Source organism: Mesoplodon bidens (assembly GCF_964165515.1).
Source record: "Mesoplodon bidens genome assembly, chromosome: 3".
NCBI lineage: Eukaryota > Metazoa > Chordata > Mammalia > Artiodactyla > Ziphiidae > Mesoplodon > Mesoplodon bidens.
In genome coordinates this window covers 130,834,370-130,978,548 of record NC_138178.1, presented here as the reverse complement: position 1 = coordinate 130,978,548, position 144,179 = coordinate 130,834,370, and the positions used below count along the sequence as shown (strand labels likewise).

General features: G+C 38.4%; 3 protein-coding genes across 8 annotated transcripts in view; all 3 read left to right on the top strand.

Moving 5' to 3' along the window:
- Positions 1 to 27,799, top strand: part of LOC308614087 (nuclear cap-binding protein subunit 2-like) — a gene marked incomplete at both ends in the record, with an annotated part of 28,231 nt that extends 432 nt beyond the window's left edge. Inside the window, 3 exons of the mRNA XM_081228288.1 lie at positions 1,382 to 1,876; positions 25,745 to 25,880; positions 27,745 to 27,799. Of these exons, the coding sequence (XP_081084414.1) occupies positions 1,382 to 1,876; positions 25,745 to 25,880; positions 27,745 to 27,799 (686 nt within the window). The remainder of the gene's footprint in view (positions 1 to 1,381; positions 1,877 to 25,744; positions 25,881 to 27,744) is intronic.
- Positions 27,800 to 30,388: 2,589 nt separating this feature from the next.
- LOC308614450 (spliceosome-associated protein CWC15 homolog) lies at positions 30,389 to 31,238 on the top strand. Its single transcript, XM_081228903.1, has one exon. The coding sequence runs from the start codon at positions 30,507 to 30,509 to the stop codon at positions 31,200 to 31,202; it is 696 nt and encodes a 231-aa protein (XP_081085029.1). The 5' UTR covers positions 30,389 to 30,506; the 3' UTR covers positions 31,203 to 31,238.
- Positions 31,239 to 45,920: 14,682 nt separating this feature from the next.
- On the top strand, positions 45,921 to 139,244 carry DDHD1 (DDHD domain containing 1). 6 transcript variants are annotated; one of them, XM_081228836.1, is made up of 14 exons: positions 45,921 to 46,866; positions 85,775 to 85,948; positions 93,518 to 93,619; positions 95,490 to 95,618; positions 96,700 to 96,847; positions 105,976 to 106,082; positions 111,792 to 111,898; positions 119,512 to 119,774; positions 121,267 to 121,342; positions 124,571 to 124,720; positions 127,112 to 127,364; positions 128,378 to 128,569; positions 131,384 to 131,467; positions 136,398 to 139,244. In XM_081228836.1, exons 1-14 carry the CDS (start codon positions 46,017 to 46,019, stop codon positions 136,577 to 136,579), a joined length of 2,817 nt encoding a protein of 938 aa, XP_081084962.1. In that variant the 5' UTR covers positions 45,921 to 46,016; the 3' UTR covers positions 136,580 to 139,244. The 6 variants fall into 6 exon arrangements, with proteins under 6 accessions (XP_081084962.1, XP_081084964.1, XP_081084963.1 ...); XM_081228838.1 differs by lacking the exon at positions 93,518 to 93,619; XM_081228837.1 differs by lacking the exon at positions 131,384 to 131,467.
- Positions 139,245 to 144,179: the final 4,935 nt, after the last annotated feature.

Here is a 144,179-nt window from a genome sequence, read left to right as displayed (position 1 = left end):
CTTAGCCTCAATGGTACCTCTGAAGTTCCCATAAAAGGTGGGAGCTCCTGGTTCAATCCCATGACTCTGGGATCTGTAGAATACTTAACTTCATGCAAAATAGTCATGGTATTTACACTGGTGTATCTTGAAACTAATGGAAATTGAACAGTAGATAAATGAGAAGGGAGTTATTAGCCCTACTTTGCAAACTAGTGATGCTAGGATTGGGAAATTCATGTTCAACAGATACCTTTCAAGTGTGGGATGATAGAAAAAGCTTGGATCAAAATTTTAAATGTTTTATCTGTAGTATTAGTTTGTGACCATTATGAACTCTCTAAGCCACCTTAGGGGGGAAAATAGGGTTGGTTTTATTTAAAAGTAACATTGCTAAGTCTAATCAGTGTTATCTTGGGTCAAGCCACTTTATCCATTCCCATAAGGCTACTGAGAAAAGTCATGTAGTTGGTGTCAATACAAGTTCAATTGGTTTCAAAAAAAAAAAAAAATCCGCTGAATCCAAGGCAGAGTTTGACTGCCAAAGGAGATTGAGCAGGATCATTGAGAAAGCTCTACCCCAAAAGACCTAGGTACACTGCCTAAGATTGAGACTGGACAAGAAAATAGAGAATCCCCTCTGTCCTCTACCACCAGGCTATTATGCACCAAGTAATAAGCTACAGCAGCCTAGCCCTTGGGGAGAGGTAAGAGCATGGAGAGAGATCACCTCTGTGGCAGTGGCACACAGGGAAAACTGAGGTAGAAAAGCTGAGGGTAGAATTGAAATATTAAGAGAAATCCATTAATACCAAGTCCTTCCTCTAAGCACAAGGTAATGATAAAGGAAGTTGAAGTTCATAGTGTGCATTGAAGGTAACCACAAAGCAATAACAAAACCCAAACTCAACTCAAATCCTGACTATGTTGACTCAGTCCCCTGTGCAAACAGCCTAGAACAAGAAGTGTGCCTATTTCCTGGCCTAAATACTATTTACCCTAATCTCTACTATATTACATAAGAAGTACATCTTTCAACAACAAAAAAATATGTAACACAAAGACTCAAATGAAAGGAACCCACTGTCTAGAGACAAAGCAATCAACAGAACAGATACAGAGATGACACAGATGTTAGAATTACCACAGGGGGCATTTAAAATAACTATGATTTATATCTTAAAGGCTCTAGTGGAACATTTGTGAGGTTTCAGGAAAGTGATAGAAACTATAAGAAATAAAAACTATTAGAAATAAATTTTAAAGTCTATTTAGAATATAGATAACAGAAACACAGACGAAGGATGGGCTCATAAATAGACTCGACATAGTTGAGGAAAGAATCAATAAACTTGAAAATAGACCAATAGAAATTAGCTAAATGGTTTCATTATTCTTGGAGTGGCGGCACCCTCGACCACTTCTCTGCACTATTTGGGTGGCCTCCTGAAGGCACTGTGCAGCAACTCCTACGTCAAGCTGAGCCAGTACTGGGACCAGCACTTCTGGCGTGACAGTGAAGAACAGGAAAAATTATTGAAGAAAAGCTGTACATTGTATGTTGGAAATCTTTCCTTCTATACAACTGAAGAACAAATCTATGAACTCTTCAGCAAAAGTGGTGACATAAAGAAAATCATCACGGGCCTGGATAAAATGAAGAAAACAGCATATGGGTTCTTCTTTGTGGAATACTGTTCAAGATTAGATGCAGAAAATGCTGTGCAGTACATAAATGGAACGTGTCTGGATGACCAGATCATTTGCACAGATTGGGACGCAGGCTTAAAGGAGGGCATCCAGTATGACCGTGGCCATTCTGGGGGCCAGATGCGAGATGAGTATCATCAGGATTATGATGCTGGGAGAGGAGGCTATGGAAAACTGGCCCAATCCTGTGAGTGGTGAGAGTCCCATCATGAAAAACTCACTCCTTTGGCCTGTTGAATTTGATGTGCGTTACCCAAGGTCTGCGAACCTTCCCATTTTTACCAAGCTTTAATCAATGTCTCTACTGAGCTGGAAGCCTCTTCATGGTTTTCCTCTTAAAAATTATTAAAGGACAGAATCCAAAAGAATGCCTTTAATTCTATAGTCTTCGCATCTTGGTCGTGTGTCAGGTTACCAGAATAACTTACCAGGTCAAAAAGTGTGTTCCTTAGCAACAGACTTGACGTATAATATTGATCTATCAGCCAAAAACACACTTCTTTTAGGAAGATTGGAAAAAAAATTTTAAGTGTTTACCATGTTTACTTCTAAGTAGGTCTACCTCGGGGCCTGGAATTACTATTTTTAAAATTTTAAGTTTGCATGAGATAAAGTTTAATAAGTGGAGTTTTGCTATGTAATGTAGCTTTGCTCTAAATTAGGAATAGATGTTGGATAACTGAATTTTTTTCTATGTTGAATTTTAATCTCAAAAGGAAAACTTAAGAGTCAAGGGAACTTCCTAAATAGTTGGTGCAAAAGTAAGACTTAGACAGTCGCAGGGGACACCACCTCTTATATGCTTTATATATCAGCTAATTAGGTCAGGACTTGAAGGGTATTTACTAAACACATTTTTCAAAATATGTGTTTTAGCTAACACTAAAAAAACCAAGGGTCTGTATTACAGGGAACCTCAACTACTCTAAGGGCAAGGGGGAAGCTGTCAGTAGGAAATGGGGAGGAAATATCAGGAGATGTGAGTTAAAACATTGCCTTGACATGATGAAGGCTGCTGTGAGAGCCATCAGATCTATTTTTTTTTCATTTTCAAACTGATCTTGGGAATTGAGTGGGTTTTTTTGTTTTGTTTTTAAAAAATAACTTAAAGATCAAGACAATGCTTAACAAAAACAAAATCAGAAATGTTTCCCTGGGGAAAGGTTTTGGCTAATTGTCATACTGAAGACTGTCTTGTTTTTTCCCTAATTGTGCTAAGTTTCAGAGCCTGGATAGTGAGCTGGTGGTCTCTACAGAAAAGGGAGTCTAGAGGATTTATTTTGCATTTGTAAGGCAAGAGAGAATTTCTCTAATATTATGTGAACTATTACTCATTTTAAACTGGTAGTCTAGTATAATTTTCCCTGACAAAAGTGAAATTTTTTCATCTAGCAACAAAGTATCTTTATGCGGGCCTCTCACTGTTGTGGCCTCATCCCACTGCAGAGCACAGGCTCCGGACGCACAGGCTCAGCCTGCCTAGCTGCTCCACGGCATGTGGAATCTTCCCGGACCGGGGCACGAACCTGTGTTCCCTGCATTGGCAGGCAGACTCTCAGCCACTGCGCCACCAGGGAAGCCCAACAAAGTACCTCTTAATTTCCAGTAGCTTGTGAAGTTGGGGCTGAAGTATCTCAATATGAACATCTTTCAAGCTACAGTAAGTGTATGTTTTCTCAAATTTAAACTGGCTATTTGAACTTTAAAAGATATCTAAATTAGTTGTAAGTATTTAGGAAAATATTTGTAAATATCTAAGTTAATGAGGACATATAATTCATTATCAAAATCTTTTTACACTGTAGTTTGAATTAATATATTATATATTTTGCAGTAAAACATAATTCAGATTTCTATAGGCCTTAAAAACCACAACAGTGGTTCCTATTTGAATTGTCTTCTGTAAAAGACTTCAATAAAATTGGACCAACTTAAAAAAAAAGAAAAAAATTAGCTAAATGGAACATGATGATAAAAAAGAATTTAAATAAAAGAGAATTCAAGATCTGTGAGACAATAATGAATGTTTAATCTACAAATACTGGAAGCCTAGAAAGTGAAGAGGGAGAGAACAGGACAGAAGAAATACTGGAAGAGTTCATGGATGATAAATTTCTAAAAATAAAAAAAGACATCAAACTACAGATCAAGATGATCAGAGAATCCCAAGTAGGACAAACGCTGAGGAAAAAATAAACAAAAAACTTCTGAAACCAAAGACAGAGAGAAAATCTTAAAGGCAACCAGAATAAAAAGATCTATTATATATAAAGAGACAAAGACTAACATTAGCAGGCTTTTAGTCAGAAACTGTGCAAGCCAGAAAACAAGGGAAGCACTTCTTTACTGAAAGAAACTGTTGGCCAGAATTCTAAACTCAACAAAAAGTATTTTTTTCAAAAATGAAGGTGAAATACTTTTTAGTTAAGCAAAAGCAGGCCAAATTCATTACCAGCACATCTGTGCTACAAGATATGCTAAAGGAAATTCTTCAGGTAGAAGGAACATAATATCAGAGATTTAGACCTACATAACAAAATGAAAAGTGCCAGCAATAGTTAAAATGAAGGTAAATGTAAGTTTTTGTGTTATTTTTAATCATCTAAGGATAATTAACTGTCTAAAGCAAAAATATAGAAATGTAATGTGGTTTACAACACAAGTAAAAAGTATGGCATTAGCACAAAAGATAGGAGAAGGAAACTCTCTCCTGCATAAAACCTGCCCAGGATATATGTCAAAGTTTGACTGTCACAGGAAAGAAAGACAGGATCACTAAGAAATTCCTGACTCTGAGAAAGAAAGACTATTCATTGGAGGAAAGGCAAAAAAATGTTCTTTTCAACAAATGATTCTGGAACAAGCGGACATCCATATGATAAAAGAGAATTTACCCATACTTCACACCATTTACAGAAATAAATCCATTGGAGAATGGATGACAAAACTAAATGCAAAACCTGAAACAATAAAGTGTCTAATGGAAAACATAAAACTTGTTATCTTGGATTCTTAAATATGACACAAGCCACTGCCTAGGGGAAAGTATTTGTAAAACACATATCTGATAAAGGACTTATATCTAGAATATAATATTAACAATTCTCAATGTTCAATAATAAAAGGACAAAGACAAGTTTTGAATGAGTAAAAGATTTGTGTAGACACTTCACTGAACAAAAATCTTAACTGTCAAGTAAGCCCATGAAAAAATGCTCAACATTATTTGTCATGAGAAAAATGCAAATTAAAATACAAAGAGATACCACTACATAACCTATTAGAATAACTAGAAAAAAATTTTTTAACTGACAATACCAAGTGTTGACCAGGATGTGGAGCAACTGGAACTCTCATACCTTGCTGTATGAGAAGGTAAAGTCACTTTAGAAAGAAGTTTGAAAGTTTCTTACAAAGTTAGACATGCACTTACCATTACAGCCCAGCAATACCACTCCTAGGTATTTACTCAAGAGAAATAAAACCCTATGTTCACATAAAAGCATGTATGTAAATGTTTGTAGCAGCATTATTTGTAACCACCAAAAACTGTAAATAACTCTTCTTCAACTCATGGATAAGCAAATTATGGTACAAGCATTCAATAAAAAGAAACTATAGATATATACAATGACATGAATGAACCTCAGAATAATTATGCTGAGTGAAAGAAGTCAGGCTTGAAAGGCTACATACTTTAGCTTCTGTTCATAAGACATTCTGGAAAATGCAAAATAATAATAGAAAACAGATCAGTGGTTCTAGGGGCAGAGGCTAGAATGAGAGTTGCTGACAAAGGGTAATGAGGCAATCATTTCAGGTGATAGAAATGTTCTATATCTTGATTCTGGTAGTGATTACATGACTGTATGTGTTTGTCAAATCTCAAGAATTGTGTGCTGAAAGAGAAACTTATTCTGAATGCAAATTATAGCTCAATAAATTTGACTTTTAAAAATACCTTTGCCAGTAGTTATGAGAAATCTGTTTGGAGGTGTCTATATACTACCTTCACAATTTTACCAAGATTATGCTGGTGACAAATGAGACATGAACAAGAAACACCCTCAGTAGTTTGACACCGATATAGATTAAGTATAGTACCCAATTTATCCTTACTCTGGTGGATAATTTCCTGAAAAATTTTTGCAAGGTCCCATTTGAGCACCTCTGTTACTAACAAGAAGCCAGAGTGCCAGAGACTATTCTCGTGTGATCTGCATCCAGATTTCTCCTAGTATCTTTTTCTGACTCTGAAGCTAACTAGTGCCATTCTAGAATAGATTTTTTGAAACTCTGCAAAAACTTGGTCTCAGGGTTCCATAGGGGCTAGGATATTAGCAAGGGCTGCCTATGAGGCATAATGATCAGCCTGAGCATTTCTTTTAGCTTCCATGTTATCTTCCTTTGTATGAGCTTCTAGCTTTAGAGTAGCCATCTCCTTAGAGAGCATTAGATCACTCAAAAGTTCTTTAAGCTGCTGACCACTTTTTTTTTTCTTGCGGTACGCGGGCCTCTCACTGTTGTGGCCTCTCCCATTGCGGAGCACAGGCTCCGGACGCACAGGCTCAGCGGCCATGGCTCACGGGCCTAGCTGCTCTGCAGCATGTGGGATCTTCCTGGACTGGGGCACGAACCCATCTCCCCTGCATCGGCAAGCAGACTCTCAAGCACTGCGCCACCAGGGAAGCCCCACTGCTGACCATTTTTAAAGGGTTCCTACCAAAGTTAAAAACTTTTGTGGTATCCAAAGCATTTCAAAACCATGAACTTATCCAAAATCATATCTACTCTCATTGTATGTGTTAAGTCTCCTAGCCCTAGCTAATTGACAAGCTCTGATGGGTACAATGAGTCCTGCCACCTGCACAAATTTTGCCTCTGGCAAGAGGTCATATTTTGAAGTGTGAAGTCACACCTGTCATAGTGCATCCCACCTGTTTTAGTTTTAAGGTATGACTTGTCAACAAACAAGATTCAGTCTGAATTTCCTAAAGTGATTTTAGTAAATCAGTTTGGGGCACAGTTCACAAGCAGAGGTTGAACATTTATGAGTTTCTCCTTCTTCAGATTATGGAAGAATAACAGAATTTTAAAGACCACAATGATGACTGGAAGAACATAGTAGGATTTCATAAGAAGTAACCCTACTTGCTGAGAGTGTTGCATGTTATCAGTGTGCAATGAAGATTATACAGCATGAGGGACCATTAGGTTAAAGGACACCCTAGAACCAAGTCAACCGAAACCTCCACTAGTTTAGCTGCTGCAGCTATTGCCCTTAGGCAAGGCCAGCCGGTTTTGCCACTGAGTCAAGCGACTTAGTAGCTATTGGTGTTTGATGAATTCCAAGAAGGTGAAAGAGAACTCCAAGGTCTTGTTCAAGGGTTTACAGAGAAGTGGTTTGGTTACCCATTACTTAGTAAAATCATATGATGGCAAGGCAATTTCAGGAGCCAGTGAGATCCAGGAATCTTTTTAAATGTCTCTTTGTACTAGTCCAGGAAATGTTTTAACAGGTTGTAGTCTGTCAAATGTAAGGAATTTACTGCTGGATAAGTCATGTTTTAGCTAATAACAAAATTGTAACTTTGGTGGGGGGGAGAAATCTTACATCTTTCCAAGCTAAAACAGTAAATCGATAGCAAGATTAGTCTTAGAACACACCTCATCTTTGGAACACAACCCAAAGGTCATCCACAAATTACATGAGAATAGAACCACAAGTTGTGGTTGAGGACTTGTGAAATGAAGAAGGATACCTCAATAAACTCCTGGGGCCTAATGGTTCAGGTATATTATTGACTTTCCCAGGAGAAGGCAAATAATCACTGATGATTTTGATCTAAAGGGATGCTAAAGAAAGCAGAACACGGATCTATAGCTATAAAACATACAGCCTCTAAGACACCAAAGATAAAATAGTCTTTGGGTTTGCTACTATGGTGTGTATAATAAGAAATCTGACTGGCCTTTGAATGCAGCTGTATTGCCCAGTGGTAGAAATAACCCACTAGTTCTGTACCTATGTAACTGTCAACCTAAATAAAGAGGTAAACTGGGGCAAGCTTGAGTTACCAGAAATTGAGTTTATTCAGAAATAGCAGAGGAATTGCAGTTTGGGGAATGCATGCTGCAGCAAGCTACAGGTAAGTCTGTTGAGGGTTTGGGGAGGACTGTATTTATTCACAGGGGTACAAAATTGGGGAGTCCAGCCAGAGTCCAAGTAGAAAGTACGTTGGCTTGAGGATGGGGAGAAGAAGTCTCAGTCTTCTGTAGATCAGGCTTTTAGGAAAATCAGTCTCTCAGTTGGAAAGTTCCTTTCTTCTGATGGTGCATGCATGAGATTCTCCATTTCATATCAGGGTTCCATCTTAGATTAAAATCCTTTTACATAACCATACCCTGTATGAGTAGATGTGGCTGAAGGGTAAGGCAAGGAGGGGGGAAGTTGCTAGGCTGATACTGCTGACTATGTTCTAGACCAGCATAGTGGCCTAACCTAACATCCCTTCCAAATTTGGAAAAGTTTGTGTATAAATAAAGAGAAGGAGGAATCTTCTTAGCTGAGGTAAAGGAATAAACAAATGGGTTATGCAATGAGGGAAATACAATGCTACATTAACACTTCAGAAGAGACTCAGAGCAAGAAATGATATTGTCTCTTAGCTCAATCATACCGGATGCCTGAAAAGGTGAAACTATGTATTGTTGAGATCATTTCTGCTTTTGGAACCCGACAGGATCGAATGGAAGCCTGTAAACCTGAGTGACCTCACCCTGGAAGACATTTTTGTCATGTGATAAGATGATGGACTGGACTAATTATTAATGACTAAATAGGACTGTAGTAATGTGCCAGTGTCTTTTGACTTTATTTTTCAGGCTACATCTACCATATTGTACACTGGCATTGTTAGTAAGATTATAACACTGAATATAATACTGATATTGATAGTCAAATGTATTAGGAGAGAGAGTTAAAATCCCGCTGTCCCTACCCCTCACTGGCTGCTCCAAATGTTAGGCGTATAAAAAGAATGATGGCCAAAGGCCAAGGGGTGGCCTGTTGTGTAATAAAGAATTGCACTGGCCTTTACCACTGGCTCCTGGGAGAGAGACTCTAAATCCTTGCAATTTCCTGAGTGATAGGAATTTCTTTGTTATTTATAAGCCCCTTGGATCACACCTGAGTTTATGCTAAGAGATAAGATGATTCAGGATGGGGCCTGGTCACCAGAAAGACCAGCCATGTGATTAGATAGTCGGGAATTTGAACCAGCCTGACCACAGGGGAGGAGAGGAGGACTGGAGATAGAATTCAGTCATGTGGCCAATAATTCAATCAATCATGCCTCTGTAATGAAACCCCAATAAAAACTCTAGCTTCCTGGTTGGTGAACACATCAATGTGCTGGGAGGGTAAGGCACCCTGACCCCATAGGGAGAGGGTGGGAAACTCTGTATTTGGGACCCTCCCAGACCTCACCCTATAAGTCTCTTTACTTGGCTGGTCCTGATGTGTATCTTTTCTAATAAAATTGTAATTGTAAGTATAACACTTTCCTGAGTTCTGTGAGTCAACCCAGTGAAATATCAAACCTGAAGGGGGTGATGGGAACCCCCTGGATTTGTAGCCAGTTGATCAAAAGTGCAGCGGCCTGGGGCCCTCACTTGCAACTGGAGTCTGAAGTGGAGCAGTTGTTACGGACTCTTCCCTTTAACCTGAGAGTCTGACACTAATTCTGAGTAGTTAGCATCAGAATTGAATAGTTTTGCAGCACACCACTTGGTATCAGAATAACAGTGTAGTGTGGAAAGACTGTCTTATTTATGGCCCCCAGGACCTGAATGAATTTACATCCCTGCCCACTGGGTTTTCTGATGGAGAAGATAGGGAGTGGAACAAAGACAAGAACAAAGTATAATAATCCTCCCATTCATTAGCCTATGAAATTACCCAGCCCATAAAAACTAACCATGGCATATTTCAAGGCCTCTCGCCTTCTGAGGTGGCCCACATTCTTTCTGTGGAGTGTGTTTCTCTCTAAATAAATCCACTTCTTCCCTATCACTTTGTCTCTCACTGAATTCTTTCTGTGAGGAGACATCAAGAACCTGAGCTTCATTAAGTCCTGAGACCAGGTGTGTAATATCAATTCAAAGACCGTGGGTTCAAGTCTCAATCTGAGTTGCAGTTTCTAACAGGAACACCATCTATAGAGTCTGTAAATTCCTCTAATTTCCTTCACACTCAGCATCTTTTTTTTTTTTTTTTTTTGCGGTATGCGGGCCTCTCACTGTTGTGGCCTCTCCCGTTGCGGAGCACAGGCTCCGGATGCGCAGGCCCAGCGGCCATGGCTCACGGGCCCAGCCGCTCCGCGGCATATGGGATCCTCCCAGACCGGGGCACGAACCCGTATCCCCTGCATCGGCAGGCGGACTCTCAACCACTGCGCCACCAGGGAGGCCCACTCAGCATCTTTTAAGTCATCCCAGTGTCATCTTATTCTGTCTTTTCCATCCACTTATTTTGCATCTGAGGTTTCCTCTAATATATGACCTATTTATAAACTTACAATAATACAAATTTCTTTGCAAATTTCTCTTTATTTTACTTAGGCTTTCAAAAGTCTTTAAAATGTCTCTCAGTTCAGAGTGAGACTAGGGAATAAAATCAACCACAAGTGATTTTTCCTGCTCTCAGTTAAGGGTTAACTGGTGTTTGGGGGGGTTTCTGGCTGGCCAAAAGAGAAGGGGAGCCTATCAGGAGATACAGGGGCAGAGGGAAATGGAGGAGCAGAAATAGTAGGATAAAGCCCATTAGATTATATCCTGATTTCTTTAGATTACTTTCTGTTTTTCAGAGTTTTGTTTTATGCCATGGTCAAGCAATCCCTTCAGGAAGCAATTTTGGAATCTGAATTTCTTCTGGTGCTTCTTCATAACAACCAAAAAATGTAGAACATTGGATGTTTTAGATTTTGTTCTCTTTTCATTCTAAGGCACCTCTAAAATGAACAATTTTGTCCATATCAAAGGGTCCCCAAAATACCCACTGTAATCCTAAATTATCATTGATGAAATTGTGCATTTAGAAAGATAAGTATACAAGACTGTGTTATAGCTTAAACATACGTAAGAAATAGGAATCTGGTTCAAAGAATGTATTAACTCAAGTTTAGACCAGAGTGGGCAGCTCATTGGCTATTTATATAAATAAAGTTTTATTGAAACACAACCTTGTCCATTTATCTACACATTGTCTATGGCTGTTTTAACAGGACAATGGCATGGTTGAGTAATTAGAACGAGACTGCATGGCCTACAAGTCTGTAATATTTGCTAGTTGACCTTTTACAGAAAAAGTTAGCACACCGTCAGTTAAACTAATTTAAACCCACAAGAGCCTGGAAATGGTCAGCTGTCGTTGCAATTAGATCAGCTGACTCTGACCACACCATTGTGACACTTGGAACTAACTATGTAATGTTTTCGGCTTTTTGGACCATGGTGTACCTTTTATTACCGAAGCCACTTAGCATAAGTGTTTGATGGACCTTCCACGCTTTGTACTATGCACAAGAATCTGGTTTTGTTGAGCTTGGAAGAACTTCTGTAAAAATCAGCTCAGGGAGACTCTATCTTCCTCACCTCCTCCTGGTCACTGAATTCAGCTGTCTCCAGAAAGGGATCATCATTTCTCAGCTGCTTCCAGAGTAATGACCAGGATGAAAGGGGTATGGGTTTATATAAACCCATTTCGAAAATCCAGGATTCAATCCTGACCGCTGGGCATACTTCTTTCTTTCCCTAATGGCAACCCTGCATTGGCCTGATTTGTACATCTTCCAGGTAGGAATGCCCAGCCAAAAGAGGACCTGGGGCATTCAAATTAATTCTGGTTCAGCCACCTGGATTCTCTTGTTGGATCAATATCGTTGTACATCATTAGGATAATAACCATTTTGTTGAATACACTGCTCACCAAGTCCTTCTATAGCAGTCCACATGGGCCAAAGTAAGGGATATAACAAGTATCTATGATTTTTATAAAAATCCTTTGTCCATCTTGTAACTGAGCCTTTCAGACAAAATGTCTGGGTGCAGTGGGGGAATGACTGGGGGAAAGGGGAAGTGAAGTTATAGATACCAGAATGGGTCACACTGGTTTTGTGCTGGTGGAGGGAGAACAGCACTTGGCTCTCAGAAGAGACCACCTCAGACTCCAAAGATATGGAAGAGGAGGGACATTACTGATCTCTGTCTTTTAGAGTCACTCTAGGGGCCTTCCTCACAAAGAAAAATGTCCCGATTATAAGCAGGAAAAAGTCCCACGTTAGAAATGGTTATAAGCCCCTTAAATTTGACTTACTGATGGCTTTCTTATTCCCCTAACAGATGGCTCTAACCATATTTAATTGCCATTTCCCTTAACCTTATCAAAAAGTCTATCAGAAAAAGCAGAGGATGACCCCAGATCCTGCACCTCTCATGCAAATCACTAATTACTACCTCTGATATCTTCCCCACTTCCATTCTCAGTCATTTTGTGGGGTAGACAGATGTCACCTGGTTAATGGCTGGACAAACAGGGCAGGTTGGACTGACTGCCTTCAGACAGTTCCTCCAAAAACAAGGATTAGACTCAATTAAACTGGAACTAAACTGGGAAACTTAAGGCCTGCCAGGTGACAAGGACTGTACATGGAAGTGCTGTCAACCTGTGCACTGGACTGATGTAAGTCACACTTGGAGGAACCTAACAACCATAAACAACATTTTCCTTCCAGGCACACCACGTGAGCCTCCAGAACTATATTTCTTGTGCAGAAGCCAGACATTAACTTGCCTCTCTCTCAAAATCAGGGTGACTTTGCCCCTGAGGGGTTGTCTCAAGAGACCTTTGGGTTTTTAAGGAAACATCACCAGTAGACCATGTAGCCCTCAGATGACTGTGAAGATCTGTCCAAAAAGAGGCTGCCCTTGCTTACTGGGAGGAGTCTCCCAGAGGGATGACTGACTCATTTCTTATGCGCATCCTTTTAGGCGTTATCCCTACAAGGGGTATCATTGAATTAGAAAAGGTTATTTAAAATTTGTCCTAGACTTTAGCTGACATGATCAATGACAGGCCGGGTTTGAGGCTGTAGACCCCTATGGCCTGTGCTCTTTCCATGCAGGGTGGCGCTGCTGACCTTGCTGGCATGAGGGGTCCAAAGGTTGCATGCTAGGAGACCTGACCTTATTATGGCAGGTCTCGGATAAAAATCACAACAGGTAATATTTAGGAAGTCCAGGTGTGCATAGAAAGAGAGAGCTGGAGGTATAAGTTCATGAAGTTGGTCAACTAGTAATGAGTCAAGGAATCTTCCACCTTGTAACGAAGCCAAGTACAATGAATATGTTGAAACCTTGCCCTTGACCTGGCTGTCCTCCTATGTGTATTCATATGCTAAGGCTGAACAGCTCTCCCAAGTCTGTCTATAGGTATTGTAGGCATGTAGCTCATCAAGGTACTGGTCAGTGGCTGCATACTTGAGAAAAGAGACTAAAAGTATAATAATGCAACCCATAGTTTTAGTAGAAGGATTTGTTCTAGGTAAAATTATAGAGAGAATCACAGATGGGTAGTGGGTGATTCATCTGGCTGGGAAGTAAGGTCTAGTACACAGGCACTCCTCTGGTATGTGGCTAAATACATTTTTCTCCAGCAACTGGACTGGGGGAATTATGGTAAAAGAGTGGATATGTATTTGGGAAGCCTTGAAACTGATCTCCAAAACATGACTAAAAATTAGAGATCTTGGGCTTCCCTGGTGGCGCAGGGGTTGAGAGTCCACCTGCTGATGCAGGGGACATGGGTTCATGCCCCAGTCCGGGAAGATCCCACATGCTGCAGAGCGGCTGGGCCCGTGAGCCATGGCCACTGAGCCTGCGCATCCGGAACCTGTGCTCCAAAAAAAAAAAAAAAAAAATTAGAGATCCTGGTCTTAGATGATGGAGTTGGGGAAACCAGTGACTTGAAAGACCTTTGATAGGATCTAGCCGTGATATCTAGAAGTTACAGGGATATCAAGCAACAAATGTGGCCATTCTGACCAATTCATCAACAAAGACCAGGTTGGCATTGTGGCCCTGGCCTGGGCAAAGTGAACAGAGAAGCTTGCTCTCCTCTTCTCTCTGGAAATCTGCTGGAGGTTCACCTCAGAGAGCTCACATCACCAAGGCAGTCATCACAGTAGAAGTTGGTAGTAGAAGAGAAGGTCCAGGCAGAAAGTACAACCTAAGTACAACCTAAGATAATATTTCCTGGCAGCCTCCATCCTACAACCATGAGGGCTGTGAAAGAAATCCTGAATGTTATCATTTCCAAGTAGGGAGCTGGAAATGAGAGCGAGTGAGCCTTCCACGGGCCATGTGAGGAGGCCCTATAGTTGAGGCTGCAAAGGGCTGGCCCCAAACCAGGACCAGGCTGGAGTATGAGCAGGGCCAGGGCTGCCCAGTTAGCTGAGGAAGGCTGACAGCCTCCCCTTGAGCATTCTTGCTGCATTGTCAAGGTTGGAGTCATAGACAAGTACAAGAGCAGTGGACGTCAGCAAAAGGAGCAGCCACAAACCAGATACACACACACACACACACACACACAGGCACCTGGAGTAACCCCTCAAGAAAGGAGAGAGAGGGAGACCTGAACATGCCTGGGTCCTAAGACTAAGTTTAAACCAGGAATGACTAAATACATTTAAATGATACAGAACCATCAGAGGAAAAGGGACCAGAGAGTAAAAGACAAAGTCTTGGCTGTTTCTTGAACATACCAGGCACATTCCTGCCCCAGAGCTTTGCCCAGATTGCTGTTTCTGCTCTTTCCCCAGGTGTGTGCACAGGACTAACTTGCTGACCTCCCTCAGACTTTGCTTAACTATCACCCTTATGGGCCCACTCTGATCACCCTGTTTACAACCAAGGTCTTCCCATCCCCTGAACTCCTGATGTGCTTCAGCCCGCTCTAGTTTTTCCGTGGTAATTTTAACCTTCTAACCTACTATGTCATCTACTTCTTTATGGTGACTATGGTTAATTGTCAATCTGCTCACTCCCCAAGTGCAGGAAACTTTTCTGTTTTTTTTTCACTGATATATCCAAAACACCTAGAAGAGGACCTGGCACATCACAGGTGCTTTAAAAATATCTATTGAACAAGTAAAGAACTTTAAAAAGAACCTGGCTTGTCCAAGTCCATCCAGGCTGCTATAACAAAATACCACAGACTGAGTAGCTTATAAACAACAGAAATTCATTCCTCACAGTTCTGGAGGCTGGAAGTCAGAGATCACAGTGCCAGCATGTTTGGCTGAGGGCCTTTTCTGGTGGCAGACTTCTCATTGTGACCTCATGTGGCCAAAGGGACAAGGGAGCTCTCTCAGACTTTTTTTTTATATGGATATTAACCTCATTCATGATGCTCTGTCTTCATGACCTCATCACCTCCCAAGTGCTCCACCTCCTAATACCATCACTTTGGGGGTTGGCATTTCAACATATGAATTGTGGGACAGGGGGACACAAACATTCAGACTATAGCATGGCCCATAGTCAGTGCTATATAAGTGTTAGTTCTCAAGGAGGAATATCTAGAGGAAAAGAAAGAAGAAGAAAGAATTTTTGAACATAAAAATAAAATTCTCAGTTGTTAAATTAGCAAACCCAACCCTTCTTTAATTCACTTTAATTTAGGAGAAGCCAGTTGGTAAAGTTACATTTGCATGTAATTTAAAAGAGTTTTGTTTCTTACAACCATAAATAACAATTCTTTTAACAGAATGTTCCTCTGGATCTGCCTTAATGGCATATTTTAATTAGCAGATATTGGCATATAAACAGGAACAAAGCCCTTCATAACATTCATTTTCAGATACAGAGGAAAAGTTGATATCTTAAAAACATCATCTCTATAGCTAACTAACTGTGTTAGTTTGCTAGGGCTGACATAACAAAGCACCACAGATTGGGAGGCTTAAACAACAGAAATTTATTTTCTCACAATTCTGGAAGCCAGAAGTCTGAGATCAAGGTGTCATCAAGGTTAGTTTCTTTTGAAACCTTCCTTCTTAGCTTGTAGATGTCTGTCTCCTCCCTGTGTCTTCACATGATCTTCCTTCGTATGTGTCTGGGTTCAAATTTCCTCTTCTTATAAGGATACCAGGCATATTGGATAAGGGCCTGCCCTAATTTTAACTTAATTACCTCCTTAATGACTAATCACCAAGTACAGTCATATTCTGAGGTACTGAAGGTTAGGGATTCAACATATAAATTTGGGGGGAACATAGCTCATAACACTAGTAAAATTTAAAAAGAAAGATATTTGTATTGACAAGGGATAAAATTAAGCAAGATCTATGCTTAGCTAAGCCTAATAGGACAAAGAATATTAGGTACAACACAGGGCTCTTTTGAAATCTGTTCAAAGTAGTCAACTTCAAAGTACATATTTGGAACAAATATAAAATTTCTTCCATATTTTTTGCCTTTTACTGTACATTGTACCTAGACAATGCTACTTTTTAGGAGCATTATTTGAGCAGCTTCTGAAATTTTGAAGAAGGGACTGTTACGCTTTTTGTAAATACCATACAGTTTTTTCTCTATTACAAAATAAAGAAAATGGATGATTTTGAAATATCACTCTTTCCTGAGTTTACACACTTTCATAAGAAATCAGGCATTTTAAAATTATCTTTTGATTCAAGAAGTGTGGTTGTCTTTTTTAAAGTCATTGTTAGTGAGTAACATATTTTTAGCCCTCTAACCATTAGTGATCTGTAATCTCTAGAGTAATTATATATACTTCCCTATAATGAAAGGAAATGACATAATAACTGTATAATTGTAGTGAATCCCTATTTGATCATCTGCCCTGTCCACTCCTCTTTCTTGGAATTGTCCTCTTTCCCACTTCACATGTGGGATCTTCCCAGACCAGGCCTCAAACCCGTGTCCCCTGCATTGGCAGGCGGATTCTTAACCACTGCACCACCAGGGAAGTCTTGGGATGATTCTTATTTGGAATTGGTTAGTGGTGACTGAGACATAATTTTGTGAATATACAGTAAATTCTCATTTTTCATGGTAGTTATGTTCTGTAAAATTGCCACAAACACTGAATTGGTGACTACGGAGGCATTGCTCCTAAGGCAAATATAGGATTAGGTTTCCAAAGCTTCTGGTCATAATATTTTCATCAGTCAATCATACATTACCTTGTTTTGTGTGTATTTCTGTTTAAAGACACCTTACTTAATATAGATTTCTTTTAAGTAATTATATTTAGTATTTCTTTATACTAAAACACCAGCCAAGAAGAGTTTAACATTTTCCTCACCCGGGTAATGTGACAGTAAATTTCTTTGGCTTTCAGCATCACAACTATGCTATCTACTATACTTATGCTTTTTTAAAGTTGGTTATCATCTCATGAATCCACAAATTTAGCCACTTTTCCATCTTCTCCATAGCCTCATCACTCTATATAGGTGTTACATCAATACTTGGCAAATTGCCTATTCCTTTTTATGGATGTACAGCATTGTTGATTCATTAACATTGAACTCATAGCTAACAGCACTATAACTTATGCCTGAAAAACAATTATCTAACATGCGTTTTCTCTGTCAGACCCCTTCCAGCCTTCCTGTGTTTAAGAACGCTAGACTGCACTTCAGCTCTACACTTGGGGGCCATTCAAACCAGCAACATCACTAACAAAAAGCACAAAAATGCTAAAAATGTTCCCTCAATAGACTACAGAAATGGTACTTGTCTTTAGTATGAGAGTGTGTGTCCAGTAATTCAAATTTTTCACCATTCTGTACAGGTCCATGAATGAGAGACTATACGAAAAAAGACTGAGTTGTACACTTAAAAGTGAACTTGATAGTGCTGTTGAACCCAAGTTCATATGCCTGAAGCACAGTGAGACCAAACAAACCAAAACATCAGAGTTTGGAGCAGAGAAGGGTTTATTGCAGGGGCAAGCAAGGAGAGTGGTAGCTCAGGCTCAAAAAGCCCAAAGTCCCTGATGGTTTTCAGGGAAGAGTTTTTATAGGCAAAATCTGGGGGGAAGACTGCAGGATGTGTTATCTTCCTCTAATTGGTTGGTTAGTGGGGAGGTAACAGGGTAGTGTTCCAGGAATCTCAATCATCAACCTTCTGGGGTCCAGTGCTTGTTCTCTGCCTGAGGTTACCATCCTCCACCAGGGTGGGGCCTTAGTTCCTATAGAAGAGTTCAGAGATATGTATCAGATTGTTATGTATATCCCTTGAGGAGGAATCAGGACCCTGCCCCATCACTGCACTATTTTTTCTTGACTGCCTTTCCTTTATTTCTACAATCCCTCACTCCCCTAATTAGTAGCTGCTTGAATCTGCCCTTTGTCACACAGGGAAGGTTATAAAGCCTTTTTCCTACAAACAAAAAACAGGGAACATGGAAAAATATTTGTACCCAGTAGGGTCCCACAGGGTCCTGCTCAGTTTCAATAGTATGTGAATTTTAAAAGCATATCTCATTAAAGCTGGGGTTTTTTTTAACTTAAAAAAAGAAAAATATCAAGTATTTCAGTAGACAATTCTACATGTAACATATAAAACTCATGACTATCTGTACCTTTTCTTCTCCTATGTATCCTGTGAAACAGAAAAATACCATTCTGTTCCATGAAAGAACTTTCTGGGCTCCTTACAGTGCTCCAGACCCTGGTTGCTACCCTCTAGAGGCCTGCTTGTCCAATTCTTTCTTTGGTTGCACTGTAATCAATGCTCTCTTCTTGCTTAAGCTGGATCAGGTAGATTCTATTTTTTGCAACCAAAATAATTCTAATTATTGTAATAGATTTTTTTAGAGGAATTTCTGGGATCTTTTGATGAAATGATGAATGAGTATAATTGGGTCAACTAGAACTTGAAGAGATATAGAGATGGCTGTTAACCATCAGACTGAATTCCTTGAGAGCAGGATATCATCTTGGTCTTTGGTCTACCCAGTTAGACCTACCATCCATTCCCTGTAAGGGAAATGTTGAGTGCTATCGGGTATCCCTGGCACTGCATATAGTGTATTAGAATCCCTAGAACAAGCTCTCTTTAGGAACGGTGACAACTCACTTTGTGGTCCTGCCTCTATCACCTCTGTGAGACCTCTGTAAAATGAGGAGATCAGAAAAACAATCAGTTCCTAAGGCCTCTTGTAGCTCTGATATTTTTTGTTATGTAAATTAAACATACTCTTAAAATAGTTCATATACTATAGATCATCTTACTAAACCCTCCTTCATGGCCATCACAGAAGATAAATGTCAACTCAGGCTAACTCAGCCCAGTGCATCCAAATCAACTTACAGTGTCCAAACAAACTCTATTCCAGCTCTCAGCTGAGTTAGCAAATCCCTATTAAGATTAAAATTGACAATTTAAGTGTTATTTTTGTGGAGAGACCTTTGGGGTATTTTTATCTTAATAGGACAAAAAAGGGATTATAAGTCTCATTCTCCCTCCCCCCCCCCACAAACATTCAGTCTCTCCACTGTCCAAGAGCCCAAATGAGATTTCCCAGGTGATCGAGCCACTGGTACACAGCAGTCTGGGAGGTTCTGGCTGGAGCAGTGGTTCTCAAAGTTTAACCTATAGCAGGATCCCCTGGAGAGCTTGTTAAAAAACAGATTGCTGGGCTCCACCCCAGAGTCTCTGATTCAGTAGGTCCCAGGATGGTCAAAATTTTTACATTTCTAGCTGGTGTCCAAGCAACATGTTGGTTCAGAAACCAACTTTGAGAACCATGGAAGAAGAAATTCTCAAGGAGTTGACTCTTGGAGTCAGGTAATATTGCCCCTGAGAGGTTGTCAAGTTGGGGCATTGTTGTAAGAGACATTGCAGAGCCTCCATAATGGTTTTCACTGTGATCTTCATCCTTCCTATTTTTAGCTTTCCTGGAGAGAGGGAGTCTCTCTTAAGAGCTTTCTAAAGCACTAGGTATATCTCCTTTCAAAGTCCCATGACATGACATACCAATTGAAAGAAACCTGTTCCCTCCTGAAGCATCTGCCTGATTGCTATGTAATGTGAGAATAGTTCCTTAATGAAACTGGTACGTTCAAGCCTCACATGAATATTTTATGCCACATCCTTTATCAGGTAGTGACTCCCCTCCCCTTAGGTTGATCTTAGAGATGGAATTTTCTGATACTCCTTTATGAGTGCCTACTATGCACAAGGTACCAGATTAAGGGCTATGGGAGCTGCAGATGCCTAAATGTACTGGCCACAATGCATTTATATTGCACAGTGGAATTAAGGGTACAAAGTAGAAGATGGCCTGTGGCATTAGGAGGGCATGGGCAAAATTCTTTCAGGGTCTGGAAGTGGTCACATTTTGAGGAGGGAATTGTGGATAACTTCATTGAGTGGCTTTTTTTTTCCTTAAGGTTTTGAGCTTCTGGAAATTTGGCCCTCTGTCACCTGGTATTTAGTGCTTTTTATGATACTATGAGTGATTAATCTAACATTAGTAGTATAACATTGTCTCTCTAAGAAATAAAAAGAGAGGTAGCTGCATAGGACCAAAGAAAGCAAAGGGCTACTTACCGAATAAGAACTGAGAAGTGATAGTAAGGTAACTGGTTACCCTTAGTAGTTCAGTGGAACTCCCTTTTCTAACTTTGTCTATTCCTCTTCCATCTCTCTCACACACACCTCCACCCACATTGCCAGCTATCAGCTTACCCATGGGCTAAGCTAGCTGGGCAATTTGCAATTTTAGAAAGGCCAGAGAAAAAGAGCATAAAAACAGGTTGCTCACCTTATAATTTGGAGCTGTTGGAACAAACATAATTGCAATTCCACTGTGACCTGCATTTATATTTAGTCTTAGAATAAATAACATTATGCATACCAGTCTCGAGTATTTCAAGACAGGTATAAGTAAGAGTGTGTGTGAAATCCAAACTGTGACAAAACTTTCCACTTAATATGTATTTAGTTCAGTTAGATACAAGTTTCTGATCATACTTAAATCTGAGAAGGAGGGAAAATTATCTTAAACTTTTAAATTAAGATATAATTGATATACTTAAAGATTAAATTTCTTTAATTAAGATATAATTATAGGGCTTCCCTGGTGGCGCTGTGGTTGAGAGTCCGCCTGCCGATGCAGGAGACACGGGTTCGTGCCCTGGTCCGGGAAGATCCCACGTGCTGCGGAGCAGCTGGGTCCGTGAGCCATGGCCGCTGAGCCTGCGTGTCCGGAGACTGTGCTCCGCAATGGGAGAGGCCACAACAGTGAGAGGCCCACGTACCGCAAAAAAAAAAAAAAAAAAGGTATAATTATATCTTTAAGATATAATTAAAATTGTATTAGTTTCAGGTGTTCAACATAATGATTCAAAATAGGTATATATTGCAAAATGATCACCGCTGTAAGTCTAGTTAATACGCATTACCACACAGAGTTATAACCTTTTTTTGTGTGTTGAGAATGGTTAGAACTTACTGTCTTAGCAACTTTCAAATATACAACACAGGATTATTAACTGTAGTCACCGTGCTGTACATTGCATCCCCAGGACTTATTGATTTTATAACTGGAAGTTTGTACCTTTGACCCCTTTACCCATTTTGCCCCTCCCCCGCCCCCCCTCCAGAAACCGCCAATCTGTCCTCTGTACCTATGAGTTTGTTTGTTGTTGTTTTTTCAGATTCTACGTATAAGTAAGATCATATGGAATTTGTCTTTCTTTTTCTGACTTATTCCACTAAAAGTATCTTAGATTATTTTAGCAGCAGGTGGGGGGAAAAAGGTACTTATACCAAATTATTATATGATAAGGAAAATTTTAAATGTGCTCTTAATACACAATGCTATGTTTTTTTTAAATTTTATTTAACTACTCTATGTATATTTCATTTCAAAAGTCAGAGTAGAGCAAAAGAGACTGTACTGTGATAAATAGTTCTGTTTTTTAAACCAAGTGAATGATGTTTCAGTTTCCTTTTAATTCCACATCCTGAGAGACTGAACCAGTGTACCCCAGTCTTTAAGTGACTTTTTGAGGCATTTATGATCTTACCTCCTAACTGCTGCTTCTGATTAGGCATACTGGTCCATTCAGAGCTAAGCTTCCCTCTTATACAACATCCAAGAAAAAGTAGTTTTAAATTATTTATAGAGCTGTGTCAATGGAATTGAGGTTATGTTAACCTTAGCTGAAATATGGAAATCTATGTGGTATAATAGAAGGCACAATACTAAGTTCTGTCACTAACGAGCTATGAGACTTTGAGCAGCTCACTTCAAATCTCTGGGTCTTAGTCTCTTCACCTATAAAATAGAGTGACTAGACTTCATATGTGGTTCTGAACTAGAATCATCTGGAGAGCTTCTTAAAAGCATCCATGCCCAGTCTCCCATGCCTAGCTCCTATACTCCAGATCACCCCATACAAGTCCAGCAGGTATGTTCTGAAAAAGCTCTCAAGGTCATTCTGGATGGTCTTCTGGATCCTCCCTCCTCCCTTTTCTAAGATTCTCCAAGGCTATGAAATATATCTTTATTTTTTCTAATTTTATCTTAAAGTGGAGCCAAGTAAGAGAAACACTTAAAGCACTTCAATAAAAACTTGGATATTTATTTTTAAAAGATGCCTTCCTGTCTTATTTGGATTGAAACCTTAGAATTTCAAGCTCCCAGAGGCCATTATAAATGTAGGCTACCCCCAGAGCTTTAGAAATGAGACATAATTCTATATTGTTTTAAAACTGTCCAAACTTTATTGACCTCAACACTTGGCTTATTTTCATACTGGAATGTCCTCTCTTTTTTTTCTTAACTTTGTTAAGAAAAAGAAAAAGAGTATCCTTTCTAGCTAGGATTTAACCGTAATCAAAACAACATTTGTTAAATACCCTTTTGTGTCTGATACAATGCTAGAGGATACATAAAGCATGTGAAAAAGAAATCATTGCTGCTCTCTGAAAACACATTCCAAAATCAGTAGCATAAATAGCAAACCTTGAAGGTTTATGATTTCATGATTCAAGTATAGAATTTTGTCTTGACCCATCATGGATTTCTTATTTTCCAAAACACTTGAACGTTTATAATCTTTTTTTCCACACAGATCAACAAATACACTAAAATTTATTAGTTTTTGATAAATAAACTAAAAAACAGGTCCTAGTTTTGTCTTTCAGGCTCTTCAGTTGTGGCATGTGAACTCTTAGTTGCAGCATGCATGTGGGATCTAGTTCCCTGACAAGAATTGAACCCTGGTCCCTGCATTGGGAGCACAGAGTCTTATCCACTGTGCCACCAGGGAAGTCCCTGGATCCCTTGTCTTCTGTGAGCAACTTGAGTTCAGGAAATGTGGATGATCATTGTAGCCTCAATGCCTAGTGCACTGCCAGGCACAAAGTAGGTGCTCGATAAATGTTTGAATATATGATGTGTTGCCTCCTTCCTTCGGCCAATTCTCCAAGGCAAAAGTAGGGGAAGCAATTGAAGCAGCAGGTTGCCTTGACTGCTCTGAATCTTCACACAGGGCACCGGGAGAGTGAGCCGCCACCTTCCCTCAGTCTGAGTTCCTAATTTCTGGGGTTTCCTTCCAAGTGGTGATGCTTTGAAAAAAACAGGTGAGATACTATGGATACGCAACCACAAGATTGATTATTTTCATTGGCTTTGACTTCAAGGATTCTTTTCATTTCCTCCTGATCTCTGGGGCTGCTCAACCTTGCTTGCTTTTGTAGCAACTGCAGCAGTGACAGCTTTGGAATAGTTCACAGCTGCTAACTGTTGTTCATGCTTACTCAGCTTTGTACACCTGGCATCTCACAGAGCGCCTGTGTTTAGGATCAATAGGGTTTAATAGATGTTTGTTAAATTCAGTTGCAGAGGCTTCTGTGTCTGAAAAATACAGATGCTTGGTTCCCAATTAAATCAGGTTCTGGTTTAATTGGGCTTGAGTGCCGCCTTGCATCAGAATGTTTAAAAGGTTTTCAGGGGATCAGAAGACCAAGGCTAAGAACTATTGAACAGACTTCTCACACGCTGCCCCTTATTAAGAGGGAGATGAGTTGTTCATCAAAAGCCACAGGGTGGGGGCTTCCCTGGTGGCACAGTGGTTGAGAGTCCGCCTGCCGATGCAGGGGACATGGGTTCGTGCCCTGGTCCGGGAAGATCCCACGTGCCGCGGTGCGGCTGGGCCCGTGAGCCATGGCCGCTGAGCCTGCGTGTCCGGAGCCTGTGCTCCACAACGGGAGAGGCCACAAGAGTAAGAGGCCCGCGTACCACAAAAAAAAAAAAAAAAAAAAAGCCACAGGGTGGGGACTTCCCTGGCAGTCCAGTGGTTAAGACCCCGAGCTTCCATTGCAGGGGACACGGGTTCAATCCCTGGTAGGGAACTAAGGTCCTGCATGCTGCGTGGCATGGCCAAAAAAAAAAAAAAAAAAGGTGTTGAAGAGAAAGATTAGCACCTAATAGGAATTTTCTCTTTGACGGAGTCAGAATTCAAAGCTTAGAAATAGGGGTTGGTACAGAGAGAAATGGTCACCATTGTCACACCCTTTAAGTACACCTCTCAAGGGCATCATGTTGATCCTAAGATCCCAAATCCTTAGCATGGCTTGCAAATCTCCTACCAGGACCCCAACCTGGCTTTCCCACCTCATCTGGTGCTCCCTCCTCCCTCACCTACCCTGTAGCAGTCTTCTTTCAGCTCTTGACTACCACAGCTCTTCTCACTTCAGACCCTCCCAGCTCTTGTACCCTCTTCCTGGAATCCCTCTCCTCAGCCTGACTCCCAGCCCACCCAACCACTCATCCCTTTGCCTCACTAACTCCTACGCAGTGTCAGTGCTCACAATTGAACTCACTTTGTCGGGGAAGAAAGTTTTCCTTGACCCTCAGACTAGAGGTTATATGTTCTCAGCACCTGGCATGACACTCCTCACAGCTGTCATCAATTATTTATTTGGTTAATTGTTCAATATCTGTCTTCTCTCTGCAGAGCTGGGATGGAATCTATCTGGCTCACCCTTCAATAGGGCTCTGTGACCAAATCATTCTGTAATTTTCGGCATATTATTTAGCCTCTCCAAGCTTCAAGTTTCTAATTAGTAAAGTGACAGTGTCAATAGTACCCATCTCATAGAATTGCATAGGAATTAAATGAGGTCATTAGTGCAGAGGCTTGTGATCTGGTGCCAGTCACATAGTAAGTGCTAAGAAAAATGCTAAGGATGATTATTTTGTAGAAGTCTTTAGCTTAGATGTGGTTCCAGATGACCTCTTAAGGTTCCTTCCAAATTCCCTCTTACAATTATATGATATCACGCAGTGTTGGAGTTTAGGGACTAAATAAATAAGAGCTCCTTTCTTCCTTTCCAAAATCTGAAACCAAATAAATAAGAAATAAAACCCGAGACAGAAACATAAATATCTGTTAACTTTATAACAGATAAAAGCTGATTGGATAAAGTGAGTTTAGATATGAAGCCAAAGGGGTTTATAAGACCCTCTCCAAAGTGAATTTACCCCAACTCTGAAACAGCAGACCTCGTCTCAGATGCAGAGATGCCTCAGTGAGTGAACCGCAGAGAAGAGCAGAAGAGGTGGGCATCCCAGAGACAGACTGGCTCTGAAAGATAAACCCAAAAGGCACAGAGCCAAGCCAAGCCCCCAGTGGGGCAAATTATCCCATCTTCCTGGGGGAGGAGTTGGTGGTGGGGAGCAAAAGATAAAAGGAGTCCTGACATGACTATTCCTCCTGGCATGGAAATGGATCATCATCCCTGTGTGGAAATATGAGGAATGGGAAATAAGTACTGTCTCCCTCACAATAGAGTTTCAATGTCAGAATGGTGTTTTTCACAAAATAATTTGCACACTTTACTTGGAAAAAAGTCAGTTCCAAGTGCACTACAGGTGGTACATAAAAAGAAGTTTGGTGAATGACTGCTTTTGTCTTTTAAACAAGTTGGTGTCTCTTTGTGTCTACAGGTACAGCAATTATTGAAGATAGCATCAAAAGTCTAAAGTTGAGGCCCCTCATGGAGCTCAGGCCAAAGCCTACACTGGCCCCCTACTCTCACCACCCACCTCTTGCCCCTTCCTTGAGAGATAACCTGATTTTCAGGTGAGAGCAGATCTGTGACCAGGTTTCATCTGTTAATATCAAAATTAGAAAAATAAGTTATGTAAACTTTTTTTTTTTTTAGTAAAATTAAATCTTTGTGAGGACTTACCAAGACTTACCACATAGTTTTTAAAACCATGGACTCTGGAGAAATGAATCCAAAGTCTCCCCTTACTATGTTACTTTAGACACATTACCTCTTTGTACTTCAATGTCCTCATCTGTAAAATAGGAATAATAAGAGTATCCATTTCACAAGGTTGTATGAATAAAATAGTACCTTCAAATGGCTTAGAACAGTACCTTTCACGTAATAAGTGTTTAATAATTGTTATTCACTGTTATTCACTTTGAAAGACCATTCCTTATTCTGAAATGATATCCACCCTTTTATTTTGGTATTCAGATGTCTTTCTTCATGAAATGATAACCACAGTTTATAGTCAATCTCATTTTTAATTTCCTCACTTGACAAATCTGCAAAGAAGTTAGTATCCTTATATTAGTCCCTCCAATTCTTGTTTTTAAATTTAACTGATTCATGAAAAAAAAAATCTAGAAATCACTGAACTATAGTACCCTATCTCCCACTTTCCTTTTTTGAAGACCTTTAAGGTAAAAGGATAGATAACTATATTTTTTAATTAAATAACTTAGAATATTACCAACTCTCCTGCCCCTTTATCTACATAATTTGTCTTTGTTGCAAATTAACAAAGACCCATTTGGGTATTTACACTAGGGTCTGGAGGGCTCTGTGAAATTATCTGTCTGTTAAGTGGGCTTGACTCATGGGCAATTATTTTGCCTATCTGTCTTGCCTTGGCATCGTGCAGTGGTGAATTTATTATAAATGCTACTCAGTGGTGATGATATCTGTGGTGACAGTGATTCTGATATTTTCTGTCACTCGACTTGAGGCAGTGGAGGCACTGAATGAACAAACTATTCATACATGACTGACTGAAAGACAGTGGACGACATCGAGTGCACACAAACCTCATTTCTGTCTCCAGGCCTGACCTTATGAAATCGCTGTCACCTTGATGGTCACTAGTAGGAGGTAAACTCTTATACTGAAATAAGTTGGTAATTAAATAAGGAAATGAGAACCCATGTAGTACAGAAGTGAGAATTCATGTCAGCAATAACACCCAGAAGTTCTACACATTCTCTTGAGATAAATTTGAAAAGTCCAGGACACTTTCCCAGGACCCCCTATTTGCTTACACTGCAGCATTGCAGATTAGAATTGTGATTAATGGACTTCCCTGGTGGTACAGTAGTTAAGAATCTGCCTGCCAATGCAGGGAACCTTGGTTCCAGCCCTAGTCCGGGAAGATCCCACATGCCGCAGAGCAACTAAGCCCCTGTGCCGCAACTACTGAGCCTGCACTCTAGAGCACGCGAGCCACAACTACTGAGCCCGCGGGCCGCAACTACTGAAGCACACATGCCTAGAGCCTGTGCTCTGCAACAAGAGAAGCCACCGCAATGCGAAGCCTGCGCACCACAACTAAGAGTAGACCCCGCTCACCGCAACTAGAGAAAGCCCACGCACAGCAACGAAGACCCAACACAGACAGAAATAAATAAATAAATAAAATTTAAAAACAAAACAAAACTGTGATTAACTCTGGCCATAACCACACTTAAGGGGTAATATTTATCATACAAACATATCAGCCTTTCCTTAAAACTAATGTGTGGAAGTATCCACTACTGTGAAACTATCTGGGCTCCTCCAGCTAGCTCTGAACGCCTGGTCCGTCTCCACAAGTGAGCAAAGGAGTGATGCCAAAACAGCAGGCACATTCATTCAGTGTCTCCCTTGTTTGAACTCTTGATCTGCCTTCCCTGACAGCCTCCTTGGAGAGGAACAGAGAGATAAGGGAGATGCCTGGCTTCTGGGAATGTGACAAGTGACAGTTTCTATCAGCATTTATCGTTACTTGGCAAAAATAAGGGAAGTCTAAAAACAGGCTTCTGCGGAACATGCTGGCAATCACAAACCACTCTGAGCTGTGCCTTCGAATCCAGGAATGTATGCATTTCATCTGTCATAACTAGATAACAAGCTTTATGAGCTACTGCAATTTGACCTTCCTTCACTGAGATAAAAGCTGTCATTTATCGACCAACAGATTTATATGCATTATCATTAATCACTACAATAACTTCTCAGATGAATATTACTATCCCTGTTTTCTGGCTGAAGAAAACCAAAGCTGAAGAAGATTTGCTCATCTCACACAAGAGCACACAGCTGGTGAACTGGAAGGCTCAAAACTTCAACTCAGGCCTGTCTGGCTCCCAAGCTCAGACTCTGTCCGCTGTGCTAATGGACCTCTTGCTGTCTGAGTAAGCCTGGGTAAGGTAAGACTGCTCTCGGTAAGACAAGACTGTGCTTGTGAAACTTTCTAATTAACCTCTGTCCTGAAATGTTTCTCAGAAAGGACCACACCATCAGGGATTCTTGTTTGTTTGTTTGTTTTGTTTTTTTGGCCGTGTCGCATGGCATGTGGGATCTTAGTTCCCTGACCAGGGATCGAACCCATGTCCCCTGAAGTGGAAGCATTGAGTCCTAACCACTGGACCACCAGGGAAGTCCCGCCATCAGGGATTCTTTATTTTTTATTTTTTAAATTTAATTTATTTATTTTGGGTTATGTTGGATCTTCGTGGCTGCACGTGGGCTTTCTCTAATTGGGCGAGTGGGGGGCTACTCTTCGTTGTGGTGCGTGGACTTCTCATTGTGGTGGCTTCTCTTGCTGCGGAGCACGGGCTCTGGGCATGCAGGCTTCAGTAGTTGTGGCACGTGGGCTCAGTAGTTGCGGCTCACGGGCGCTACAGCACAAGCTCAGTAGTTGTGGCGCACGGGCTTAGTTGCTCTGCGGCATGCGGGATCTTCCCGGATCAGGGTTCGAACCTGTGTCCCTTGCATTGGCAGGGGGATTCTTAACTACTGTACCACCAGGGAAGCCCCATCAGGGTTTCTTAAGTATTTGGCTTGCTTGTTAGCTCCTGTCATTTTGCAAAATCTACAGCTAGGAATAGTGTGTGTATTTAATTCAGTGTATCCATTTCCTCTTTGGTCTGAAGTTGATTCATCTTAATTCTCACCTCACCTCAGGAGAGTCTCCCAAGCAAGGTTCATCAGCCTTCAGTCAATAATCCCTTTTGCTAATAATTCTTAAGAAGCACTTGATTCTAGGGACTTCCCTAGTGGCACAGTTGTTAAGAATCTGCCTGCCAATGCAGGGGACATGGGTTTGAGCCCTGGTCGGGGAAGATCCCACATGCCGCGGAGCAACTAAGCCCATGGGCCACAACTACTGAGCCCACAAGCCACAACTACTGAAGCCCGTGCGCCTAAAGTCCGTGCTCCACAACAAAAAGAAGCCACCGCAATGAAAAGCACCCGCACTGCATCGAAGAGTAGCCCCCACTCGCCGCGACTAGAGAAAGCCCATGCACAGCAACAAAGACCCAATGCAGCTAAAAATAAATAAATAAATAAATAATTTTTAAAAAGAAGAACCTGATTCTAAAGGTGTATTCTGCTGGCTTGTCACCCAGAAAAATGGAAGCAAAAAAAATTATTTGTTTTATTTTAGTTAAATATCAGTGATGATAGGACTACAAATAAATTATTGAAAAGAAGTTTTGTAGGATTACAATTACTATCCCAAGTACAGTATCTTTTTTCAATAACTGAAGACAAGTGGAGGAAATTCAGTTATAGCTTAAATGTATTTATTTGGGTTCTACTCCCAATCCTGCCCTCCGTCATACTAATTAATTTAATCAAGGTCCTCATGTCTGGACAACAATATACCAAAGGGTGGCCCTAGGCCTTGGCACATGCATCCAAATCTGGCCAAGAGTGAAGACCTGCAGTCAGGAAAGCAGGAGATTGGTGCCAGAGTCCAGAATCGTAAGCAGCCAATCAGCTGAGGGTTGACTAAACAGATATAGATGCACTGGGACAAGCTAAGTCTTGTAAGGAGACACTGAACCAGGTGTTGGTAGGTCAGGCCAGACTGTGGGAGCCTGACAATATTCTAGGTGATTCCTTATGTACTGACCCTGGCCCACTTTGCTGGGCCGAAGTTGAAATGAAAGGATCCAGCTATACTGGAAGATCTTAGAAGTAAGACTCTGTTATGGACTGATTGTTTGTGTCCCCCTAAAATTCATATGTTGAGATCCCAACCCACAATGTGACATATTAGGAGATGAGGCCTTTTGTAGGTAATTAGATCATGAAGGTGGAGTGCTCATGAATGGGATTAGTGCCCTTATAAAAGAGGCCCAAGAGAGCTCTCTCAACCCTTCTACCATGTGAGGACACAGCAAGAAGACGGATGTTTACGAACAAGGAAGCAGACCCTCACCAGACACTGAATCTTCCAGGGCCTTGATCTTGGACTTCTTGGACTCCAGAACTGTTAGAAATAAATTTTCATCATTTAAAAGCTACCCAGTCGGCTTCCGGGTCTTGGGCTTTAGCCCTGGGCGCAGAGGTTTCTGGGAGCCAAGAGTTATAATGGCGTCTGTATGATCTCCTGAGGCAACTGCGTCGGAGCTCGGCCGAAGTGAGCGGCAGCAGGAAAGCAGACTAAGATGACAACAGCAGCTAGGCCAACTTTTGAACCTGCAAGAGGGGGGAGAGGAAAAGGAAAAGGTGATTTGAGCCAACTCTCAAAGCAATATTCAAGCAGAGACCTACCCTCTCATACAAAGATAAAATATAGACAGACCACTCAGGATGCCCCTGAAGAAGTTCGGAACCGTGACTTCAGGAGAGAGTTGGAAGAGAGAGAGAGAGCTGCTGCAAGGGAAAAAAACAGAGACCGGCCAACCCAAGAACATACAACCTCCTCTTCAGTGTCAAAGAAGCCTCGGTTGGACCAGATTCCCGCTGCCAACCTCGATGCAGACGACCCTCTAACAGATGAGGAAGATGAAGATGAAGATTTTGAAGAGGAGAGTGATGATGATGATACTGCAGCTCTTCTTGCGGAGCTGGAAAAAATTAAAAAAGAAAGAGCTGAAGAGCAGGCCAGGAAGGAACAAGAGCAAAAGGCTGAAGAAGAAAGGATTCGTATGGAAAACATTCTGAGTGGAAACCCTCTCCTTAATCTCACTGGCCCATCCCAGCCTCAGGCCAACTTCAAAGTTAAAAGAAGGTGGGATGATGATGTTGTTTTCAAGAACTGTGCAAAAGGTGTAGATGATCAGAAGAAAGACAAAAGATTTGTAAATGATACGCTGCGATCTGAATTTCACAAAAAGTTCATGGAGAAATATATTAAATAGTACAGTTTTATGTGCTTAATTAAAGGCTATAAAATGTAAACGAAAAAAAAAAAAAAAAGCTACCCAGTCTATGGTTATTTTGTAATGGCAGCCCAAAAGACTATGACAGACATTTTTTTACAACTTTTGCAGAGAATATAGGTAATAAGATACATCTGAAAGCCATTATATTAAGAACTTTGCTTGGTACTTGAACATGCCAAATACCAGCTCTTGAAAATAAATTCTGACTGTATTACAAAACACAGGAAACAGAACACTTGCATGGTAGGGACTTTCCAAGACCACTAAAGAGAGTCTACTTCCCTCATCTTTTCGTCATGATCACTAACCAGTCTGGCTCTGTATCTTTAAGCCCACAGCAAACGCCAAGCACCACATAAAGCAAACGTCTTTTCTCATTCTGAGTTTTAGACCTCACCTGGGAAACCCTCAGCCCCCACCGGTACTTCTCAACCCATCCTGATGTTCCAGTGTACCAGCCAGGTTCCATGCCTGCCCGTCTCTGATTGGCTCCTTCTGACAGCAGCCTTGCAATTCTGCCCCGTACAGCCTTGCAGATACTCCCTCACATCAGCTCATTCTGCCTCCGGGGCTGCTCCTTCATCTGAGTTTTCCTCCCTTACCTGATTTGCCCCGCCTTTCAGAGAGGTAGGAGAGAGTACCCATTCCTTTCCCCTGAACCATGGAATGGTCACTCCCATAGTGAAAAAGAGGTAAAAATCTCTCCCCTACGATTATCTTAAATTCCACTTATGGTGATACATTCCTTTGTGTTAAACATTGACCTATCTCTACTACCCTTTAAAAAATTTTAAATACTCCTATGGACAGAGACTTTTAGCATGAATGAAATATCTCATTTTTCCCCTGGAACAGAAGAAATCGGATAGCAGAAGCAACTCAGAAGAGGAAGCACTGAAAGACAGAAAAAGAAAGAAGAAAAGGAAAACAGGAGCACCAGGCAGCATCAACCCTTTGTAAAATCACTGTTACTATGGACAGCATTGGACTTTTGAATACAATATCCTACCTTAGCTATACTTTAGAATGAAAAAGTCAAAATAGTTTATAGGTTTATTATTGTTGTGCCCCAAATCAAGGATTAAATATAAACTCATTAATATCGATGTAGTGGGATAATATTTTTCAATATTAACCTAGAGTTCTCTCCCTTACTCTCACCCCTCTACCCCTCCCCCACCCCTCCACTCAGTAGTGCCTGGTATTCCTAGGCCCTTCCCTGGGCCCCGCAGTAGGTCCTTCTACATTCACTGTCTCCAGGGGGACCTAGGAAGCCTGCTAGGTCCTTCACCTTTGCCCACTTGGCCTAGTGTGGGGGAGTAGAAATGGCTGCACAAGGTCTCCCCTTGCCCAGAGGGCCTGAGACAGCTTCACAGAGTTTTCCATGTACCACTGTGGCCTTCAAGTTGAACAATGCCCAACATACAACTGAGAAAGGACCAGCAGGCCTGAAGATGCCTTGAGATTGGGACAAGGGAGACACAAGAGTGACCCACTGACCAACCATCAAAGATCAGAGAGGAAAGCTGACAATCTTGGCAGATGCCAGGATGGCTAAATGATGACAACATAAAGCACATGTCCCGGCTCCCCACCTCCAGTCTGACACCTGGCAGAGGTGAGCACCCCAGAACTCAGACCCTGAGATGAATTTTGACCACCTGGCAGAATAGAGAAAAAAGAGGGAACGTCCCTTGCATAACTGCATATGTAGCCCGAAATGGGTACACTCTACGTTGGTTAATAGAAGTTGCAATTTAGACAGAGAGAAAAGTGTTTTTAAAAAACAAGGAGGGGCTTCCCTGGTGGTGCAGTGATTGAGAGTCCTCCTGCTGATGCAGGGGACACGGGTTCATGCCCCGGTCTGGGAAGATCCCACATGCCACGGAGCGGCTGGGCCCGTGAGCCATGGCCGTTGAGCCTGCGCGTCCGGAGCCTGTGCTCCACAACGGGAGAGGCCACAACAGTGAGAGGCCTGCGTACCACACACACAAAAAAAAAACAAGGAGATAGGGCACAAGGTTAACATGGACAGAAGCAAATCGAGAGCCTCTACCTCATGCCATGGGAGTCACATGGCACTTGTACTTGGATGACAAGTATAAGGATCCTCTCCCAGGACCCCAGTGCCAGGAACTCCTCTAGGGGCAGCGCCACGCACACTCACACTCCAGAGGTTTTGACCAGTGTGAACTGATGCATGAAGTTGGCCAGGATTATATTTCATTTAGCAAGAATTACAATATGACATTTCTTTCAGACCCTGAATTCTGAAAATTCCTTTGCAAGAGCACTGAAACCTGAATACTGGAAAGGAAAGAAAAGGGTCAGAGTTGGGAGAGGAATATAAAACACTATAAAACACAAGAATAAGGTAAGAAAAGAATGAAAAAATGAGAGAAGCATAGAGAAGAGAGAATACATAAGATCATGTAAGCAGTTACTAAGCCACATCCAATGTCTCCCCTACCCGCGGGACATTCCCACTATTTCAATAGCTTTAGTTCCCTCTGGGTGAACATAACATATCAGTGTAATTGCTTACATCTTGGTAGGTGCTAATAATGGTATGCCTGATGCCCCCATTTGGCAAAAGAGCCAAAAATCTTATGTAGTCATAGACACAAAATTTGGGAGTAGGAAAAATAATCATAGAGGATCATAGCTAGAAACAACCTTAGCTCTATTTCCTCCTATTGCATATGAGAAAAGTCAGACCCTGTGAGGCTAAAAGGGTTGCCAGAGGTCACATGTCTAGCTGGTGGCAGACCTGAGTCTAGAATCCTGGTTTCCTAATTTCCTGTCCCATGCTTGTTCCACTCCTTCATTCCCATATGCTGCTATTCACTCTACATCTTGAAACACAAATGCTTTCCCTGACCTCTGTTAATAGTACCAAAATTTTTCCTTCCATTTCTATGAAGGACCCTGCTAAGGACTTCTGGGATCCACAAGGCCAACTGTACCCACCTACAGAAAGAAAGAGAAAGTTACTATAGCCCAAATATTATTTTTCCAAACCCAGAGCTCTTCCTGGAAAAGTTCTGAAAAATACTTCCATGCGATAGTTATTAAAACAAAACAGAAACAGTTAACTGGCTCTCTAGTCAGTTGAGTACAGCTGATGGACCAGATGACAGCAGGCCTCCATTGGGCAAGGGGTAAGCCATCATTGCATCATCATGTCCTTGGTGAGCTGTGGGGAACATAGTTAAAACATAGGAAGTAAACAGAAGAAATCTAGACAGGAAAATGGGGCTTTGCTTAATGTTATTGCCAATCAAACAGAATTGCTGTTCTGTTATTTCTTTGAAAGAAGGAAGCAATATTTATGTTCATTTGGGGAAGGGCATCTTCTAAGAAGGTTGCAGTATTTGTTAAAATATGTATCTGAAAACTCTTTGTCCCTGAAGTGAAGCCAAACTTAAGGAAACCTAATTAAGGTAGACTATCTTTGCAATGAAGCAGGACGATTAAAAATGGATGGCATCGGGCTTCCCTGGTGGCGCAGTGGTTGAGAGTCCGCCTGCCGATGCAGGGGACTCAGGTTCGTGCCCCGGTCTGGGAAGACCCCACATGCCATGGAGCGGCTGGGCCCATGAGCCATGGCCACTGGGGCTGCACGTCTGGAGCCTGTGCTCCGCAACGGGAGAGGCCACAGCAGTGAGAGGCCCGCGTACTGCAAAAAAAAAAATTTTTTTTAAAAGAAAGAAAAAGGATGGCATAGCCATTTTAAGGAGGCCTAGAAAATTGTTCCTCATGGGTCATGGTCACTGAGAAGGAAAAAAAAAGAAAAGGACTTTCTGAAAATGGAAATCCCCTAATTCTTGATGCTGATGCCTCCTAATTTTTGTGGAAGGACAACATTTTTTTAAAAGGACACCTCTGTTCAATTTGAAAAAAATGAGTTCTGGGCTGTTCTTGTGTGATATCCACTTATACAGAGCCTCATGATACATTAGCATCACTTATCAAGCAGCAAGGTCTACTGAGAGACAGTATAATGGATGGAAGAAGTCAGTGCATAATTCAGTCCTTTCTCATGGGTTTTGCCAAAGCTAGATTTCCAACAACATGCCTGTACAGATCATTTCTAGAACTGTTCCCTCATCTTTACAATTATGATAGGCAATCTCATTTTCTTTAATCCATCTTATACCCCATTGACTAATTAATCTTCCTTTCAAAAAGAGGGAAGGGGCTGAGATGATGTTACTCTTCTACTAAAAAAACAGCCTGTGTGTTCCTAGTATTACAGAATGAATTCTAGCCTCACGAGCATGGTACTGGCTCAGGGGCCTCTGTGATCTAGCACAAACAAACTTTGCTTGGCACAAAATAGAATGCAAGTATTGTTTCACTTTATATTTGGTTTTGTTAATGTGCCAAATAAACCTTTTATCCATTTCTTTTAACCATTTTTAAGTTTTCTTTCCATCTTCAGCTAATTTTCTTTTCATAACTTCTGCCCAGTTTTTTGACAGGTTTATTAGTTTTTTTCAATCTATGAATAGGAACTCTTTATCTATTAAGATTTATAATCTTATGTCAGTCATCTTTATGACAACTTTTTCAGTTTGTTGATGATACTAACTTATGGGTGAATTTAGAAAGTCAAAACATTTATCACTTAATTGATAGGGCCAGAGTTTTTCTTCCACACAACTCATGTCTAGAATCTTTTTCTGGAAGTTTTTCCTCTTACCCTCTGTCCTTCCTGCTTTCTACCAGATTCATGTGGAACTACCCAGTGTTTTCTGGCTCCAACTCTTTCATACACTGACATTGATTGGTCTTAAGAGTTTTAACCCTTTGTGCCTTTACCAATCTGATAAACTATTGTGACTTTATTGGGTTAATGGAAAAAAGCTATCTTTTTCCTTCTGGATGGCAGAGCTTCCATTGTACCCAGGATGCCCTAGCTGGGCCTGGGCCTTAAGATTTTTCAAACCTGGGTGAGTGGGAGACAATAGAAAATACATATTGGTCCCTGCTGCCAGCTCCTGGCACAGAGCTCCTGAAACCCTTGTAATTTCCTAGGTGATAGGAATGTCTTTTGTTCTAATGAAGTGACTCTGATTCAGCTCCTGGATGGCTTCTGGATGAGGGCTGGTTACCCTAAAGACCAAGCCTTGATTGGAAGCTTAGAATTTTCAGCCCTGCCCCCCCCATTCTCTTGAGAAGGGAGAAGGAATGAAAATGGAATTAGTGATTGATCATGTCTGCATGATGACGTCTCCATAAAATCCCAAAAGTATGCGGTTCGGAGAGCTTCCCAGTTGGTGAACACATGAAGGGGCCAGGAGAGTGTGGGCTCAGAGAGGGCATGGAAGCTCTAGGCCCTTTCCCACATCCCTTGCCCTATGTATCTCTTCATCTGGCTGCTCATCTGTAGCCTTTATCATATCCTTTAATAAACTGGTAAAAGTAAGTAAGTGTTTCCCTGAGTTCTGTGAGCCACTCTAGCAAATTAAAACTAGGAGAGATTGTGGGAATCTCCATTTGCAGCCAAGTTAGACAGAAGTGGTGGGTAACCTGGGAACCTACTACTTTCAGCTGGCATCTGAAGTGTGGTGGGAGGGGCAGCTTGTGGGACTGAGCCCTTAACCTGCAGGATCTGACACTATCTCCAGGTAGATAGTGTCAGAATTGAGTTAAATTGTAGGACACCCAGCTGGTGTCATGGAGAATTTCTTGGTGTGGGGAAAAACCTCCACACATTTGGTGACCAGAAGTGTCAGAAGTGAAGCATTCTGTTTGAAGGTAAAGGAGACACACAGGAGAAAAAGGCAGTAGGGAAGAACTGGGTTTTTCCCTAACAGGAGGAAGGGGAAAAGTTGAGGGTTTTCCTATACAGTGAGTATAAGTGAGAAGGTTGTCATATAAGAGTTGTAGTTTCTTTTGTACCCAGCAGCAGAGGCTTCTTTCTTTGCCTTTGGCGGAGACTATTCCTTTGTTCTTGGGAGAAGCTATCAAAGTGCTTGACCTTTTTCATGTATTAACTTGACCACAGATGCTACATGTTCCGATCTGAACACATACTGTTCTGTGCTAGTTGACCCCAAGCTTTATCTTCATCTTTTATGTTGGGAAGGGGAAAGACAGGAAGAAGTGGGGAGCTGAGAGTTGGCCCTAGGGACTGGAAATTGAAGGGAGAGGTTGAAGGGGAAGCTTTGTGACTCTAGGCAGAGTATCTAAGTTTTAGGTGAAAGGTGTTGCTCAGAGCCCAGAAGAGGGCTGATCTCTCCTCCTCCCAACTCAGCCTGGCACTACTCTGGCACCTGGATGGTGGAGGCTTGGGGAGAGTCTGAAGACAGCAACTTGGCAAAGCTACTGCCAATATCAGGAGAGGATGGCACCATTAGTAAGGTGACAGTGAGGTTCCTTCAAGATACTTGGAGGCCAGTAAGAGCACGTGGGTAGACACAGTGCTACCAGAGCAGTAGAAATGGAATGTGGTGGGCGAGGATGATTATTGTAGTGGACAGAACAGATTGTGAGCAGATGTAAGCCATCCTTTTGGGGACAACAGAAAATATTTGGGAAATGTTTGACTAGCAGTCCAGTCAGTGGGAGCTCAAGTAATAATTTGTGCATTAAAAACTTAATATGACCTCATTTATACTTAGTGAAAAGCCTGGCCATACCAGTTACACACATTTTAAGGGTACATATACAAGAACAATACACCTACCTTTATTATATAACTCAAAAAAGTGCCTCAAATTATGGGTGTATATCAGACCAGGAAGGAAGGACTCACCATGGCAGGTTATTGAAGAAATATCAATATTTTGAAGCAGGTTGAGCTTTGCAATGTCCTTCCCATCAAAACTTAAAAAAGACTTACACAGGATAAGCCCCTGGTGGGACCATATGAGAAAGATGATAATATCAGTACAGTAATTTTTTAATTATACAAGTAACATAAAATGTATGCTTATATAAAGTTCAATTAATATAGAACTTAAGGTCAACTTCACTTTCTTTCCACCATACAGAAGTAACTATGTGGGTAATTTGCAGCTTATCCTTTCAAACTTTTACCAATTATTTACACAGATATAGGTGAATATATACAAACGTGTCTATATACACATATAGAGTGTGGGTTTGTGTTTTTAATGTAAAAATGCAATCAAACCACAGATAATTCTTCTGTAACTTGTTATTTTCACTTAGTAATACGACTTGGAGATCTTTCTGTGCCAATACATTCTTTTTTATTGCTCTTTGCCTAATGTTTCATAGTTTCACATATGTACAATAGATTATTTAACCATTCTGCTATTTTTATTCCAATGCCAAGATACTTCCTACTCTGGGTTAGTTTTTTGTTTTGTTTGTTCTTATTGTGTTGTTTTCAAAACAGAGATAATACAGTTTGAATTGTATTTTCTAGTACTATGTCTCTGTAAGGGTTTAGGAAAGATATTCTCTCCCATTGCCCACCCCCCAAAGTGTTCTGTAGAAAACCCATGACTTCTCTGAGAAATTTTGGAAAGGAATATCCATAGTAAAGTATTACAATAATATATTTATCATCTAAAATTCTAAAGATGAAAATAAGTAATTCCCTTTGCTAAATAATGTTGATTTCCTTGTTTATATATAAAGAAAGATATCAATAACTGTTTCATTTTATCAAGACCATGGATCATATAACTAATATACTGGAAAGCTCAGAGCCAAACTGTGGTCCATCTCTATTTCACAAATACATGAGAATTTATCCTGTACGCTTTATTTGCTGACTTCTTATTTTTCTAAGCTCGCTTTTCCCGTTTATCCCATTTTTTCAGTTATATTCATTGTTTTGAATGCACTTCTAGAAATCACCTTAAATTCTTGTTGAGTAGGTGAGAAGATGAACAGATAATTGGATGGGCAGAGAATGGAAATGGCCGAATGAGTCAAAAACCACTTTTTCTGGAGCAACCTCTGCAAATATCATTTTTGTTTTGTAATGAGTAACTGCCCTTACTGTAGTAAACATTTTGCAAAATCTTCTTTGTACCATATGCTTTTCAGTATTTGGAATGTTGAAACTCCCGCGTCTGTATTTATGATTTTACACTTCCCTTTTTTTTTTTTTTTTTTTTTTTTTTTTGCGGTACGCGGGCCTCTCACTGCTGTGGCCTCTCCCGTTGAGGAGCACAGGCTCTGGACGCACAGGCTCAGCGGCCATGGCTCACAGGCTCAGCCGCTCTGCGGCATGTGGGATCTTCCCGGACCAGGGCACGAACCCGTGTCCCCTGCATCAGCAGGCGGGCTCTCAACCACTGCGCCACCAGGGAAGCCCTACACTTACCATTTTAGTTTACCTATACAAGAGCTCTCCAAGTAAAAATAATCTAATCATTATTTATATATATGTTCAACAAAGTTGTTTAAACACTTGTGTTTGCATATTCTAAAATTCTTGTCCACCTGGAACATTAAAATGTGACCCTTTTTGGAAATAGAGTCTTTGCAGATGTAATTACTTAAGATGAGGTCATCCTGGATTAGAGTGGGACCTAACTCCAAAGACTAATGTCCTTATAAGGAGAGGACACACAGCGACACAAACACACAAGGAAGAAGTGTGTCTTTGTGATGACAGAGGGAGTGATTGGAGTGATGCAGCTATAAACCAAGGATTGCCAGCAACCATCAGAAGCTAGGAGAGAGGCATGGAACAGTTTCTCCCTCAGAGCCTCCAGAAGGAACCTACCCTGACTTTGGACTTCTAGCATTCAAAACTATGAGAGAATAAGTTTTTATTGTGTTAAGCCACTTGGTTTGTGGAAATTTGTTATGGCAGCCCTAGGGAACTGATACACTGTCCCTCTATGTCTTTATTAAAATTATCTCAAGAGCACCTGTGGATTATAGTTTCTAACCTGGAAGTACAGTTATATGAGTGATCAAGGTTTATCATTTCTAACTTGAGAAGCATGGTAATATGAATACTCAGATGAGGTACTATTTGTATGCTCTCATTGATGATTAAGTATTAGTTTGAATCAAACTAATCAAACATAAGAAGTGAAGAAATAATGAGTGTAAAAGCAAGGCCGTTGTTACTCGTTTCTTGTATTCAAAATGCAAGTTGTTAAATCTTGAAGAAGATTGTATTCCTGAAGAACTTTGCTTTCCTACCATCCCATTTTAATTCATCAATGACCTTACCCTGACAGCTGTTTAGTGTGGATCAAAAAGCCGGTGGGAAAGTTGTGAAAGAGGTTTTATCTGTGGGCTTGTGAGTCTAGAATTATATATTATTCAAACTGAAACCTTATATTTGAAATGCTGACTTTATGGTGTAAGGATAAACACTCTTAAGCAGCAGTTGCAAAAACAGCGAATCGATTCTGCCATTCAGTCCTTGAAAAACTCTGCGAATTACCCAGAGTTGCTCTAATGGAAATCCCTACTGAAACATAACTTCTTTCTTCTCTCCTTTTTCTCTTGTTATATGAAACCAGAATAAACTATACACGTACATGATGCTGCTTCTAAGTCTTTCTCAGCCTAATATTATGCTTATCAATTACTTTGTGTTGAAGGCCCATATGAGTTATATACTATATAACTGCTGTATTTCCAGTTTATATACTAAATTTTCAGTTTAGCCCCGGGGTGAGATAGGAAGGAATGCTGAAGCACAAAAGTCATCAAATGCATCTATAATGCTTGCATAATGTAGACCTCACAGCAGCCTATGGTTATGGTCCAACTCACTTTTCTATAATGAAAGGTCAGGGAGATAGCTAAATCTGCTCTTTCTGATATAAACAAGCTGAGGATTTTGTGGCTGCCTCCATTGAGCATCAATATTGTATTGATTTACATTTTCTTTCATTTGAATATAAACCTTCAATACCATAGACCTTTATTTCCAGAAGGAATATAAAAAAATTTTTATGAGGTTTTGATAAGTACACTTTTGTGGGCAGACTTTTTGCAAATCTTTAAGTAAATGCATTTAATAATTCTACATCTTAAGTGTGACTTCAATTAAACATAAAAACAACAAACCATCAGCAAAATAGCACTAGACAATAAATATTTGTTGAAAGAATAAACAAAAGGATGAATGACTTTATTCATTATGTATTCCTACGTTATTTCTGCTTGCCTAGCTACATTTGATTGTAACTTGGCTTCCTCTTTTGATTTGTCTTTAGGGAAAGAATGACTCCTGTGGTCATTCTGGCATTACAGTTATCAATATTTTCCTCATGGGAACTAAAAAGTTGGCATTCTGGGTTTATTTAAAGGTACCTCTAGATTGTTGAATGCTTCACTGCAGGGCCTAGGATAATGCCTGAAACTCTGTAGACATCTTATACAGGTTCAATGAATGTTTCCTGCTTCAGGCTAGCTTATCATTCCATTTAGTCTGTGACCAAAGACACTCTCTGCTATGGTCTGAATGTTTGTGTCTCTCCAAAATTCATATGTTGAAATCCTAATCCCTAAGGTGATGGCATTAGGAGGGTAGATCTTCATCTGTGAAGATCTTTGGAGGGTGATTATGTCATGAAGGCCCTTATAAAGAAGGCTCACAGAGCTCCTTAGCCCCTTCCAATAAGTGAAGACCCAGTGAAAAGGTAACATCTATGAACCAGGAAGCTCTCACCAGACACAGTATCTGTCAGCACCATGATCTTGAACTTACTAGCCTCCTGAACTATAAGAAATAAATGTTGTTTATAAGCCACCCAGTTTATTATATTTTGTTATAGCAGCCTGAGACTAAGACACTCACATTTTAAGAAACTAAATAAATAGTTATCCTAAAAATAAAAAATTTAAATGTAGCAGATGGTTTATCAAATAGGAAATACAGCGATGGAGGGTATTGTTATATGACCTTCTTCACTCTAAATATTCTGCCATATACCTTAGACAAAGCCATTTCAAGTGCAGGTGTGGGTTACAGGCTCATAATAAATTACATGGCATAAGGCTAACCCTAATATTTTTACACAGGTGAAAATGGATTAAAATGGACAACAGGGACAACCTTTAAGAGAGAAGAAAAAGGGACTTCCCTGGTGGTGCAGTGGTTGAGAGTCCACCTGCCGATGCAGGGGACACGGGTACGTGCCCTGGTCCGGGAAGATCCCACATGCCGCGGAGCGGCTGGGCCCAAGATCCATGGCCGCTGAGCCTGCCTGCGTGTCCGGAGCCTGCGCGTCCGGAGCCTGTGCTCCGCAACAGGAGTGGCCACAACAGTGAGAGGCCCGCGTACCGCAAAAAAAAAAGAGAGAGAAGAAAAGGGAAGGGTGGCAGAAAATTGCACCATGTAACTTTTGAGAGGTGGCGAGGGGAAGATGGCTGTTATTGCTAGATAGCCCCTGCCATGTGCCCAATAGTAAATAGAGCATGGCAAGATGTGCAGATGAGATGCTTCAGTCTATTGTACTACAAACCAGCTGGCTTTGCCTCTTTTTCTCTCCCAACCAATGAGAACTTTCCAGGCTTGGCTCCACATCCACCTGGTTATTGCAGCAGCATGGGTCCACAAATGCCAAAAGTCTGAATCGATCATACTTATTTGGCTTATGTGAAGAAGGCTTGGTCTTTGGTAATTAATAAAAAAAAAAGAGAATGCTTTGCATACAACCATGGAAGTTCAGATACTGCTGTGTGAATCGCATACACTAATAATGTAGAGTGGTGAGGACCCACCTGACACCTGTTCCAACAGGTTGGGACTGGAATAGAGGAACACTTCCCCCTCTTGTCAGGATCATGTGATCGGAAAAGATGCTCTAGAAAGCAAAGGTAGGATAGTGGTAGCAGGAAGGATCAGATAAAAGATGACTTCTTAAAGCAGAAGACGTTGAATAGAGCAGGTCTGTGGCTTTTACCTTGATATGGCTGAGGAATAACAATGAAATAAACACATACAGTTATGTGAAATTAGGTATTATACTTTCAAATATCTTTTATTCACTGTCAGCCTGAGGTTGGCTACATGGCTCTGTCCTTCTGGTCCCAGCTCATTTCCAAGGCACAGAGGCAATCTCAACTAACTCCCACAAATACTGATTGATATCTGCCCTCACCAAGGTCTAAATCAAGATAGTGAGGTCAGGAGAGAACCTGAGGTTCCCTACTCCTGCCAAATGGATAGTGATTTTGTTCATCATCTCTGAGGATCAACATTTTCTTCAAGAAAGATCATGCTGCCTAAAAAATTGTGGCCTTATGCAATGGTCTCCAAGAGGATAATCTTCTCAGCATAACCTAATAAGCACAACATTTAAACAATAGGAACATTCATTCAGTACAGGGAAGGGAATAACTTTTTTCTTTTTTTTTTTTTACAGAGGATAATATTCATTAGTGGGAATTGTACTGTCCTTAAGAGTTAGAATTTAGCTAAAATACTCTGACCAGGTAGCTATACAGGTAGTCCATCAAGAAACCTAAAGGGATAGAGATATTTTAAATGTTGTGATATCCTGTATATTAAATAACCTTTATAGTACTTTGCACACTGTACTATAATGTATCTGTTTACTTGTATGTATCCCCCACTAGGCATTAATGTCCTTGAAGAAGGAACTGAGTCTCTCCCATTCTCTTTTGTATTGGAACCTAGCACAGAGATACCTGGCACATAGGTGACCATCAAAACACTGTAGAATGAATGCTGTTATGGGTAGCAAATAGATCAAAGTTCAGACCTAATTTCAGATTCTGAAAGTTGTCCATAGAAAGACTGGAGAAGAAATTGACATGCAGGTACTCAGAAAGCAATATAAACAGAAACAAGGGCTCTGATCTTATGTGCTTTGAGTCAGGGCTGCAGTGTCCAGTTGGGCGGGTTGTTCACTGTGCAAGATTATCCAGCCAAGGGCACAAATTGGAGCAGAAATCCAGCCTATGCTCTACTTACCAAGCCATGACTGCCAACATTGTTTTGTATCTGCCCATGGGAAGCAATGCCTTTTTTCAAACGCATACAAGCTAGAGATTGTCCTTTTTTTGTTGTTTTGTTTTTTATTTTTGGCTGCGTTGGGTCTTCGTTGCTGCACGTGGGCTTACTCTAGTTGCGGCAAGCGGGGACTACTCTTCGTTGCTGTGCGCAGGCTTCTCACTGCTGTGGCTTCTCTTTGTTGCGGAGCACCGGCTCTGGGCACATGGACTTCAGTAGTTGCAGCACACAGGCTCAGTAATTGTGGCTCGGGGGTCCTAGAGTGTGAGGGCTTCAGTAGTTGTGGCATGTGGGCTTAGTTGCTCTGCGGCATGTGGGATCTTCCCAGACCAGGGTTCAAACCTGTGTCCCCTGCATTGGCAGGCCGATTCTTAACCACTGCACCACCAGGGAAGTCCCAGACTGTCCTGTTTTAAATAATGGCAATCTCTGACAGGTTAGATTCCAGCAGCAAGAAAAAAAATGCTCTATCAGTCTGATTCCACCACAAATGGAGGAAAAAGAAACTGAATATTGTCTGATCTTGAATTGAGAATACTGACGTTGGAGACTGTTTTTCTCTGGATTCTTAACATAGGGTGATTGGCTTATAAAACTTTTTTTGTAATATAAAAGAACCGCATAGGGGAGCCTCAGCATTCAACCTGATCCCAGGAAATAAGCTACAGAATCAGAGATGCACGGAGAACAGGTTCGGGTTCTGCAGGTGGCCCGGGTTCTATCCTTGGTTAGGGAACTAGATCCCGCATGCCGCAACTAAAAAGGCCCCATGTGCTGCAACTAAGACCTGGCACAGCCAAATAAATATTAATTTTTTACAAAAAGGTTACAGAATTCCATTGCTATAAGAGACTTTAAAGAGAGCATCTAGTCCAATAATCATTTAATTTTACAGATGAGGAAACCAAACAGATGGAGATTAAGTGACCAGCCTGCAGTTAGTTATCAAAACTAAGTCTAGAACCTGGTTTTCTGGTTTTCAATCCAGTAATCTATCACACCTGGCTGTGCTTGACACCATTATAATCAGCATTGACGGTGCATCCACTGTGTGGGAGAGATTGAGACATATAGACTTGGTCTCCAACAGGGGCCTTACAATGAGGTTGAGAAAACAGGAACTAAGTATTGCAAGACAAGCAGTAATATGAGATGGCATATGAAGGGAGATTTAGACTTGGGTTTGAGTGGGAGTGGTGGCGCCACGTAAGCAATCAGTGGGCAAGCGGTGGAGTGCCCTCGCGTAGGCCGACAATTCTGGAGGGACCAGAACCAGGTGATTGATAAGGTTTAGCTGGGGCTGCAGGCAGGCCTAAGGTCACAAAAGCAGTGTCAGGAGAATCCAGTTTCCCAGGGCCCTCTCGACAGGTAGCTTAAGGCTTTGGGCTCGAGACTTGCATTACAAGGATGAGTCAGCTAAAACTTCTCCACACCTGGGCTCTGACCCTCAGAAGGGCGGGGTCCGAGGCAGGGAGAAGGGAGAGGAGACGAAGGGAATTGAGGAATCATGAGCTGACCCCTCTCCCGCGGCGGGAAGGGCAAGAGGCGCGGCTCCCGCACTGCTTGGGCTGAGAAGGGACTTCCGGGACTGCACACGCGGCCGGCGGGGCGGGGCTCCGGGCCAAGCGCCACCTACGTCGAGCTGCGTGACAATGGGGCGGGCGGCGGAACACGACTGCGACGGCCGGGGCCCTCGGTGGAGGCGGAGCCGCCGCCGCTGCCGCCACAGCCCCGGTCAGGATTTGAAAGATTAAAAACTCCTGGTGGAGAGGGCGGCGGCGTTGAATGTGTGGCGGAAGCGCTGTGGGCCACGGCTCGGCGCCGGGCCGGGCAGCCGGCGGCATCTCCACAGCATGAATTACCCGGGCCACGGGCCTCCCCGAAACCCCGAGCATAACGGCCGGGGCGGCGGCGTTGCCGCCGCTTGGGAGCTGGGCTCGGGTGCGGAGCCGGCGTTCGGCGACAGCGTCTGCTGCTTCGACCACCTGCCCGCCGGGGACCCGGGCGACGACGAGGTGCCCCTGGCCCTGCTGCGCGGGGAGCCCGGACTGCATTTGGCGTCGGGAGCGGAGGACCACAACCACCACCTGGCGCTGGACCCCTGCCTCAGTGACGAGAACTATGACTTCAGCTCGGCCGAGTCGGGCTCCTCGCTGCGCTACTACAGCGAGGGCGAGAGTGGTGGCGGCGGCAGCTCCTCGTCGTTGCACCCGCCGCAGCAGCCGCCGCTGGTCCCGACGAACTCGGGGGGCGGCGGGACGGCGGCAGGGGGGCCCGGGGAGAGGAAGCGCACTCGGCTCGGCGGCGCGGCCGCCCGGCACCGCTACGAGGTGGTGACGGAGCTGGGCCCGGAGGAGGTGCGCTGGTTCTACAAGGAGGACAAGAAGACCTGGAAGCCCTTCATCGGCTACGACTCCCTCCGCATCGAGCTCGCCTTCCGAACCCTGCTGCAGGCCACCGGGGCCCGGGCCCGGGCGCAGGACCCGGACGGCGACCATGTGGGCGGCCCGGCCTCCCCCGCGGGGCCGGCCTCCAGCTCCCTGGAGGACGACGCCGAGGACCGCGTCTGCGGCTTCTGCCCGCGCATTGCCGGGCACGGGCGCGAGATGGAGGAGCTGGTGAACATCGAGCGGGTGTGTGTGCGGGGCGGCCTCTACGAGGTGGATGTGACCCAAGGAGAATGCTACCCGGTGTATTGGAACCGTGAGTAGCCGGCCGGGGGAGGGAGAGGGACGGGCTGCCTCTGCGGGGGCCGACACGCACCCGGGTGGGTTTGGAACTTGACCGCGGAGAGAGCGAGGCGCGTGAGGCCTGGCGTTTAGTCCGAGTAGGGTGGAGACCGTGCAGGCAGCGCCGGCAGGTGAAGGGTAAAGCGAGCAGATGGCAAAACCCCAGCCGCCTGGGGGATACTGCCGGGGTAGCGCCCCCTGGGTCAGCCGGGTGCTGCTGCCATCCCCTGGAGGTGATCCAGGAACGGATGGCCAGCGCCAAAGCTTTAATTTCGTGATCCTACCTGAGCTTCGTCCACCCCGGGATCTGATTCGGTCTCATTTACCCTGAACTGCCTATGATTTAAATACCAGTCTGCCCTCTGGATTGGGAACGTTTGAGAGAATCTGAATCAGCCGTTCAGTTATGGACTTGGGAAAAGAAAATTAATCCCTGGCGGGAAGGGAAAGGAGATAGGTTGTTCCCAGTGGGTGCGTTTGGGGGAGGTGGAAAGCACTGGTTGTGGCAGGTGGAGTCCGCTCACTCTCGCTATGTGGAATACTCGTTTTTCTCTCTCAGGTCCTGTTTACATCTTTCCATTTTTGCCTCTTAACCTTGAAAAGGTACAAGGTTTATGCCTTGGTTTTCTCCTCTGTAAAATAGGGATTACTGTATCTACTTCGTAGGGTTGTTGTGGAGATTAAATGAGGCAATATACCTAAGCGTCTTGGAACTGTGCTTGGTACACACGTGTGATGTAGGTGTTAACAGTAAATCCTTATTCATTACACAACAACACAGTTAGGTTTGTAATTAGGTTAAGGAGGAAGGCCGTCAGAAATATCCACCATTGCATGTAGCAAATGTTTTATATATATACATGTATATAATATTCTATAATAGAAGAAGCTATTGGCCCCCAGTAATTTGTAATATATAGCTATAATTTTTATGGTCCCAGTGGCCTAGCTCAGATGTCTTCCGTACATCTTACAACATTCTGCCTTGTATTAATTATATGTATTGATGACTTAGCTTCCTTTCTGTATGTTTAGCATGTTCTGGGCAAAGTCCATCACCTTTGTCTTCATATTCTCATAGGGCCTAGTGCAGAAAATATTTTTTAAAATAGGTATTGAATTGCATAAGCGATTCTATAATGTTAAAACATTCACGTTAAGCATGAGTCACTAAGATAGCAATTACAATATGTATGAAATCACCAAACAAAATAAGCATAGCAGGAAATTCAGTTTCTTACTACACTTTAAGATGACATTGAAGGCATTTGTTACCACTTTCACAAGGCCAGATTCATATGGGACTTGTCACATCACTCACTCCTTTTGATTATAAGCTCACTAAGGACAAGATATGCTTGTATTCGCTCACTAATTCATCTTTTTCCTTTTTACCAGTATTTGTACATCACGCAGTACTCTTGTGAAGGCAATAGGAAAGGTGAAAAAAAAAGGACAATCCTTACCCTTGAGGAGCTTACCACTAAGTCTTTTCTTCAGATGACCTAGACATCATGATAGATTTTTTTTTTCCTTTGAAGATAGAAGCACAAGGACTTAATTGGAGTCATAAAGTTGGATAAAATGCAGGGCATCCTTGGAGAGGCCTGGAAACCAAGAGATGAATCTTACCTTTAGATCAACTGAAGTATATTCACCTAGAATACTGTGTGCTCTTTTGGTTTATGATAAGATTGTTAATGCTTACACAGTGCTTGACTGTCTACAAAGTGATTTTTCACATTCATTATTTCATAGTGATAGCAAATGAATGCTAATGTTCTTTATATGAAGAAGCGGGCTCAGTGAAATTAATGAACTTGTCCAAGGTCACTCACCTAGAAAGTGGTAAAGAAGTTCATAGTCTAGTGGGGGAATACAGCTCAGTGTCCAAAGAGCATCTGACCCATCTAGGGATGAGGATGTCAGAAAAGCTTCTCAGATTATATGGGACTGAGTCTTCAGGGATGAATTTAATCAGACAGAAGAACCAGGGAGATGGAGAGAAAGGCATACCAGCCAGATGAAGTAACATATGCAAGGATACAGAAGCATTAAACCTCATGGCACTTTGAGGAAATTAGGGCTATACCTGCAGGGGTCAAACCACACAGCTTAGGTTTGGGATTTGACCACCACAGAGACAGACGTGTTTGATTAGGGACATGAGGTGATAGTGAAGGAAGCATCTGCCTGTGAATGGTGCATTTGGGAGAGTAGCTAGGAAAGGAAGAAGGTAGGCATGCAGTGCTAAGGAGTTTGGACTTTACCCTGTATCAGGGAACCAAACACTTGAAGGTTCTCTATTACTTAGATGATTAGTGACAACACGAAGGTTGAATTGGACAGTTGGAGGATATCATTAGAATGCTAGTGTCATAAATCGAGGAACAGTTAGGGTCTACAAAAATTAACCGGAAAGGAAATGCTTAGTCTTCTCAAATCTTCTTTCCTAAATCAGATCACCAATAGACAGACCAATTATAGCTTATAAATTAATTTTCATTTACTGGCATAACAGCAACACCTATTTTGACTCCATTTTAGCATTTTCTAGGTAGTTTTCTGCAAGATACAATCCTGTGGGTGTCCCAAGCCTCCGTATGAGTTGAAAGGAAAATAGTGCTTTTTGTCCATAATTTACTACTTCTCACAAAATCCCATGTAACTTTGTTCTAATTGGCTCTTCAGGTCTTTGTGTATTATGTAAGTTTTCACACCATCTCAGGATGGTTCAGTCCCAGTATGGTCTCTTCAGCCTTTCTTCAAATGGAAGGACTCTTATGAACTTTGCAGCTCTTCACCTTCCTCCTTTTTACTTTTCTTTTTAAACCTTTCTGGAAATTTTCCAAATAGTGGTAATGAAAGGTTAGAAAAGAGTCCAATGTGTTCCTACATACAATGGTGGTAGGATTCTAGTGACTTTTGTGACCTAAGTACACTTTATCTGGGTATTGAAGCCAATACGTTAGCTATCTATGCCTAGTCTAAAAGAAAGGTGTTAATTTAATTTATATTTACTTTTCCTTTTGAATTCTTACTAACAGATAAAATTTGAACCAATTTGGGGTACATGAATTGGAAGGGGAACAAAATTTTTGTCTACCATAGCTAGGAAGCCAATATTATTACATGTGAAAACTTTAATTGTAGGAAACTTATTTTTGTTTATTGACTGTTGAGATATTTTTCTCAATTCATGTAGACATTTTAGATAAAAACCAATCATTGCTGATAATGGCTAAGTGAACTCCCTTGCTCCCTGTGTTTGTTTGTTTTTTTTTTTTTGCGGTACGCGGGTCTCTCACTGCTGTGGCCTCTGTCGTTGCGGAGCATAGGATCCGGACGCGCAGGCTCAGCGGCCGTGGCTCACGGGCCCAGCCACTCCGCGGCATATGGGATCCTCCCAGACCGGGGCACGAACCCGCATCCCTTGCATCAGTAGGCGGACTCCCAACCACTGTGCCACCAGGGAAGCCCGCTCCCTGTGTTTTAACTAAGCTGCTTGTAGCCACCTTATAGGCTTGTCTTGAGAATTATTATTATAACATGCTTAGAACAATAGTAGACACAAAGTACTAGGTGTTAACTATATCTGTGTGGGTCTCAGAAAACTTTGTACCTTACTTGTAGAAACTCACGTGAAGGTTAATAAGACTGGGTATTCAAACTGTTGAGTACCCAGGGTTTGTTGTCACTGGCCTTTACCTCATCACAGGTGAAACGTTTGTCAAGAATAATAACAAGAAATGGCTGAAGCATTTAGTAGTAGGCTATGGGAAGGCATTTGGAACATTATAGAGATATTTGATGAGTTAATAGTTTTAGGACTTCCCTGGTGGCACACTGGTTAAGAATCCACCTGCCAATGCAGGGGACATGGGTTCAAGCCCTTGTCCGGGAAGATCCCACATGCCATGGAGCACGAAGACCCAATGCAGCCAAAAACTAAAAAAACAAAAACAAAACAAAAAACAAACAAACAAAAGAATAGTTTTAAAGCAATTCTGATAGCAGTGATGTGTGCAGTGTGCACTAGGGAATAGGTAGTATCCATTCATTGACTATATTAGTTATTTTTTTTAACTTTATTTTATTTTTATTTTGGCTGTAATGGGTCTTCATTGCTGCATGCAAGCTTTCCCTAGTTGCGGTGAGCAGGGGCTGCTCTTCGTTGCAGTGCGCAGGCTTCTCATTGCAGTGGCTTCTCTTGTTGCAGAGCATGGGCTCTAGCCGCACGGGCTTCAGTAGCCATGGCGTGTGGCATCAGTAGTTGTGGCACACGGGCTTAGTTGCTTTGCGGCATGTGGGATCTTCCCAGACCAGGAATCAAAGCCGTGTCCCCTGCATTGGCAGGCAGATTCTTAACCACTGCGCCACCAGGGAAGTCCTAAATTAGTTATTTAATTGACCAAATATTTATATGAATGTGTAGTTTCCAGAAGCAGTCATTAGTTATAAGCCACAGCTTCCCTCACCCCTGCCCTTCCCCCATTTTGTGTACTGTCAGGCCTATGTACATGATTATAATTCTAAGCCATTTGCAGTTTCAAACACTTAAGAAATTAATCAGTCTTCATGATATGTTGAAGAGAAAATATTATTATCCCAATAAAATATTGGAAAGTGTTATCCCAATAAAAAGATAGAAAAATTAGGGCTTTTTCTTCAAGTACCCAAATTATATGATTTTTATTAACTTGACATAGCTGTAACCATCTCTTAGGTCTTTTTCATTCAAGGGTTAATAACCTTAATAAGTAATAATCCTTTATGAAGCACAAGGCATCAGGGGAAAGTAATAGAGTCCAAGCTGGTAGAAGGTACTCTTTCTTGATCAGTTTCTGCCTTCAGTAAAGCAGAGCTATAGGGACTAGGGATGCCTGACTCTGAAAAATTTGGGAGACTTTTATCTTTTACTCTTTTTAACTGCATTATCTCCCACTAGCTCAGCCTGGAAAGCAGCCTTGGGCTGCACTGGAATTCTGACTGTTCAGGTTTTAGAACCCTGGCAGAAATCTTCTGAGAGCTCCATTCCAGATCAAGCCTGCTTTAGACTTTGTTTCAGAGACCTACTGAAATAGCACAAATATATGAATGACTAGTGGGTGACTTGTGTGGAGGGCAGGACTTGGCACTACCTGACCAAAGCATTCAGGACTTTTCTTTCCCTTTGCATTGTACTATTAGTTTAAAAACTGATCTAATATCAGTTATTGATCCACCTTGTTTGTGTATGGCTCAATTGTGATAATGCATGTTGTGCAAGTTACTTTATATAAATGTTCAGAGTGATTAGTATGCTTTTCTTTCCTCCATCTGTCATCACCCTCTTGTTTCCTCCTTTACTATTTTGCCATAAAAAAAGACTTTTTCTACTCTTCCCTCTTCCAAATTTTATTCCCTGGGTCTTTTATCTTCACATTACACCCTGTAATTTCTGCTTTGCTAAGATCTTTGATGTCTGAAACCCTACGGCTGATTCTTTTCTGTGTAGAGCAAGGAAAAGCTGGATATGCTGTGCTGGTCATGGAATCCTCTGAGAATTATGGTCACTGGGTGAGGAGAGTAGGGGGATAAAAAGGAGAGAGGGAAGTATGGAATGTGTTCACAGGAAGCCTAAGATGAAGATTCCTGGCAGAAGAGATGGGGAGGTAGGCAGTTCTAGAATCCCTGATTGTTGGGCAATCTGATCCAAGACCTTTATCTTTTCATGAGTCTGATGAAATTTAAACTGTGCACTTTATCAAGAAGAACTTCAACACTGATGAAGGTTATAGATACAGTCTCTTCTTTTTTTTTTGCCACAGTACATTCCTAAAAGCTCAGTTAAAAAGTAAAACAAGGAAAAACATTTTTATAGCCACTATATTTAACCTACAATGAGTTTGCCTTGGTAAAGGGAAATTGTGCCTATAAAAGATGTTGAACCACTGACACAAGAGTGGATTAATGGGATGAAAAGCGTAATACAGATACTTTTTTGATGTCCCTGGATTAGGGGACACGTGGAATTCAAAGTGGTAAAACATAGAAATTGCCTGTGCTAGAGAACTAAGGGAAATGGTAGAAATATTGATATGATCATATAAAAATAATTCTGTGTTATGTACTGCTTTCTAATTTTGCCAGATTACCATACGATAAGAATAAACTATACAATCATGAATATTTGTTCTAATATCTTGTTACATTTAACTGTATCTGCATAATCTTTATAATCATTACACTTGTGTGTTCAAATAAACTCTCTTCACTGACTGTTGGGGGCAAGGCCAGTCTTTGGAAATTACAATGTTATTAGTATTTCTGTACCCACGGACCTCAGGTATCTGGAATCTTTGAGAAATATAAATTCCATCTGAATGGATGGCTTTTCCAAATAGTTGAGAGTTAAGCTTTTATTTGCTATCGTAGAATTTTAACTATATGAATGGAAAACGCTCTAATATTACTATTCTCCCTTTGGCTACTTCTCAGTGAACCATCCTTCTGAACATCGATGCAGGTAGTTCTTGGGACACATGATATAGAACAAGGAACTGGATGAACTACGCTAAAACATAAGACTCTAAATCACATGCCATGGAAGGAGCTGCAAAAATAACTTTAGGTGAAGCACAAGGAGCAGAGTTAGAATTACTTCTGAGCCTTGATATACGTAGTTAAATGCAATCCCGCCTTGTATTTTACTACTTACTATAGATAATCAACTTTCAGTTAATATTTTATCGACTGAATACATTATTTGCTTCTCATTCTATAGAATCGCTTATAAGTAGGCCCCGGGTATCCCGTTTCTACCTGATTCACCCACGTAGATCTTCAGGAAAACTTGTATTTTAACAGCTGATATATATGTTAATGTTAAGTACCCCCCACGTTTGTTTATGGTTTGGAAAATGAAATCTTTGCTGTGAATCCAAAGATATTGCAAGGAGAGTCTACTTCAAAGAGATTGTCGAGGACCACTCAGCCTGAGGAAAGCACAGTACACTGCTCAAGCACTTTCAATGGCACTCCCTCTTCCATGCTGGCTCTCCACTACTGAAATGAACCCGTATACATGTCTGGCACTAAATGAGACAGGTGTACGTGTCTGTAATGTTTATGAATCGATTCTTGCCTTTGCTCGACATTTTCATTGTATAGCCACTGTGCTTACTCTTCTTGTTTAAGACTAGCACCACTACCCATGGTTCTGCTCTTTGCCTTTCACTAGAAAAAAATTGGGACCTTATATTTTAGAATATCTTTGAATATAGTTGCAGTTTATTGCAGTTTATTCTTTAACCTGCTTACTGTTTAGCCTCATATTATTTTGTGTAAACTACATTATCTGTTACACTTTTTTGGTGGGGGAGAAGGGTGTAACTGTACCTCATACATAGTGAATGTCCCTAATCCTAGAATACTGTGTTGAATTTTTTAGAATTATGCTAGCCTGCCAGGACTCTGTCTTTTATGGACAGACCTAGAACCCATCAAAGTGTATGGTAGATCACAACATAAAGGGTGGACCTGATTCACAACATTTGTTTTCAGATCAACTCTTAATCCTACCTCAGCTCATCAATTTCATCTCTGCCACCTCCGTTTCAGTTCATACCAGTTTTTCTAGAGAGGCAGTGTTGTACAGTGATTATGAATGTAAATAACCACTGGAGGCAAACTAGGTCCAAATCGCAGCTTTTCTGTGTACTATCTGTGTCACTTTGGGCAACTTAAATGCTCCATGTTTCTTCTGTAAAATGTGGATAAGAGTACCTACCTTTTAGAATTGTTGTAATAAGTTAAAATATTTGAAGATCTTGAAACATCCATGACAAATAGTAAGTTATATATAACAAATGTTTTTATTTCTTCATTTTCCTCTCTCTTCTATCCTTTCAAATTTACAACTCACTTGACATTCTTGGCTTTCAACTCTCCTGTTCCAGTTTGTAGTCTCTTTCCTGATGTAGCAATTTCTTGGCCTGCTATCTTGATAATCAACTGTGAGGTACAGCCCTAGAACTTCTATAGCTGTTGCCTTCTCTTGTGAGAAACTGTGACTGATTTTTGCCTAGTCTTTCAGACCCCTGAAAGAGCTGTACTATCTTGAGTCTTCCTGGCTTGGACCCCAGAGAAGTGCACCAGTCATTCCCTCAGAAAGCTACTGCCTGTGGAAAAGGAAGAATTCTTTCCCATAAAAGCGTTCTAAATTCTTAAGCATCTACTGTTTTTTATTGTGCAGATCTTGTCACCAGATGTAGGGGGTGCTGAGTCCACCCCAAAAGCTCGTTTAAAACATCTACCAGGTATCAGGATTTTTGATACACTAGAGAACTTTACGGCTTTCTTAAAGACGGCTCAGTTTTCAGTCAAGGCAGAGCCAGTAGTGTTCTGGATTTTCTGCCACGTTGACAAAAAAGAAGTGGCCCATAATTCCTCTTACAGTGCAGACCTCAGCTTGAAAACTTTGAGGAATTTCTCTTAATTGACCTGCAGTTGAACCAGCAGTGGTAGGGATGGCAGCTAGATTCTGGCACCTAGTACAAGGTCTAGCTTCAAATGTGAATCTGCCCTTACTCCAGGGGTCTGAAGTGGCCATTCCTTATCCAGCATTAACAGTAAAAGCCAAGTGGGCCCAGAGAAAAGATCTTTGTTGTCAAATTCCCTTAGTTTGAATCTTTGATTTACCATAACTGTATGACTTTGGGCAAGTTATAATTGCTGTGTGGCCCAGCTTCTTTGTAAATGGGGATAATAATTCCTGCTTCACAGGTATATTTGAAGATTCTGTTGAAATACACATGTAGAGTGCCTAGCACAGAACCTGGTTTTAATACATGTTAGCTGTTGTATTTAAGTCAGGCTGGTATACTGGCTCTTGAACTAGAAGCCAAGCCTAGCTTCTGGAAATTAAAAAGTGTGTGGTTGACCTGTTGTATTTTTGAAAAACAAGAGTAGGAGGCTATGGCTCTACCAAAATTACTTCAGCCTAAATTCGATGACCATATATGCACATGACACATACATACACACATACTCCTCCCACTCCCCCCAGCCCCCCACCCCCCTCTATGTATATACATCTATGTTCTCATCTTAAACCAGCTTTATCACCCCTGAGAGTTCAGGGAATCACAATGAAGTATCACACTGCAGAAACCTTAATTCCTTCTGTAGACTCTGAGGTTGAAAAATATGAATACCTTTCCAGGTGAACTAAGGACAGCGGAATACTCTTCAGCCTCTGAATCACCTCTGCTGGATTCCCTTGCCGGTGGAATGGCATCCTGTCTTAGACTAGTAGTTTGCAGATTTCATTGAGCCTAACAGTCACTGGGAGAGTTGTTAAAAATGTAGATTCTTAGATCTCATCCTTGGAAATTAGATTCAAGAGATCTGAGCCTGGGGCCTAAGAGTCTATCTCTTTAATAGGCATCCCTAGTAATTCTGATTGAAGAGGGTTATAGACCTCACATTGATGACACTGTTAGTTCATTAATTCCTCCAGTCTAAATGGCTCAAAGCTGCCTCACCTTGAGTTGTCTTCACATACACTCAGAAAATTACCAGTTCAGCCAATCCAAAGTTGCATTTGAAAGGGTTCTAGAGGAAGTAGCCTTCAACCCACATTTTGTATTTTATTTCATCTCTGTTTTTCTTTTACCTACTTATTTTTGCTGTCCTTCCAATTTAAAACTTCCGTGTCCTTACTGATTTTTCTATCTACTCATTCTATAAATTATTGAGACAGCGGATGAAGTCCCCACCTGTAACTGTCGATTTATTTATTCATTTTAGTTATATTGGTTTTTGTTTCATGTCTTCTGTGGGTTTAAAAAAATTTTTTTATTGAGGTTTAGTTGATTTACAATATTATGTTAGTTTCAGATGTACAACATAGTGATTCAACATTTCTCTAGATTATACTCCATTTAAAGGTACTATAAAATAATAGCTATATTCCTTGCACTGTACAATATATCCCTGAACCTTATTTATTTTATAAGTAGTGGTTTGTACATCTTAATCCCCTACCCTTATCTTGCCCCTTCCTGCTGACCTCTCCCCACTGGTAACCACTAGTTTGCTCTCTATATCTGGGAATCTGTTTCTGTTTCGTTATATTTGTTTGATTTTTAGATTCCACATGTAAGTGATAACAGTATTTATCTTTCTCTGTCTGACTTACTTCAATAAACATAATACTCTCAAGGTCCATCGATGTTGTTGCAAATGGCAACACTTCATTGTTTTTTATGACTGAGTAGTATTCCATCGTGTATATGTGTGTGCATGTTATTACTACATCTTCTTTATCCATTCATCTGTTGATGGACATTTAGGTTGCTTCTGTGTATGTCTTGGCTATTGTAAATAATGCTGCTGTGAACATTGGGGTGCATGTACTTTTCAAATTAGTGTTTTTATTTCCTTTGACTCTATACCCAGGAGGGGAGTTGCTGGATCATATGGTAGTTCTATTTTTAGTTTTTTAGGAACCTCCATACTGTTTTCCACAATGGCTGCAACAATTTACATTCCCACAAAACGGCTTCCTTTTCTCACATTTGCAATAAAGTTTTGTTATTTATGATCTTTTTGATGATTGCCACTCTGACAGGCTTGAGGTGCTATCTCATTGGTTTTGATTTGCATTTCCCTGATGATTAGCAGTGTTGAGCATCTTTTCATGTGCCTGTTGGCCATCTCTGTGTCTTCTGTGGAAAAATGTCTGTTGAGGTCTTATGCCCATTTTTTAATTGGGTCTTTTTTTTTGATATTGAGTTGTATGAGCTGTTTATATATTTTGGATATTAACCCTTTATTGAGCATATCATTTGCAAATATTTTCTCCTATTCAGTAGGCCATTTTTCATTTGTTGATGGTTTTCTTTCCTGTGCAAAAGCTTTTAAATTTGATTAGCTTCCATTTGTTTATTTTTGTCTTAGGAGACAGATCTAAAAAAATATTGCTACAGTTTATGTCAGAGTGTTCTCCCTATGTTCTCTTCTAGGAGTTTTATGGTTTCAGGTCTTACACTTAGGTCTTTAATCCATTTTGAGTTTATTTTTGTACATGATGTGAGAAAACGTTCTAATTTCATTATTTCACATGTAGCTTTCCATTTTTCCCAGCGCCACTTACTGGAGAGACTCTCTTTTCCCCATTGTATAGTCTTGCCTCCTTTGTTGTAGATTAATTGACCATGTGTGCATGGGCTTACATCTGGGCACTCTTTTCTGCTCCATTGATCTATGTGTTGGTTTTTGTGCCAGTAACATACTGTTTTGATGACCATAGCTTTGTACTATAGCCTGAAGTCAGGGAGCATGATTCCTCCAGCTCTGCTCTTCTTTCAGCTATTTGGGGTCTGTTGTGTTTCCATACACATTTTTTTTTTTTTTTTTTTTTGGTACACAGGCCTCTCACTGTTGTGGCCTCTCCCGTTGCGGAGCACAGGCTCCAGACGCACAGGCTCAGCGGCCATGGCTCACGGGCCCAGCTGCTCTGCGGCATGTGGGATCCTCCCGGACTGGGGCATGAACCTGTGTCCCCTGCATCGGCAGGTGGACTCTCAACCACTGCGCCACCAGGGAAGCCCCCATACACATTTTTAAATTGTTTGTTCTAGTTCTGTGAAAAATGCCTTTGGTATTTGGATAGGTGATTGCATTGAATCTGTAGATTGCCTTGGATAGTATAGTCATTTTGACAATATTGACTCTTCCAGTCTAAGAACATGGTATATCTTTCCATCTGTTTGTGTCATCATCGTTTTCTTTCATCACTGTCTTACGTTTTTTGCAGTACAGGTCTTTTACCTCCTTAGATAGGTTTATTCCTAGGTATTTTTTTCTTTTTGATGCAATGGTAAATGGAATTGTCTCTTTAACTTCTCTTCTGATCTTTCATTGTTAGTATATAGAAATGCAGCAGATTTCTGTGTATTAATTTTGTATCCTGAAACTTTACCAGATTCATTGATGAGCTCTAGTAGTTTTCTGATGGCATCTTTAGGATTTTTTATGTGTAGTATGTAATATGCAAACAGTGACAGTTTTACTTCTTCCTTTCCAATGCGGATTCCTTTTATTTCTTTTTCTTGTCTAATTGCTGTGGCTAGGATTTCCAATACTATGTTGAATAAAAGTGATGAGAGTGGACATCTTGTCTTCTTCCTGATCTTAGAGGAAATGCTTTCAGTTTTTCACCATTGAGTATGACATTAGCTAGGGGCTTGTCCTATATGACCTTTACTATGTTTAGGTATGTTACCTCTGTACCCACTTTCTGGAGCATTTTTATCATAAATAAGTGTTGAATTTTGTCAGAAATGTTTTCTGCATCTATTGAGATGATCATATGGTTTTTATTCTTCAATTTGTTAATGTGGTGTATCATATTGATTTTGCCAATGTTGAACCGTCCTTGCATTCCTGGGGAAATTCCACTTAGTCATGTATTGTTTGATTCAGTTTGTTAATACTTTGTTAAGAATTTTTCTGTCTCTGTTCATTCTTTTTTTGTGTGATATATTTGTCTGGTTTTGGTATCAGAGTGATGGTGACCTAATAGAAGGTGTTTGGAAGTGTCCGTTGCTCTGCAATTTTTTGTTTGTTTCTGTTTTATGGAGACCTTTATAAGTCTCAATTCACCTGATCTAATTTTCAGGGCTTTTTTTTGGTGATTATTTTTTTAATTTTTATTTTATATTGGAGTATAGTTTTTTGGTTTTCTGGGGTTTTTTTTTGTTGTTGTTGTTGTTTTTGCCTGTTTGTTTGGCTGCACTGTGTGGCATGTGGGATCTTAGCTCCCCGACCAGGGGTCAAACCCGTGCCCTCTGCAGTGGAAGTGTGGAGTCTTAACCACGGACCACCAGGGAAGTCCCTGTATTGGAGTATAGGTGATTTACAATGTTGTGTTAGTTTCAGGTGTACAGCAAAGTGATTTAGTTATACATATACATATATCTATTTTTCAGATTCTTTTCCCATATAGGTTATTACAGAGCATTGAGTAGAGTTGCCTATGCTATACAGCAGGTCCTTGCTAATTATCTGTTTTATGTATAGTAGTGTGTATATGTTAATTCCAACTTCCTAATTTATCCCTCCCCCTCAACCTTTCCCCACTGGTAACCATAAGTTTGTTTTCTGTTTTGTAAATATGTTCATTTGTACCATTTTTTTAGATTCCACATATAAAGTAATACCATATGATATTTGTCTTTCTCTGTGACTTCATTCAGTATGACACTCTCTAGGTCCATCCATTTCAATGCAAATGGCATTATTTTGTTCTTTTTTATGGCTGAGTAATTCTGTTGTATATATGTACCACATCTTCTTTATCCATTCCTCCATTGATGGGCATTTAGTTTACTTCCATGTCCTGGCTAATATAAATAGTACTGCAGTAAACATTGGGGTGCATGTGTCCTTTCGAATTATGGTTTTCCATAGGCAGAACACTCTTATGACATAAATCACAGCAAGATCCTTTTTGACCCACCTCCTAGAGTAACGGAAATAAAAACAAAAATAAAGGAATGGGACCTAATGAAATTTAAAATTTTTGCACAGCAAAGGAAACCAAAAACAAGATGAAAAGACAGCCCTCAGAATGGGAGAAAATATTTGCAAACAAAGCATCGGACAAAGGATTAATCTCCAAAATACACAAGCAGCTCATGCAGCTCAATATCAAAAAAACAAACAACCCAATCCAAAAATGGGCAGAAGACTTAAACAGAAATTTCTCCAAAGAAGATATACAGATTGCCAACAAACACATGAAAAGATGTTCAACATCACTAATCATTCGAGAAATGCAAATCAAAACTACAATGAGGTATCACCTTACACTGGTCAGAATGGCCATCATCAAAAAATCTACAAACAATAAATGCTGGAGAGGGTGTGGAGAAAAGGGAATCCTCTTGCACTGTTGGTAGGAATGTAAATTGATACAACCACTATGGAGAACAGTATGGAGGTTCCTTAAAAAACTAAAAATAGAACTAACAAATGACCCAGCAATCCCACTACTGAGCATATACACTAAGAAAACCATAATTCAAAAAGAGTCATGTATCACAATGTTCATTGCAGCACCACTTACAATAGCCAGCACATGGAAGCAACCTAAGTGTCCATCGACAGATGAATGGATAAAGAAGATGTGGCACCTATATACAATGGAATATTATTCAGCCATAAAAAGAAATGAAACTGAGTTATTTGTAGTGAGGTGGATAGACCTAGAGTCTGTCACACTGAGTGAAGTAAGTCAGAAAGAGAAAAACAAATACCACATGCTAACACAGATATATGGAATCTAAAAAAAAAAAGAGAAATGGTTCTGATGAACCTAGGGGCAGGACAGGAATAAAGACACAGGTGTAGAGAATGGACTTGAGGACATAGGGAGGGGGAAGGGTAAGCTGGGACGAAGTGAGAGAGTAGCACTGACATATATACACTGCCACATGTAAAATAGATAGCTAGTGGGAAACAGCTGCATAGCACCGGGAGATCAGCTCGGTGCTTTGTGACCACCTAGAGGGGTGGGATAGGGAGATGCAAGAGGGAGGGGATATGGGGATATATGTATCCATATAGCTGATTGACTTTGTTATACATCAGAAACTAACACAACATTGTAAAGCTATTATACTGTAATAAAGATGTTAAAAAAAAAATTATGGTTCTCTCCAGATATATGCCCAGGAGTGGGATTGCTGGATCATATGGTAGCTCTTTTTTTTTTTTTTTTTTTTAGGTAATCTCCATAATGTTCTCCATAGTGGCTGTACCAATTTACATTCTCACCAACAGTGTAGGAGGGTTCCCTCTTCTCCACACCCTCTCCAGCATTTATTGTTTGAAGATTGTTTTGATGATGGCCATTCTGACCAGTGTGAGGTGATACCTCATTGTAGTTTTGTTTGCATTTCTCTAATCATTAGTGATGTTGAGCATCTGTTCGTGTGCCTCTTGGTCATCTGTATGTCTTCTTTTGAGAAATGTCTATTTAGATCTTCTGCCCATTTTTTGATTGGGTTGTTTTTTGTTTTTTTGATACAGAGCTGCATGAGCTGTTTGTATATTTTGGAGATTGTTTGTCAGTCTCTTCATTTGCAAACATATTCTCCCATTCTGTGGGTTGTCTTTTTGTTTTGTTTATTGTTTCCTTTGCTGTGCAGAAGCTTTAAGTTTAATTAGGTTCCATTTGTTTATTTTTGTTTTTATTTTCATTACTCTCGCGGGTGGATCAAAGAATATATTGCTGCCATTTATGTCAGAGAGTGTTCTGCCTATGTTTTCCTCTAAGAGCTTTAGAGTATCCAGTCTTACATTTAGGTCTTTAATCCATTTTGAGTTTATTTTTGTGTATGGTGTTAGAGAATGTTCTAATTTTATTCTTTTACATGTAGCTGTCCAGTTTTGCCAGCACCACTTATTGAAGAGACTGTCTTTTCTGCATTGTATATTCTTGCTGCCTTTGTCATAGATTAGGAGACCATGGGTTCATGGGTTTATCTCTGGGCTTTTTATCCTGTTCCGTTAATCTATATTTCTGTTTTTGTGCCAGTACCATACTGTTTTGATTGGGTGCATATATATTTACAATTGCTAAATCTTCTTGTTGGCTTGATCCTTTGATCATTATGTAATGTCCTTCTTTGTCTCTTGTAAAAATCTTTGTTTTAAAGTCTATTTTTTCTGGTGTAAGTATTGCTATCCCAGCTTTCTTTTGATTTCTATTTGCATAGAATACCTTTTTTCATCCCCTCACTTTCAGTCTGTGTGTGTCTTTAGATCTGAAGCAAGTCATTTATAGGTAACATATATATGGATCTTTTTTTTAATCCATTCAGCCACTTTATGTCTTTTGATTGGAACATTTAGTTCATTTAAATTTAAAATAATTATTAAAGGTATGTACTTACTGCCGTTTTGTTAATTGTTTTGGGGCTGTTTTTGTAGTTCTTTTTTTGTTGTTGTTCTTTCTTTTGTTCTCGTGATTCAATGACTATCTTTAACGTTATGTTTGTATTTCTTTCCCTTTTTTTGTATGTGTATGTATTATAGATTTTTGGTTTGTGATTACCGTGAGGTTTATATATAGCCATATATAGAGTGTGTGTGTGTGTGAGAGAGAGATTATTTTAAGTTGCTGATCTCTCGATTTCAAATGCATTTTAACAACCCTCCATATTTACTCCCCTCCCCTCATGGTTACTGTTTTTGACATATTTTCATCTATTAGTTTTGTGTACCCCTTAACTGCTAATTGTGAGTATAGGTGTTTTACTACCTTTGTCTTTTAATCTTCCTGCTAACTTTGAATTTGATTGGTTTACTAACTATATTTGCCTTTATAGATGAGCTTTTTCCAATCATAATTTTCATGTTTCTATTTGTGGCCTTCTCTTTTTCAGTTAGAGAAGTCCTTTTAACATTTCTTGTAAAGCTGGTTTGGTTGTGTTGAACTCTTTTAGCTTTTGCTTGTCTATTATATTTTTGATCTCCAAATTTGAATGAAAGCCTTGCTGAGTAGAGTATTCTTGGTTGTAGGCTTTTGCTTTTCATAACTCTATGTACTCCCTTCTGGCCTGCAGAATTTCTTCTGGGAAATCAGTTGATGGCCTTATGAGAGTTCCCTTGTACATAACTTATTGCTTTTCTCTTGCTGCTTTTAATATTCTCTCTTTATCTTTAATTTTTGGCATTTTAATTACAACGTATTTTGGTGTGGTCATCTTTGGTTTGATCCTGTTTGGGACTTTGTGTCTCCTAGTCTTGGATCTGTTTGCTTTCCAGGTTAGGAAGGTTTTCAAATATTATGTCTTCAAATATGTTCTCTGCCCCTTTCTCTGTCTCTTCTCCTTCTGGGACTTCCATAATGCAAATGTCAGTACACTTGATGTTGTCCCACAGGTCTCTTAAACTGTGTTTATTTCTTCTTATTTTTTCTGTTTAGCATCAGTGATTTCCAATACTCTGTCTTCCAGCTCACTAATCCTTTCCTCTGTGTCATTTAATCTACTGCTGATTCCGTCTAGTGTATTTTTCTTTTCAGTTATTATATTTTTCATCTCTGTTTGGCTCTTCTTTGTATTCTCTAAATCTTTGTTAAAATTTTTTAACTTCTTTCTCTGTTCATCCATTCTTCTTCTGAGTTCTTTGATCATTTTTACAATCATTACCTTGAACTGTTTCTTAGGTAGATTGCCTATCTCTACTTTACTCAGTTTTTCTTCTCAGGTTTTATCTTGTTCCTTTCTTTGGAACATGATCCTATGTCACCTCACTTTGCTTGATTTCCTTTATGTGTTTTTATGTATCTGGTAGGTTGGTTATGTTTCCTGACTTTGGAGAAGAGGCCTTTTGTAGGAGACGTCCTATGTAACTCAGCAGCTTACTCCCTTCTGGTTACCAGAGCTGTATGTTCTAGGGGTGCCCCCTATGTGGGTTGTGTGATGGGCTGACTATTGTGGGCAGTCTGATATGCATGGCTGGCCCCTGCCTTGTGCAGAGGCTGCCAGCCTCTGGTTGGTGGGGCCAGGTCACAACACAGCTGGCTGTGGAACAAACCCAGGGGGGCCCTGGGTCCCAGTGTGTGTGTGAGACTTTGTGTGCACCCTTTAAGAGTGAAGTTTCTGTTTCCCACAGCTTTCTGGATCTCCTGAAAGTAAGCCTCGCTGTCCTTCAAAGCTAAATGTTCTAGGGGCTTATCTTCCTGGCACTAGATCCCCATGGTGGGAAGCCCAATGTGGGGCTCAGACACCTTGCTCCTCGGGGAGAACCTCTGCAGTTGTAGTTGTATAAGCCTTGACTGTACTGCAACTCTACCCTCCTACACATCTCGTGGTGGTTCCTTTTTTATATCTTTAATTGTAGAAGGCCTTTTCTAGTAGATTCTGGTCCTTCTCATCAATAGTTTCTCTATTAATAGTTGTGATTTTTGTTTGCCATGAGAAGAGTTGAACTCGGGGTATTCCTACTCCGCAGTCTTGGGAACTACCTTGTTTCATGTATTTTGAAGCTCTGTTATTAGGTGCATACACATTTAGGATTGTTATATCCTTTTGATGGAATAATGCCTTTATCATTTTGAAGCATGTCCTTTTATCTCTGGCTTATTTTTGTAGTGAAGTCTACTTTGATACTTACTTTGTCTCTCCTAACTTTCTTTTGATTAGTATTTGCATGTTATATCTATTCCTGTCCTTTTACTTTTAAACTTGCAAGTGTCTTAATATACCTATTGGATGTTGCTTTTTAAAATCCATTCTGACAATCCCTGCCTTTTATTTGGTGTTTTAGGCCTTTTGTATTGAATGTGATTAATGACACGTTTGAGTGTAAATTTACCATCTTCCTAGTTTTCTATTTGTCCCATTTCTCTTTGTTCCTTTTTCTCCTCTTTTGCTGCCTTCTTTTGGATTGAGTTATGATTCTTTTTTATCTTCATTATTAACTTCTGGGGATACCTTTTTCGTATTTATCCTGGTTTGTGTTTTCTGAGCTATTTGTGTCCTAATTTCACATATGTTAGATCTTACGATACTGCTCCCCAGCTCCTGGATGCTCTATTCTGTTTTTTAATTTTTCCACCACTGTGTGTGTGTGTGTGTGTGTGTGTTTCAGTTTGGGTAACTTCTTTTGATTTACTTTAAGTTAACCGATTCTTTCCTGTGCTGTGTTGAGTCTACTGATGAACCCATCAAAAGTATTCTTTCTCTCTCACTGTGTTTTTTAATTTCTAGCATTTTTGATTTTTGTAGTTTCCATCTCTGCTGAAATTATCCATTTGATCATGCATGTTGCCCACCTTTTCCACTAGAGCCTTTAGCATATTAATCATAGTTATTTTAAATTCTCTAATATTTCCAACATCTGGGACATCTCTGGTCTAGTTCTGTTGATTGTTTTGTCTGTTGGTCTGCTTTTTTCTTTTTTCTTCCTCTTCTTTGTATGTCTCAATTATTTGCTGAAAGCTGGACATTTCATGTTGGACAGTAGAGTATTTATGCCTAGAATTAGGCACACCTGGTCTTTTGTTAGGCCTTTAGCTGGGGAGGTTGATCAATCTAATTGGGGATTGAACTGGGTTTGGATCTTATTACTACAATAGTTACAATCAGTGCACTACAGGCATAAAATTGCCTTCTTTACTTTGTGTTTAGATTGGCGGCTGGTTTACCAAAGGGTTTTTTCCCATGTGCTTACCCTTCCCCAGCAGTAGATTGAATGTTTGCTGTATTGGTGATAATGGTGGGAGTGGAGAAAGGGACATTCTCTGTTGTTCTGATGCATTTTCATTCTTAGGGGCAATATGTTTGAGTCTTAAGAGTGAGGTCTTCTCAGTGGTTTTACCCCTGCCCCAGCTGTAGGATCTAGACCCAGGACAGCATCCTGCCCCTACACCAGGGGTAGTTTGTTTTTGTTTTTGTTTTTGTTTTGTTTGTTTGTTTCTGTTGCCTTTTCCCAACTGATATGGGTCTTCATCTGTACCCTAAACACAACAGAATTTGCTGCCCTTCGCTAGCAGCAGCTTAACATTTTTGCTCTATAGGTGAGATAGGAAGGCTCCAGGCAAGGCTTCATATCTTTTCCACAGCTGCTGGTATCCCTCTCCCCTAGGCTTGCATGAAAGGATACTTTTTCAGGTTTCTCACCCTTCCCCTAGTCTTTCTTAATGAGCTCCTGGTGAAATTTTTGGAGAAGGGGGTGCAAAGGGTGCAGTTCCCCGTTGTGTCCCTTCAGATACAATTTCCTTTTGTGTCTTCCCGGGGTTCTGTTTTCTTGATGTAACCCACACTTGAACTTTTGCAATTTGTTAAAAATTTTAGCTGAAAGTTTTTTACTGGCTTGTATGGCATCTGGTGCCTACCCTCAGTAAGTAAGTGCTCATCACATTTTGTTTCTCCCTATTTTTCCTTAGATATTGTATTAGTTGGCCTGTGTCCTTAGGTCTCTGAAGGGTGTAAGAAGACATAATTTTACAAATTAAATGTGTTTTTTTTTTGTTTTCAGGGTAGAAGCAACAGTCTTTCAGCTTTCTACATCCTAAGCAAAGGCTGAAATTCAGTTGCACTTCTTTGTATATGTGGTTGCTCTAGGATTTTCACTAAACATCTTTAATTTGTCACAGTCTAACTTCAAAAGTTATATTTCATTTCATGTAGAGTACAAGAAAAACCATATTATTGTTCTTCCATTTATTCCCTCATAGCCTTTTTGCTATTGTTTTATACATTTTACTACTACATATGTTATAAAATATTTTTGCTTTAAGCAATTTTTAAAAGAGATTTCTTTAAACAAAAGGAGAAGTCTTATATTTACCAAAACTTATCGTTTCTATTATTTTTCATTCCTTTATGTAGCTTCAAATTTTCATCTAGTTCTTCTGCTTAAAGAACTTTTTTTTTGTTTCTCATACTGTGAATCTGCTGGTGATAAATTCTTTTAGCTTTTATCTAAAAAGTCATTATTTCTCTCTCATTTTTGAAAGATAATTTTGCTGGATATAGAATCCTAGGTTGACATTTTTCCTTCAGAATTTTAAATATGTCACTCCACTACCTTTCACTTGTGAAGTATTTGAGGAGAAGTATGCTGCTACTTTTATCTTTCTTCTAGATGTCATTTTCTTTTTCTGACAGCTTCCCCCACTCCACCCTTTCCCACTTTATTGACGGTTTCCTGCAGTTTGATTATGATGTGTCTTGGTGTGGTTTTTTTATTTTTTTTTTCCTGCATTTGGGGTCTTTGTTGCTGTGCACAGGCTTTCTCTAGGTGCGGCAAGCAGGGGCTACTTTTCATTGTGGTCCACGGGCTTCTCATTGTGGTCGCTTCTCTTATTGTGGAGCACGGGCTCTAGATGCATCATGGGCTTCAGTAGTTGTGGCACGTGGCCTCAGTAGTTGTGGCTCGCAGGCTCTAGAGCGCAGGCTCAGTTGTGGTGCACAGGCTTAGTTGCTCTGCGGCATGTGGGATCTTCCCGGATCACGGCTCAAACCTGTGTCCACTGCATTGGCAGGTGGATTCTTAACCACTGCACGGGAAGTCTGGTATAGTTTTCATTTCTGATGTATTTTCCATGTCTATAAGTTCAGTTTTAGGTATTTTTTTGTCTTCCATTTTCTTCCTCATTAGGTTTGTTTTCCTCTGTCTTCTGGAATTTAGGGAGTGTGTGACTGTTTTAACATCTTTGTCTGATAACTTTACCATCTGTGCTGTTTCTGAATCTGTTTCTGTTGATTGACTTTTCTCCCTGCCTAAGGGTTGAATTTTCCTGCTGCTTTGAATACCTGTTCTTTCTTTTCTTCCCCTCCCCTCCCCTCCCCTCCCCTCCCCTCCCCTCCCCTCCCCTCCCCTCCCCTCCTCCCCTCCCCTCCCCTCCCCTCCTCCCCTCCCCTCCTCCCCTCCCCTCCTCCCTTCCCCTCCTCCCATCCCCTCCCTTCCCCTCCCCTCTCCCTCTCCCTCTCTCGCCTCCCCTCCCCTTCTCTTTTCTTCCCTCCTCTTCCCTTCTCTTTTCTTTCTTCCTTCCTTTCTTCCTTTCTTTCTTTCTCTCTCTCTCTTTCTTTCTTTCTTTCATGCCAGATGTTATACATTTTATATTGTGTGCTGGATTTTGTAGGATTCCTTTAACATTGTTGGATTTTGTTTTAGTACACATTTGTCACTTCAGATTAGTTTGATCCTATCAAGGCTTTCTTTTGAGCTTTATGAGTGGTGAGAGCAGCCTTTAGTTTGGGGATAATTTATTCCTGCTACTGAAGCAGTACCTTTCTGAGAACGTTACTCATTTCCCCATGGAATAGGTCATTTTTGCTCTGATTGATTAGAACTTGAACTGTTCCTAGCTCTATCTGAGCTCTGGAGATTGTTCCTCCTACCCCTTTCCAGTGGTCCTTTTCCCTGACCTCAGGTAGTTTCCTCCCATGCGTGCATAGGTGAGTATTCGACCAAAGACTCAAGAGAACTCCTCTAGAGAATTGCAGCACTTTCTTTCTGGATAGCCCTCCACTTTCCAATATTTTGCCTCACACATTCTAGCTATCTTGACCTCCCTGAACTGTGAGCCATTTCACTACTGAGCAAGACCGCTAGACTCTGTGTGGGTTACCTCTTCCTGTGCTGTAGCCTGGAAACTCCAGGCACAAAGCTTGGGCAGTTGTAGGAGTTCTCTCATGATCACTGTCCTCCCCTGCCTATTGTGCAATATCTGAAAACTCATCGTTCCGTGTGTTCTGTCTGATTTTCTAGTTAAGGTAGGATAGTAAATCCAGTATGTGTTGCTGGAAGTAGTAGTCTACTTCATGGCTAGAAGTAGAAGTCTGTCCTTCCAATTTAGCAAACTGATTTAGTCTCTCACTTCTTGATCTTTCTTTATTTCTCTCTTTATTAGGCACAACCTACTACTCTCATATCCTGCGTGCCTTCCTTCCCAGGAATGTTGGAATAGACAAAGATAATACCTTTAGTAAGCTCATATGGATCAAGTGGCTGTTTGCTACACAGACTAGAATTGAGATGTCGTCTGCAGCTGTTTTTATGGGCTGTAGAATAGAAGTGATTTGTACATCAGAACTCGTTGCTGTTGCCTCTTTTTGCTGGCATACCACCTGTAGCCTAACAGATCAGTTGCTGCATTTAATTTCTCATGCTTCCTAGTCTCCACCTTTCTTTTACCATCTTATTTCTTCTAACTCAATGTAAAAACAGACTCTTGAGGATCTGTTTTCACATTCAAAGGACTCACCTTTTATTGATATCACCAGGAAGTAAATTGGAGCACTGGATTAAGCTGCCAGTCATGTGTGTCTGTGATCTCATCTGCAAGTCTTAGCTTATACTTTGTTTTTGGTTTTCTTTTTTATGTATATATATGTGTGTGTGTGTGTGTGTGTGTGTATATATATATATATATATATATATTTTTTTTTTTTTTTTTTTTTTTTGGCTGTGTTGGGTCTTCATTGCTGCAGGCTTTCTCTAGTTGCGGCGAGCAGGAGCTACTCTTCGTTGCAGTGTGTGGACTTCTTACTGTAGTGGCTTCTCTTGTTGTGGAGCATGGGCTCTAGGTGCACGGGCTTCAGTAGTTGTGGCACTCAGACTCAGTAGTTGTGCCCCGCAGGCTTAGTTGCTCTGCGGCATGTGAGATCTTCCCAGACCAGGGCTCGAACCTATGTCCCCTGCATTGGCAAGTGGATTCTTAACCACTGTGCCACCAGGGAAGTCCCTAGTTTTTGGTTTTCTGAGCCTGCTTTTCTGGTGTCATAGTGTGAGGTTTTCATTTTGGAAGAGATAATGGGGGAAAAGGAGGCTAGGTAAATCAAATGGCTGAGGATTCTAGAAAGCTAGTCTTGATATAGTCAGATTTAACTGCTGCGTTTGATTTTAGATATTGTGTGTATACAATAATGCCATAATTTAGAATGGGATTTTATAGTTTACAGAATGCTTTCATATGTTATTTTATGAATCACTATTATAACTCTGCAGTGAGATAGAATATCCTCATGTTACAGATAATAAACTGAGGCTCAGAGAAGTTAAGGATGGAACTGGAATTAGAGCCCAGGCCTTCTGAGTCCTTAACCAGTTCCTTTCTGCTGTGTCACAGCATCCATGATGTCACAGCTTATGCCATGTGAAGTCAGATGTGAAGATTATATGCCAACAATACCTAATATCCTGGAGTATTTTGTAACCTGTGCAAGAGTAACTTGCCCATTTTTACTGCTACTTATTCCTTCTATTTGATGATTTTCTGAATATGTTCCTCATATAAGTTCCTTGTGACTTTAGTCTTAGGAACTTCTCAAATGTTTTCCTCAGCTTTAGTTTTTTGATTTTGACCCAATATAGAGCTTAAATTCTGATCATCACTTATGGCTAGTTAACCTGCCTGAAGAGAAACTGTTTTGACAGTCTGACATTTGTTTGCCAGCTTCCTAAATTTTGTGCTACTCTTTTATAATACGAATTGTTTTCTTTCAGTACTTTTATTTTTAAATCAGCAGGTCACATTTTATTTCATTCCACAATACTCGTCTGATGTCTACTAGATAAAAGAAGGGAGTGATCACCTCTACCTCAAGTTTATAAAAAGCTTTCCAGAGAAACGTATGGTTGATTTGGATCTTAAAGAAGGGTGTTATTGGCAGAGGAAATAGCATGTTTAAAGGCCTGGAGCTATGAAGGAAGATAATGCATGCAGAGGACACAGGCTCTCTTTGGCAGGAGCATTGGAAATAAGGTAGAAAAGAGTGGAAGAGGGAAACTGGGTACATAGATAGAGACTAGATCAGGACAGGCCCTTTCATACTGAAAATTTTATCCTATGAAAATGAAACATTGGAAGGTATAAAATGGAGTAATTACTTGGTCAGTTTTGCATTTTAAAATTATCATTCTGACAGCCATGTGGAAGATAAGTGGAGAGCCATGTGGGGGAAGGGATAAATTAGGAATTTGGGAGTAACATAGACACATTACTACATATAAAAGAGATAAACAAGGACCTACTGTGTATAGCACAGGGAACTATACTCAATATTATTTAACAACCTATATGGTAAAAGAGTCTGAAAATGAATACATGTATGTGTAAATCACTTTGCTGTACACCTGAAACTAACACAACATTTTAAGTCAACTATATTTCAATAAAAGACAATTAATTTAAAAATATTAAAAAAAGAGATAAGTGGAGAGCCAGAAAAGTGATATATCATAATCAGGGAGACTAGTTAAGGAGTTACTGCAGTACTGCAAGTGAGAAACCGTGAGGGTCTAGGGCAACCATCCCCAACCTTTTTGGCACCAGGGACCGGTTCCGTGGAAGGGTGGGGAGGGAATGGTTCAGGCGGTAATGAGATCAGTGGTTCAGGTGGTAATGTGAGCGATGCAGGGACGATGGTTCAGGCTGTAATGTGAGTGATGGGGAGCGGCAGATGAAGCTGCGCTCACTTGCCTGCCGCTCACCTCCTGCTGTGCGGGCCGGTTCCTAACAGACTGATCTTCGGCCCAGGGGTTGGGGACCTCTGGTCTTAGGGCATCACTCATTTAATGGTTATTGAAGGGGTGGAGGAAGATATTAAGAAAGTAGAATGTCCACTATCATTGCAATATGAGTAAAAGGAAGGGTGGTCCAGGTTATTGCTGATGTTTTTAACTTGGGTGGGTTGTGGAAGAAGAACAGGTTTCCCACCCAGGTCCATCTTGGGGTGGCAGAGGGAAGTTAAATAACAGTTTATTTTGATGTTGCATTTAAGGTGCCTATTGTACACCCAGGTAGAAACATTGACTAGGCATTTGGATAAATAGGTCTGGAGCTCAGAAGAAAACAGTGCTGCAATTAAAAATGCAAAAATCCTCATAATTTAAACTGGTGGTCTCTAAATTGGGGTATGCAAACTCTGTATTAGGTGTATTACAACAAAAATGTTTGAATACATATTTACTTTCTGTTTCATCTTTTCAAGTTTTCTATTTTTGTATGTTTTATAATGTATAAAACATTTTAGAACACTAATGCATATGCGTGATTTATAAATAAGTACATATGTATGAGAATATGCTTAAAATATTTTTGGAGATAATAATTTAAACTGGTTGGAACTAGTGATCAGTCTGAACATTTTGCTTTACAATAATAACCTGGAGGACTTTTTAAAAAATACATATTTCTAGACCTTATCTCCAGAGACTGATTTATTAAGTGTGTAGCAGGAAATATGAAAAGTTCATCTTTTAATTTAATTCCACAGGTATTTCTGATAATTGTCCAAGTTTGAGAATCACACATTAAAACTGGAAAATATGTAGAGTATAGAAAGAGAAGATAAGGAAAAGATAGACAGGTTTGAATGACACTTTGCTGATTCTAAAAGCTCCAACTATGTTAATTCTTATTCTTTTGATTTTAATAATCTGATAGAATGGCCATAGTCAGTATTGAATTGATTATCTCCAATAAGCTAAAATTAACATTAAAAATTCAAAAGTCTGTTTTAATGTTATATATTCCATTTTTGGCACAGGTTTCTCTCCCGTATCTATGCAAATTATATCAAACATTCAAGTACCTAGAGAGAATATGTTCCTTAAGCGTGTAAAATTCTGCATTACTTAGATCTTCAGTCCTTCAGAATATTAACCTTGGAAGGCTAAGGGCAAAAGGGTATATGAATTAAAGCCTATTCTCCATTTTGAAATGGAGAGATTGCTAACAACATGTAAAAACTGCCTTCTGGGGCCTCCCTGGTGGCGCAGTGGTTGAGGGTCCGCCTGCCGATGCAGGGGATACGGGTTCGTGCCCCGGTCCGGGAGGATCCCATATGCCGCGGAGCGGCTGGGCCCGTGAGCCATGGCCGCTGAGCCTGCGCATCCGGAGCCTGTGCTCCGCAACGGGAGAGGCCACAGCAGTGAGAGGCCCGCATACCGCAAACAAACAAACAAACAAACAAAAAAAAAACTGCCTTCTGTGAATGAAAGTATGAGAAAAGGATGAAAATGTAATGTGAATTCCTGGAAGGATCATGTAGTAAAAACTTTTGAGGACTGTTATGGGCTGACTCGTGTCCCCCACAAACTTATATGTTAAAGTCCTCACTGCCGCCACCGCAGAATGTGATCGTATTTCTAGGTAGGACCTTTAAAGAGATGATTAAGTTAAATGCCATTAGGGTTGGCCCCAATCTAATCTGACTGGTGTCCACATAAGAGGAGGAAATTTGGACACACAAAGAGACACCAGGGATACACATGCACAGAGTAAAGACCATGTGAGGCCATAGTAAGAAGGTGGCCATCTGTAAGCCAAGGAGAGAGGCCTCAGAAGAAACAAAACCTGCTGACATTTTGATCTTGGACTTCTACCCTGCAGAACTGCAAGAAAATAAGTTTATTTTATTTTAACTACCAAGAATGTGGTATTTTGTGGGACTTCCCTGGTGGCGCAGTGGTTAAGAATCCGCCTGCCGATGCAGGGGACATGGGTTCTATCGCTGGTCCGGGAAGATCCCACATACTGTGGAGCAGCTAAGCCCGTGTGCCACAACTACTGAGCCTGCGCTCTAGGGCCTTGAGCCATAGATGCTGAGCCCACGTGCCACAACTACTGAAGCCTGCATGTCTAGAGCCCTGCTCTGCAGCAAGAGAAGTCACCGCAATGAGAAGCCTGTGCATCACAACGAAGAGTAGCTCCCACTCACTGCAACTAGAGAAAGCCCGCATGCAGCAATAAAGACCCAGTGCAGCCAAAAATAAATAAATAAACAAATAAATAAAATAACATTTTAAAAAAAGCCAATGTATTTCCCAAAGGCAGTAATAAATACTATCTTAAAAAATAATAATAATAATGTGGTATTTTGTTATGGTAGCTCTAGCAGACTAATAGAGGACAGTAAACCACTTATTCAACTTTACAGTTAAACTAATGAAGAAATAAATATATGCAATTTTAAAACTCTTATGGTCTTGTTTCTTGAGTCAAGCAAAAAGTATTTAAGGTATAATTATATTACCCAGAGTTTCTTACCCCTATGAAATTGATTTAAACTTGATGAGTCATAAGTATTAACGGTAGCTCTTGCCTAAACATAATTTAGTATTTTTAGTGTAATTGTTACTTTCAGATGGGATCCCCAGTATGTTTTGAGGTATAGGTATTTCTTTCATAAGATAGAATTTTTTATGATTGTTAGCAACTAATGAAATTTTGCAATTATAACATTTGTAGCTAAGCTAAATGATGATTAGGATAATGACTGTTTAGTTACCTTTGTCCTACAGTATTCCTCCAGATTATAGTTCCTGTCTAGTGAATGAGCAAGTCTTCAGGTATTAGAATGGAAGGTAGCATTTTGTTATCTAGTTCCTAATTTACTACCTTTCATTCCATTGACCAATTAAACATTATTATTTTCATGCATAATGTTTTTCTTATCACCCACATTTTGAGAAAGTCAGTTTACTTTTAATATTGATTTTTATTATGAATGATCTCAAGTATATACAAAAGTCTAGATTATATAACCACCAGTCAGTACTCCCCCTTGCTTAGCTTTTTAAGCATTACAGATATAATCAAAATCTCCTCTGCAACTTCTCCCGTTCCCTTTTCTTCAGTCCAAAAGTAATGACTCTCTTAGATTTGCTGTTTATTCCCATATATTTTTTAGATTATTAGATTAGTATTCACATCGACATTTTTTGGTCTGTTTTAATAACTTTATTAGTGCCATTCTATTGCCATTGTGTGCCTTCTACAATTTGCTTTCTGGTTCAGCTTAGGATTTTGAGATTTATCCATGCTGACACATGTAACTCCAGCTACTTGTTTTCTCTGTATATAATAATATTCCACTGCATGAATTTACCACAGTTTGTTTTCCTCTTTGGACACTTAGGATGTTTGCAGTTTTTTGCTATTATAAACAGTGCTGTAATAAAAAATTTTCTATACATCTCCTTGTACAAATGTGCCAGAATTTCTGTAGAGTATATACCTAGGAATGGAACTGTTTCTCTGATTACCAGTGAATCTGAGCATATTTCATGTTATAGTTTTATTGACTATTTGGATTTCCTTTCTGTGAAAATCTTGTTATATCAGAGTCCAGTCAGGAGACAGAAACCACACAGTAATTTCAACAAAGAAAGTGTAACATGAAGAATTATTAACAGAGGAATGAAGTCACAGGACAAGGAGAACTCTATGAAACATACAGAAATAGCAGATGCAGGTAGCAGCCACCATCCCTAGGACTGAGCTAGAGCACTCAAGGAAGAGGCTATTTCCTCTCAGTGTTGAGATTCTGACCCAGAGAGTGTGACAGTGGTCACTGAGGTGCTACCCCTCTGGGACTGCTGGAAATCTGCCCTCTGGAGTGCTGGGGGGAAGACTTCCACAGGAACTCAACACAGGCTGCCTGAGGGCGTGTGGAAGAAGTATTTCAAGGGGAGGTGCCTGGCAGGTGACATTCCACAGTGAAACTGCCTGCAGGGTTGTGGTCCTGGGCAAAGCTGCCCATGGGAGGGTGCCATTGCCACCTGGGCACTAAAAAATAAAATTCACACCCTGCAAGAATTCAATAAGGTGAGCACACTGGAACCAGAGAGAGAAACCCCTTCCTCTTCCATTATAAAGGACAGTTTGGTAGAAGTAATTCAGCAAAATGTTAGCCACATAATCGTTTAAGTGGGCCTCTTTGGGGCTGATCTAGAACCCTAGCCACTATTTATAGCGCTAAATTCTATGAGAAGTATATTCAGAGTACTAGATGGTAAATACTAGGTATTAAGTATTTTTCTTAATCTTCCACCTCTTTTCTATCCTCCTTGTCTCTCATATCTCCTTCCCCTTTTCTTATGTCTTCTAATTTTCTTATATCTCATCCTTTCTTATTTCTTCTTCCTCTGAATAGCAATACTCCACCATTCCTATTTTCCGTTACTCTGACTTCCTTCATCTTTAAGTCCTCTGTGGTCAGATGTGCTCTGTAAGTTTCTAGAGCAGTGAATTATAGGCATGCTTTGTACCCAAGTGTGGAAAGCTGTAAGGGCGTGGTGAAGCTGGAGGGAAAGTGTCAAGACTTTCTCTCTATACATATCATACACTGCAAAGTACAATATGGGTTGAAAGAGTTCTTGAAAACAGTCCTTTAGAAATCTTATAATTGTTCCCTCTGCCTTCTGGTATAAGTCTAACTTTTTAATACATAAAATCCTTCTTTTTTTTTTTTTTTTTTTTGGCTGTGCCAGGTCTTAGTTGCAGCATTTCGGATCTTTGTTGTGGCATGCAGGATCCTTTTTAGTTGTGGCATGTGAGATCTTTAGTGCGGCATGCAAACTCTTAGTTGCAGCATGTGGGATCTGGTTCCCCAACCGGGGATCGAACCTGGGCCCCCAGCATCGGGAGCGTGGAGTCCTGGCCACTGGACCACCAGGAAAGTCCCAATACATAAAATCCTTTTTCCCAGAATTCCCCTACCCACACATAAGAGATCCACTCAGGCTTTTGCTTAAATGAAGGAAGTGTTCATAGTGGAAAATGGACCTTGTAATTGTTTTCTAGTCAAGGAGAACCCACATTTTTCTTTTGATTCTAGTAAAGGCCCACCTTTTATCATGATTTGCCTAAGAGATAATTAGGATAATAACTTGGTTATTTTCTTCCAGGCAGGTGGTAATGATAAGTACTAGTCTTTATTAAGTTTAAATTGACTTTCAATGAGTGTTTTATAAATGAAACGTAATTCTTTGTTAATCTAGTTTCAGCATATTAATTTAATCCATTAGCCCTTTGAAAAATTTGTCTCTGGTCTCTGTCTACATACTCTGTTGTATAACAGATGTATCCAGATCTTTCCATTCCATGACTACAAAGTGAGGTGACATTTTAAATATATATCTGTGCAAGTCCCTATCAGCATGAGATTCTGTTGCGTATGATTTTTAAAAGCCAGAATAACAGTGGCTTTAAACAAAAGGGTCTATTTCTCTGTACTTAGAGGAAATATGGATGTCTAGAGTTCAGGGCTATGTGACAGCTCCACTGTAATCAGGGACAGAGGCTCCTTCTATTATTCAGCTTTCCATTCTTTGTAAGTGACTTGATCTAAGAGAGTTTCAGGAGCTCAAGACATAGGTAGCAGAAGAGAAAGAGGGGAAGGTCAAAGAGCTGTACCACCAGTAATTTCTGCTGTATCCTATTACCCAGATTCAATCACATGACCAAACCTAACTGCCCAAGGAGACCAGAAATAGTCTTTTTACTGAACATATTACTGCCCTGAATAAATTGGTATTCTGCTATAAGGAATAGGAAGAGGATAGATACAGGACGGGCATCTAGCAGTTTCTTCCAAAATATGTGATCTTTATTTTTGCTGAATGTATTAGGATTCTCCTGAGAGTAACAGAGATTATAAGGAATTGGCTATGCAGGTTTGGAGGCTGGCAAGTCCAAAATTTACAGAGATGTCCCAGTTCAAATCCAAAGGCCAGCTGGCTACTGTTAGAGCCAGGAAGCGCCAATTGTTCCTGTTCAGATCACCAAACAAGAAGAGCTTAATATTCCAGCTTGAAGGCTGTTGACAGAATTCCTTCTTATTTGAGGGAGGGTTAGCCTTTTCTTCTATTCAGGCCTTCAACTGATTGGATGAGGCCCACCCACATTATGGAGGGCAGTGTCCTTTCCTCAGTCTATGGATTTAAATGTTAATCTCATCCAAAAACACCTACACATTGACATGTATACACTGCTATATTTAAAATAAGTAACAAGGACCTACTGTATAGCACAGGGAACTGTGCTGAATATTCTGTAATAACCTAAATGGGAAAAGAATTTGAAAAAAGAATAGATACATGTATATGTATACCTGAATCACTTTGCTCTACACCTGAAACTAACACAACACTGCTAATCAAATGTACTCCAATATAAAAATAAACAAATAAATAAAAACAAAAAAACAAAAACACTCTCACAGAAACACCCAGAATGTTTGACCAAATATCTTGGTACCCTGTGGCTCAGTCAAGTTGATACATAAGATTAACCACTCTGCATATAAAACTAAAACATGTATATTATCGACATGCCAAACATTATAGGTATTTATAATATGGAAACAGAAAGATCCTTATAGTCCCACGTCCCCGAGATATCTGTTAATAATAGCTTAGTGTATTTTTCTCCGCTTATTTTCAGTACATATGTATACTTTTATAAAACAGGATTATACTATTTATACATATATATGCACATGCACAAATATATATACATGTAGTATTATGATTTAATTTTTTCATTTCTATTTTAGATATTATTCCATGTCTTCTGAGCATTATTTCACTATGGGTTATTATCCATTCATTCATATTTTGATTTATTTAATGAATATTTTTAGTACCTGCTGTGTGCCAAGCATCATTTACATAGTCAATCATCTATTTGTAGAAATATAGGTCATTTCATTTGTTTGTTTTTATTTGTTTTCTATTGTAAAATGAGATAAACATCTTTGTACTGTATCTTTAGGCATTTTTGCAAGAGTTCTTATAAAGTGTATTTCTAGAATTGATCTGTAAAAGATAGAAGTGTTTTTAGGTTTTAAAAGGTACTGCTAGGCCAGGGTTTCTCAGCCTCCGCACAGTTGACATTTTGGTCCAGATAATTCATTGTTGCTGGGAGGGGTGATGTGGGGTTGGGGGAGCTGTCTTGTGCACTGTAGGATGTTTAGCAACATCCCTGGCCTAGATGCCAGCAGCAGCACCACCCCAAATTGATGAGTGAGGGATGAATCTGAGGGTGACTGAGGTGATAAAAGGTAGTCCTCAGTGTGTGTCCAGCTATAGTTGTAAGACACATGTAAGGAGGAGACATCTTGGATGACTCCCAGATTTCTGTCTTGGGTGACCAGCTAAATACTGTCAGCACACCACTTGCCATGATAGGGAATACAGGTGGAGTAACAGGTTTGTGTTCTGTTTTGTTTCTTCCAGGAACCTAATGTGTTCCATGGCTATTTGTGATTCTGGTAACTATTGATCTTTCTACTAGGAGATGTTCAGTTGGCAGTTGAATGTTTGGATGTAGAGTTCAAGACAGAGGCCTGAACCAAAATGATGTAGTACTCGACCACATACTGCTGGAATTTAAAGCTTAGGTGTAAAGCTCCGAAGACATCTATCCAGAGGATACATGCTTAGATTTATTTGGTTGGCCAAAAAGTGCCTTCGGTTTTTAAGTTAAAATAAAAGACACATTTTTAATTTTTACCAAGAAATTTATTGAAGAACATATTCACCCTTTTCTTCCACTGCCTTCTGCCATTTTTCAGGCAACTACATAAATCCATCTTCCCAAAATTTTTATCTTTTTGAGAAAAAAACGATTCCAAGGTGCCTTTTATAGTCTTCCAGGGAATTGAAATTTTTTCCATTGAGAGAATTTATTTATTTATTTATTTATTTATTTTTGGCTGCATTGGGTCTTCGTTGCTGTGACCGGGCTCCCTCTAGTTGCGGCAAGCGGGGGGCCACTCTTTGTTGTGGTGCACGGGCCTCTCACTGCGATGGCCTCTCCCGTTGTGGAGCATGGGCTCCAGGTGCGCAAGCTTCAGCAGTTGTGGCATGTGGGCTCAGTAGTTGTGGTGCACGGGCTGAGCCGTTCCACAGCATGTGGGATCCTCCCAGACCAGGTCTTGAACCTGTTTCTCCCGCATTGGCAGGCGGATTCCTAACCACTGCACCACCAAGGAAGCCCAAGAGAATTTTGTAAAGACCTAAATAAATGGAAATCCGGAAGTGCAATATCTGATGAATACAGCAGATGAATCGGAACTTCCCAACCAAGCTGTAACAGTTTTTGCCTGGTCATTAAAGAAACATGCGGTCTTGCATTGTCTTGATGGAAGATTATGCGTTTTCTGTTGACTAATTCTGGATGCTTTTCATCAAGTGCTGCTTTCAGTTGGTCTAATTGGGACAGTACTTGTTGGAATTAATCGTTTGGTTTTCCGGAAGGAGCTCATAATAGAGGACTCCCTTGCAATCCCACCATATACACAACATCACCTTCTTTGGATGCAGACTGGTCTTTGGTGTGGTGGATGGTGGTTCATTTCGCTTGCCCCATGGTCTCTTCCATTCCACATTATTGTATAGTATCCACTTTTCATCTCCTGTCACAATTTATTTATAAAATGGAATGTTTTCATTACGTTTATGTAGAGAATTGCATGCAGAAATACAGTCAAGAAGGTTTTTTTTTTTTTTTTTGCTTAACTTACGTGGAACCCAAACATCAAAGTGATTAACATAACCAAGCTGGTGCAAATGATTTTCAGCGCTTGATTTGGATATTTTGAGTATGTCAGCTATCTTCCACATTGTATAACGTTGATTGTTCTCAATTAATGTCTCGATTTGATCGCTATCAACTTAAACTGAGCTACCCAACCGTGAAGCATCATCCATAGAGAAATCTCCAGCACGAAACTTCTCAAACCACTTTTGACACGTTCGATCAGTCACAGCACCTTTTCCATAGGTTGCACAAATCTTTTTTTGCATTTCAGTTGCGTTTTTACCTTTCTTGAAATAATAAAGCATAATATGCTGAAAATGGTGCTTTCTTCGGTCTTCAATATTAAAATAGCTACACAAAAATTCACCAGTTTTGATAAGTTTTTTTAAATGCACCCTGATATGACAGCTGTCACATACAATCTAACAAAATTGTTTTGAATGAAGTTAAAGACTAAGTGCTACTAGAGCCATCTTACGGAAAAAACCAAATGAACTTTTTGGCCAACCCAATATTAGGCTCGAGAGGAAAGGATTTGAGTGTAGATGTGTGCTAAAACTTGTTTTACTCTTTTTAACTCTGCTTTTTACTTCCATGGTTTTTATGGGGAGGCATGCTTGCCTCTGGTTTGTAAGTCTGATAATAGCCTGGCAATGTAAAATTTCCCAAATTATTTATTTAAAAATTACGAACACAACTAACTAGCCTGTATTTCTTGGGGAGAGAGATAAAAAGGGACCATTTCTGTTTGAGAATGTAGGTTGCATTGTGTGGTAGAAAGAGTTTGAGTGAACTTTGGAGTCAACTTTGGTTGGAATCTTGGTTCTCATAATACTTGTTTGCCTCTAGGCAAATTATTTAGGTTCACTAAGAGTCATTTTACTCATTTGTAAAACTGGGGAAGTCATAGCTATCTTTAAGATTACTGTTAAGATTAAATGAGATGAGCTTTTGGATGTGGAGGATAATGGCAGCTGTCCAAATCTAAATCTCTCCACACATTCTCCCCGAAAACCACATACACATAACCCATACATAGCTGACACCTTTAGCATTACTACGAGAGAGACAATACCACAAATTTTAAATTACTTGTAAGTAAAGAAGCAGCAAATTACAATAGTTCTTGTTACTGCTATAAACCTCTGAATCTGGAGACTGGGGCAGGGAGAGGCTTAAGAGACAGTGAAAATAGAGAGGAGATTAGGGGTTAAAATGAAGCACAAAAGCATCCTCAGAAAGAAAATGTCCTCCACACAACTGGCAAAATACGAACACAGGCTTGGGACTTGGTAATTCATATCACTAACTGTAGGGAGGGTGTGTAAAAGTGAGAGGGACCAGAAGTAGTAACATCAGAGAAACACTGCTGGTGGGAGAGGAGAAAGAGAAAGGATACTGCCCCTTGGAGACATGGCAATAAGAGGAAAGAAGAAGTAAGGAGAAAATGAAGGGTCCTGGAGAAATGAAAGAAGAACAAGGCACACCAATACAGTCTTCACTCACCACTACCACCACTGCCACCACCATAACATCCATCCATTAAGGGAGCTGCTCTTAATAATCTGCAGCAGCAGACACTCTGAAACTAAGAAGTCCATCCATAAAATGCTCATGAACAGAAATAAATCAAATGCCATACAAAGCTACTCTAAGAGGAATACAGAAAATGTGAGATCAGTACATTTCCACTGATTATAGTTCTTCCCCCAAAAGCAAACACAAAACAATGAGAAACTGTATTGTAACACTCCAACCAAATATTCTCAAACAAACTTAGGGACATACTAATAGGGGCATTGATGAAAGGAATGTTGAGGTAAGGGGCACTGATGAAAGGAAGGAAAACAACCAAAAGAATGAAAATGAGATGCAGAAAGAAGTAAAAAGCTTTAGAGAGAAAGTGGTTGAAATGCAATACAGGCAAAGGAAGACCCAACATACTTATAATTGGAGTCTCTGAAGAAGAAATCAGTGGAACAGAACTAATCCAAGGAAACTTTTCAGAAATAACAGGAAAACTGAAATCTACAAATTAAAAGGACCCACCTTGGCAAATTGATTCAGAGCAATGAACTCGGAGTCATAAACTGTTAGAATTTAAAGACTAGTAAAACTGTTAGATTTTAAAGGCAACTTTTTTTCTGGGCCTCCTGGTGGGGGGAAAAATCACATTACTAATAAAAAAAAATAAGGCTTACATCAGACTTCTCTAGAATGATATACAAAGGAAGGCTACAGTAGAGCATTTTTTAAAACTCAAGGAAACAAAGTTCAAGCTAACCAACCTGTCCTTCAAGTATCAAGGCTATAGATAAGCAGCTTTGAACATGAAAGAATTTAGGAAATCTTTAGTGAGAATTTAATATATTGTAGATCCAAGACTAAAACAGTGGTGGGGACATGGGTGTAATTGTTACATGTAAGTGGGTAGAGAGAGAAAGGGAAAAATAGAATAAGATCATTCCCTATTATATAAGTAATAAGTGAGAATTTTGGATACCACTTAAAATGGACAGACCAGGTAATAAAAGTTTAAATAAACAAAAAAGAGACTTAGGACACTGTAAAATACATTCATACTCACACATGCATGTGTGAAGGTAACCCCTAGAACCAAAAATGCAAATATTCCAAAATACCAAAAGAATTTTTTTTGAAAAGCAAAATCATCAACTAGAGGGCTTCCCTGGTGGCACAGTGGTTGAGAGTCCGCCTGCCGATGCAGGGGACACGGGTTCATGCCCCGGTCCAGGAAGATCCCACATGCCGTGGAGCGGCTGGGCCTGTGAGCCATGGCCGCTGAGCCTACGCGTCCGGAGCCTGTGCTCCGCAACAGGAGAGGCCACAGCAGTGAGAGGCCCGTGTACCGCAAAAAAAAAAAAAAAAAAAAAAAATCATCAACTAGAGAGAGTAAGAATAATAAAAAATAGTAATTATAGAAAAAGAGAGTTCAGACATATCAGTTATATCAATAAGCATAAATGGGCTTAACTCACCTATTTAAAGAAAAAGATTTTAAATGGCTTCATAAAGCAAAACCCAATTCTGTGCTGTATACAAGAGACACATCCAAAACAGAGGAAAAGGTTAAAAATAAAGGGATGTACAAAAACATCACAGGCAAATGGAAGCAATAAGAGAGCAGGGGTTGTAATCTTGATAGACAAAGTAGAATTTAGCACACGTGTAAAAAATCATCAAACACAATAGAGTGTACTTTATAATGTTAAAACCCAAAATTCTCAACGAATTTATATTTTTGAGTATCCACCAAATAACACAGCAAACATCTGACTATAGCAGAATTGCTATAGCAGAATAAAGGATAATGCAAGAAGAATTAGAAACACATAATAGGAGATTTTGAATACATCACAGTATAAGTCTGGTACAAGATGTTTCAGGATCATCTAATAAATTTCCTGTTTCAAACCAGGAATTGGCCTTTAAGGAAATGATATTTAGAGATCATGATCTTTATATCAGGAGTGCTCACTTATATGGGGTTAGTCTTTATTTCTAGGCCTTTTTGGCACACAGCTTAGGATAATTTTTTTTAATAGAAAATATACATCATTATTTCATGCTGACATTTCTAATTGAAATTTAAAATACAGATTTATTTCTTTGATTTTTATTATTTGTATCTCTTTTTACATGTGCTAAAAATCTTGGTTTCTAATGATATTAATTTATTCTAATGATGAATAAAATTAATATATTCATCTTAATCTACAGTTTCAAATTAACAATACCAATATTATTACAATTATAACAGCATAGCTACTGCAAAAGTTTTAAGATATGTTTGCAGTTCTTTTTGTATATAGGGTATATCCTAATATGTATATACAAATTACTGTGTTTTGAATCCTTTTGAAATAACTTCTCTATATGTGTTTAAACCACCAACTCTGTATAGTAAGGTTCATTTTTTTTTCATTTTACTTTTTATTTTTAGAGTTTTGTTGTTTCAATTTTATTTTTGCTTTATGGGTTTTTTAAAAAAATTATTTTAAAGGATTCAAGATTACTTAGCTAACAGTTGTGGTTTATAAATAGCAACTAAAAGTCTTAGGTTTATGGGACACTGTTTAATCAAAGGAATGTTCAGTTTTTCAAAGAAATTTTTTCTCAATTTTTTTCTGAAATGGATGAGGAATTTACTGTAATTAAAAGTTTCAGGGAGATGAGCTTGGTGCTTTGTGTCCGCCTGGAGGGGTGGGATGGGGAGGGTGGGAGGGAGGGAGATGCATGAGGGAAGGGATGTGGAAACAGATGTATATGTATGACTGATTCACTTTGTTATAAAGCAGAAACTAATAAAAAAATAAAAAATTTAAAAAAATAAAAATAAAAGTTTCACTTGGGCTTTCCTGGTGGCGCACTGGCTGAGAGTCCACCTGCCGATGCAGGGGACACGGGTTTGTGCCCCGGTCCGGGAAGATCCCATGTGCCGTGGAGCGGCTAGACCCGTGAGCCATGACCGCTGAGCCTGTGCGTCCGGAGCCTGTGCTCCACAATGGGAGAGGCCACAACAGTGAGAGGCCCGTGTACTGCAAAAAAAAAAAAAAGTTTCACTTATTCCCGTATACTCGCTGGGAGCCCTTGACCTCCAAGGCAGCCCTAAAAAGTGTACCACACTATGACAATACACATTATTTCTAAACTACTTGTGGAAATTTATCTCAGTATTTTCTAAGACATTGGAACTAACACTGAAGTCTTGCATGAAGTTTGTCAACCCCTTAGCCTACTAATTTTGGTTACTTGGGGCCTCAGTTACATAAGTAATGCTCCTCTCCCTTTCTAATGCCAAAGTACCTTTTATGTGTAATATTTAATACAAGTAAAATTATATGTTGTAAACAAAATTAAATGTGGCTTGATGTCTGAAATTTAAAACTTTAAATGATTCTATTGGATCACAAAACTCTGTTTTTGCCACAGCAGTAGCAAAATATAAAATTGTAGTTACTGTTTCACTTCCTGAGAGGTTGGATCCTAAAGCGTATAATTCTGTGATTTCCCTTTTCAGAGTCCGATAAAATACCAGTAATGCGTGGACAGTGGTTTATTGATGGTACTTGGCAGCCGCTAGAAGAAGAAGAAAGTAATTTAATTGAGCAAGAACATCTTAGCTGTTTTAGAGGTCAGCAGATGCAGGAAAGTTTTGATATTGAAGTGTCAAAACCCATAGATGGAAAAGATGGTAAGACCAGTTAATATATTTAATATGTTTTGTAAACCAAGTAAGTTGTTGATAAAGTTTAGAGTGGTTCCTAAGTTTGAAATAGTAATTCAGAAGTGTTAGAATTTATACAATTTGATTATTTCAAACATTCGATTATTATTTTAGAATTTAAGACTGCTGTAAATTTCTGAACTGTTTCCATTTTTATTTTACTTAATATGTGTTTTCACTGACATAACACATGATTTACTGTAAATGTACAAATTGTTATAATGTGCTCTCTGAATTAGTCGTTTTGAGTAGCTTTTTAGTCATCAAAGAAAATTGAACTTATAAAAAATCCCTTGTCATTATATCAAAAGAGCAGTTTTGCTAATATTTTAATGTTGGTTCTTTTCCTGAAGTTTAAAAAACCTTAATTTCTTTTGTATAAGTCCCTTTTAGGTGTCTCTATTGATAACCGTATCAACTTTTAATTTGAAACAATCTACTCCTTATATTTCCTTATTTGGCATTTGGATACTTTTTCTTTTAATAGTTTAAAATACTTATATACTAGCCAAGATTGCCATGTTTCATTATGTGTCTGATCTTGAGTAAAATTCAAAATATGTGGTAAAGTTAAAAATACTTCTGTTGTTCCATTTACTGCAGGCAGTGGGATCAACTATTCCGGTGAGTATAACACTACAGGTAGATGAGAATTTGTGGATTTCTCTAATTTTTTTTTTTCCTAAAAGTGTTTCTTCATCCATGCTTGCCTTTATTTGGGAAGTTTCTTGGCAAGCTCTACTTAATCTAGTGAATTAAACTATGAATTAAGTGATTTTTTTCCTTCTCCTTGTAAAACATCTATACAGCAGAAAAACTCAATATTGATCAAGTAATTCACAGAATGCAGCTTGGAAAAAATGAATTATGTAGTTGGGAGCAATTGATTATATAACATAATTAACTACAAAACAATAAGCTTTAAATTGGCTTTTTCCCCCTTATTGTTAATAACATTCCAAGTCTTTTCTGTCTCCTATTCGTTACTCTTTTATCTCTCTCTGAACACACACACACACACACACACATGCAGGGAAACTGTATACTTTAGCTTATACCAAGTAAAAATATCTTTTGTACCTTTAAAAGTCTGCATAATTGAGGAAAATGGTGGCTTCTAAATAAATTGGTAATTAAATCTAAGAAATGTCTATTATGTACCAGATACCATATTCTAGGAATTTTAAATATTTCATTTTGCTAATCCCTAGCGTCAACTGTGTTCTTATTTCACTGTGAAATTCAAGCTCAAGGTTCTTACATATCAATATATAAAGAACAGTTCAGTATCTATAAAGCAGAGCTGTATCTATATTCCTGCAGATTGCCATAAAGACAATACTCTGGTTAAAGCACAGATAGCAAATTTTGTATATCTCTGATCTTTAATTAGTGACTGAAATATTTTGGAACCTCTCATCACCACTATCAAAATAATCACAAAAGCCTACTTCATAGTATTTGAAAGACTGAACTCTTTTCAAAGTTTCATTCCTATTGGGAAAGGCTGAGTTCTAGATTTTTTCCTTTCTATTAATTCTCCTTAAGTCTTGCCTCAAAAATGGCAGTTCACCTTAACAAACCCAGTTTATCGACCCAAATTCTTTACTATTAATGCATGGGAAAAAACCAAGAGCTTGGAGGAGGAAAAGGATGAGTATGAAAAATAAAAATAAAAGTATATTGTCCTCTTTCTCATACTGTGTTCAAAGCATTTCTTTTCCACTTGCTAATTCTCCCTGTGGAAGTTAGTCATCAGCTCTGTTTCATCTCTAGATCCCATCTACTTGGAATCTGAAATGTTAAATGGAGCAGCATACTTCAGTTTTCTTCAAAGTGCCCTAATTTTATGATCCAGTCACTTAAATAAGTCTGATAAAAGAACATAGTTTGTATGAGTATATTTTTCAGTATATCTTTGAGTCTGTGTCAATTCTTGAGTATCAGTCTAGGATATTATAGTATTATTTTTTGCTAGCTTTAAAGATACACATTGAGTGGTAAAATTCTTATTAGTAATAACAGAAATTTGTTAAACTCTTAGAACACTTTTGTATTGTAATCTTTCAAAACGATGATCTTTTGAGGTTCATTGGAAGAAAAATTGATTTTTTAAATATACTGTGACATAAAACATCAGCATGTTTTGTTATCAACAAAGGTTATAAATTCAATTCAGTATATATACTGTTGTCATGAATTTCCAGCCATTTTATTTAGTATTTAGTATTATGTAAAGCATACATTCATGTGTTAAAATGTGACTTTTGACTTTGAAGATTATGGGAAATTCTGTAGTACATTTGAAAATTATCACTGGTCTTAATGAAAGAACATTTGCTGCCCAAAAAGCTACCGCTGTTGGAAAAATAACTCAAATCTATAATACAAAGATAAAAAGTATTATAATTTTTTGATTATTTTGCTTCTTACCTCCAAGCTTCTGAAATTTCATATTTTATTAATCTGAGGGGGGGAAAATAGCTTTTCCACCTAAATTTTCTCATGTACATAGGATAAAGCCTTGACTCTTCATATTGTTAGAAGATTTTGAATATTCCTTGTGCATATAGTACTGTGCCAGTTACTTTTGTGAAAGAAACAGACAGGGTTTTGGCTCTCAGGGAGTTTTAAACCTTTGGGGATGACAAAGCCTGCAGATGAGAAGTTACAAAGAGTAAGTACAAGGTAACAAAGTAGACAGTGCATGTTAAACATTCTGAAAAGGGATGTACAATAGAGTATTTATTGTACAATAAATTGTACAATATTTTTTGTACAATTGTACAAAATTGTACAATACAATTGTACAAAATTGTACAAATTGTACAATACAATTATTGTATTGTAGAGTATACAATAGTGTACAATCCCGTATTTAATAATTTAAAATAATTTTAAAGTACTGTATTCAAGAACTCTTTTTAAGTGCTCTGGAGAATTCCTAAGAAACTTAACAGAGTTCTTGCCTTGAAGGACATAAAATACTAATGAAATAAAATAAAATACTAATGAAATAAAATACTAATTCCTTTTCCTTCTGTCTTTATCTATGTCTTGGTTAGGGTAGTTATTGCCACAAATACACTGAATATATTTATTATTCTTTCCTTATTAATTATCCTACTAATCTCAAAGTAAGCATTGAATTAAAAAGATCTATTGGGACTTCCTTGGTGGCACAGTGGTTGGGAATCCGCCTGCCAATGCAGGGCACACGGATTTGAGCCCTGGTCCGGGAAGATCCCACATGCCGCAGAGCAACTAAGCCCATGTGCCACAACTACTGAGCCTGCGCTCTAGAGCCTGTGAGCCAAAACTACTGAAACCTGCGCACCTAGAGCCCGTGCTCCACAGCAAGAGAAGCCAGCGGAATGAGAAGCCCGCGCGCCACCATGAAGAGTAGCCCCCGCTGACCGGAACTAGAGAAAGCCGTGCACAGCAATGAAGACCCAACATAGCCATAAATGAATGAAGGAATGAATGATCAGTTGAAGTTTAGCTTAACTTTTTTATCATTCAAAGAAAGATAAACCCCCAAAGTATAATCATATTTTGTGATTTAGATTTCATTTTCTCTGAGAGTTAAAATTAAAAATGATTCTCTTCCCACCCCACCTCCTAGGCTAGGAAATGTTTATCTATCAGCCTAACAAATGAAAGCTAGAAGTTCACTGGGGATGAATCATACAAATAAAATCAGGCCTTCAAATAAGTAATTTTGTAAATACTTAAAAGTACTAGAGTAGTATTTCCCTCATTTTATAATTTATCTATGCAAGCAGTAATCAGTAAAAAAAAAAAAATGGTTGAACTAAATGGGTAGTTCTGCACCTGCTCTGGTCAAAAAATGCATAACCTCAATCCAGTTATGAGAAAACATCAGACAAACTCAGATTGAGGGACATTCTACAAAGTAACTTACCAGTATTCTTCAGAAGTGTCAAGGTCATAATTAACTAGGTGGGGGGAATCCTTTCACAATGTATGTCAAATCAACTCAGTATACACTTTCAATGTCTTATAATATTGTCAATTGTACCTCAGTAAAGCTGAAAAAAATTTTTTAAGTGTCAAGATCATGAAAGACAAGGAAAGACTGAGGAATTTGTCGTAGTTTAGGGGAAATTAAGGAAACATAACAACAAAATACAACATGGTACCCTGGATTGTATCCTAGGACAGAAAAGGACATTAATAGAAAAACTGGAGAAATCAGAATGAAGTCAATATTTTAGTTGATAGTATTATACCAGTGTTAATTTCTTAGTTTTGATAATTGTACTATAGTTATGCTAACATTAGGAGAAGCTGGGTGAAAGATATTATGGTAACTCTGTACTATTTTTGCAACTTTTCTGTAGGTTGAAAATTATTCCACAATAAAAAGGTGTTTTGTTTTTTCTTAAGGCCAGTAGAGAAATTAAAATAGTAAAAAATATTTAATTAATCCAAAAGAAACAACAAAAGGAGAAGCAAGAAACACAGACGGAACAAAGAAAATATATGGGAAATGGTAGACCTAAATTCACCCTTATCAAAACTATAGTAAATATAAGTGAACTAACACTTAAATTAAAAAACAGAGATCGACAGATTTGCTAGGAATGCAAGATCCAACTGTATGCTGTCTAGTAGAGTCACATTCAATATAAAATCACAGGTAGGCTGAAAGTAAAAAAAAAAAACAGGACTTTTTACTGTTCAAGCTAATTTGGGGTGCTATGACAGCACAAGTGTTGGTGGATCTCTAAGGATTTACAGCATTTAACAGTTTGGCATGTAGTGTATATGCCTATCCTATTGCTGGATAAGGATATCCCAAACTGTGAATATATCATTTCAAAAGTCTAAAAGGGGGAGGGCCGGGGTGGGGAGAGGGAAGGAGTATTAACCCTTTCTAATCGGCTTTTCTTTTCCTTTCTCTTTGGTGACTAAGAGGACTCCCACCTTCTAGCTTTTAGTTATCAATTTTTATAAATGTATTTAATTTAATTTCTCTGAGATCCAAGAAGATTGACAGAAATTTTCTCATTATACTTGGTAGGTTTTAGATGTGCAAGCCTTCTTCCCTTGCAGTTGAGATTATCTAGGTTGCCAGCTTTTATAGAGGGAAAAGTTATATAGAGTTATTCTATTCTAAGGAATACTATATCATCAGCAACCCCCCCCCTTTTTTTTTTTTTTGCGGTACGCGGGCCTCTCACTGTTGTGGCCTCTCCCGTTGCGGAGCACAGGCTCCGGACGCGCAGGCTCAGTGGCCGAGGCTCACGGGCCCAGCCGCTCCGCCGCATGTGGGATTCTCCCGGATCAGGACAAGGCCACGCATCGGCAGGCGGACTCTCAACCACTGCGCCACCAGGGAAGCCCAGCAACCCCCTTTTTTGATACACTGTTTTCAGAATTATATAATGAAGAACATTTCTTTAGGAGATGAATTATAGTAAGGAAATTTATTGAAAACTGTATTTTAGTGCTTAAAATCTTTTTCATTGCTTTGTAAGACTTTAATACATAAATGAAAAGTTTTATTAAATGTTAGCATTTAATTAGCATTTTAGTTGCATTTTGTGTTTATGCATACTTTTGATAACAATATATAAGAATTCTTAACTAAAACTTTATTTTAGTGATCCTTGTTGGAATGATAGTAAACCTTTTTGTCTCTAGTGTACTTATGGTGGTACTTATCCTTTGCTTTGGGTTGAGAAAAAGTTAAGCTCTCTGTGCTAGAGGATGTTGTAACAAAGCAAATGATTTTCAAGTGAAAATAAGAATTAAATATGAGAAGAAGGTAAAGAAGCATGTCTATCCAATTTTGTGAAAATGTTTTAAATAAATATATTTCTGTGATTTTAGTATATTGGGGTGTTTGGCTTTATGTTAATCCTTAAATTAGTATTCCTTTAGGGGAAAAAAAGCCTTTCATTTTTGTATCTTGACTAGCTTTTAGAAAGTGTTTATGTAATTTTAAGTGTGATCAGGTGGTCCATGTGTTTCCCACTAGTTCTTTTTTAGTAAATGTGGAATTGTTTCATGTTAGTTTTACTAGTAGACCTATAAAATCTAGGTTTTGTTTGAGCAGTATAGTCTCAAGTTTATGCCAAATTTGATCTACTTGGTTATGTTAGCTTTTTCCTAAGGATTTTTTTGTGTGAAAATGTTTCTTGCAAGTGGTACATCTACTCCTCAGTAACTGACCAGAAGGCACATGAAAGAAGAAACATGTTCAGTGAAGAAAATTACTTTGGTTGTCATTTTCCATCCATCTATGACAATGAAATGTTTTCATAATCCTGATTTTACAACCCAGTTTTTAATTCTTGTCTATACTTTTTTATAGTCATCTAATTACGTGCAGTTAAAGTTATTAAGTGCCTCATAAGCATTTCTCAATTACCTTTATCACATATATCTTTAAATATACCTTATCTGTGTATAACAGCAGGTTTCTTTTTTAACTTCTAGTACTATACAACGGGAATTAAGTATTTTTGTATTTGAGCAGTATTTAACCTTTGAATGTCACATTAATGTAGAAGGGAGTGAGGATGAAAATCAAATGTATTAGAACATAAATTTGAACTAAATCATAAAGATTCTGTGATTAACTGAACGGTAAAGAAAATGATTGTAAGATTCAATTCTAAGTGGATTTTAAAATAAATGCTTATTTAAAATGTAAAGAAATTTATTGATATGTAACTAGCAATATTTGACAGGGAAAGTGTTGACTTTAAGGTTATCTACTGATTTACCAAATATCAAGTCTATGTCTGGCTTTACTCTGTTGTCTGCTTTACTCTGTTGTCTGTTTTACCACTTACAAGATGTCACAGCATACATTTTTACTAATGACTTTTTTTTGTCATTCTGTTGCTAACAGATCTTTAATTATTTTGTCACTAATAAGTCAGTTCAAAGTAGAGCTTTCAACTTAATTTTTTGGGGGAAAAGTTTCATTTTTAAAAGCATTTTAACAACTTGAACAGAGATGTGAAAAGAATATTTTGTTTCTGTGGGAAGGCTCTATTACACTTCAGTAACGGAAAGCATCTAGTGGAACGTATACTGTGGTATCTTCTTAGGAAAGCTGCATTAGATGTTTATGTTATTTATTGCATTTTCAATTTGCACATCAGATGTTGGCTGTGTCATAGTCACAAATTTGGTGAGAGTAAATAACCTTAGTATTGTAAAGCTGTGGTTTATAAATCTCTTATGCATACAAAAATGCCGTGTTCTATTTTTCTATTCCATCTATACAAAGACATTAAAAATGGTGATCACAGAGTTGTCTTTAATTGATAAATTTAGATATCATTTGCCTTTTTTATTTTCAGTAAAAGTAGATTATATATTTGATAAACATTATTAAACTAATATTTTGCTGCACTGATTTTTAATTAGAAATTATATAAATAAAGCATTTAGAATAATGTTTGTCAAATACAACTCATTTTTTAAAGTTAATACAACAAAAAGGCAAACCTCATTTAAAATTTGCTTTGAAGCTCAGTGTTTTTGCTTTCTTAGTTGTCTACCACCTCCCTCCCTTCTCCCTCCCTTCTCTGTTCAAATGGAGAGGATATAAGGAGAGTACAGATGCGGCAGGTCTTAAACGAAAGCGTTCCCAAGGTACAGTAATTGTAGTTTTACTTCACCATGTAGTTGTATTCCTGGCTTGTAGCTTTCAGTTGTGTTTATAGCATTCGGTTGTATTTAGAGCATAGAAATTACTAGTATTTTAGAAATGTATCCATTGTATTATTTTGCTTAGTGTTAATTATAAGTGGTGTAAACATTTGCAAACAATGTGTATAGTTCAATAATGGGATATTCGCCAATATTAAGATGCTTTAAGACAACACGAATGGTGTAGAGTGAAACAAAATTTTGTTGGCTCAACTTGGTCTTATAGTTTTAATGTTTTAAGCATATGTTGCTCAAAACTATTTTAACAAAATGCAGTTTCAAATCATTGGATTAAAAGGCTTAAAGTACTGACTTGGATCAGACATAGAAGTAGAAAAGGAAATAATTCTTAAACTCTTGCAAAAGATTTTTTTAATTTATGAAAAGTTCTTTTATTTAAAACCTGAGTTTGTACACTGGTTTTGTGTTTTATTTGCAACTGAAGATGTTATTCATGTTTGTTATGTTAATTGCATCTTGGTCTTGTGTTCAATATTATTAATGTGTCCTGGCAGGTAAGTAAGATATAAATAGGTTTTTTGTAAATTTTTGAAGTGGCATTTGTACCATAACTCAGGAGTACATTTTCCTGGCAATGATTTGCTTTTTTATGTATTCTAGTAAGGAATAGCTTTTCACAAAAATGTCTTATGATCTTAGATCTTGACCAGGACTCCATCCTTTCATAGTTAGCGTCTTCAAATCAGGAGAGTTGGACTCTGTCACTAACTAGCTTTGTGGCAAGTCAGTTAATCCCTTTGTACCTGTATGTCTTTATATATAATGGGAGATCATATTTTTGCCTAAAGAGGATTTTAAGAAAATAAATTAGGCATAGTGATTTGAAGGTGGCTGGTTTTCTGAAGGTATGTGAATTTTTCTTACCTCTATACAAGAGATAAAGAGGAAAAGTTAAAGTCCTTCAGACAATAAGACATCAAACTGTGAATTGGTGGACATGTTTTGACAATTTTCTTAACTGTTGCTTCCGCAAACATTACTAAATTTGTGATATGTGGCAAGTACTGTGCTATGACTGTGTTTGGTGCTAGTGATACAAAATGACCAAGGTATAGTCCCTGCCTCACAGAGTTTGCGTATTCCTGAAGAATATAGGTTTGCATTTTTTTTTTAAGAGCTCATTTTCACCAAGCATACCTCAGTTACAGAAATGAAATAACCATACTAATTTGAACATCATAGTAGGAAAAAAATTTATTTCTTGTTAAAAGATCTTTCAACCTTGGAGCTCTGTTATGGTGGGCAATATCCAGTGATAACTGGCTTTAGTATCCATTCCAAAAATACCTTCTAATAAATTCTAATAAATTAGATGATTCTCTTCCCAGTTTAAAGATAATTTTTTTTCATCTGAGTCTTGTTTTATCTTGTGCTGAGTGAAATTTTCACAGATCAAAAAATAAAATCAACAGAAGAAATGAAACTTAAGTTTCTATGCCAACTGTACTGAGAACTTTCATGAAGGTGTATATCCCTTAGTCCTAAGGAATGGCCACCTCACCTGGGAAAGCAGTTCTTTAATAATCAGAGCATATTTCCTATAGAGGTTAAAATTATGGTAGTTAAGCCAGTTTATTCCATGTTGTTCCAACAAGTTGCCTTTTCCTGTAGCATGCTTTATAACTTATAAAGTCCCTATCCATTACTTGTTTCACATCAATATATGTTTCAATGAAATAGTTTTTTATTGAACTGAGTTAAAATATTGATTTAAAAAATCTGTGTATTATCATTTTCACACAAATGAAATTTGTCTTGGAGACCTTCAAATTAGTTTTTCGTTTTGCAACAGCTATTCATAGTTTCAAGTTGAGTCGAAACCACGTGGACTGGCACAGTGTGGATGAAGTGTATCTTTATAGTGATGCAACAACATCTAAAATTGCAAGAACAGTTACTCAAAAACTGGGATTTTCTAAAGGTATTTGTTAAATATTACTAGAGTTTGTCAAAATGTTGGGAATCTAACTTTCTCTCTTATGTTCAAAATAGATGATTCAGGCTTTATTTTTAGTATTTTTTAAGTATGTATTAAATTTAGTGACAGTTACTACCCTGTTAAACTCTTTTTAAAGTGACTGAGTTAATATGTATTCATTAATGAATAATTATATATTTAGAATGGTCTGGCAAGATTAATAAATACACTTTTTACTTCTAAAAGCACAAAAGCAGTCAAACCTGAGGCAGTGATGTGAAATAAAACATGGCAGTTGAAATACAGTGTCAGTAAAGATGAAGACTGGAAATTTTTTCAGTGGATTTAGTGAGATGTAGGTCATCAGTGACTTAGATGGATTGCTGGGACGGACCAGATTGGCATGGGTTGAAGTTTAAGTAGAAGTTGAAGAAATGGAGGCAGTGAGAATAGATAGCTCTTTAAACAAGTTTGACTAAAACAAAGAAAAGAGGGACTGGTACCTGGGGAAGAGGTGAATGCATTATCAAAAAATCTTTCAAAAATTTTTTCTAAGTCTGATAATTCTTTTACTGTCTCATTTTTAATTCTTTGATAATAGATGTGCTTGAATATTTACATGTTCATTAGTCAGTTGTATTTGTTTTGTGAGTTACTTTATCAACATCTTTAGCCCATTTTGCTATTTGGATGATTCATTTCACTTTTTGATGAATAAGTTCTTTTTGTATACTTACGTAATTAACTTATTACTGTGTGTCATATTTTGCAAAAACTTTCCCAGTTTGTCATTCATCTTTTATCTTTGCTTCATGATACATTCATTATAGAGAAGTTTTTAATTTTTATGTGTTCAGTTCATCCTTTTTTCTTTCCTTTTGCCTTATGGTTTCTGGCTTCGCTGTCATGTCCAGTTCAGCAGTTTATATTAGAACTGATCAATACTTATCTTACAAATTTTATCCCCCCCCAACCCAGTGAAATTTTTTCATAGTATTCCTTTTATTTCTTTATTTTTTCAATATATTGTGAAAATGCTATTTTTGTAATAAACAATAAACTTAGAATCATAATTTTCCTACAGCATCAAGTAGTGGGACCAGACTTCATAGAGGTTATGTAGAAGAAGCCACATTAGAAGACAAGCCATCACAGACTGCCCATATTGTATTTGTTGTGCATGGCATTGGGCAGAAAATGGACCAAGGAAGAATTATCAAAAATACAGCCATGTGAGTTCTTTGATGAATACATTCTCCATCTTGTCAGAGTCCAAACTTTTGTCCAAGGTATAATAGAGTTTAATCGTTATGCCACATGCTTCTTCAGTACCAACTATTCTATGTGTTTAAGTTGTAGAGTAAGTTTCTGGACCAGATTTTGAGAGTGATTATATCTAGATGATGATGATGATATTTATTTGATTCTTTTTCCTCCATAACTTGGAGAAGAGGGTTAAGAAAGCCTTTTTAACTTAATATATTGTTAGTTTACATTAAACTGAGGTTGAAAGCAAGAAAAAAGTCTGGTTTGAAGTTTGTATGTTACTCTCTGAATTGCAGACACTGAGAATACTCTATAATTCTGAAAAAGCTAAGAATTGTTTAAGTTGCCAGTCAGCAGCTTAACTTGTCCAAGTAATTACAACCAGAGGAAATTGAACTCTAAATTTTACATGGAGGACAAACAGTGGGTGCTTTGCCAACACACCAGGCTGGTTATTTACCTCGTTTATTTATATTCAGCTTTATTCTAAAAATTTTTTAAGATGTTGTTGGGGGGAGGGATGTTTGTATTTGTGCTTCAAAATGTTTAGGACTGTGTAAAAAGGAAATTTTAGAGTTAAGGGTTCCACCACAAACTTGGCTCTGAACTAGCAGCCAGTATAAAGAAAAATCTTATCAGATTTATAATATGATGAGAACAAATCAGTTGTTGAGAACACAGTTTATTAGGTTCTGAAGCTTCAAGTAAATGTATTTCTTGAGTCCTTATAAAGCAAATACTGTGTGATACCAGGAACTATGTCCTCAGCAGTATCTCTATAATAATAGTGTTCTGTTTCACATTTTATTGTAATACCTCTTAATGCCAGCTCATGGATTAAAATAAAAATACAGTTCAATTTGGAAAAAAAAAATCTTTGTCAGATACTGCTAGGCCATCCTGACCCTTGTCAATCTCCATAGCTTGTATTACAGAGATCTCTTCCGTCTGATTCTGATTTTATTTTCTGATGATTGGCACGTTACTTCCCACAATATTTATATTATGTTCTGTGTCAAGATGCTAATTTTTTTGCTTGGTTATCTAAGGAACCTGAGAAGTAGTTTTAATAACATGTTCTCTCTGGAGCTATTGATAATTGGAAAGGTACCAGCTTGATTTCTTTGGGTGCAAGTGAGGGAAAACTTAACTCAAAAGGAGGATTTAGTAGCCCGTAAAACTGACAAGTCTAAGATTTGCCAAACAAGTCATCAGAATCCAGTTTCTATCTGTTCTACTTGCCTTCATTTTTGAGCTATTTTCAGACATCTCCTGTGGTTCCAGATGTGGTTTATATCATCTTGTGTTCGAGTTCAAGAAGAAAAGTCTTTTTTTCCAGAAGTCCCTGCTAGTCTATGCATTTCAGTGACTGATGGTGTCACCTCCAACTGCCTGAATCTATGCATGGCCATGATCTGATCTGCAAAACTTGTCATCAACCTAGAATCAGATGGAAGTTGGCTTCATCATAACCATAGGGAGAGGTAGAGCCACAGATAAAAATCAAGAGCTACCATTGGAAGTAGGATGAGTGAATATAAGGTGGCTTAAAAAAAAGTGTTCACTACAGAGAGGATGGCCATCATTTCTGCAGAGACAGGTTAATTTGATGGGAAACTCCTCACATAAATTAGTAATTGATAGAAAATATTCAAACAGAAAGGAATTCTGCTCAATAATAGATGGGAAACTTCAGAGGATTTCTTACCCTTCTCCGGCTTTCTACCATTCCTAAGTTAGTTGTCCAGGACTTTAAAGAAAGTAAAATTAACTTCATCCTTGTCATTGCTACTCTGAAGCTTGTTTGTACTTGTGATTTGATTTGTGAGACTACTGTTGAAATGAGCAACATAGAATAAGGGGTTACCACACTCTACTTCTTTGGCAACCTGCTGTTCTCTGAGGATCTCTTGAAATCATGTCCCAGAGGCCTGGAAATAGAGATTTTTGCCTCTTACCTTACTTTAGTGAATGTGCAAATGAATTCAAACTGGATTTAATCAATTTTGTTCCAGCAAAATATGTTTATTATTTAAATGAGTTGAGAAGAAAGTTTATAGACAACTTCTAGGAATATCAGAATTGGTTTACTAAAAGGGCTGAATGTATTTTAAATACAGTTGGATTTACATTTTGTAGCATTTTATTACAAGAGAAATCTTTACTGAACTTATATATCTAATAGAATAAATTAGAATAAATATCTGAACTTATATATCTATAAGTTATATAAGATGTATAACATATATCTTATATATATATATAAGATACTTATATAAGATATATAACTGAACTTGTATATCTAATAGAATAAATTAGAATAAATATCTAATAAAATAAATAAATTTAATAAATTAAATTTAATTAAATAATTTTAAAAATTATTTTTTAAATATCTTTATTGGATTATAATTGCTTTACAAATTAGTAATTTTAAAGATACAATTTTAGAAGAGTAAAAAGAGACTTTTAGTTAAGCCTGGCAGATTTAACACATAGCTTATTACCTCCTGAAACCTCACTGAAAATGATAGCAAAATAATTTTTTAAATAAATTGGTGTAGACCCATATGTACAGAAAAAAATGGGAGGACACAGCAAACAAGAATATCAACAAGATTTATTTTTTGAATAGGAAATACATTCACATGGTTCACAAATCAAAATAGGAAAATGTATAGAGTGAAAAACATCTGACTCCCTTCCTGTCTCCATCTTCCCCCAGTGTCACTCATCCCTGTGTCTCAAAGCAATGTTATTTATCTTATATTCTTCTGGAGTTTCTTTAGACAAAATACAGATTATTTTCACTCACAAGGCAGCATACTATATACACTCTAGACATTGCTTTCTTGTGTAAAAAAATGTGTCTTGGATATTATTTGCATGATTTTCTATTGCCCTCCTTTCATATATATATAATATATATATATTATATATATATATATATATATATAATATATATATATATATATATATAATATATATATATATACACTCTTAAAACCAGTTAGTTTATCAGTTGTTTTCCTAATTGAGAAGAATTATAAAGACTTTTTTTCAGAGCTGTTTAATGATCCTTAATTAAACGGTAATTCTCAGGTGCTATTAATCTCTTCCTTCCTTTTTCAAAATGTGAACTAAACATTCACTGCCTAGTGGGAGAACATGGAAGTTTAATAAGCTTAGAACTGAAATCATGAGTTTTGTGCATGGCATTACAGCTGCACAGTAATGGGTTAAGTCTGAGCTGTAGGATAATATTTTTAAATCATTCCTTTTTCTCGTTTCCTCCATCCCTCCTTGGTCTCAGTGTTTCTCATGTAGTCAAGACCTATATATTTAGGAAACAGATTTAATTATTTTTAGTAAGGCAGTAGTAGGGACATAGCGTGTGTGCTGTCTCTCTCCTGCTCTCTGTCTCTCTCGCTACCTATGTATTTGTCTATCTCTATCTCTGTCCCCCCCTTTTTTCCTCCATCCCTGACTATCTTCTTTCATCTCTGTTTCCTTTCCTTCCTCTGCCCCTCTTGTGTGTGTGTGTGTGTCACTCCAGTTAATTACAACCAAGTGATTTAGTATACATACCTGCTTGCCTAAAGTATCTACATATGTGGCCATTTGAGAACTATGATAGTGATCCTGTAGAGTAGAGGATTGTCTCAGTTTACTGTAGAAGAGGACAGTATTTTAAACAAATGTAGTGTTTGAGTTTATAAGTCAAAATCAGGGTTCTTGGGCTTCCCTGGTGGCGCAGTGGTTGAGAGTCTGCCTGCCGATGCAGGGTACATGGGTTCATGCCCCGGTCCGGGAAGATCCCACATGCCGCGGAGCAGCTGGGCCCCTGAGCCATGGCCGCTGAGCCTGCGCATCTGGAGCCTGTGCTCCGCAACGGGAGAGGCCACAACAGTGAGAGACACGCGTACCGCAAAAATAAATAAATAAATAAATCAGGGTTCTTCAACCTCATCACTATTGACATTTTCAACCAGGTAATTCTTTGCTACGGGTGGCTAACCTATACGTTGTAAGATATTTAGCAGCAGCCCTGACCTCTACCCACTAGATGCAAATAGAACCCCTAGTTGTGACAACCAAAAATGTCTCCAAAAAAAAAAAAGTCTCCAGACATTGTCATTGTCCCCTGGAGGGGGGGAATAAAAAAAGTATATGCATGTTTGAGAACCACTAGCCTAAATGAACTTCTTTATTATTTTGTAAATTCAGACAGCAACACACATACCACTTCCTGATTGTTATATCATAATGAAATATATATGAACTATACAGCCATCAAAAATGCATAAGTGCATAGAATAATATTAGAAATCTTAAAATATATTCTTGTATATGTTCAAATTTGTTAAAAGCTGAACACTTGAAAGATGGCAAAAAAAACCTTTTTAGAATGTGGTAATAAAAGAGTCTGAAGTTTTGGCTATCATCTTTATTTTCAGTGATGTTAATGGAAGCAGATTTTCTTTTTCACAACCTAGAATCTATATAGACTTTTTAAATGGCAACTTTGGTGGTAGATAATCAATAAAATATAATCATATTGTAAATAATGCTTTAAAAACATACTAGAAGGACTTTCCCGGAGGCACAGTGGTTAGGAATCCACCTGCCAATGCAGGGGACACGGGTTCAATCCCTGGTCCGGGAAGATCCCACGTGCCGCAGAGCAACTAAGCCTGTGCGCTCCACACACCACAACGAAGAGTAACCCCCGCTTGCTGCAACTAGAGAAAGCCTGTGTGCAGCAATGAAGACCCAACACAGCCATAAATAAATAAACAAGTAAATAATTTTAAAAATAAAAATATACTAGAAATGGAGAAAGATAGACTTTTAATAAATAGTGTGTTGGGATGGCTAGGCAGCCATATGGAAAAAAATTAAATTGGGCCCATTTTTCACACTAAGATAAATTTCAGTGGGATCACATTTGAACCTAAGAAATGAAACCATACAAATACTATGGATTTAAAAGGTAGGATTGAGGGGAGTTTGAATTCTTATGTACCTTAGTAATAGAGAAAACTGTCCTAACTATAACTTGATCCAGAGACGTTAAGGGAAAATATTGATAAATATATCATTCCAAAAAAGCCATATGGCAAAAAAAAAAAAAGACAAATTGAGAAAATCCATTTGCATCTTGTATCACAGATAAGCAGTTAATATCCCTAAATATAAAGAACTTCTAAAAATGGAGGGCTTCCCTGCTGGCGCAGTGGTTAAGAATCCACCTGCCAATGCAGGGGACACAGGTTCGAGCCCTGGTCTGGGAAGATCCCACATGCCACAGAGGAACTAAGCCCATGTGCCACAACTACTGAGACTGTGCTCTAGAACCCATGAGCCACAACTACTGAAGCCTGTGCACCTAGAGCCTGTGCTCCACAACAAGAGAAGCCACCGCAATGAGAAGCCCATGCACCGCAACGAAGAGTAGCCCCCGCTCGCTGCAACTAGGGAAAGCCCGTGTGCAGCAACAAAGACCCAATGCAGCCAAAAATAAATAAAATTAAAAAAAAAAAAGATCCCACAAGCCGTGCAGTGTGGCCAAAAAAAAATCAATTGTATTTCTACACTAGCAATGAAAATTAAGTTAAAGCATTTCCACTTACTATAGCATCAAAAAAATAAAATACTTAGGAATAAGTTTAACAAAAGAAGTGTAAGATTTGTACACTGAAAACTATAATACACCATTGAAAGAAATTAAAGAAGACTTAAATAAATGAAAAAGACAGCCCACATTTTTTTTAAATTAATTAATTTATTTATGGCTGTGTTGGCTCTTCCTTTCTGTGCGAGGGCTTTCTCTAGTTGTGGCAAGCGGGGGCCACTCCTCATCGCGGTGCGCGGGCCTCTCACTATCGCGGCCTCTCTCGTTGCGGAGCACGGGCTCCAGACGCGCAGGCCCAGCAATTGTGGCTCACGGGGCCAGCTGCTCCGCGGCACGTGGGATCCTCCCAGACCAGGGCTCGAACCCATGTCCCCTGCATTGGCAGGCAGACTCTCAACCACTGCGCCACCAGGGAAGCCCCGACAGCCCACATTTGAGGATTAGAAGATTTAATGTTGTTAAGATGCCAGTACTTCCTAAATGGATCTACAAATTTCACCACAATCCCTATTAAAATTTCGCCTATCATTTTTGCAGAAATTGACAGGCTGATCCTAAAATTCACATGTAAATGCAGGGGACCCAGAATAGCCAAAACAATCTTGAAAAAGAATAAAGACGGAAGACTTACCCTTCCCAATTTCATAATTTGCTACAAAGCTATAGTAATCAAGACATTGTGGTACTGGCTGGCTTGTAGATAGACCTAGATCAATGGAATAGAATTGAGAGTTCAGTTGATTTTCAACATGAGTGCCAAAATAATGCAATCAGGAAAGAATAGCCTTTTAACAAATGGTGCTAGGACACCGGGATATCCCCATGCAAAAGAATGAAGTTAAACCCCTACCTTACACCACATACAAAAATTAATTCAGAGTGAATCAAAGACCTAAATATAAAAGCTAAAACTATAAAACTCTTAGAAAATATAGGAGTAAATCTTTGTGATTTACAACCATTGCCTTGGGTTAGTCAATGGTTTCTGATATATAACACTAAAAGTAAAAGCCACTATGGAAAGAAAAAGATAAATTGGGCTTTGTCAAAATTTAAAACTTTAGTTCTTCAAAGAACACTATCAAGTAAGTAAAGACAACCCACAAAATGGTAGAAAACATTTGCAAATCATATATCTGATATGGGTCTAGCATCTAGCATATATAAAGAACACCTACAAATTCAATAATAAAATAAATAACCCAATTTTTTAAATAAGTGAAGGATTTGAATAAACAGTTGTCCAAATAAAATATACAGATGGCCCATAAGCACATAAAAATATGCTCAGTATTATTAGTCATTAAGGAAATGCAATTCAAAACCACCCAGACATACCACTTCATGCTGACTAGGATGACTCATCAAAAAGCTGGGAAATAACAAGTATTAGCAAGGATGTGGAAAAATTTGGACCCTCATATGTTGCTGATGGGATTGTAAAATAGCACAGCTGCTTTAGAAAACAGTTTGGCACTTCCTCAGAAAAGTTAAATGTGAAGTTAGCATATGAGCCAACAATTCCACTTCTGGGTATATACCCAAGAAAATTGAAAACATACATCTACGCAAAAACTTGTTAATATTCATAGCAGCATTATTTATAATAGCCAAAAAAAAAAGGAAACAGTCTAAATGTCCATCAGCTGGTGAATGGGTAAGCAGAAAGTGTGTATTCATACAGAAGAATATTACTCAACCATAAAAAGCAAAGAAGTAGTGACTCATGATACAACATGGACAAACGTTGAAACATTGTGCTAAGTGAAAGAAGCCGGACACAAAAGACCATGTATTATAGTTCCATTTATCTGAAAAAATCCACTATAGGCAAATTCATAGAGACACACAGTAGATTTATGGTGCCAGGGCCTGGAGGTAGGAATTATCAGAAGTGACTACTCTAGGTATGGTGTTTCTTCTGGGAGTAATGAAAGTGTTCTGAACTTAGATAATGGTGATGGTTGTACAACTCGGTGATATACTAAAAGCCACTGAATTGTTGGAAAAAAAAAAAAAACTAGTGAGGTCGTGTCAGAAAGACACAAGTCAACTTGAAGAGACTCACTGACCAAAAAAAGAAACAATTCGAGCATCCGTAAGGATAATAACTACAGTGGGTTGGAATACTTCAAATATGTTTAAATCTATGAGTTAGTAATGAATGATGTCAAAAAATATAAAACCTCTAGCAACTCAGTATTTAATTGTTAATAAAAGAGAAGAATTAACCATTTATCCTGCCTTTTCTCAGTTCACACAGAAACTATTTGATTGTATCACAAGGCAGCCAATACTTGATGTGAGGAAATTTCTCTTTCCAGAAGTATAAGGAGTGTTGGGATTTAAAAAACACTTTTTTTGCAATCATAGTAAATTAACGGATATAAGCAGTGATCGTAACAACTGCTAGTATCACCAAAAAGAGAGAAAACCAGGTATATATACCTATGGAGTAGTAGTCTTGCCAAAACAATAGAACTTGAATCTTACCAGGTCCCTATATCTCACTACCAAATAAGGAGCAATGAACATGTTAAATAACACTTGGGGATGCAGTCATTAAAAATCAGACTCTCCAAAAAAAAAAAAAATCAGACTCTCAGAAACTCTACAGAACGTAAACAGAATTACAAAGCCAAAGAAGAGAGAGAGCGATTTATAGATTAAAAGACACTTGAGAGACATATCTTCCAATTGAAATGCATAGGCTGTATTCGGAGCTCAATTCAAAAGTGTAAAAAAATATTTTTTATGTTATTATAAAATAACATTTATAGTCTAACTGGGAAAATGGGACCGCTAAACATAATTGTTGAAATGAAGGATTGGTATGATAATAGTTCTGAATAGGTTATGTTTTCCTTACATTTTAGAAATATATACTGAACTATTTATAGATGCACTGCTGTGATATCTGGGATTTGCTTTAAAATATTATGGGGGAAGGGTGCTAACATAAGGGGATAGCATGAGGGAGTTTTTTTTGATAATAGAACTGTATCTTGATTGTAGTGGTGCTAATCACGAATCTATAAAGTTGACACCAAAAAGGAAAAAAGTCAATTTTGCTGTACCTTAATTTTCAAAATAAAATTTAAACATCTATATTGTGGGGAGAGCAAGTGGAGGAATAGATGAAATGACAGGTCACGATGTGCTAATATTTGGAGCTGGGGTATTTTATTATACTATTCTCTCTTCTGAAGATTTATACATATAATTATTTAGAATATAATATTGAAGCTTGTAATATTTGAAATCATAGATGGCAAATTTAGGAAAATAGTTTTGAAATGAAGTTGTCCTAGTATTACAAACTGTTGCACAGTGTAGCAGTAATTGAAACGTAATTGGACATAAGCAAGTGGAAGTGTTATGATTAAAGACATTTTATACCATGTAAATACATATGGGAAGTTACTGTGATAAAGTTTTGTTTTGGTTTGGTTTTTTTAGGATGAGAGAGGCTGCAAGAAAAATAGAAGAAAGGCATTTTTCCAACCATGCAACACATGTTGAATTTCTGCCTGTTGAGTGGCGGTCAAAACTTACTCTGGATGGAGGTACATTTTGTTTAAAAATTAAATGATTTAGTCAGGCAACAAAGTGTTGCTCATTGGGAATGAAGGGTCTTTAATTTATTTGTCTTTAGTTATACTCACTCTTTGTTCTAGATTATTTAAGAAAATAAAATCCATTGATTAAAAAGAAAATTACTTCAACTTATGTCGTTTTGGACCACCATATAGATTTCACAGATAACACAGTTTTTATGCATGCCCTCTGTGGATGGGGGGAAGGAGAGGGACAAGTGAAGGGAACAAAATGTTTTCTAAAGTTTTTGACAGAGAAGTGACCTGTCAATGCTTTTAAAACATTTGTTGTCCACAGTTTTATATAAGCTTACATTTTCTTCCTAATAATTTTCTTCCCTTATATTTGGAAGATAAAAATCTCAGGCCTTTTATTTTATTGTTGTTCCTGCATTCCTTGGGCTGGTGAATTATAATCTAACATAGAGAAATTATATATGCATCTTTCTTTACACAAAGTTTTGTCCTTTGAATATTAAAACCATTAAAATAGAGTGTTTAGGTTGATTATTTACATAATCTGAAAGATGAGAGAGTTGTACTGGGCATTGTAGCAGCTGCTGTTTGTTGAGCTTTTACTATGTGCCTGGCACTCTGCGGTTCATTTTACTTGGAGTATCTCATTTAATTTTCTCACAAATCTATGAAATACCTACTTTTATTTTCTCTTTTACAAATAGGCAAACTGAAACTCAGTAAAATGTGAATTTAATGAAGAATGGCAGGCAAAAATCTAGGTCTGCATGGTACCAGAGCCCTTGTTCATCTGAACTGCCTCCCTGGATGATTTCCGAAGTTTCTTCCTAGTCTGTGATTCTGCCTCATAGTCAGTTAGGAATGTCAGTTATAGCTTATAAACCAAAGTGACATCAAAGTTGTAAAGCGTTTAACAACAACAACAACAAAAAAAGATTGTGACCAAAGAAGACTTCTCAGCAGCAACAGCTCATATGTAAAGTTCTGGTGTAGTAACATTATCTTTTGAGCTTTTTCCATTCACTCAGATAAATATTTTAGGCTGCTCAGGAATGTATCAATAGGTAACATGGATGAATTAACATTTAATAAAACCCCTACATCTGTAATTTTCTGTTAGGTTTAAACTACTACAATGGAATCTTGAAGGCATTATGCTGAGTGAAAGAAGCTAAAGGAAGAACAACACTGTTTCTCTCTCTTCTCAACACTTCTGACACCAAATATGTTGGGGATTTTCCCACACCAGCCAATACTTTAGTTCTTGGTGGACATCAGTGGGGTGTCCTACAATTTAATTCATTTCTGACACTAACTGCTCAGAGATAGTATAGACAGATTAAGGTCTCAGTCTCACAAGACTTTTGCCCACTTCAGATGCCAATCACAAGTTCCAGATTGTCCCCTGTAGTTGTGACTGACTATAAATTGGGGGCAGGGGGGTCCCATGACCCCCTCCTGAGCTTCAGTAATTTACTAGAACAACTCACAAAATTCAGGGAAACATTTACAGTTGACCTTTGAACAATGTGGACATTAAGGGCACTGACATCCCCCTCACCCCCAGTCAAAAATCCAAGTATAAACTTATAGTCCAACCCTGTATTCACAGTTCCCCATCTGCAGATGCAGCCAACCACAGATGGCCTAGTACTGTAGTATGTATTTATTGAAAAAAAAATCTGCATATAAGAGGATCCACAGAATTCAAACCCATGTTGTTCAAGGATCAACTGTACTTACATTTACTTGTTTAAATTACATTTATTCTTTTAAAGACTATTACAGAGGATACAGATGAAGAGCTACATAGGGCAATGTATGGGGAAGGGGTGCAGAGATTTCATGTCCCCTTTCAAGTGCACAGTGCTTCTAGTACTTCCATTTGTTCAACAAACTAGAAGCTCTTCAAACCCTGTTGTTTAGGGTCTTTATGGAAGTTCCATCATGTAGGCATAATTGATTAAATCATTGGCTATTGGCAATTGAACTTAACCTCCAGCCCCTCTCCCCAGAGGTTGGTGAATGGGACAGAAAGTTCAAAATTGGTTCCTCTGGCAACCAGCCCCCATTCTCTAAGAGTCAGCTCATTAGCATATACTCAGTTATGATTGGCAGAGGCTCATTATGAATTATAAAAGACATTCCTTTCACCCTATCACTCAGGAACTTAAAAGGGTTTTTGGAACCCTCTGTCGGAACCAGGGACAAAGACAAAATATGTATTTCTTATATCACAACATCACAGAAGTGAAGCCCAAAGGTTATATAATTTATGCTTCCATTTATATGATGTACTGCAAAAGACAAAACTATAGGGATAGAGAACAGATCAGTGGCTGCCAAGGTTTGGAGGTGGGGAGTTGAGTTCTAAAGGGCAGCATGTGGGAGTTTTTTTAGGGTGATGGAACAGTTTTGTGTCCTGATCATGGTGGTAGTTATGCAAAACTGTACATGCATTAAAACTGAGAGTCGGTTCTACTAATTTTTCTGTAGATTCTTTTGTATATTCTGTGTAGACAATCACATGACCTGCAAATGAAAACTGATCTTTTCCGATTCTTAAAACTATTATTTCTTTTTCTTATCGTATTGCACTGGCTAAGACTTCAAGTAGAACATTTGTTAAAATAGTAAACATCCTATGATAAAAACTCACCAGGAAATAGGCATAGAGGGAACATACCTCAACATATATGGCCATATATGACAAGCCCACAGCTAACATCATGCTCAGTGGTGAAAAACTTAAAGCATTTCCTCTAAGATCAGGATCAAGACAAGAATGCTCACTTTCACCACTTTTATTCAGCAGAGTATTGGAAGTCCTAGCCACAGCAATCAGATAAAAAAGAGAAATAAAAGGAATCCACACTGTAAAGGAAGAAGTAAAACTGTCACTGTTTGCAGATGTTGTGATAGTATACCTAGACAATCCTAAGGACACCACCATAAAACTGCTAGAGCTCATCAATGAATTCAGTAAAGTTGCAAGGTACAAAATAATTTTCAGAAAACGGTTGCACTTCTATACACTAACAATAAACTGTCAAAAAAGAGAAATTAAGGAAACAATCCCATTTACCATTACATCAAAAAGAGTAAAATACCTAGGGATAAACCTACCTAAGGAAGTAAAAGACCTGTTCTCAGAAAACTGTAAGACACCAATGAAAGAAATTGAAGGCGACACCAACAGACGGAAAGATATACTATGTTCATGGATTGGAAGAACTAATATTGTTAAAATGACCATACTACCCAAGGCAATCTACAGATTCGGTGCAATCCCTATCAAAATACCAAGGGCATTTTTCGCAGAACTAGAACAAATAATTTTAAAACGTGTATGGAAACACAGAAGACCCTGAATAGCCAAAACAATCTTGAGAAAGAAGAACAGAGCTAGAGGAATCACACTCCCTGACTTCAGAGTATACTATGAAGCTACAGTCATCAAAACAGTAGCGTACTGGCACAAAAACCAATACCTAGATCAGTGGAACAGAAATAAACCCATGCACTATGGTCAATTAATCTACAACAAAGGAGGCAAGAATATACAATGGGGAAAAGACAGTTTCTTCAGTGAGTGGTGCCAGGAAAACTGGAGAGTTACATGTAAAAGAATGAAATTAGAATATTCTCTAACACCATATACAAAAATAAACTCAAAATGGATTAAAGACCTAAGTGTAAAACCACAAAACTAGAAGAAAACATAGGTGGAACACTCTTTGACGTAGATCATAGCAATACCTTTTTGGATCTGACTCCTAAAGCAAAGGAAATAAAAGCAAAAATAAACACATGGGACCTGAGTAAACTTAAAAGCTTTTGCACAGCAAAGGAAACCATCAGCAAAATGAAAAGACAACCTGTGGAATGGGAGAAAATATTTGCAAATGATATGACCAATAAGGGTTTAATATCCAATACCTCATATAGCTTGACATCAAGAAAAATAAACAACACAATTAAAATGGACAGAAGACCTGAAGAGACATTTTTCCAAAGAAGATGCACAAATGGCCAACAGGCAAATAAGATGCTCAACATTATTAATCACTAGAGAAATGCAAATTAAAATAGACAATGCAAATACCTATGTATTTGTCTATCTCTATCCCTCCCTTTTTTCCTCCATCCCTGATTATCTTCTTTCATCTTTCTTTCCTTTCCTTCCCCTGCCTCTCTGTGTGTGTGTGTGTGTGTGTGTGTGTCCGTGTGTCCAGTTCATTACAACCAAGTGATTTAGTAGACATACCTGCTTGCCTAAAGTCTCTACATATGTGGCCATTTGAGAACTATGATAGTGATCCTATGGAGTAGAGGATTGTCTCAGTTTACTGTAGAAGAGGACAGTATTTTAAACAAATGTAGTGTTTGAGTTTATAAGTCAAAATCAGGGTTCTTGGGCTTCCCTGGTGGCGCAGTGGTTGAGAGTCCGCCTGCCGATGCAGGGGACACGGGTTCGTGCCCCGGTCTGGGAGGATCCCACATGCCGCGGAGCGGCTGGGCCCATGAGCCATGGCTGCTGAGCCTGCGCGTCCGGAGCACCCAACGGGAGAGGCCACAACAGTGAGAGGCCCGCATACCGCAAAAAAAAAAAAAAAAAGTGAGCTATTACCTCGCACCTGTCAGAATGGTTATCATCAAAAAGAACACAAATAACAAATGTTGGAGAGGATGTGGAGAAAAGAGAACCTTCATACACTGATGGTGGGAATGTAAATTGGCGCAGCCCTAGAAAATGGTACAGAGGTTCCTCAAAAAACTAAAAATAGAGCTACTATATGACCCAGCAATTCCACTCCTGAGTATATATCCAAAAAAACTGAAGACACTAATTTGAAAAGTTACACACACCCCAATGTTGATAGCAGCATTACGTATTTATAATAGTGAAGGTGTGGAAGTAACCTAAGTGTCCATCAACAGATGAATGGATAAAGAAGATGTCATGTATATACATACACAATGGAATACTATTCAGCCATAAAAAACAATGAAATTTTGCCATTTGCAATGACATGGATGGACTTGGAGGGTATTATGCTAAGTGAAATAAGTCATACAAAGACAAATACTGTATGTTACCACTTATATGTGGAATCTAAAAAACAAAGCAAACTAGCGAATATAACAGAAAAGAAACAGACTCACAGAGAGCAAACTAGTGGTTACCTGGGGGAGGGAGAAGATAGGGGAAGGGGGGGATTGAGAAGTACAAACTACTACGTATAAAATAAATAAGCTACAAGGATATATTGTTCAACACTAGGACTATAGCCAATATTTTATAACTGTAAATGGAATATAACCTTTAAAAATTGTGAATTACTGTTTGTACACCTGGAACTTATATAATATTGTATATCAACTGAACCTCAATAAAAAATTTTTTAATTATAAAAGAAGAGTAGATATCCTTAGCTTGTTCCTGATTTAGAGGAAATGTTTTTTAACCTTTCAGCACTAATGAGCACAGTGATGTTTGTGGTAGGTAAATACCCTTCCTCATTATTTTTAAATTTACAAATAGTAAAATTTCAAGAAGGTAAGGTTCATTAGATTCAAAGCTAGTCTTGAATATATAAATGTTAACTTAAAGCAGTTATTTCAAGGAATGTAGCTTTTTTCACAGTTTATTCTTTCCCTAAAATGAATCTTCTCTAAGTTTAATTTTTTTTTAACTTGTAGACACTGTTGATTCCATTACTCCAGACAAAGTGCGAGGTTTAAGGGATATGTTGAATAGCAGTGCAATGGACATAATGTATTATACTAGCCCACTTTATAGAGACGAAGTAAGTATCATGATTATCTTATTGCTATTGGGTATTTTTTTGAGTGATAACATGTGTCCTGAATTTTAACATTTTATGTTCTTTTTTTACAAGCAAGTGAGAAATTATAGAAATCCACTAATCTATAAATAGCCTGTATTTCATAGTGCATTTGAAGTTTTAAACTGCTCATTGGGACGCTTAATAAAATGGGTAACCTTGGAAGTGAGAGGTTGGTTAGAAAATAGCTCTGAAAAATAACAGTTTTCATAAGTCTGATTAGTAATGTCTATGAGTATTATCCTCACAAAAGAGCTTTTTTAAAAATATTTATTTGGCTGCTTCAGGTCTCAGTTGCGGCATGCAGGATCTTTCATTGTGTCACACGGGCTCTTCGTTGTGGCGTGCACGCTCTCTAGTTGTGGCATGCAGGCTCTAGAGCATGCAGACTTAGTTGCCCAGACCAGGGGTCGAACCCATGTCCCCTGCATTGGAAGGCAGATTCTTGACCACTGGACCACCAGGGAAGTCCCACAAAAGAGTTTTAAACACTTAGAAATGTCCTTCAAGTGTTTTTGTATATAAAAGACTTGCTTTTATTGTGTCATTTCTGTAGTGGATTTGTGTAGTTCTCAAATGGTAATTTTGCTCATGCATCACAAAGATAACCCTAAAGGGGGGTGGATGGGGAGGGTAGGTGAAGGGAGATAGTTTATTCAGAGGGATGAGGGAATCTCTACCAATGCAATTTGTCACTTTATTGGTAACCGAAAAAGAATTTTGTTTCATGGGAATAACCACATTAATTACCTAACATGTATTAACTTGTTTAATCCTTACCCTATGAAGTAGATATGATTAGTATCTTCATTTGAAGGTGAAGAAACTAGTACAAGGAGTAATTACCAATAGAGCGGCTCTGCTGCTCTGTGCTACTCCAAGCCAATCCGTTGCTGATTTTGTTTATTCAGAGTCACTCCCTAACTTAATCCAGGATATCTTTTACATGTCGACAGAAATATGTTTGGTTAGTTGTCAGAGAAAATTCCTTCTCTTCCAACTACCATCCCCTTAGGATTTTTCTTCATTTCTCTTTCTGTATCCCCTCATTGCCATATACCAGTATTGGGCAAGATCTGCCTTGATCTGATTGAGAACAGTAAAAGAAGCTACAAGGAGAATTGCTATTCTGGGCTTAATTCTAACCAAAAAGGAAGGCCTAGTCGGTGAAGTAGAACACTAATAATTTCCACGTTCATACTCCTTTATAGTGTACAATGGGCATCGTTAGATATGCCCTAAAGGTTAGAACACTGAACTATAGTATTGCAAGTAAACCGGTGAGGGGGGGAAAAAAGGAAAGAGAAGGGCTGAGAGCATATTACTATACACACATACACACACACACGCACACGCACGCACATGCACACGTGGTTGGTAGTACTCCTAAAACGGTATCCTGAATCTTCAAGGCTAAAATGTGCTGAGTCATGCCCCCCAAAAGTAATAAGTGCTTTTTAAAAACTTTAAGTTGGCGTTAATATCCAGAAAAACTAAAAAGAGAAAAGTGCCAGACTCAGACCTCTGGCCATTGGTGAATGATGACTGAGAAAGTGATCACTTTTTATTTTGCTCTTATAGTCAAAGATAATTTTCCTCAGAATGGAATTGAATAAACCAGATATTCAGTAGGAAAAGGGAACTGATCATTAAGATAAATGAAATGGAAGGAGAACACCCAGTGTTTTAAATTAGTTGGTTTTTTGATCCAGTTGAATTTCATGGAAAAGCACTGAGAACTTGTGTCTGAGATTGACCAGCAATCTTCAGCAATGTATCCCGAACATCCCTAATTAGAACAATCACTTGTGGTGCTCATTAAAAATGCGGGCAAAAAAAGAACCCCATGAGGGGCATTGGAATTGAGGGTATTAATGTGAATTTATGATTTTGAAAATAAGCCAGTGTATGTAGATAACATCTATATATTTAAGCATATATGCTTAAGCACAGAAGTATATATATGCTTATACTTCCTACCTCTGTCCGCTGAAAGGGCCAAGAAGCAGACACCCCAATCCAATGAGCATACCTAGCACCCAGATCTTTGCCTCTAGTATTGTTATTCTCCACTAAGAAAAAGTAGAGTTCCTTGGAAAAATGGCTGATTCCAGGGCTGGGGCAGGATAGGTCCAAGTCAAAGCTGGAAGAATTTGTTTTGACAGAAGGTAGAAAAATGCTCCAAAGAATGATGACACAAGATACAGGACATAATAGTCAAATTAAAGAAGCATATCCCACTGACCAAATCTGGAACAATTTGAGCACCAAAATAATTAAGTAATTATTACTTATTGTAAGGAATTATTAATAGTACTTTTGTAGAATTATAATAAGGATAATGTACTAAGGAATTCTAAATCATTGAAAAATTTGTAAGTCCTTATCAGTGATAAATAGATAAACAAATTGGGAAGAAGGGAGGTCCTTTGCTTCAGTAGGATGCCAAGGGCCTACTAATAAGTGTGGAAGGAATGCTGGAGTTGGAAAGTCTCATTTTGCAGCCATCATGGTAGGATCAGGTAGGGGAGAGGACTGGGCAAGAATCATCAGTGGATGCTAAAATGAGGGCAGATTTTTTGACGAGGAACAATATTTGCATGGTCTTAAAGTGTATCCTCTCAGACTGCTTTTAGTTTAGAAAATAAAGGTATACAGTGGAGAAATCAAGCAACAACTTTATGGGGTGTTCCTGAGGGACACCCAGAGAAGGGCACAGCATTATTTATGCAGTATTCCAATTATGAGGAAGCATCAGACAAATATAAAATGAGGAAGTTGTAATGAAAAAGTAGGAATGAGACTGTATTCTTTTAAAATGTTGGCATAATAAAAGAGAAAGAAAGAACGGCTGTGGAAAATGTTCCAGGTAGAGAAGGTTAAAGAGATGTGATAGCTAATTATCATATCTCATCCTAGGCTGTATCCTGTACTGGATCGGGGGAAATGCTACAGAGGATAATATTAGATCAACTGGCAAAATTAAAATGTGAATGGTAGACTAGATTAGATGAAATATATCAAAGTAAATTATGAAGTTGATAACAGCACTATGATTGTGGAAGAGAATATTCCTAGTCTCAGGAAATATACACTGGAGTATTTGGGGGTAAAGGACCATGACATATGTAATATATCCTTAAATGGTTCACAAAAAAGTTGTGTGTGTGTTACAGAAACAGAAAAAATGATAAGGCAAATAGGAGGAAATGCTAACAGGTGAATTTTGGATAAAGCCTATGTGAGGATCTTTGTACTATTTTTATTTTGCAACATTTTATAAATTTGAAATTACTCCCAAATAAAAAGTTAAGAAAAAGAAACTAAAAAATACTTTCCCAGGTCCCTCCTCTGGAGATCCTGATTCAGTGGGTCTGAGATAGAACCTGTGAATTTGTGTTTTTAACAGTTCCCCAGGTGATACCATCAGAGAAGTTTGGGAACATTGCTTAAGGCATTGTAAAGAACAAAAGAAAATAAAAGAAAAACTTAGAAGTGGGCAAAAATTGTTCTTATTCTTTAGAAAGGAAAGCTGATTTTGCGAATCAAAGTCCATTTAACACAAGGTTGGTGTTAGGCAATATTTAGACTAAATTATTTTTCAACAATATATGTTTCCTAAGAGAAGTAGTAATAAGTAACAGGCAGCAGGGGTTCTGTAGGGTTGTCATGCCTGGTGAATTAACCTTGTTAGGTTTATTTGATAGGCATAAATAAGAGCCTTTTTTCTCTTCCTCTCAACCTTTGGAGTCAAATAGATGCAGATTCAAAACCTGCCACTTAACTAGTTTAGATCAAATTTCTCACTTTCTCAGCTTCCTCACTTATATAATGGTCATACAATACCTAGTTGATAAAGATTGTCATGAGGATCAAAGATATTATGATAGGGCTTCCCTGGTGGCACAGTGGTTGAGAGTCCGCCTGCCGATGCAGGGGACACGGGTTCGTGCCCCGGTCCGGGAAGATCCCACATGCCATGGAGCGGCTGGGCCCGTGAGCCATGGTCGCTAAGCCTGTGCGTCCAGAGCCTGTGCTCCACAACGGGAGAGGCCACAACAGTGAGGGGCCCGTGTACTGCAAAAAAAAAAAAAAAAAAAAAAAAAAAAAAATATATATATATATATATATATATATAATGGTATATAAATTCCTTGTGCTTAGGTTTTCAAGTTGTAATTAAGTATATATCTGTCTTTATATATTTCAAGGGCTACAATTTAAAAAAATAAAAAAAGAGAGATAGGCCTACTCTGTTAATTCTAGAAAGTAAAATAAGGATCCGTGAATTGAAAATACAGAAAGGGACATGTTTGGTTACTAATGAAGAACAGTGTAATAAGCAAAACTGCCTTAAAAATACAGAAGTGTTACAATGAAAAAATTTGTAAATAATGTAAGATGATGGATTTTAACTAAACTTACTGTGATAATCATTTCACAATATATACCCATATCACATCATTACATTGTACACCTTAAACTTAAACAGTCTATCTCAATTATATCTCAGTAAAACTGGGGGGGACATTTTTTTTAAATAGAAGTGACCACTTCTGGATGAAGATACTCACTGGGGTAGATGCTGAGCTCCTTATCCCTTAAGAGGGGTGTTCCTGAAGGGACTTTTATCTTCACAGCAGTTTAAGTTAGATCATCTCTAAGGCCCCTTTTCACTCAAGTTTCTGAGATGCACATGGGAGGACCCTAACTAGTGATTGTACACTAAAAATTTGTGCTTAGGGAAAAAGTTTTGTGTATCGATCAGTACTTCTCAGGCCATACTTTCTGAGGACCAGTTTTTAAAAAAGAAACTAACTCCAGTCTATCAAGACATCATCAGAGAGCCTTTGGCTCTTTCTTCAACCCTAACATGAAAAATCCAGAGAGAACTGTATATCTTTTGTATATCTGAACTCTCTTTTCAATGGCTTTTAAAAATGAAGAACTATAAAGAGAATTGTCATGGCCCTATCTTGCCATTGTTATTTGAAAATTGTTTAGTTGATGTATATGACTAAAACTTAAATTACTTTTTCTCATTAAAATTTCCTGTAACAGGGAGATGGACAAATGACTAATTATATTCTTCAGCCCTATTTTGGGTGTTTGGATTCTCTCTTGAAGCTGCTGGGGTTTTTTGCTCTTCGGTTGACTTTCTTCATAAATTTTAATTTGGGGGCAGTGGCTATGAGAATTAGAAACTTTTAAACTTTTGAAGAGCCATCCAATGCCTGCGTATGTAAGAGGTTAGCTGAATTGATTAGATAATATTGTAGAATTAATAAAATTAAGATCACAGGGTATGTCATTAATCTTGGTTCAGATATCCCAAATGAATATAGTTGGTCACAAAGGGATCTACTGTTTCTATACTTACATGGTAGGAGTCTTAAAATCAAGGCCTTCAAAAGTAAAAACTATTAACAAATGTTGCTTTTAAAGGAATTTATTTTATTGGAACATTAGCTTTTTCTACACCTCCCTTCATGTAGATTATAAATTAGGAAAATAACAAAATTTTAAGGGTTGGTTCATATTCTTATCAAAGCCAAGTCCAAAGCATTACATTATAGCTCCCTTTGAAAAGAGCATGTAATTTGACATCACACTGCCTATTTCTTAAATTCTGTTGACTAGAATTACCTACAACCCATGTCTTGGGAGATTTTTATATGCATTTGCCACTAGTGTGGTCCCCAGAACTGCTGAGTCTGAAACTCTGGGATGGAGCCCAGCAATCTGTATTTAACAAGCCCTCCAGACCCAATACATGGTTTCAATAGTTTTAACCAGACCTCAGTATTGCACTGTAGAGCTCTGTGATGTCAGCAATCAGAAAGAACATTGCACCTTCATTCATGTCCCTGCTAACCCAGCCAAGCATGAATGCTCAAATAATTTCCAGTTTGTATCTGCTAAAGAATGTTCAGTGAAACCTAGTGGAGGCTAAAGATTGAAAATGGAAGCAGTATATAATTAATGTTTGTTTGTCTGAATAACAGCTGACATATTAAGAAGGACTGAAGTGAGAAATTGAATATCAGGCAGGAATTTTATAACTAAATAGTAGTAAGCAATGATAGGAAGAGGAGAGGACTGCCTTAAAAGTCAGGTCAGGGGCTTCCCTGGTGGCGCAGTGGTTGAGAGTCCGCCTGCCGATGCAGGGGACACGGGTTCGTGCCCCGGTCTGGGAAGATCCCACATGCCACGGAGCAGCTGGGCCCGTGAGCCATGGCTGTTGAGCCTGTGCGTCTGGAGCCTGTGCTCTGCAGCGGGAGAGGCCACAACAGTGAGAGGCCCATGTAACGCAAAAAAAAAAAAAAAAAAAAAAAAAAAAAAAAAAAAGTCAGGTCAGGGCCCCGTATGAATGAATTTGAGTAACAAAAGAACCTTGTTCTTCTCACTTCATAGAATATTTCAGTAATATTTGTTAAAGCTAAATTTCAAGAAAGCAGTTTTACAAAGAAAAATGGCTATGATACTCTCCACATTATTAACCTCTAAACCTTAAAAAAGTCCTGCTTCTTTTTTTTTTTTTTTTTTTTTTTTTGCAGTACGCGGGCCTCTCACCATTGTGGCCTCTCCCGTTGCGGAGCACAGGCTCCGGACGCGCAGGCTCAGCGGCCATGGCTCACGGGCCCAGCCGCTCTGCTGCATGTGGGATCCTCCAGGACCGGGGCACGAACCCGCGTCCCCTGCATCGGCAGGCGGACTCGCAACCACTGCGCCACCAGGGAAGCCCAGTCCTGCTTTTTAAAAACAACTTTTTGCTCTTATCTATATTACCAACTTAGTGGGAATTTTGGAATATCAAGTAGATCAACATAAGCTTTTTCTTTTGTCACACAATGGACTTTCCTTACATTACTCTTATCTAAATGCATAAAGTGGGACTTCCTGGCAGTGCAGTGGTTAAGACTTCACCCACCAATGCGTGGGGTGCAGGTTCCATCCCTGGTCGGGGAGCTAAGATCTCATATGCCTCACAGCCAAAACAGCAAAACATTAAAAAAAAAAAAAAAAGCAATATTGTAACAAATTCAATAAAGACTTTAAAAATGGTCTACATCAAAAAAAAATCTTTAAAAGAATGCATAAAGTAATAGTATATATATGTTGTGTATACAATATGTTAGTAACCCTGTTACCATAAACTCAGATATTCTTTTCCGAAAACTTACTGTGGCTTAAAAACTACAAGGTACAAGACTTTAGAATTGCGTATGAGTCCGTTGCAACGAAGAAGAAATACCCAGGACTCTTTGGAAATCTACTGGAATCTGCATGGAACTTTTTTTTAAATCTCTGGAACTGCTGCCTTAAGTAATTGGTTTAAGGACTATGAAAGGATCTGTGTGGGTAACATCTGCCTTTATTCTTTAGTGTTGATATGGATTATAATATTACATATACCTTTACTTGATTTCCTGTAGGGTTCTGAGTTAATTTTAATAACCTAGATATATTTGGCCAGTAATGTGTGTTTTTCTTCCTTAATGTATTTGAGTTTAGAAATAAAGTTTATAGTAGTCAGTGATTACTCTAATTTGATGTTTTCTTATTTCAAACAGCTAGTTAAAGGCCTTCAGCAAGAGCTGAATCGATTATATTCCCTTTTCTGTTCTCGGAATCCAGACTTTGAAGAAAAAGGGGGTAAAGTCTCAATAGTGTCACATTCCTTGGGATGTGTAATCACTTATGACATAATGACTGGCTGGAATCCAGTTCGACTCTATGAACAGTTGTTGCAGAAGGAAGAAGAGTTGCCTGATGAACAATGGATGAGCTATGAAGAACGTCATCTTCTTGATGAGCTCTATATAACTAAACAACGGTAAAATACCCTAATCTCTTAAAAGAATTTAAAATGTCTTCATGGAATCACTGGACTTCGTAGGTGAAAACTTAAGATTTTCATAATAAAGAAAAAAATACATTGTTTCGGGTACAAAGATTATTGAATAACATGCCTAATCAAGCTAGAGACTTAATTTTCATACTAATTAGGTGTTTTCCTATAGCATGAAATGAATTATTCTTCCATCTTCCTCTTTTTCCTTCTGTCTTTTCTTCACAGGTTATTAGGAGTGAAATCTAAAACTTATTCCAAGCTGAGTCACTTTGTAGAATCCTTACTGAAAATGCTTACTAGCTTGTAATCCTTCGTAGTTTTACTAATCTTAGAGATGGGCCTTTACCTTTCTTATTATTCTGAAAATAATTTTAAAGCCCTTTTTTTTGTTGACAAATATATTTTTGACAGATTTTATAATTATCATTTGCAGCCTTCCTGATACTATCTTTTAATTCTTTGCTACATTCCTATCTTCAACTTAGTTACATGCTCTATCTTTTGTTCTCTTAATGATCATCTGATTGATTCTAATAGAACAGTGAAAAGCCACTCGTTTTGATAGTTAGCATTATATAAAAACAACCAATTTAGCTGACTTAAATTTTCACTCAGGAAGCGTTGAATTTATTTTTGTCTTATAGAAGTTGTCTAAGGATTTCATTTAGAATTTTATTAAGTACCATAGGAAAAATACATAAATTTTTTAGTGTCAGAAATAATTGATAGTTTTGAAAGAAAATGTCATGTTGGCAAGCCTCAGAGCCATATTTTAGACATAAAATCCAGTAAAAAAAATTTAACAGACTTAGATATAGAACATTGTAATAGGAAAAAGTTGATATAACCCAAATGTTCATCAGCAGAGGAAGGTTAAACTGTGGTTTATCTGTATGATGGACAATTACACAGTTGTTGTAAAGGCTGAAATAGGTCAGGAGACAAGTGAAAAGATTGCTAAGATTCATTATTAACTGTAGAAAAAGGAAAGATATAGAATAGTGTATGTGGTATGAACATTTGCTGTGGTTTTTTTTTTAAAGGTGTATATATGCTTGTATGTGCCTCACATTTTACTAAAGGTTTCCCCCCAAAAGCTATTAACAGCATGTATTTGAAGAATAGGGGTACTTTTACTAATTATTTCATAAACTTTTTGTTTTAGCCTTTTTTTTTTTTTGGCCGCGCCACGTGGCTTATGGGATCTTAATTTCCCAACCAGAGATCAAACCCGCGCCCCCTGCTTTGGAAGCGTGGAGTCTTAACCACTGGACTGCCAGGGAAGTCCCTTCATAAACTTTTAGACTTTGTGTACTACAGCAGGTACATTTATTAAATTCTGTCAATAAGGATTAATTTGAGGGATTGGATGATGGGTCATTATTTTCTTCTTTATGCTTAGTGAACTGGTAAACATCTGATACTTATGAAATTATAAATATGAATGTGTACATAATCTCATACTCCTTTCTAGGCTGAGAGACATAGAAGAACGGCTACACGGATTGAAGGCATCATCTATGACGCAAACACCTGCCTTAAAATTTAAGGTAAGGAAAGACAGGTGATATTTTCATTGTTGATCTTAGGGTTTTTTTCAAACATCATTTGAAGCATGATGTTAGGGTTCAAATGAAATCCTAATTATTCTTTCAAATGAATTTTTTTTTTTTTTTTAACACTTAACAGTGTGTTGGACACTGCTGGTTTCTGGGTTCCACTAAGAATGGACAAGATGGTTTCCTAGCCCTCAAAATATGTAACACAGTGTTACTGGGTCTATTAGCAGTATAAAGAATGATGTATGCATGAGAAGGAGGTTTAGTTTTGCCTGTAAATGTTTACAAATGAATGACATTTGTACTTAATCTCAGTAAATTGGATATTGCCAAGTAGAGGAAAGGAGAAATGCTGCTCTGTTCTTGAACGAAACAGCATAAACAAAGGCGTGGAGGGATATACCTTCATAGTACGTCCAAGAAACACCAAATAATCTTAAATAGTGAGAAAAGAAAAACAGAGACAGATCTGGTAAATATCTAATATTTAGAATTTAACAAATCTGTGACCAACTAGTGGTATGTGGTAAGAAAAATAACTGGAATTATATCAGTGATGATTCCAGGGATGGAAAGCTGACATTTCAGTCAATAAGAAGTGTATGATAAAAGCACAAGATGAGGTGCACGCAGTTAGTTTGGAGCAAAGTGAGCAAACCAGTTTGGCTAGAATATACAGGATAAAGGGCATGGAGGCAGTAGGAAAGCAGGAAGAGCTAGAAAAAGGGACCTTATGTTTGATAGGGGCGGTGGAAAGCTTTTCAGGGTTTTTGAGCATCGGAATAGAGCTGTTGAAAGCAATGGTTTAGAAGAATAAAAAGTTGCAGAGAGACATTGACATTGATCTGACCATTGGAGAAGACACAGCCTATACCTGAATAACAATTTGTTTGCAGTGTTAAATGGAACATGACATAAATTTCCTAATACTCATTTCCAGTTGAATATATGCCCATGTCTAGTGTACTATATTGTTTCTTGATATCTTTTATCATGGGAACTTAACGTACAGGCTAAGTGATGGAATGATGTAAAAGTTCGTATTGAATCTATCTCTATGACTTATAAAGTTTTTTTTTTAAACTTATACATTTAAAAGCCATATGGTAAAGTTATAAGATACATTTAAAAGCCATAAGGGTGGGAGGGAGACGCAAGAGGGAGGAGATATGCGGCTATACGTATATGTATAGCTGATTCACTTTGTTATAAAGCAGAAACTAACGCACCATTGTAAAACAATTATACTCCAATAAAGATGTTACAATATAATAATAAAAATAAAATAAAAGCCATAAGAGCATGGTCTTTGGAGTCACCCCCCACCTGGAATTTGAGTTCCATCTCTACCACCATTATTATATATAATCAATGTTAAATACGTAGAATTGACCTGATAGTAAAAGTAGACTCTTCTATTTCATGTCCTGGGTTTTGTACTAGAGAGTTGAGTAAAATCCACTAAGTATATTATTATCTCAAAATTCAGTTATCATATTACCAGAATTTATGCCCTGTAATTGTGTATCCTTCTAATACATAGTCATGTAGTCTAATAATATGAATTTTTAATTATTTAATTACTTATAGAGAAAAAATGTAGAAATCTGAAATTTAAAAAGGAATATATGATGAATTAGCAAACTAATATTTAGTACTCCAGAGTTCTAAAAGAAACAGAGGTCTTTCTATGCCTGTTAACTGGCAGATGGATTTACTTTCATAAATAAAAGTGTCAGATTTGTCACACATTACCATTGAACTTTCAAAAGAGGAAATAAAATGTCAACAAACATTGGTCTAGAGAGTGGGAAGCTTTGGTTGTGATCATGAGGCTTTGCCACTAACTAGTTATGTAACATTAGCCAAATCAAAATCAGTTAACATCTCAGAATTCATCTGTTTATTCTTCTCTAGATGAGGCGGTTAGACTAAATGTCTAAAGCTCTTCTTCACCTTTAAAATTATTTGATGGATATAGATAACACTAAAGCAATCGTTACTCTTACCTGAGAGAGAATAATTCCTTTGTGTGTTTGTCTACCAAACTGCAAACCAATCATAAGCAAAGAAAGAAAAGTTGGCATATCCAATTCTTTATTTCTTGTCTTAAATTCTCAATTACCTGTTAGGTATATTACAGATACCTCAAACTAATTATGAACAAAAACATGATTTACTTAGAGTATCTGTTACAATTAATGGATTAATTAATATCTTCCCAGTCAACCAGACCCAAATCTTGTGAATTGCCTCTGGCACCTTCCTTATCCCCATGTCCATTCATTCATGTTGATTCCATCCTAATCTCTCAAATTTCCATTTCTGAATGGAACAGCTTGTCCTCCTGGGTGCAGATTATCTTTTGCCTAAACTCTTTCAATAGTTTTCTAACTTGTCTCCAAGTCACTAGCCTCTTAATTTTCTAGTTCATTCACAAGCTGCTACCAGATTTACTAACCTCCTAAAACGTGGGTCAAATTCTATTGTCTTTCACTACCTGTAAAATAAATTAAGCCCAACTCTTAGTCAAACAGTCAAGGTTCTGTACATTCTCATTCCAAGTTACATTTTCCCCACAGTCAATTTTCAACCATATCAGGTTATTTTTATTCTCTAAATTAAGCCAGTTTCTTTCCTCCCTCTGCTTTAGTTCATGTGGTTCTATCAGTATGGAATATCCTTCCAGCCCCAGTATATCCCAACCCCAACTTTGGAAATCCTTTTCATCTTTTATGGGCACTGCAAATGCTTCCTCCTTTGTAAAGCCCTCAAAGTTGGGCTTAATTATTCCTTTGTCTACTCTCCGGGAGCACGCTTTCCTTCTATTATGCACTATTTTATTCTGCCTCTCCCTCAGGATTGTAAACTCTGAGTGCAGAAGCTCTGCCTTATTGGTCTTTATATGTTTTAGAATACCTAATATACTATTACTTTACACAAAATAGTAGCTTAAAAAATCTTCCTTCTTATTCTCATTCTTCATTTTCTATTAGATTTAAAGATAATGAAGTTGCTCCTGGATAGACTGTTTAGAATAATTAGTGGTTGTTATATAGTTAATAAGTAATGCAGATACCATCTAGACAAAGCTCACTTAAAAAGATATATATTTGGAGATAAATTTATTATTTGTATTTTACCATATATATGTTGTGCCCAAATTCTTTGAAAAACACTTCACCACTTTTAAAATTTAGGATGACTTTATCATTGTAGGTTGAAAATTTCTTCTGTATGGGATCCCCGCTGGCAGTTTTTTTGGCATTGCGTGGCATCCGCCCAGGAAACACTGGAAGTCAAGACCATATTTTGCCCAGAGAGATTTGTAACCGATTACTAAACATTTTTCATCCAACAGATCCAGTGGTGAGTTGCAAATATGGACATTTATCTCTCAATATTAAATTTTTCCTAAGAGACTCTGTAAGAAATCTTGCCAGGTACTGCTGAATTTATGAGAAAGCGTTCATTTACAGACATCTCTCGTAGATACTGCGTTTTTTTTACAAACAAGGTTTGTAGCTACCCTGCATTGAGTAAGTCTATTGGTGCCATTTTTCCAACAGCATTAGTTTTTAATTAAGGTATGTATGTTGTTATTTTAGACATAATGCTGTGGCACATTTAACAGATAAGAGTATAGTGTAAACTTAACTTTCATATGCACTGAGAAACTAAAAAATTTGTGTGATTTACTTTATTGCAGTGATCTGGAACCAAACCTGCGGTATCTCCAAGATATGCCTTAATCTGTTACATTTGCATGAGTTCATATTTTTTAAATATTTGTTCTTTGATTAGTTTAGGGATCAGGAAATAAAATACCTTAAAGATGTCTGTTTATGTTGTATTTGTAGGATGAAAGCATAATGTAAAAATATTATCTTTAGATAATTAATCCAAAAGACAGGAGTCATCTGGACTTTCAAACCTTAACCAGTTGTAATACCAATAATGTAGCAACCATAAATTTTAAAAATCTCACTTTAAATACTTTTTTCTCTAAAGTATGCTGCAACATTGAAATGTGATTGGTAGATCCTCTTAGAAATGAAGATATTTAAATATTATGTATTAAACATAGAAAAGTGGAAGAATTTATTTTAGCTTGGTGGAATTATGACATTTTGGATTTTTACATTCTCTGTTATGTTTGTACTGTAAGTAAATTTTTTCATGTAAATACTCCTAGAATCTGTCTGCATCCAGGTAAACAGTTTAATGCCAAGTATGATTTTTGGATGAGAAAAATTCTTCCTTAAATCCTCTTGGGGACAAGGTTAGATATAACTAGATTTAAGACAAACTATTTTAAATAGCATTTATTCTCTGAAAAATAGCTTTATATAATTCTATAAAGTCTCTTAAAAGATCTTTATCTAGTACCAAATAAATATAACATTGACTAAACACCAGAATTTTAGAAAATTTCACATATGTTAAAGAATCAAAACAGTTATATTTAAGAAATTTCACTGAAATGGAATCTAGTATTAGATTCAAATACTGACTCCACGATCTTGGCCAACTCACTTCTGAGACTATTTCTTATCTATATTATGCAGATGATAATATTTTACCTCATAGGGTTGTTAGGATTAAGTAAAACGTGTGCAAAACACCCAGTTAGACCTTGAGTATTTTGTTAATATGCATTCATTTAACTCACTCTCCTATAACTTGAAAGTGAACTTGAGATCATAGGTGAACTCTAAACTTTCAGTATATACCCTATACTTTGTACAGTCTTAAACTTTGTTATTCAGTTGGCCCTTGAACAACTTGGGGGTTGGGGTACACCCTGTGCTCAGTCAAGAATTGGGGTGTAATTTTACAGGAAGCCCTCTGTATCCACGGTTCCGCATCCACAGATTCAACCAACTGCAGGTCATGTAGTGCCGTAACATGTAATTATGGGGGAAAAAATCCACGAATAAGTGGGCCCACGCAGTTCAAACCTGTGTTGTTCAAGGATCAGCTGTATTATAAAGGAGGGTTCCAAACTCATTATTACAAATTATTTTTATTATTCATTTTATAGTTCTTCTGTGAAAAAATTTTTTAAATAGCTTATGTCAGAATTGTGCTAGGCAGTTTTTCCAAAGTTATCTATTCTTCCCAACATCCTTGTGAGGTAGTAGGAAGTGTTACCTCCTTTCTATAGCTCAGGAAACTGAGGCTCTGAGACCTTGTGACTTGGTGAGTGTCATATAGTTAATAAGTGACAGAGGCCAGAATATAAACTCGGGGAATTCTGATGCCAAGTCCATTGCCTTTTCTGCTATATCATCCCTACTTCACATTAGACAAATGGTCTTATACCATCATCTAGTGTTTGTTACTATATTAATCTACTTGAAAGTAGGGTTTACTGGGAGCTTAGATATTAAAAATTGACCTTATTTGCTGTGTTCCAGGTTACTGTTTACTGCTTCAGTTTTGTTTGTGAGACTAATATAAATCTAATTGCTAGATGATATCAGAACATAATAAAAATGAATATTTCTCTGAAAAACAAATTAATGGTTACTATTAACCTAGACTAATTGTTTTTTATAGTCTCATCAAGGATCTATAATTAGACAAACTACATGTTATTAACAGTGAAGAAATAAGAATGCATGTTAAGAATATCAGGTTTTTAAACATTTGCTAAGGTCTACTGAGCATGCAATAAAATAAGAATGAACAGTTTACTAAAATCCAAGCATTGTACCTTAATGTTTTGTTTCTTTGAATTTTTTTTTTTAAATCAAGGCTTATAGATTAGAACCGTTAATACTGAAACACTACAGCAACATTTCACCAGTCCAGATCCACTGGTATAATACTTCCAATCCTCTACCTTATGAGTATATGAAGCCAAGCTTTCTTCACCCAGCAAAAGAACCTACCTCAATTTCAGACAGTGAAGGCATTTCAACAATACCAAGCCCTGTGACTTCACCAGTCTTGTCCCGCCGACACTATGGGGAATCTATAACAAATATAGGCAAAGCAAGCATATTAGGTAATTTCTTTTCAGTATTCCTTATCAATGAATTTAAGCACTTTTATATAGACATTAAATTTTAAGTACTTGGAAATACTCTATGTATTACAAAACATCCAACAGTTAATCCTCATGGTTAGAGTTAACCACCTTCTCACTGTTCATATTTGAGGGCAAAAGCCCTAAAGTTCTCTTAATTAGATCAGATCCTGTAGTTAAAGAATATGAGGTAGCTGGATGCACAAAAGAAGATCGGGGAATCAAGTCCCTCATTTTAATCTTGGCCCCATCCCTTACTGTGAGATCTTGGGAAGTCACGTAGTTTTTAATGCTCTGCTTCCTCATCCATGAAATGAGGGAGTGCTTGAGTACCAAGGGTGCCCCTGCCGACCAGTTCTCTGATCCCTGTCCTAAAAGTCTCTCGAAATATGTGTCCTTCCTGAGGGCAACAAGGGTATTTAATTTCTCTTTGAATGATCTCCAGTACCAGCCACAATGGTGTAGCGCCAGAGTCCAGTTCTGTGCCACTTTGGTTTGTCCACTGCTTTTGGTTACAAGTTGCCTTAGTATAAAATGCCACAAGATGGCACTATAAAAAGGCTTTATCTGCTGGACTCATTGATATTTGACTTCGTCATAAAGATTGTTTATTCATAGCTTTTTATAACATATCCACTTAACCTCAGGAGTAAGCATATCAATAGTGAATATATGCCTCTGTGAAAGGCATGGTTCTTTTATTAACATTTTTAATCTTACAAAATACTTTAAAAAACAATGATCACGAATAAAATAGAATCTTTATTACTTTGTAAGCTATATTCCTGGAGTTTGTACAACTCTCATTCTATTCAACACCATTTTTATTTAGAAACCTACAACATAAATTGTAATTTTCTTATGTACCCACCCTGGAAAAACGTGACTAGGGCTTAGTCCCTCTGCCAACTGGCTGTAAATATGGGTGGTGCTCTTTAGCCTGGTTTGTGGTGTAATTCAGCAGAATGACTGCCCTGTTTTGTGAAATGTAGGGGCTGCGAGCATTGGAAAGGGACTTGGAGGAATGTTGTTCTCAAGGTTCGGACGTTCATCTGCATCACAGCCATCTGAGGCATCAAGGGACTCTGTGGAAGACGAGAAGAAGCCAGTTGCCTCACCTCCCACGTCCACTGTGGCAACGCAGACCCTTGCACATAGCAGTTCTGGCTTTCTTGACTCTGCATGTTAGTTCATACTGTTCTTTACAAGTTTATACCGTTCCTTTTTAAAATGTGCGGAGCACAAAGGGTTAAGATATTAATACTAGCAGTCAACTCTTAATCTAAAGCCTGCCTTAGCTTTTAAAGAAACAATGCTTTTTCTTCTACTTACATTTTTAGGAATAATCCCTAGGTAAATGCAGTTTTACTCTCTGCGTTGGTGAATTAAGCAAAGAGCATTAATAATCAGGGCCTTGTGGCACAGAGGTGTTACACATCAAGCATAAAACAAATCTCTTTGTGGTAAGCACTCCCTGATTTTTCTAAAGTGGTTTTTTTTTTTTTTAAATATGGTCTTCTCAGCCTTAGAAATTCATGTAATTGCTTCAAACCTATGCTGTATTTACTCTTGATACTTTTTAAAACTGCTATAAGGAGGGGCTTCCCTGGTGGCGCAGTGGTTGAGAGTCCGCCTGCTGATGCAGGGGACACGAGTTCATGCCCCAGTCCGGGAAGATCCCACATGCCGCAGAGCGGCTGGGCCCATGAGCCATGGCCACTGAGCCTGCGTGTCCGGAGCCTGTGCTCCACAACAGGAGAGGCCCGTGTATCGCAAAAAAAAAAAAAAAAAAAAAAAAAAACTGCTATGCCAAAGCCGTCCTGGTGCTAATCCCTCAGTTCCCTTCATCCAACGGAATTATAAAACCTTCAGAGCTTTAATTGTATTGGATCCACTGTATCGCTTCCAATCCTATCCCAGCTACCTTGTGTAAAATAGATACTCAAGAAATGAGTGAATGAAAGGATAATTATACTGGACTTATATTAGAATGGAGCTTTATTTAATTTTTTCCAGTGGATTTATAAGGTCTAAACTCTTGAATAGTTGTGAAACACTAATACACTTAGTATATATTTACTTCCAAGGATGTAAACTTGAACCTTATTTTTAAATGTCCAGTAAAATAAGACTAATTAAAGTCCTAGTTTTCCATTGACTTACATAAGGAAATGTTGACTCTGAAACTAGCTACTTCCTTTCTGTAACTATAGCAAGAAAATTTTATTTTCTTCCTCTAAAAATCTTTAAACATTTCATTTCAGATACTTAGAGCCTTGTTTTCTTACTGTGTCTGCTACTCTGAATTTTAAAACAACCAGCATTCATTGCCGTACGACAGTCCTAGGGTCTGGATCTTTCACCAGAGTCACCTCCACTCCATGATGAATTATCCTAGCCATTTCTGAGTTGGGCATTCCTATTTGGGCCAATTCCATTTTTTTAACTTAATCCTATCTATGTCAGACTCTGAGTACTAAAAATTTTATAATTGCAAGCCTTTTGAACACTGCCTAGAAAATTCATTTCAGATTTTGATATTTGTACAAAATTCATAGTTTTCTTATAAGAGTTCCTATACTATTGCTGACTTAAACTCTCACCTCTGCTTACTATCAGAAATGAGATTTTGAAAATACAAAATTCTGTTATAACATGCAGATGTCAAAGGAAAACTAAACTTCTGAGGAAAAATAACTTCAAAGAATTTTGTAAAATGGCAGGTAAATAGTCACAATCCCTTGTAATGTTAATGCACAGCAATGATGCGAGTAAACATTAGGGTGAATGAGGGAACAAGAAGAGCAGGGTATTTTGAGCCCAAGAGACGGGGTAATGAAGACATACAGAGAGAAGTCTATAGGGTCTGAGAGAAGAAACCTATCTTTCAGTTTTTCTACTATTTAACGTAGAAATTTCAAAGTGATAATAAAGAAGAAACCTATTTCTTCTTCCAGTACAAGTGAGTAGAGATGCTTAGCTGTATTGCATTATTATATTTTAATATCTTAACAGAATATGTTTTCTGTCATTCTAGCATATAAATTCTTTGTTGGTCCTAATGGTAAATTACTTGCCAACTATATAGACTCAACTAACTGTGAGCTAATCATGATTTCTTAGTTACATGTACTCATCTTTAGATACAGATTTTAAAAGCCCAACTTTTAAAATTGGACCACTACTACAGGAGAATTATGCCTTTTAAATCAAATCCCCAAGATTCACCTTACTAATTCTTGAACTTGCCTCAGTAATACACTCTTCTATGTAATCCTGATTTAGACAGATTTCTTAAATCATAATTGCTATTTTGGCTATATGTTGCAAGTCATAAAACCTTCCTTAAATCTTCTTTCTGGAATTTGGTCACCGTGATTAGGTGATTCTGGCTTCCTTCCTTCCTTCCTTCCTTCCTTTCTGCTCACATTTGATTGCCTCAGTTCTTCTCGATAACCTTCATTCTGAAACTGCCAACTTTGATTCTCTTGCTTTTTGAGGGTAAGATGGACACAGACTGTGAATTCATGATCAATCAGGTTTCTCTCTTTGAAGATTTAGTGTTGTCAATTGAAACCATCTTATTGACATCAATTTGAAGCATCTTATATAGCTACTCTTCGTTTCTTTTGAAAAGTATAGGCTTATTTCCAGTGGTTTTACTGTTTCATTTCTTGTACTCCCCTGTGTTTGTAACATATTATGAAAAGAATCTGTTTCTTTTAGCATTGTTTTGCCTCTAGGTTAGAACTTAAACGAACTATACATTTGGGAGATATTTGGGTGTTAACAGATTATGACATTATATTTCAGAGTTAATTATGCTTACATTTTCCATGAAAGAGCTCTTCACAAAAACCAACGTGTACTTCTTTATGTAAGCTAGGTTTAATCAGCTTATTTGGGAGTATTGTTCTAACTTTTGGCCACTGCATCACTGAGGGCCATTTGTAACCATCAGCCAACACTTTACAGCATCTTGTGTTTTTTTTTCACAGATTTCAGACTTCAAGAATCGTTCTTTAATCTCCCACAACTTCTTTTTCCGGAAAATGTAATGCAGAATAAAGATAATACCCTCGGTATGGTATATGTCAGGAATAGCATTCAGAGCACTATGAAAATGATCTACTTAGATTTCTCCTGCTCATTGAAAAATTGGATCAGTTCTATGAGATCAGCTTGAATGTTACCATTAATAGACTATTTTATATGTATTCTCTTCCTGTATTTTCTAATCTTAAATGTAGTGGTCCAGAAACCCCCGAGTATTGATTAGACACTTAATGTGCTAAAATATATGATACTCCTATATGCTTCTACAGAGAAGGAACCTTTTAGAGAGGTGAGAAAAGCATGAGGCCATTCTCTTTCTCCTCTATTGCCCTACAGCCTTCAAAGAGATTCAGTATTTTTTTCATGTAATATACTTAAAAGGATTTCATAGTATAAAGGATTTTATCATTTCTGATTATTTCAGATATTAATAACACTTCCCCTAGAGCTGTTGGTATGCCATAACTGATACTGATTTCAACATAAATATTTAATGTTCTTTAGAGGTGTAGGTTCGCTTTGAAAAAATTATTATTGGATGTAAGAGATATTTTCAGTCTCAATTTTCAGCAGATTCAAAATGTATCAGTAAAGATTAATCTTAGCAGTTTAAAATTATTTTCATCATTAACTTCTCATTCCTTTTTTTATAGCTCCTTTCTCTTTCCTTTTTTTTAAATATCGAATTTTACCTTTAACAAAAAAATAAGTTACAGGTGTTTCCTTGGATTTTTTAACCATATCTAATTTTATAATTTCTGTATTTATAATTGCTAATTTTCATGCATTTTTTTCTATTTTCAAAAAAAAAATCTTATTTGATATAGATTCCAAAACAGTGTTTCAGCATAACAAGCTGATTTGGGTTTTGGGCTCTATAACAGCAGTTTGTGTTGATCTAACTCAGTGAAATCCCCTCAACAAATGATCTTATATAAGTGCTCTCTCTGGCCTCTGTTCATGTAATGGTCACTTCCATAGAGAAATAATTGATGTGTGCTTTTTGCATATTTAGTTGGAGAAAGGAAAATTAATCCACTCATACATTTGTCCTACATTCAAGTAGTCCTTTTTATTCACTACCTTAAAACCATCCCAGCTACCCAAGCAATTAGACCACTAATCATAATTGTACCACACTGATCTGATTCAGATGGTATTATGTATATGGCTTCTATTTTCTCTTTTCCTGTTTTTATTCATTCAACAATTTTACCATGAGCCAAGTAGGTAGTCACTAGAAAAGATACCAGGATGAAACAGATTTCATTGCTGCCCATTAAGATTTTAAATGCTGGTGTGGAAGTTAAGTATTTTTTAGAGGGCATATATTCTAGTAGGGAAGGTAGATAACTGCAGGAATAATTATAATATATGATAGAATATGATGAGCCACATAACAGAGAAACAGGTAAAGGCCTCTGTCAGTTCTAAGGAATGAGAAAATGATTTAACCTGGAGAAGTCAAAAAAAACTTTGTGGAAGTAGGATTTGGACAAGCAGAGATGAAGAGACAGTGCAGAGAGAATAAACAGCATAAGCAGAAACACAGAGGTGGGAAGCACAGGGTATGTAGAGAACCAGAAGTTAGTTTTGAGGAGAACCAAGGATGAGTGGAAGGGAGTAGTTCTGAATATGATCAGGAACATTTCTCCAACCAGATGGTAGAGGATCCAATAAATCTGGGCATCTCCAGGAGTTTCTTTATATTCGACCCATGAGCCTGTCTTTACCCAAATAGCCCATCTGTTGTCAAATGTTAGGTATATGAATGTCTTTCAGGGTATATTAGTGTCGGGAAATTTGGGGGTTACAAATGACAACTGATTATAAAACTCATTATGGAGTTTTTGTTATTTTTTTCAAATAAAAGATGGTTAGAGAATATTCTTAAATATATTTGAAGCTATGATAAGTCACAAAATGTAAATATTCCTTGGATGTCAAACACCTAACCACGTGAAATATATAGTCGCTCTGAGGCAGCACAAAAATAAGAAGACATAATTTATCAAGAACTCTGAGCACAATCTTTCTTATTGCAAATGAATCTTTCACCAGTCATTTGGAAACCCAGTTTCCTTTACCTAGTACTTTAAGTGGTTTTCTTGGTATCTACCTGAAGCAAAAAATCATGCAATTATGACTATAATTATTATTTACAAATAAGATAACTTTTAAGATTCATTAAGTTTTTGAAAATTTCTCTCCAGGGAAGTTAAGACATTCCCATTAAATAGAAGAAACCTGTCTAGTTAGTACACATTATAATACTAAGATGGTGACTTTCTATTCATATATTTTACTTTTCAACACCATATCCATGTTGACAGGCCCTGTGCACAAAAGAATTCTCTGCTGAAGGCACAGTGCAAATTGTTGATGATTGTTAAAAGCCAACAACCTTTTTTTCATTTTTACCTCTCTTCAATTGTTCAGGAATCTCATTCTTTTTTTTTTTTTTTTTTTTTGGTAGATAGAGGAATTTTAGCACTTAGGCACTCAAGAGAGAGAAAGAAGGGCAAAGTGATGATTTTATGTTCTCCTTTCTTTTTGACCTAACTCGGTGAGAGAAACTCAGAAAAAACTACTAACCTGTATGGTGCCACCCCTTCTTGATATGGTAACAATGAGAAAGTGGGTCCAAGGCAACTCCATGTAGATTTGGGCCAACTTTGGCCAAGAGCACATCTCATAGCACATATATTGATGGAATAGTGCTGCCATGTAGTAACCCCACTCCCTTGGGAATTCTGTGATCTACAGAAAGGGGGAAGATGAGACATAGGCCCTCTTACATCCATCCATCCACCTGCAAAACCAACACAAATGTGAGGTCAGCTGCAATGGCAGCCAGACTGCCTGGGGTAAACCTTTTAAGGAAGATGAGAGACTAAAATAGGTTCATCAGGTACAAGCTGGCTACCTAATTCCCATTTTGATGGGGACAACCTACAGATAAATAGAAAGGGATAGGGAGGGGCAATCTAGTTAGTGACACTTATTGAAGATCCTCTGGGTGATGAGAAGTACAAGGGCATATAATATAATGGAACAATAAATTTATCATTTTGAGTTTATAGTATATGAAAGGCAGTGTTGCACAGTAATAGCATATTAAGAATACATTTCAGGGACAAAATCAAAGTGGAGCCAAATAACACTAGTTGAACATCTCCCTTTCTTTGACTTTAAAACAACAGTTCAACCTAAGACTTGGACTAGGAAGACATTCTACAGTGGCATTTAAAAGTGAATTCTTAGAAATAAATTGGTGTGGGCTTCACCAGTTTTACTGTGTATGTTTCCCATCTCTTCTGTTTTTCCTCTTATTTCTCCTTTTTTTTCTTTATAACTAACTTCACCTTGACTCTTCTTCATCGTGCTCGAGAATTCATTTCCTCTTTTCGTCTTCCTGTCTGTTGTGACAGAATGTACCTACCAATTTAACACAAATGTCCCATGGAATACAAAAGATAAAAAATTAAGACATTACTATCCCACAGTTCCACATGTGGATTTCAACTATTTCTTATTATGGATTAGCTTATCATAATTTAAATGAGAAAAATACTTTGTATTTTGTTTTTTAGAAAACTTTGTAAAAAGCCTATGTTGATATACTTCATGGGGTTTTATAACCTAACTGGGTATTTATGCTGTTTAAGTGTAAACCTTATCTAAAAATGTATAGATATTTTCTGACATTCTTTGTCAGAAAAGCACAATTGAATAGAAAAATAACAACTGTAAATGCATTTTTAAATCACCAAATGGTATTGTCACAAAATACCTGTTTAAAATAAGCATTAGCTAAACATTTGTGTGAAATCATTCTCTAAAATGATGTGATTTCCTATATGCAATTACCAAATTTCCAGGGTAACGCAAAACCCAACTCTTCCTCCCACCCCCTTAGTTTTTGCCAGTTTTTACTTTTCACATCTGCTGGTACTCTGAACAAAGAGTAGACTTTGAGTGTCTGAATAGTAGTGATTTCAGTGCTTTTTATTTTTAAGACAGACCCTTCAAAATATTGTATGGCTCATTGACAGTTTTAAAGGAGTTCCTGAAGATCAAATTATCGTTTTCTAAGTGTTCTAAGGATTTGTTAGATGAACCGATCGCAATCTTAGAGCCTTGATTTGGTAAGGTGGTTTTTCTCTAACACGTATTGCAGGGACTTTCTGTGTGTTTAGAAAAGACTTGAGTGAATTCACTGAACTGTTTGAAGACAACACTGTTATAAAATGAAATCCTTCCTCTCAAGAATTACCATTGTTCCTCCCAGTTTAACTTTCCTGGCCACCTAGTGGATTCTTTTATTAAACAAACATTTAATGAGCGTGTATGTCCCGGGTGCATGTTAGGCCCTGCTGACAGGATAGAGACTAGGGTGTGTCGTGGCTGCCTTTGAGGAATTCAGCCAAGTGGAGAGGGAAACGTGGTAGGACTGTAATAGATGTTATCTTCCAACACGTCTCCCTGAGCCAGTTGATGTAAAGGGCCTCCCCAATGAAGGAGACTTTGAGTGCCCTGTTGCACTCCTGCAGGCATTGTTACATGTAAGCCTGGCCCATCATTCTGCAAGAAGGCTGTTTGCCTTATTTTACGGATTAGGCACAGAGATTAAATGGGAAAGCCAGGATTTGAGCCCAGTTTCTTTATTCCAAATACACTATGTGATACCAAGCGAGATTTTTGTTTATTTGCTTTATTATTCCATGTTGACCTGAGCATACAAAGGAAAGGGTTCACCAAATAGAATCCCGAGCTGCTGAGGCTCTTGAGTGTTTTTTCCTGTAAGATTAGAATGGAAAGTCACTTTTTAAAACCTAGTAATAATAATTAGGAGAGTCACTTCTCGTTGGTAAGTTTTTATTCTCAACTCTCGTAAGTCTATATAGAACCAACTGTGTAATACTTACTCATCTGTTTGACTTCTTTTCCTTTCAGTGGAATTGGATCACAGAGTTGATTTTGAACTCAGAGAAGGCCTTGTGGAGAGCCGCTATTGGTCAGCTGTCACATCGCATACCGCCTATTGGTCGTCCTTGGATGTTGCCCTCTTTCTTTTAACCTTCATGTACAAACATGAGCACGATAATAGTGCAAAACCCGACTGTGATCCAGTCTGAACTGTCGAAGGACATTAAGGGCCCCAAACTGACTTTTTTCTGTTAAAATATGTGTGTCAACATATGGAAGTTTCAGGTTTAAGTATGTTTCACGTTTGTTTAGGGTAAGAAATATTTGAATTTAGAAGCACTTTAGTTTACTTTAAAAAAACAAAGCAAATGTTCAGTCCGAAAGAAGTTATTTATAGTTTTCCTCATTTTAAGTATGAGTCTGACAGAACCCCCTGCAGAGAATCAAGCAAGACCTGGACGTAAGGAGGACTTGGGTGGACTGCAAGGTTATAGATCACAATCTAATTTCTCCCAAATATAAAGGCATCTTAATGGGTTGAATCTAATGTATTAACCAAAATATGTTATAAATCGAAAATGGTCAAGGTCCAGGGTATTCTACGTAAAGATCACAAGGTGGTATCATTGTTTTCGATTTCCATGGAAGCTTCCATTTCCACAATTTCTTTGAAACATGAGTGTAACAGATTTTAAATGTTTTGATTTAACTTGTTTAGAAAAACTAATGCTAAAATAGAAGCAACATTTGAACTATTGTATTTATAGTTTATTACCTCTAATTGTTTTATGTCAATGTATGAAACATTACATTTTTTAAAATGTTTCCTTTGAACAATTTAAGAACCATATTTATTTTCTATAGTGTTAATACCCTTTTTTCTCAGAACTCCATCTTTGTACTCTTCAGATGAATATATAGACACTGTGGCATACTTTAAGCATTTTTTTCATTAAAAAATTGTAGTTTTACACAAATAACACTAGTTCAATTATTTTGAAAAAAAATGAACTTTTTATTATGTCCCATGGACCTCAGAGAAAGCTGAAGTTTTCTAAACTTGACATGGAATACTCCATAATGGATACATTTAATAAACTTTATTGGAAAATTAGTAAACTTCTTTGGAGTAGGGAGTATGACAACTAAATTTTGAATATATAAGCATCTGTGTGCCAAACAATTAACATATAAAAAGGGGATGGAGTGCCACTAAAGTGTTTAAGGAATCGTAATTGAGACATAGACACAATAGTTCAGGATTCTGAGGCATTGAAAGAGTTTCCTCAGCTGTAATTTTTTCCACAGTGCTTTTCATCTGAGGAGCTCAAAGTGCTTTGCGATTTAATAATCTATGTAGTAGCTTCTTGAGGTAAGTAAATGAGTGTTATTCTCATGTTACATGTTAGTACACTAAGGCACCAAAACATTTAAAGGGCCTTGAATTAGATTACAGAGCAAATCAGAGCTCAGACTGAAGACAGACCATATTCTTTTATGTGCTGTTCATTGACTGATAATTCACATGTGACCTCTTGTTTTCCAAACAGTAATAACAGAAGTTGCAATTCATAATTTGGAAAAATGACTGTGAAGCCAGTACTTTACCCTACTCGTCATATACATTCTTGGGTTCTCCCACTCAAAGGAGGAGTTTCTTAGAGGGGATCAGTAGCCATCTTTGCCACAACCAACCCATACTTCTGAGAGGCTTCCACTGGGTTCCACTTAAGGTGCTGTCTTTGCTTATCTTAGCTCCCCAGGAATCGTCAAACTGGGAGCAAAGTTGGTCGATTGTACATCTCACCTTCTCCTTTCTTTTTAAGATGATAGAATCTTTGGATTACTTGTAGGTTTTACTCAGAACTGTCAGTCCTCTATCTGTTTTTGGTCTTCCATTGAATTTGCACAACATAAAGCACTTCTTTTTAGTGCTTAAAAAGATCCCAAGGCTCCATGCCCAAATACGTGACTCACTAAGAAACTCTTGCTATAAAAGGCTTTTGATGCAATCTTAGCAAAGCTGAAGCAATGTCTTTCGAATTTAGAGATTCCTGTGAACTCAGGTCATTCTCATACCCTGTTTATTTCGTAGGTCTATTTACTTCTCAGGAGAATTAAACTCATATCCCATATGACTTTATCATTAAAGGTATGTGAGCATTTGGGTGGTATGACACTCACATGCCTAAGAGCTTTAAGGGATTCATTCTCTTTTTTTTGGGGGGGGGGCGCTGCCCTGGGTCTTCGTGTGGCTTGCAGCTTCTCTAGTTGCACGCTTAGTTGCAGTATGTGGGATCTTAGTTCCCTGACCAGGGATTGGACCTGGACACCCTACATTGGAAGCGTGGAGTCTCAACCACTGGACCACGAGGGAAGTCCCAAGGGATTCATTTTAACCATTAGAATGTGAAGAGCCCCTTTTACCTGAGAGGGTTGAAAACCTAGCAAACCTTTTCATTTGATATAGAGTAAAAAGAAAAGTATATTCCCATAGCTATAGGAATATATCTGCTTCCCTTTTTTCATATTGAGGAAAAAAATCCAATTTAACCACATGGAAGTTACTTGAGTTCTTGAAAATAGTAACATTCGAAACACCCTTTTCAAAATGAGATATTCTGGATTATTGGATAGGGGTTTTGTTTTCAATTCATTATTTCATCAATAGAGATGGCGATTTTGATTTCACAGTACTCTTCTTGTTTCCATGTCTGCATGTTATCATGGAATGTACTTGTACGTACTCAAGTAATATACAGAGTATGTGTAATTCTAGCTTGATTTAGAAGCTAAGTCAGTTACTGAGTAATATTTTGCAACTTTATTCCAGCAAGTACTAAATTTTTGATACCATTAAAATTTTATTCTCTATTTTGTGTACCTGCTATGATGATTCTTCTGAGTACTGGTCAGACTGTTCAAACAATTTTAATCTAGTTAGGTCCCCAAGAATTATTTAAACTTAGAATGAGGAGAAAGTTTTGTTCATAACTTTATTTTCAACAGTAATTATGCTTGTGTTATAATCCAGTGTTACAGTATATTAGAACATATTATAAAATGTACTCAGTTTTCCATAGCAAGCCTTAGGAATCTTATGTTTGTCTTCTATTAAATAGCATCTGTCAGCCTTTGGAAATTCTCACATTGAACGTTCTGTAGAAGCCCTCAGACAGTGACATGTAAACATTCATCTCATTCTCATTTTCTCTCTGTTGTTTCCTCATTGGGGGCTGAAGCATTTGGGTCATATCCTTCCCCCAAAGAGCGAACAGAGGAAAGGAAACCATCAGTGGAGTGTCACGGCCAATTCCACAACTCCTTCCAGTGATGACACTTGAGCCCTTTAAGGTGGAAGCGGACCAAACCTAGAAAGTTCACTGTAAGGCCTACAGTAGAGGGAAAAAAACTGAATTGCCTTCTGCTTAGGTTAGTTAATATTTCTGTCTTCTCAGCTGTAATGAGTAAGGCATTTGGACAATTGAGAAAACTAATTTGAGTGTTATGTCTTAATTGTTTGAATAATCTTTTGTTAGCATGGAAATGGGGCTAAAAAAGATATGCGATATTAAAGAAGAGTCAAGGCAGAGCTAAAAAGAGGATGTAGCAGTCATTGACTGGAGAAAGAACTGGAACTTGACCAGACAGTCTTGAGTGTTGGGTAGGTAACTTCTGTGGTTACTCTCAAGTGTCTCTTACCCAGATTCTGCTGTCATCCCTGCTCCTCAAGCCTCTGCCAGGAGTCAGATGGTCCTCTGGCTGAATTTGAAACACATGCATTAAATCCTTTTATGGTTAGGTATGGGCAACGCATATAGTTTCCCGACATCTTATAATAACTTACCTACATAGAAAAACTTTTGCTGTATCTACAGCAGATTCGGCAGGAAGCGCCCCGACTGAACTCTGAACTCTGTTACTTCTAGGATGGGTCTAGGAAGCCTGCAGACCACGCTGTCTCCTTTTGCAGTAGTCAGAGGGAAAGGAAGTTGCCAAGGAAGTATGTGTAGTATTGAGCTTGGAGCAGTGTACAGAATGGCAGGATATAAAATTTCATCTCAAAGGTCTCATTTAGTAAATGTTACTGCTGGCATGATAACAGCCTTGGTCATATGCATCCTATTTTAGTCTTCATTGGATGTTTGCAATGATTCAAAGGATCCTAAAATTTCAGGGTTTGTTCAGATTTTAGAGGTCATCTAGTCCAAACCTGTTTTAGTTTCATGTGAGCATTTAAATAGCATAGAGGTCATGAAAAGTGAAGGGAGGGGTGGCATGTTAGGTTCAGCCCAAAGACATTGAGAGACTAAATACTCAGCAGTAGAGGAGGGAATTTGATGGTGTCTCTAAGGAAAAATGTCGTTGACCACAGTAGAATTCTAAAGCTGGAAGGGCTGTAGATATCCTCATTTTCCAAAGCATGTTCTGGGGACTTTAATAGATGTCGGTTCAGAAAATAAGTTTGGGAAATGCCAAATTTAGAAGACTCCTTTACGGCAGGACTTTCAGGAGCCTCTGATGCATTAAATGCAGTGTGAATCTATCTGGTGCTGTGGGGTGGAGGAGGGGGAGTTTTTCCAAACTTATTTAACCATAACTTTATTTATATGAATATACTTAGAGAAGTGCCATCACATTTAATTCCTGTATTTTACAGAGATGTATCGTTTTGTTTGACAAGTGACCACTCCCACCCTATAAGGTCACATGGCCAGCCAATGACAGAGTCAGAATTAGAACCTAGTCCCCGGATTCCCAGCTTTGTCTTACACCACAGTGCCTGTTTCCTTCCCATAATACATATCGAGCTCCTAAATGGCAGAAACTACGTCGGGGCAGGGGTGGGGGGTGGAGGTGAGCGCTCGCGCGATGCTTTTGGAGCTGTGAGCTCTCAACGAATGGCTCTAGGCTTGAGTTCCCCAGTTGGTTTCCTTTGTTGCCAGGCTGTCCTGAAAGAGTGCCCTACCGGGTCTGGATAGACTTCCTTTCGTGTCTTAGATTCAAAATACCCAAAAAAAAGAAAAGCAAAAGAGGAAACTTCCTGGCAGTCAAGTGGTTAGGACTCTGTGCTTTCACTGCCGAGGGCTGGGTGGCACAATCAAAGAAAATAATAATAAGCAAAAGAATGAAAAAATTACATAAGAAAAATCCAAAATGCCCAGGATACATTGTATTAGTTTTCCATTCTAGTGACAAATACAAACTTGGTAGGGAAACAAGTTGCACAGTGTTAAATAATGTTTAATATTCCTTTTGTTTCCTTTCTGTACTGTTTATATGTTGACCTTTTATCAATTCATGACAAGTAGAGCCCTTCTAAAACTGTTCCAACATAGGTTAACTAATAGAAATTTTAAAAGTCAAGTACTATGTGGAGAATATGAGACGAGTTTCTGGTGTGTGTGCGTGTTTTCCCAAAAAACAGTCTCTTGGCAGGTAGTTAGCATGAACTTTTCCTCAGCCTTTGTGTTTGAATAGGAGTGGGAGTGCACTTAGTATTGTCTGTTACCTTCTGTTTTTTCATTTATGTGTCACAGAGTGCATCTCGCTTCCTTCCCACTGTACAGTTGCCAGGCTGTGTTGGGAAGCTGTTCTTTAGGGAGGTTACATCTGGTCTTCTGTTGGAGAGTAAGATGAAAAACAAGTATGTTAATACTTGACCTTTAGTACTTTCTCCTGGAAGACATCGAATATCTATGAGCTCCTTCGTACCTTCCCTTGACGACACCCACACTCACTAGCATCTCTGCTTGATCTCTGAAAATATTTGATTCCCCATGAGCTTTGTGATGGAAAAGTACAACCATTTTGTGGGTCTAAGGCTGTCATAATAAATCCAAACTCCGCCAGTAAGAGTCAGAAGTTTTTTGTTTTTTGCTCTTAGGTACAATCCTCAGAGGCAGCTAACACTATGACTCTCTTGCGACCCTTACGCTGTTGCCTTTCTTTCAGCTTCTATGACCTCTTCTTGCGTTTACCCTCCCTAAGTGCTGTCAGTGACTACAGTAACAATTCACAGAAGGTGGCCTTTTTCCTTCCCTTTCCTTTGTTGCCTTTCATTTTCAGTTAGCAAAGCAGGTTAGTTTTCTCAGAATGTTCAGTTTTACTGAAGCATTATTCCCGTTTGATCTGTGTAGTGATCAGTTCAGAGGGCAAAAAATATATAACTTTCATTTTAGAATTGTCCAGTTTTGATTTTTCTCATTTGGAACTAGTGCATGCACCTTTAATAATTTCAAGAAGTGAGAGATAAATGTAGTTCGCTCCTGGATTACACTGTTTCTCTAGCTGAATGATCCATTCATTATCTCATTCACCAAGTGCAAGTATTGTGCTCTCTAGTAAACAGCCTCAAAGAGTAGGCTGTTCTAAGCATTCTTGGGAACATATTCCTCCTAATCTTTGATTAGATAATCCAAAAAGTTCATGAAGAGTGAAAATATTAAAATCTACCTCTTCACGAGCAATGGCCACCACACTACCTCCTACGAGGAGGATCGGTGGCCACTGTGGCACACTGGCTCCCTCAAATGTGAGAGGAAAAGGTTGGCACATTCTGATCTTATAGAATAAAACCCATTCACAGCTTCTCAATTGTGAATGGGTCAAAAGATGACCATAGTCCTCAGGCCTTCAGGCTAATCTGAATATGTGATAACTGATAGAAAAGTAAGTCCAAGAACCCATACAGATTGGGACCAATCACTACCACAGTTCCACTTAACTTCCCATTTCCCTCACCCTTTGGTTGGTGTCAGACTGAAAAGTAGGGTTTTAGGTGTATTTTGTAAGAATCCAGGCATTTCAGTGCTAGATAAAAGCAGTTCCCTCAAGTGGTGTTGACTTTAGATTGGGAAATAAACGGCCAGGATGTAGGGATGACGTATAGAATTTGAGACGGGACAGTGTATGAACTGGAGAAAGAAAAGGCAAACATGGGGAAGGAAAGAAACTTGGTCCCTGGTCATGATAGTCTGGCAGCTTAGACATTTCATTTTCAGAGAAAGGGGGGTGATAGGGTGGGATGGGTCTGATCACAACATCTCTTGAACTGAAGCCCTTGGATGGTTCCATTTATCACTGGAGGCCCTACACCCTAGCCCAACCTGCATCTCCTGCCTGAGTTCTCACTGCTTATCTTCAGCAGCATTTCTGTCACAGGCTGCACACCATTGGCCTAAGAATGCATGCATTTCAGTTATTGTAGTGGTTACCTGTTGTTTTTGTCTACCCAACATCCTGTTTCTCTTCCTTTAGGGTCCTCTCCTCCCATCTCCTTATGAAGTACTGCCCTTGCCCTGCCCACTCTGTGTGGTTCTAAGTTGCTAATCCCATAAAAGTCTTCTTGCAACCTTTCCCACCCTTGGTTAAAATTATTTTGTTTCGCATGAGTCCCTATTATTAAAACAGCATGGTCAAAGCACCGTCTGTACTGTGGCCAGGTGATGGGTACATGTCTCAGATCAGACCATATTTCCCATCTCATAAGCCACGGTGATTATCCCAGAGATAGGCACATGCCCCAAAGTAGACCAAGAAGAGGACTTCCATAGGACTGAGTTGCTGGCCCATATGTGCAGATAGCCTTCTGGGGCTATTCAATACAGTCTGGTGGCACATGGTGTGATGTGAGCATGGAGCCACCTGCACCTGTAGTCAAACTCCACCCCCTCCTCCTGCAACATGGGTTATGTCCCTCTGCTATGGGAGAGAAGGAAGCACACACGGATGAGCAGGGCCAAGAGTTCCTGGAGAACTGAAGCAAATGCCACCCCCAGCGTTCCCAATTCCACTTTCCTGTTATTT

Coding starts and splice junctions, on each gene's coding strand:
- DDHD1 (XM_081228836.1), top strand. CDS start 46,017: ATGAATTACCCGGGCCACGGGCCTCCCCGAAACCCCGAGCATAACGGC. Junction 95,619..96,699: donor AAAACTGGGATTTTCTAAAG/GTATTTGTTAAA, acceptor ATTTTCCTACAG/CATCAAGTAGTGGGACCAGA. Junction 111,899..119,511: donor GCCCACTTTATAGAGACGAA/GTAAGTATCATG, acceptor TATTTCAAACAG/CTAGTTAAAGGCCTTCAGCA.
- LOC308614450 (XM_081228903.1), top strand. CDS start 30,507: ATGACAACAGCAGCTAGGCCAACTTTTGAACCTGCAAGAGGGGGGAGA.